Genomic DNA, 132,869 nt, shown 5'->3' with positions numbered 1-132,869 from the left:
TATTTTATTTTTATTGTATTTTTAAATTGTTCTTATTAAATTTTGATAGTTTGAATTTTATTATTGATATTTTTTATAATTTAATATTTTCATGATATTTTTAAAAGGTTAAATTTAAATTGTTTAATTTTAATCTAACAACTGGAAAGGAAAAAGAAAATGGAAAAGCATGGGAAGGAAGTGGACGGAAGGATACATGCGTTGACAGCCCAACACTTTAGGCGGACGAGCATGTGGAGAAGTGACGTGGATTCGTCTCAACCGTGAAATATATCAATGCAAGAAAACGCGCCACGAAGGTTTGCAATTTTTAAGTCTTTCCAGCCCCCGGTAACAACTGCTATAACTTGAAGCAAATCTTAACCGTCCGTCTATGGAAAATCAATGTGTAGCGCCTTCTTTCTCCTTCGTCTTCCAAGATGGTGTCAAGAATCTTTTCAGCAGCTTGGATTCCATATGTCCAGGCAACGACTTCTAAATTCCATCAGGAAAGGAGATTAAAAAAAATCAATGAGAGGTAAACTTTGTTTGGATTTTTTGCTTGCAGAACAGAAATGAAGAGTTAAATTTGTTTGAGTCGATGATAATAGGATTACTATCTTTTTATAACGGACTATGAAAAGTTGCAGAGGAGCTACGTCGCAGATAAGTTTTGAGGTGGGGTCAAATTTTGAATATAATAAACATCAATGGTTTTCATTCGGTTCGTTAGGGATTTAATATATACCTTTTAATAGATTAATTATCACTTGTCCTTTTTGATGATTTATCTCATCCTTTCAATCCTATCCAAATTTCAAATTTCCTGTTTATATCTGCTAGCCGGCGTCATAAAGAAGACACAAAGTGGAGACAATTTTATTTTATTTTTCCAAATATCAACGTGATGTAGCTTGACTAAATGGAGAGGGTAGAGGTCTCAAATTCAAATTCTAGATATATAGTTGCCTTAGGTTAGACAAGAGAGAACTTGCCGCGCACTCTTATTAGTCAACCTAGTTATTAAGTAATCAAGTTTGGTCGGGGGAAAACGCCCAGGACACTTGATGACCAGTGAAAACTTTTTCATAGTTTCATCCGAAATGAACTTAAAAAATAGGTAAATTTAATGGGGACATGAACCGAATTGAAGGTGGAAAAGAAGCCACGATACACAGGGGGGGTCTCCTCTGTTCTCCGTCTATTACCCCTCCACATGTACAGGCATCCAGACAGTAGTTTCATGTGACGAAAAGGTCCAAAATGTGAGAGAAGCACAACGCACGACACAGTCATTGTCGGTCTTCCAAATATAATCGGACATCAAAATCTATTAATTCTTCACATGAAGTGGGCCACCCTATCAGCAACACGTTGGCAGTGTGCTTTCCCACTCATCCAGTGGCTGGGTGGTATATACGTTAGTCTTGACTCAAATGCAAAAGCATGAGCATTTAAAAAGAAACTGACAATCGACCAAAAAAAAAAAAAAAGTAGTTGACAAAACAGGCACGTTCACATCTCCAGCGCACAAAAGGGTAGCGAAGTACTTTCGTTCTGGCTCTAGCTCTCCACATTGTGAACACTCGCTTCTGGTTCTGGCTCCCGTGTAACTTTAATAATTTGAGTTAGTCATATCTCCAGTTTCGATGCCTCAAATTCCGTGGTGAATCATGTCAAAAATAGAAAGTGCATTGTCTCTTTAAGTCGAGGGATATCCACAATCAATTGCCTGCTTGCTTGTTGGAACACTGGCCCACCCAGCCTGCTTCTTCCCGCGTCGTCATCATCCAAAGGCATCTTTGACCAGTCTTGTTTTTCACGTTGAGTGAGGGATTATGATTCCGTGATTCTTCTTCTCCCACAGGCTCTGCGTTTGGTGCTACCTTCGTCCCGTGCCTTCGGTCGGTCTTGGGAGAAAGATGCCTCTCAAGTTTACTTTCTACTCCCTTCAATTTATTTATAAATTATTTTATTAATTTTATAATATCAACAAAATAAAAATACAAAAAATAAAAATAAATAAAATTTTAAATATAACTTTCAGATAAAAAAGCAAAAACTAAACAAATAATATAATATTATTTTTTATCTTTCTCTTTCTTACTTTTTTAAAGGTAAGTTGAAAATTTCATTTAAAACAAAACTACTCCATTAACTAATACTTAAAAAATTTAAATGTACTTTAAAAAAGTGATTAATACATGCGATTAGAGAAGTATTTATTCCTTTAAAAAATATAAGATATTTTTTAAAAATTTAAATGTTTAAAAAATAATGTATTTTAATTTTTTAAAGTGTAATCATTATCTTTTTTTAAAGTGTCCTTATTAATAATAATTTTTTATTTATTATAGAGTATTTAATAGAAATAAATATAAAAAATATAATTAATTTAAAAATAATAATTATTTTATTGAGAGATAAAATTAATAAAAATATTTTATTTTATTTTTTATAAAAAGAGTAACTTTCTTTCGACGTTTTCAGATGACTGCAATATCTCATGGTGGTAGAAAAGAAATGGGCCTTGATTTAAAAAGAACTGCAAGAGGGCATGATTATCATATTGACGTGCCAAAGTATCCATTTCGCGTCAAGGCCTCACATCATGATTGCACAATACATCTCAGTCACTGTCACCCCAACAAATGTGAAAGCACGCGCATCATTTGACAATAACGCCGCAAAATCCCCCCAGTTCGTAATTTCGTAGTTTTCATGTTTTACTGGCTAGAAACATGAGACCACGATACATGCATGTATTATTTCTTTTTACATGGAATGCCCCCTCCCCGCGTTTTATAAGACATTTTCCAAATAAAATTTTAAATGCAATATTAAGTTATTAAATATAGTCTATAATCTTATTTTTTAAAAAATATAAACTTAAAAAATCTTTCATTCAATGAGAGAGAGAAAAAGAGATTTTAAAGTGGAATAATATGAGAGGTGCTTTTAAATTATAAACCTTTTTAATGAATCAATTTTTTCTCAGCACACCCTGATCAAATTATAGATTATCAAATCAATTTGTTGATTTTAAAATGCTGTGGAGGGAATATATAAAAACCTACTCCTTCTAGATTTATTTATAAGATAGAGAGAAAATTTTTTTTCTCATTTATAAGCAGCTACTTCATTGAATTTTTTTTTGTAAATTTTTTATTTGACCTCCATTTGAAAAGAGAAAATACATTGTTAATATAAATATATATATATATATATAATAGAAATAAATTTAAAAAATTATTAAATTTATAGATAAAGATAATAAATTTTAAAATTTTTTTTAATCATGATAAAATAGTTGAAAGTATTTTATAAATAAAATCAAAGTAGTAACAATCTAACAAGTCATGAGCATTCATGAACCATGAAATGAATGCTGACTTGCTGCTAAGATTCCATGCAACACACAAGCGTACGCTGATTAATTATTAGAAGTAAAGTAAATTTATGGACTGCACGATTATGAGAGAAAAGCCGTATGGTTTGGCCATAAGAAAAAAAAAAAAGGAATAAGAGGCTCCAAGCAATTTGTTGTTATCTCGTAAAAAAAAAAAAAAAAAACAACACGCTCCTTTTCTTGAAGGGGGAATAAAAACCGCAAAAGTGCATACAAAATAGCTTAATATTTTCTTCCTTCTGTTACAAAATATAAAATATTTTTAATTGAATCTCACCCTCTATTAAAATAGTTATATATTTTTAAATTAATCTTATCTTTTTATATTTATCCACATTAAACACCTTACAATAAATATAAAATAATTATCAATAGGGGCACTTTTAAAAAAAGACAATAATTATATCTCGAAAGACTAAAAATGCTTTATATTTTTTTAATATCAAACTCCTTAAAAAATACCTTATATTTTTGAACGGAGGGAGTATAATTTTAAAATTTCCTGTCTATAACCATAATAAATGAAGCCGGTAACTAAGGGCTGTTTGAAACTATTTGTATTTTATTATTTTGAAAATTGATATTTTATAAAACATGTTTTAAAAAAATAATGAAAATAGGGGGCTGTTTGAAAGTTCTTCTTATTTTGTTATTCTGAGAACTGATATTTTGTAAAACATGTTATAAGAACAAAAAATAACAAAAATAAGGGGATGTTTGAAATTTCCTTTTATTTTATTGTTATGAGAATTGGTGTTTTGTAAAAACATGTTATTTTGTAAAATTTTATGTTTTTGTAAAATATGTTTTGGGAACAAAAAAAAATAAAAATAGGTATTTTTTTTATTCTTCCTTATTCTTCAGAACAATAATTTCAAAATACATGAAAGTTCTTTTCATTTTTTATTTTCTGAAAGAATATTTTATTTTTTTATTGTTTTAAAAACATTTTTTAAAAACTTGTTATCAAAGTTTTTTGTTCTTTTATTCTGGAGAATAAAAAACTATTATCAGAATAGGTTGCCAAACAAATTTAGATGTTTTCTCATTTTTTCTCATTCTTCAAAACAATAATCCTAAAACACTTAAAAACTATTTCTATTTTTTGTTTTTTTAAATAATATTTTATTTTTTATTTTTTAAAATAATTTTTTAAAATATATTACCAAACAGATTTTTTCATTCTAAAAAACAAAAAATTATTTTTAAAATAGGTTGCTAAAGCTATTTTCTTCACTGGACTGTACATGTTAAGGTCTAAAAAGATGGGGCCTCGTGCTAGCCATAAACAAACCCACACGAGAAGAATGACTGTGTGATTATTTTCATTCCGTTTTTAATGTCAACATGATCTTACAAAAATTCCGTGGCGGGAGGCAAATTGACCGTCATATTGTGTGTGTATATATTCACCAAAATACTACACATTCCATAATTATCTAACAGGACATTGCAAATTAAAAGTCAGCTTCAATGACACTAAGGTCACCTTTTGTTTTTCCATGATATAACTACTTATCTTAGGCCATATTTAGTAGACTGGAAATGTAGAGATGTAAATGGAATTGAAAAAAGAATTTGAATAAAGTGATGTTTGATAGACATGAATCATAATTTTCAAGAATCTCAATTTCATAAAAATAGGTTGAATTGAATTATTTGTTTAAAGCTATGGAATTAAGGCAATTTCATAGAATTGTGACTTTTAAAACACTTTTACCCTCATACAAATTATAAAAAGATAATTTTGCCCTGAAAACATATAACCCTAACCACACCCAAAAATGACCATACCCAATTATAATATGTGTGTGTGTGTAAAATATAATACGATATATGTATTTATAATATTTCTTCTATGAAATATTTTACTTATATATAATATTTGTCATCTATCTAATATTTTATTTATATACTAAACATGTGAGGAAATTAAAATTTTTTTTGTAAAATATTTTACTTATATATAATATCTATCATCTATATAATATTTCATTAACATATAAAATACATAAGGAAATTGAAAACACAATCAAGCTTTTATTATGTTTTATTTTAATTTTTATATAGGGGTATTTTTGTCTTTTAAGTATAATTTCATTTCAATATCTTACGTACCAAACAAAAATAATGTAAGGATTCTATCTAATTTTTTTAACATACCAAACATATTTTTATAATCTAATTCTATTTAAATTTTGATTTTAATTTTAATTTTGATTCTGATTTTAATTATATCAAAAATTATTTAACCATACTAAATGAGGCCTTAATTTGTGTGAGATAAAGTTTTGTAATAGCAATTTTAAAAAAATATATATGTCAAATGTAACAAGCAATTTCATTGTCTTTTCACATACCCGTCACTAATGAGTAGCCCAACCTCTTCTCTCCTTATTTCTGTAACACACCAAATTTTTTTTTTAAATAATTTAAGTTAACCATAGTTGGTTTACAGCCATCCAACACATTTTTATATCAATAATTTTAATATAAAATATTTTATAATTGGCTTCAACTCACACAATATAACATTTCAGATAAATTTTTACCTCCCACATGCTATTAGGCTAAATCACATTTGTCCATCCTTATATTCCCAATAAGTAAAATAAGCAATTTAGTTAATTTTCAACACAAGCCAGTTATTTGTCCTTATAATCATGCCATTTTAACCAATCCAAAGTAAACCAAATATTAAAATTACAGTCATCCAAATTGTACCAAAAATAGAAATAGTTTGAAAGACATTATTACATTTATATATTCATATAATTGACAATAAATAAAAAGCCCTAATATTGACAATATAACACATTATAAATCATAAATCAAATACCCAAAAGAGACAGCGGATCTATGCCACTAAGCCTCTGGGACTCCTCCACGTGTCACTCGTGGCTCTTCTCTTGAAAATTGTTAACTACATAATGAGACTTAAAAGTCCCAGTAACCAAAGTCAATTTATGATAGTGTATACAAACAGTTAAGTGTGTGCTTATTAAGTAAAAAATAAAAATAATATAATTCCAACAATTATAAGAAAATTACAATACACACAAACAACCATCCTTATATCCCTCCATTAACCTCGAGCCGTAACCCTTACTCGGTGCTAAATTACCCGGCCAAAGGTAGATTAGCCCGAGCCCTTACAAGTCACCTATTGAGCTCCAATAGGGGCGTACCACGTGGCACATAAATACAACAACATAGCAAGTCTCCCAACACCTGTCACAATAATCAAACAAATTCATAATAATATTGCACAATTATACAATGTTACAAAATTCATAATTTTCTCAATAATCACCCAATTAACATGAAGTAACACTAATCACAAATTAAAAGCATGGTTACCTTGTGGCTTTTTCAATAAATTATTCCTTACAATTTCTCTCCCACCACAATCTTCACCAATAATACAATCTACCAATAATATATTATTTATAAATATTAGTTTCAATTTTTAAAACTAATAAAATAATTCTAATAATAGAATTAAAAATATAACATAATTCCTAATCTCAATCTTAATACAAATCTAGAGTTAATACTATTAAGTAAAATTTTTAACTCCTCTTTTACTCATCAATAAACATTAATAATCTAAAAATCAAATTTTAAACTAATTTCTATTATCAAAATTTTCTTTTTATTTTATAAATTCACACCTAAAATACCCAAAAATTAAAAATTAAGTCTCTAGCTTAGAATCATAATCCTATAGCCATAATAATTTATTTCTCATCTCAAATAATCATCTAAACCTCAATAAATCAACATATATTTTCAGATCTAGTCTAGAATTTGATCCATAAGTCACAAATTCAAAGATCATCAACAAATTTATACTCTAAAACATTTATTATACTACTAACAACCTCATAAACTATATTTATTCAATATAAATTCATCCCTTTTCAGATCCTAAATTTTCTACCACCACAAAATCAGAAACTAAAGAGAAAGAATGACTAAGAAAAATTTTAGAACACATACTTAGTCTTAAAAAGCTTGAAATCACACCCTAAATATCCTATCAAAAACTCTTACCTTAAAAATTCAGATCTTTCACACCGGCGACCTGGCTCACAGACGCTCTCTCTGATCGCACACGAAAGAGAAGAGAAATGAAGGAAAAATGAGAAGAGAACGGTGGTTTTTAAAAAATGAATGTGGGTCCCATAATTTTTTTATAATTATTTCCTCTTTCCTCTCTCTTCTTTCTTTTTTTTTATTATTATATAAATATAATGATTACACGCGTGCGCCGAAAGTTTTCTTGTTCTTCTTGTTTTGTTTGTTTTTTTTTTTTTCATACCTTTTCTCTCTCTTTTTTATAATAATAATAATTTAATAATATTTTTTTTTTTTTAAATTTTTAAATTAATTTAAAATTTTTTAATTTTTAATTTAATTTTTTTAATTTTAATTTATAATTATATCCTAAGTTAGATTTAATAATCATCTCCTACTAATTTGCTTACCTCTAAATATTTTTTAAAATTTCTATTAACTCAAATTAACTATTAAAATTTAAATTGGGATGTTACACTTTCTACAATCGTTCCCCATTTTCTCTTGCAAACATCTCCCCCATTTTTAGTTTTAATAATTTAGCCCAATTTGATATAATTTGGATAAGCTTAAACTTGAAAGGGTTTAATTTAAATATCTAAGATTTTTATTATTAATAAAATAAATTTAAAATTAGATAAAAAGTGAAAATATTAATTTTTTTAAAAAATAAACGTTGAAATTGATTATAAAAAATAAAATAAAATAAAATTTAATAATTTGAATGTTTGGGTCATTTTAAAAAATATTTAGCAATATATTATAAATTAAAAAATGGCTTCCATGACATTAAGCTCAGCTTTTTTTTTTGGTCAGAAATATATAACTCGATCCATGTAAAATTGACTTTTATACTAATAATTAAAAAATTTGTTTGTTAGATGTGACAGGCATTCCTGCAATTTCCGCCCACCCTAGTTAACCGTTTCTCTCTTTTTTTATCTCTCAATAACTCTCCCCCTCTTACAAGTGGCACCCCCACGCCTCATGCATATGCCATAGAAAAAATTTATTATTTGGTACTGGTAATGTTGACATGAACTTTATTACTCTTTTTTTTTAATTTTAACTCAATTTAGTTTTTAAATTTTGATTATTTAACTTGATTCTTTAATTTTAAAATAGCACGAGTATTTAAATTATTAAATATTATTTTGTTTTATTTTTCATAATCAATTTCAATGTTTATTTTAAAAAAGTAATATTTTAAATTTTATCTAATTTTAACTTTATTTTACTAAAGATAAAAATTTCAGATATTCAAACTAAACTCATTTAAGTTCAAATTTATTTAAATTAGCCTATCAAGTTAAGCCAAATTATTATCATTGAAAGTGGGGGAGATACTTGTAAGAGAGGGGTAAGTGTAAAGCTAGAAAACAAGCAGACTTGAGCTCTTAAGCTTAGTTTCTCATTTTTTATTCTTTTTCTGAAACCCAGCTTTTATATAAAGTATTTAGAGTTGGGCTTGTTGGCCTTGTTCTAAAAAATTTAAAATAAAATTAAGTACTATAAATTAATAAAAATAAAAAAATATTTTATAAATTTTAAAAAATAAAATCTTCATAATCTTTTAGAAATTAAACAACACACATTTATAAGTTTAATAAAAAAATTTAAATCTTAATTAAAAAATAGTTCATTTTTTATAATGACAGTAACATAGTAATTATAAAAAAATAAAAATATCATAAATTTTATACTAAACATTGATATTTATTAAATTAATTTTAAAATAAATTAAAATTAATAATGATATAACAAGTGTAGGATCACGGTTTCAGGCGAGCAAATTTTTCTTGGCTTCAAATGCATGTTTTACTGAATAAAAAAATTAATAATAATATAATCAGGGTTAAAGAGCCACCAGGATCAAGTCTTTTTTTTTTATAGACTTATCAAGATCAAGCTTTCATGTTCGATTATTTTTAAAAATTTAATTTTTAAAGTCTGAACTTTTATTTAAATGAAGCTTCTAAACCTAACTCTTTAAGTTTGATTTTTATTTTTGGCTCTGGGTAAGTGACTGTAGAGAGAGGGAGAGAGGATGTTAGGGCGCAAAGACGATGAAAATGCCTCTTACTTCTGACACATTTTTTTTCAAGTTGTTAGTACAAAATTCATTATCACACAGACCGACTCATATAATTCTGGTACAGAAAAACAAAAAGTGAATTTAGTGTCATTGAAGCCAACTTTTAATTTATAGTATCTTAATAAATATAATTGAATGTGCATAATTGGGGTAAATAAGTTTTTTGGTTTGCGGTATGCTGGTCAATTTGCCCTGGCGGGATCATTTTCGCTCTGACATGTTATTGTTTAAAACAATATTGAGTCTGTATGTACGAAATCAAATATGATATTTGTTTCTTAAAAAAAATATTTTCCGACATTATAAATATGAAAAGGGACGTTTTACACGAAAATTTAAAATTCGTGTAACTCAAAAGAAATCACAAAAAAGAAAACTCGGTGGCAATTACCACCGAGTTTAAAAGAGAGTAGAAAATACGGTGGCATTCTTACCAACTTCTTCTTGCTCGCTTTCTTTTTAGGGGAAATAGGAAAAGTGAGCTTTTACTTCAGGACGGGAACGCAATCACGAAGTCTGAAGTCATTTAAAAAAAAAAAATCAAGAAAGCATACGCCTAATAGGCATGGTTTCTTGATGCACAAACTAGAGGCGAATTATGAGCAATTTTTTTTCCGCGTAACTTGAAAAGTAGCATGGTTCTGTTGTTATTTTATTTCCGTTAGGCGGGGGGTTATTTTATTACAAGGTCATCGATCATTTATATCTTGTTTGGTTCAGAAAAAGATTTTTTTATGAAGGTAAAAATAAAAGTAAAAATAAAATATAAAAATATGTTTGATATACAGGTGGAACAACAACAATCCTCATTTCATAAATAAAATTTACTACATGAATTATATAATATATATAGATAAACATCGTATTAACATTTTTTTAATATTGTATTTCAAATGTTGAAAACTCTAAGTAGCCCTAAAAACCCATTGAACCCTGTGCATGAATCAAATCGATGCCATGACCAAAAAAACAAAAAGTTATCAGAACAGATTTCATTAAAAAAAAAAACAGATTTCATTCTATACTCCGTGCATCACGTACTAGTTAGAACAGTAAGGGGAAGGAGACGAAGCATCAAAGTTGGAGGAGGAAGCGATGCCGGATGAGAAGGAGGAAAGGATGCTCATCACTGGTGGTTACAGGAAAGGAGAAGTTGAGATCGAAGAAGCTTGAGCAAACCGAAAGACTATTGAGGATGGATGCTTCGCCGTCACTAGTAAAGACAGAGATCTCGTCGCCGATCAATGCTCCACCCATCATCACGTCTTCCATGGTGTCGTCGTTGGTGACTGACAATGAACACCGGCACGTGTCTCAATCAAATTCAAAGATGGCAAGAAAACGTTGGGGGCAAAGATGAAAAATGATGAAGAGAGCGATGGAGTAACTGAGTTTCATAGATAAAGGCAGGGATCTGAGTTCCACCATCTTTGACGGAACTGACTTATTTATAAAAGTTGACTCTAGCATACCAAACATTCAATTTTTAGAGTTTCACTTTTACTTCCACTTTTCTTAGTTCCACTCTACTAAACAGGCCATTCGATGAACCATTTTATTGGCAATAGTTTTATTTAAGGGGAAAATAATCACGTAGATGTAGACAGACACCACTTTACTTATAAAAGGGAGGGTGAGCGGGACAGAAACCTAACGGCAACATTTTGCTGGAATTAGTGACGGAAAGCAAGGCGGGGCTCGAAAAGTGGCGAGAATGCACAAAGTCAAAGAGCATTGTCTCCTAGAGAGAGAGAGAGAGAGCAAAACTTCATGGATTGGCTTCTTCATCTAACAATCCTATCTATGTAGAAAAGTAAAGGAATGTAGCCTACACATCTAATGCTCCATCTCATGACGAGGAAACTTGTCCCTTCCAGTGCTGCTTTTGTGGAAATGACTTACAGCTCTCCTGTGTCCCACGTTGCGTTAGTTTCATTGGGTGCTTCCACAGGGACATGTCTCCCGGTTTAGGTTTCCACCTCGCTTCACACGCTACATACTATTCATCAGGCCATTGGTACTAGTAGCTTGGCCCAAAATCCACGCCGTGGGACCTGTATCGCTTCGGTGGACCTTATTTTCTTTGTTTTTTTCTCATTTAAAAGGGGCCTAAGCCCGTTATAGTCGGATTCACCAATCTACAATAACCGGAGCCCTTTCCCAAGATTTCTTTTTTTTCAAGTGAAAAAAAAAAAATCCCATTCCTGATACCGAAGAGAAGTAGCGATTACATTCGATGACTCGGACTCGCCGTTGTCCCAAGGCACCTTCGAGAGCTCAACAAGCCTGAATGCGGGAGACAGAGACAGCAGCAATGGAGGATTTGCGGGGTGCTCTAAAAAATCGTAATTTAACGGTCTCCACCGTGGCAGATAAGGGTCGTTGTCTCTCAGCCATGAGAGATTTTTATCCAGGTTTCTCTTTCCCCGTCTTCCTCAAATTACTTTTACTTGCTTCTAATAAGTTAAAAGATCAACAGCGAACCATGAACTAACTACTCTCTGGAAAACGATGTTATGGGTGGTGTGATTGTTAACTGTGAAGTTTTGGTAAAAATGAAGCTTTGGTGTTGCAGGAGACGTAATTATAAGCCAGGAGCCTTATGTTTGTGTGCCAAATAATTCTTCAGCCGAAAGCAGGTGTGATGGATGTTTCACGACAAGTAAACTTAAAAAGTGCTCTGGTTGTCAAGCTGTATGGTATTGTGGAAGCACTTGCCAGGTACGATCTAGTTTGTAGCCGATTCCATTTTTCGCGTTGCAATTCATTCAGCTCAAATGTTTGAATTTCACTTCAAGTTACGCTGTATAATATTAATTCCTGATGACCGATGACATGATTGAGGCCTCTTTGGCGGACTTAATTTCGTGGCAATAATATTTTGGGTGGAGGTGTCCGCATATTTTTCAGCCTTTTGGCGTCATTTTTTTTTTACCGAGTTTGATATTCATATGGCATAAATTATAAAAACAAACCTCGGGGTTTAATATATCTGCTTGTTGAGAATATTTTATTTGTGTTCATAAGAGGGCAGAGTGGAAGTTGCATCGTCTTGAATGTGAAGTCCTCTCAAGGCTGGAAAAGGACAAGAGAAAATCTGTCACACCATCTATTCGTCTGATGGTAAAACTTTATCTTCGAAGGAAGTTGCAAAGTGAGAAGGTAAAAATGAATCCCTAAGCTCTCTACCATGCATTCAGTACAAGATATGAGGAGAGTTAAAGAATTAGAGTCGTATGTGGGACTTTAATTAATTTACAATATAAAAGGAACTTCCATTTTTGGTTTCATGTATATGCACATCTTTTATTGTAATATTATGATTTACCACATTGCAAATCTTACCATATCCAGATGTGTACTGTGGTAAACAACGACTCAGTGCAGATTGCGATTATTCTTTGTTAACAAGTCAGTAGATTGTGCTTGCTTTCCTTGTTAAAATTTCCATTTTCTATCCTAATATTAGTTGCATTTATGCCTGACATCATCAAGTTGCTCCTGAGGATTTGTAATTCTCCTGATTGACATTGAGCAGGCCTTAGATGATATTATAAGCTGTTTTCATTCCAGGTTATCCCAAGCACTGCTTCAGACAACTATAACTTGGTGGAGGCATTAGTGGCACGTATCCTTTTGGCATTTTTTGCCTTTAGATCTAGTGTACTTAACACGGTTCTTGGTATATTTTCTCACATGTCAATGATGATTGTACTTTTTAACACTAACTTCGACGTAGATATGTCTGACATCAATGAGGAACGGCTGGTTCTGTACGCACAGATGGCTAATCTTGTAAACTTGATATTACAGTGGCCTGAAATCAACATCAAAGAGATTGCAGAAAATTTTTCCAAGGTACTATGCTTTATCAATTATATTATCTCATATAATTATTAGAAATTGCTTGCATTTGAAATCATGCATGTATTGAAAACTTATGGGATGAGGTTGTGTCCATGAGTTTATTGGTGTAAAGTGCTTCTAGATTTCTGCAGAGTTGCAGTGTGAATTTGTTGCTTCAGCTTTAAGAATTAGTTAACCCCTTCCACATGCTATTCCTAATTTGTTTAATGTAATCTTGATGAGTATTTAAGTAGATGAGGAACCTTCCCCTAGAAGCTAGCTATTGAGGTTGGAGAACCAACCTGCATGAGTATCCCATAAACTCTCTCATGCTATTCAATGCAAGACTTAAACATCCCATGCTACTGTATTCTCCATCAAATCCCAAAAGGTATAATAATTACTATTGTACTTTTTGAAACTTGAGGGTGCCTTAAAGCATTTAAATGATTAATTTTATTCTGGAACTGATGGGTGGAAGGTTGTCCAACCATAAGTAGTTACCAGCTCAGGTCCATTTTCAAGGCAATTGCAATTTTTTGTGACTTTCACTTTCATTGTGGTTGAAGTCATGCTTTTCTGAATATGACTTTTTGCTGAGCCTTTCTAAGGTTTGAGCCTCCTAATCCTGCAGTTTGCATGCAATGCACATACCATTTGTGACAGTGAACTCAGACCCTTGGGGACAGGATTGTATCCTGTAATTTCCATAGTCAACCACAGGTAGCACTTATTGTATTTAAATATATGCTATCATCTTGTTCGTTGTTACCCTTCTAATTTTTGCTGTATCATCATATAGTTGCTTGCCCAATTCTGTGTTGGTTTTTGAGGGAAGGTCAGCTGTAGTACGGGCTGTACAACACATACCAAAAGATTCGGAGGTAAGTATTTGTTTTTTGTGTTGTAAGAATAAGAAACTTTTGACATCCATTTCACTGGGCTACAAAGCTAGAAATGGCAATTGAAAGTTTCTTATGTGAACTAGTTAAAGTTTGCGGTGAGAAGCTATTATAAGCTTTTGATATCACGTTAGCCATGTGGCTTGTTTGGGCATTTGGGCTTTTCTTTGGCTAATAGAAGCATTTAATGGCACGATAAACTTTTTTATTATGGACTTAACAGGCAAAAGAACTCCATTGAGGGTGCATTATTGAAAAGATTTTGAAAACATTTCATGTCCAATAGGTCATTAGAGAAATCCCTAGAACTCTTCATTATCAATTAAAAATACTTTTAGAGGACAATATATTATATTTTTTCCTTTTCCACTTCATGTTCACTACTTAACTTTAGTTGTCTGTTGCAAGGTATTGATAAGTTATATAGAGACTGCTAGAAGCACCATGACTCGGCAGAAGGTTCTCAAAGAGCAGTACCTATTCACTTGTACCTGTCCCCGCTGTGTTAGAATGGTACTTGCTTGGTTTCTTATGCTAATATATCTTGTTGGCTGCATCGCATGATATATTTCAGTAAAATGGTCATTGTGCCATTGGCTAACTGGGCTAAGTTAGTTTTTAAGGGCCAATTTGATGATATTCGAGAAAGTGCAATTTTGGAAGGATACAGATGCAAGAATGAAAAATGCTGTGGTTTCTTGCTTCGTACTAATGGTATGTGGTTTTATGGTGCATCCTCCCTTTATAAACAGGGTGAGGTTGAGTTCAGCGATTGAAAATCTGCCAGGTGTTGATGTGTGACTATTATCAATAGGTCTGATTTCTTTATTTGTCTAAATGTGTAGATGGACAAGGATTCCAATGCCAAGAATGTGGACTAGTCAGGGATATGGAAGAGATCAAGTTGATTGAAACCAAAGTAAAATCACTATCTGAAGACAAAGCTCCTAAACTTCATACAACTGGCAGTATCCTTTGAAATTTCTGCTAATAACTTATAACTGCAATAGCTATTTACTGAACTGTTCTCCATTGCAATACGATCTTATCCCTTTTTGTGTGTGTTAGCTTGTTAAACTTTATCCGTAAGCCACAAAATTGATCTGAAGTTCATGGTCACTCTGTCAAATCCTTGATTAATAGTAGATTATCAGGAAGCTGTTGCTGTATACAAAATAATTGAGAAATTCCAATCAGCACTGTGCCATCCCTTTTCAATCAGCTTGTTGCAAACTCGAGAAAAGCTTTTGAAGGCAGGCTCCTCTTTTTAGCTTTCTTTATGTTGTAGTATTTCTCCTTATTAGTATATTTAACTTGATGATAGTAAACTCTTTCTTACCAGTGTTTTGCTTAGTCTGATGTCTTTGCACGTTTATTCACTGCATTATAGATATTTTTTGGATTTTCAAGTACAATGCGTTTTTGAGGTAAACTATTAGTAAATATCTTGCCAAATATAGGTAATTTTTGAAAGAATGCCTAGTAATCATCTTGCGAAATTTGGGGATAATTTGCTATGCGTTGTGTACAGTTTGTTGAAGTGACGTTCCTGCTTTAGATGCTTGCAGAAGAAACATTATAAATTTTACTGGCAAGGAGTTTCTGACCTTTATGTGTCACCAGCTTGTATCGCTATCCTTATTTCTTCTTTTTCCCCTCTTGGTAGACCAAAAGATTTATCAAGTCAAAACTAGACTTTTCTTTTGCTCTCATATTTGTTTCAAACTGGCGGACTTCTTCCTTTTTGTGCCACATGAATGATGTAGAAAATGATATTTTTCTGCAATTATTTTAGAGTTCATATTCTGAAGGTATACATAGAAAGAGATAACATCATGCCCTTTTCAGTTATTGATGGAGCTGGAACATTGGAGAGAAGCTCTGCAATACTGCAAATTGACCTTACCGGTCTATCAAAGTATGTCATTCTGCAACATGAATTCTCAGAAAATGGCATAAATTTTAAGCTTCCTCACCATCCATTATATTGGTAGATTCAATTTTTGATTGATTTGATGATTTGACTGTTGTAAGATGAATGTTCAATTTGCTATTATCCGTGTAGCTTTAAGTTATAACAATGGGTTTGTCACAATGTACTCATTGGCTGAGTATTCCGTATTCCTCTAGCTGGATAAAACTTGTTGAGGGATTATGGAGGGAAAGCAAAATGTAACTACAAGGAACTGGCTTTTGGAATAATATTTTTCATGGGGACAATTTGACTTTGTATAAAATAATTGAAAATTGAAGACATTGTGGACTCTTGGGGATTTATGATGGACTGCAAAATGCCTAAAACTGAATTGTAGATCGTTCAAAGCTTCCTGGAATTATACATCGGGTATACTTGCGTTGAAGGGTCCAAGAATACTAATTGGCAGTTTGATAGAAGGAAAAATGAACTGTTGAAAGCGTAAGACAACGATATTGGAAGTTCCAAAGGCATTGAAAACTTGTAAAAATCCTAATAACAAATTCAATTTGTCGATTCACTGTAGTTCTAAAACCCGCTGCTCTTATTCAGTTGGAGCTGTAAAATCCACACATGCTGCTGATGTCTATCCTGACTGGACTTTCTAATCTATCGCAGGAGTTTATCCAGCAGTTCATCCATTGCTTGGCTTGCAATATTATACTTGTGGAAAGCTTGAATGGTAATAATCTTCCGACTAAAGTTTCGGTATATTTTCATCTTGTTTGTTTTGTAATTCTAGGGGTTGTTGGTCTCCAATGGGCTTGAAATGATAGTGCTGATACAGGTATCTGGGGGACGCGGATGGTGCTGTTAAATCGCTGACCAAGGCAGTGGATGTACTAAGAATCACTCATGGGACAAATGCTCCTTTCATGAAGGAACTCTTGATGAAGTTGGAAGAAGCCCGTGCAGAAGCCTCTTACCAACAGTCCTCCAGATACAATTAGCAGCATATACTTCCCGGAACCGTATCTTATGTGCCCATGGCTATTTTTTCATGATTATTATAATGTTTAAGAATAATTACATATTATTAAGTTTTAACTATTTAAAATGTTAGTGCATAAATTTCAAAAAAAAAAAAAACCACTATAGTTATTTTTTGAAAATTAGGGATCAATTTTTTAAATGGTTAAAATTATAAAAATTCAAGAATGAAGTTATATTTGATCAAAATTTTAGGATTCAGTTATAATTTAGCTAAAATTATATGAACTAAATGGCTATTTTTTTTAATAGTTTAAGAGTTAATGCTAACTTCCTTTTTCCTTTGTTGTATCATTTATTTGTTAAATTTTTTATGTTCATATATTCTTATTTTGAAGTTTGTATTTAAATTTTTTTCTCCATCTATATGCAACATGCAAATTAATTTCGCGGAAAGCCCATCCCCCTTTTTCCATTTTATAATTCCCCTAATTTGTTACTCAAGGTAGGCCATATAATTTGAGGTTCCCCGCGCACCCTCCCCGCCACCCCCCCCCCCAAAAAAATAAAAAAAAAACCAAATAAGCAATGCTTGTCAATTGTCATGTCATTCAAAAATTATTTTTTTATGTATTCAGCACATGACAATTGATTAATCTTCAATAAAATGAAACCCTTGAAAATCGAAGAAAAACTGAATCAATTGACATTGTATTCATAATACCAATTTCGGGCCTTCTATTTTTATTCCATTTTTGTCAAGTCAAAAGAAGTTGATTTGATTGATTCGATGTATTTCTAAACATGCCTGACCTAAATTATTAGTTGCCAATTTTTTCCTATGAGGAGAATTTAGACCCTAATTCTATCCACACTGAATTTTACTTGTTAGAAGTTTAGGCTTCACTAATTAGATTTGGGTTGAAGCAATGGGTTATGCTGGTGAGATTTAGGTCCTGTGGGATATCCACCAAGTGCAGGTGGAGCGTATCTTTTCTAATACCCAATTCTTCACTGCAAAAGTCAAGGACATGTTCCCCGCTGAATAATTTCTCGTCTCTTTTGTCTATGGGGAACCTCATCCATATGGGTGTGAATTATTCTGGAACTCTCTTCGACTTATTGCTCAAAATATGGGTAACGCTTGGCCTGTGTTGGGGGATTTTAACGCATATCTCTCTTTGGATAAATTTGGGGGTGCTGACCCTAATGTTACTTCTGTGAGAAACTTCTAGGATTGTATTGATGATATAGATATTAAAGAATTGACTATGGTAGGGGATTGGTATACTTGGGAAAGGAATAGAATTAAGGGACATCTGGATTGGGTTTTTTGAAACTCTTTATAGGAGAACCGTTTTGAGCATATGAAGGCGTTCCATCATTTGAGGTATAAATCTGATCAGAGAGCGATTGTCGTTGCCAGTTCTCATGTCTCCCTTATCCACAAGAAAGATCTAGTTTTTAGATATAATGTAGCTTGGTTAGTGGAGGATGGGTTTGTAGATATTGTGGCTGAAGCTTGGGATGGGAATTCTTTGTCAGAGGGGATCAAGAAATTCTCTAACCTGGCTTCCTCTCAGAATGTCATCCAGGTCAAGAGTATAGTAGGTCAAGAGGGGATTGATAGAGCTAGAAGGTCAGAGGATAAAATAGGCTTGTGGCGTTTGGAGTGATCTCTTTGGGACGATCATTGGAAACTTTCAGCCTAAGAGGAACTCATATGGTACCAAAAAGCTTGGTGTAAATGGCTTAGTTGGGGGGACACAAAAATACGAGTTTTTTCCATGCTATAGTACAGGCCAAGAAGGCGAGGAATGCTGTTAATGCCCTCCATAATGGAGATGGAGATTGGATATTTGACCAAGTTGAGTTCAAGGAGCTGGCTTATAAGTTTTTTGAGAACCTCTACTCTAGTGAAAGACCACCTTTCTCTATACATTTTCTCACAGCGCTTTTCCATCCCCTAGTGGCGAGATCCTTAATTATATCCAGCGTGAGGTTTCGAATATTGAGACCAAGAACACTGTCTCTTCAATGGGTGGTTTTAAGGTGCCAAGTTTGGATGGTCTTTAGGCACATTTCTTCCATACTCGATGGGAGTTGGTATGAAACAAACTTTGTCATTTTGTCAAGGAGGTTTTTCAAAATCCTGGCCTTATTTAAGATCAAAACCAAACAAATATAGTCCTAGTCCCAAAGGTGGAGCATCCCGATTCTGTCAAGGATTTTTGTCTAATCTCCCTTTGCAATGTCTCTTTTAAAACAGCGACTGAGATTTTGGCGAATAGGCTTAGGGGCTTTCTAGATCATCTTATAAAGCTTACCCAGTGTAATTTTATTGCAAGAAGGCAAGGGTGTGATAATATTATTACCACAGGAGGCCATTTACATTATGATAACTAAGAAGAGAAGAAAAGGCTTCTTTGTCATTAAGGTGGACATGGAGAAAGTGTATGACATATTAGAATGGGATTTTATTGAGGATACCCTATCTTCAATTGGCTTAGGTAATTCATTCTCTGCTATCATTATGGCTTGCATGTGCTTTATGGACGGATTATTGAACTCCTCGTTGCTCGAAAATGCTGGAAACCCTTCATGCTTGTGAAGAATGGTCCTCCTCTTTTGCATTTATTCTTTGATAATGATTTGATACTTTTTGGCGAGGCATCAATGGAGCAAGTGCTGTTAGTTAAGGAAATGATGGATTTCTTCTGCAAGGCATTGGGACATAGAATTAATGTAGCCAAGACCAAGCTTTTTGTGTCCTTTAATATTAACTTTAATAGGGCTATGGAGCTCAATCAGGTGTCAGGAGTTTCTCTAATGGGCGATCTTGGGAAGTGCTTGAGAGTCCCCCTGTTCCACAAATGTGTGTGTAAAGCCACTTTCCATCTCCTAATTCATTCTGTTTAGAAGTGGCTGGCTAGCTGGAAATAGCTACTGAAGTATGGCAAGCAGAACCATCCTCATTAAATCTATCATCTTGGCTATCCATAGCTATACCATGCAATCAACAATGCTTCATTTGGGAGTTTGTGAAGAGATTGAAAAATGCAGTAGAGGTTTCTTTTGGAATGGGAACTCTGACTCAAGAAGATGCATCTAATATCATGGAATCAAATACAGCAAGAGAAGGAGCAAGGGGGCTTGGGGATTAAAGATCTAAAGGTGCAAAATAAGGCTTTCTTCCTTAAAATCTATTGGGGGTCTTAATTATGCAACTTGAGGCATTATGGGTCGATGTCTCAAGGCAAAATATGGCTGTGGAGAAGGTGTATTGCCATCAGTGGAGAAGAGAAATGCCTCTCATATATGGTCTAATATTGTGAAAATATGGGACGTCTTCCTTATAGGCGTCCGAAGGAAGGTTAGTAATGGTGCCTTGACTTATTCCTGGTGGGATAGATGGTCTGGTCTGGAGGAACCTCTCATTTCATATGTTGATAGGAATGAACTTCTTGTTAATCCTCAAGCTTTGGTCAAAGATTTCATAACGGAGTTTGGTGATTGGGATTTCCGTGCTTGGGAACATTTTATTCCTTTATGGATTATTCAGAAGCTTCGCCTTAATTCGCTCCCTAGTAGTCCAAATAATGATGTGTTTAGCTGGAGAAATAGTAGGGTTGGGAATTTTTCAGTCAAAGCTGCCTACAGATTTCTGAAGAACCTGGCTAGAGATGATCTTACTCCTTCTTGGAAGAGAATATGGAAATGGCCGGTGTCGGAAAAGATCAAGTATTTTCTATGGCTGGTTCTCCTTAATAGTTTGCCTATTAATTAGGGTTGAGTGAGAGTCCTTTATGTCGTCTTGTGCGTGAGAGTGAGGAATCCTTCACACACATTCTGAGAGATTGCAAAATTACTAGAGACACATGGGCTTTATTTATTAATACTAACCTTCTTCATATTTTCATGAGTTTACCCTTGCAGGTGTGGCTGGAATGGAATTATAAACACAATGCAGGAGGTGAGAGGGTTCAAAATTGTTGTTAGAAAAAACTTTTGGTGTGATCTGCTGGGCCCTAAGGAAAGAACGGTGCAGAGGTGCCTTGGAGGGTGTTCGTGCGTCGACCAACTGTATCTTCCAAGCTTGCATTCATCAGCTCATGGAAGATGCAGCATATAAAGAATCGAAGCGAATAGTTGCTACAAACTCGTTTTCGGGAAGATTGTGTCCATTATCCACCTCGGAATTGCTGGGTACGAGTGGACGTGGATGGTTCAGTAGATGAAAACAACAACGCTGCCGGTGGCGGAGTTGTTCGTGACTCAAATAGTAATTGGATTTTTGGGTTTAAAAAATGTTTTGGACTTTCAAAACTCTACTGCTGTAGAACAACTTAGTATCCGAACAGCACTCCAAATCTGTTTGGATCAGAGGATGAACAGAATGGAAGTGCATTCAGACTCAATTGAGGCGATCAGCTTGAATATGAGAGAGAATGGCAGGTTACATCCCCTGTGGAAAGCGATTTCTCAGATTCAGAAGTTGATGTCCTTGTCTTGGGAAGTTGTCTTTCACCATTCTTACAGAGAAGACATGAAGTGAGCAAATCATCTAGCAAAGAGTGCCCATCATTGCGGAACGCGCTTGGTATTATTGTCTCAAACCCCTTCGGATTGTTTTAATTTTCTTGATGAGGATAACATGCGTTGTAATCCTTTTAGCGTAGGCATTTCCTAGTGTTTGCTGTATATTGCTTTATTGCTGAACTTCTTCAAGTTTGTACTCGCCCTTTTAATCAAAAAAAGAAGGAAAGAAAAAGAAGAGGAACATCTGCCGGCACTGTCTCACTTTACAAGATTTATACATTGTTCAATCGATTTGATTGCTGCACACATTAATAACCACTAAATAATCAGCACCACATCAAACATGGAAGTAAAGAAAAAATGCATACAATGCAATCCCACGCAACTGTAACAAATAAGAAACCTGAAAAAGATGAAGAGCCTCCGATGAATCTATATTGCTTCTTTATCCGAACTTTAGTCGCTCATGCAGCTGAAGGCAAAGTTCTGACAATTGGGACAGTAGTTTACATTGTTGATCTCGTGAGCTTAGAGAGTGGGGAGTTATTGACTTAAGTGGATCCTCAACCACTTGCTGGAGCTGACAACAGAGCCTTGAAGCATCTGGGTCATCTATACAAGCTTCAGCTATAAATTGCAGCAATTTAAAGCTTTGGTCTTGGGACCGGAAAGGCTTTGGCGGAGTTGGTGGAACGAGAAACGGATGTTGGAGAAGCTGAGGAATTCTCCATCTTTCATTGCGGTCCCATGCTAGACACCTCTTCATGAGATCTAGAAGCCATGGATTTGAAACGGGTTCATACGTAATTTCATGATTTGGATCTGTTATAACTTTGAATTTGGCCCAGAACGTCTTGTACTCCGAAAATGGCGTCCTGCCATATACCATTTGATAGAGAATGCAGCCCAGAGACCAAATATCCGATGGACGGCCACACTTTATGATATTTCCATTTGCATCACTCTCATTGCACAAAAATGCCTCTGGAGACATGTAACTCAGAGTACCCACCTATAGTATTAAGATTTAACTGAATCATTCTCATCAATAACACTGAATCGTAAATTTAGCTTATGATTTATGCATCACATTTAACCATGCAGGGCAATTCTGATTAAAGCATTGCAGCACTTTCCAGAACACAAAATAAAATACAATTTCTCACCCAAGGATAAAAGGCAGCAGTGGCATTCCTCCATAATGGCATAATATAAGAGAAACATCACAACTATAACATGATTTTAAGTAAATGAAATGGAGAGAAGAGAGGTTTCTATAAGCGCCACCTGTGAATCTCGTTGGATATTTGTTGTATCGCTCATTATTGCTTTGGCTATGCCAAAATCAATCAGTTTTAGGGAACCTTTGACAAGAAGAAAGTTAGCTGGTTTGAGGTCAGAATGCACTATACGTTCCTCGTGTATTGTATTGACAGCTTGAAGAATTTGCTGCAAAAGTATCAGCAAAACAGACTCAGCTAAAGTTGGTAGAGCACCGAAACAATACTGGACTATTCAAAACAATAATATCAAGTCTAAGTGCGTACATTCAAAAACTGAAGTCGAAGTTCTTTTCCATTCAGAAAAAAGAAAGGAAGAGATGGGGAGATATATTCATCATGATCATATAACGGAGAAAACAAGCACCAAGCATGTGATACTATTCTTCATGTAAAATATGGTGTGAAAGGATAATTGATTCACTGGTGTCACATGGACTAACCAAGCTGCCCATCCAATTTAGTGTGGAACGTGGTCAAACATTCAGGAAATGACAAGGTCAACATGAAAATAGGCCCACAATTACTTTTACATTTTTCTGAAAAATTTACATGCAAAATTCATATAATTAAATAGAGAAAGCAACCGCATTACCACAGATTCAGATAAAGGAAAAACTAATATTTGGTAATGTTGTAGATTTAACACCTGCCAATAAAATCGAAGCCAATTCTCATCTATAGTCTGGTCGTATCCATCCAGTTCCTTCCACTTCTGAGACAGCATATGAGCCAAATCAATTTCCCCATATTCAAGCACCATGTATATGTATCCATCATCCTTGACTCGGCTGTCTTTATTACTCAAGGAGCCTCTCAGGACTTCATCAAGCAATGTCTTGTCAGTCACCTAAGTACATATTTGGGGTGAAGAAGCATTACGCTACCACATAAAACCGTAACATTTGTAGATTTGAAGCCATAACAAATGTAAAGTAACGACAATCATCATATTCACTGTTCTTGTTATTTCCTTTTGTCACTTCATCATTCCTTCACAAAATAGGCGGCATGCACGGGTGCACGCAATTCATGGGGAAGAAAAGGGACGACAGGGGCAATCAAAACATAATCAAGTCAAGTAAAAAATGAAACAAGGGGAAAAGAGGACAGAGAAATAGGCAAGTATATGTTTAGAAGTTATAACTTTTGGGGCAGAAAAGAGAACAATAAAACTAACACAGTGAGTTCTCTTATAAGTAACATGTTCAACAGATATTTTCTGCGGTTACTTTAGATAAAAATTTCGTAAGAATCAATCCACAGTGAAAGACACATTAGCAGATGTTTAAACCCATGAAAATAGGGAAACCAATCAGGCAACAAAATTTGGTTGGGCAAGTTAACAGATTTAACCATCCTAACCCCTTTCACTCTAGAATAAAGCTCTCCATATGTTGTTCCCAAGTCCTGGATTCCCAGTACTGTTTTGACAAATCAAACATTTGATTGGCATGATAAACTATCCTACTGGTGTTCCAAGCAATCATAAATCCATACAAAGCCAAGCAACCTGAAACTGAACTTCATTCCTCCCAGTTGCAGCATGAAAGCTTGTCAAAGCAAAGAATAGGGATGCAAAGCATAAAATATCATTAAGACCTGCCTCGAACAGAGTAAAGAAAATACCTCATAGTCCACCAGCTGTATAATATTATTTTTACCCTTCAGCCTATTTAGATACTCAATCTCTTGACAGAAACCACATGCAGTGGCATAATCACGACCCTTCAGCTTGATCTTTTTAAGTGCATAGATTGTACAGTCTGATGATATTACTTTGTGTACTTCACTACTTCCTCCACTACCTATCTTCCCAAGCCTTTGATAAAGCTTGCCGTTTACTTTGAAAAACAAATCAGGGTCATAGGCCCTTTTCCGGGTAGTTGTTGTGCCTTTACTACTAACTGCCTTCTCTTGTTTTTCTGACTTAGAGGAGTCCAACTTAACATCCGAAAATGAAGTTCTCGACACTGGAGCCTGAGGTTGTATGTTGGTAACATCTGCAGATTCGTTCCCCTTAGATGTCTTATCATCGCCAGCAATTTTAGAAGCGTTACTTTCCTTTAGCATGCTGCCTTGGTGCTCCTTACATAGGTCACCATCCTTAGATGCTACCCCTGCATTAATGGCAGAACTAGATGCAACTGCTGCTTGATCCACTGACATTTTATCAGTCTCTTTTAGGTGAGTGCTAGATGATTTCACAACTCCTTGAGTCATCGGATGAGAATTAACATTATTTTCCCTCAAAGGTTCTGCTGCCACATGTGAACCGCCTACATGTGAATGAGAATAATGGGTTGTTGAATTCAACATAGGAGCTGAAGACAAATGGACAGATGTTGTTGTAGCACATGAAGGTCCCACTACTGAAGATTGAGTAGCTGGCCGGCTTAAAAAGTTTCTGAATTGCTGCAGATGATCCTGAAGAGCTGTTGTTCTTTTTGCCAACTGGGAGTTTAATCCTCCATCAGATCTCAAACTTAATTCAGACTCTGCCTGCAAAACACTCTGGTGCTTTGGATCTTGATTGAATAAATTAAATTCTTCTGGCTGGGTGCTTGCAGCCCATTCCATTTCTGTCAATGCAAGTGAACCCATATGAGATGATAAGTTCTCCAACTCAGTGGCCATTCCATCATCGGCCCCTGCATGTTGAAAGAAAAGAGAAGAAATATATTGCAGGGGGATAATGACAGGTTTGGGCCATGCCTAACACAGCAATTTTTTGGGGAAAGAAGTTTCGCAATGCTAAGGAAAAACTCGTCAAAATAACTGGTTTCACATGCTACGTGTCAAAAATCTAAAGTAGGAGTTTCACGGAAATACCCTGGGCAGTAGTGTCATTTCCTCCTGAGAACTGGACTTTCTTCTGACCATCTACATTTTGAGATTCCACCGGCAAAGAATGAATGGCATTGGCAACCTTGTCTTTACAATTAGTCATTGCACCTAAATGACATTCTTTTGCATTGAATGAGTTGCATCCTTTGTCAGGTGCATTGTAGCAACTGCCAGAAACAGGAGGTGTGATTAAAGCGTCCTCTTGACCTTCTCTAATCATCGAAATTGAGCTATTTCTATGTGCACATGACTCCTCTGACTGAACCTTACTTAACGATAACTCCTGGGACTTCTTATTCTCCACATCTGAACCAACGTTCAGTGTAGAATTTCTTGACACCTCACGTTGAGGAACCATCATGCGCCGTGGCCTTATATTTGAATGCACTGTACCTGAGAAACTCTCAAAAGAATAAATGAATGAACGAATGCCACGAATATAGCATTCATCTCAAGTCTCGTTTACGGAGGAATTAAACTGGCAAAGAAAGGGGAAAGATGGACTAATTAACATGAGCAACCAACAAATTTGACCCTCGTCCTGTTTGTTAATGGTAGCATCTACATTTAACCGATTTATCAAAGACAAACTACTTCAATTGCGATTTGTGATCTGCTGACTCCAGAGTCTATCCTAAGAAGCAGCTTAATTGAAGTAAATTCTAGTGTTTTGCATTGAAAATTTTACATAGGGCAAACGCCAGAAATTTCGCATGTTGATGAAAAACGGAACGAGTTGACAACTTATTGACTGGGTTGTTAATCGCTGATGAACGCAACATTCCTCCGTTCAACCTTTTCCCACCACTCCCCCGGCGGGAAGAAAAAAACAAAAAGAAAAGAAAAGAAATAAAGGCATACCGCGGCCAAGAGTTTAATATAACAGGAAAATATATGGGCAGTATCTTTTCCCCTACTCACGTTGGAGCCAATAATCATGAAGACACAAAAGACTGACAAGTGCGAACTGTTAAAGTTAAAACCCTAAATTATTACTATCAAAGTCAACAAGGCCTCTGTTATGTTAAGTAAAAGGCATATATTTTCAGATTCATTACACATTTTAACTTACAAACAATGAGCCAATACGATTAATAGATACAGCATCAAAGATGGAGCAAGAAAGCTACCGAGAGGACGATGACGCTTGAAGGCGGCTTGAACATGCCGGAGGAAGTCCGGCGGGGAGGAAGAAGAGAGGGACGATGAGGAAGACGATGTAGTATCGGGATTGATTGGACGGATCAGGTTCTTCGCAGTTGGAGGCGAGACCGGAAGGTTAGCCTTCCCATCCATGGAGTAATCTCCACGGCATTTCTATCAGAGAAAAAGCCCCAGGATGGGAGTACAGAGAGCGATCACTTAGCTAGAAGACGTTCTATTGAGAAAGTCCATTGACGATTTGAAGAATTCCATTACCAGGAAATTGTCGAGCGCTTCCTTCCGGGGTCGAAGACGGACAGGCACATCTTTTTGAAATGCCCCGTTTGGCGGTAATGCCCAATGTAGTGGGTTCACACGGGCTTCATTTCTAAAATCGAGCCCTTGCAGTCCTTCAGTCTACATCCCATTAGTAAAATATCATTTCTATGAAGGGCCGTGAGGCATATAGGGCCCGATCCAATTGGGATATATGGGCTTTCTGTTTGGTGAGCGCTTCGTTTTTGTTCTCAACTAAATCTAGGAATTAGGATGCAACTACTATTTGGTTTGGGCCAGGCCACATTGGCGACGAATGGATTATATTCAAGTGACATGCACTTTCCAGTAAAAAGAATGTCATTCTCTAGTTTGGAGTATAGCAGAAGCATATTACTATGTCTGCAATAAGAGAAGTTTTGAAATTAAAAGAAAATTGCCTGGTTAAATTCAGTAACCTGGCTCCAATATATCCTCGTGTTGAAATTTATTTAATCAATCCTCCGAGTCTTCTACCCGACTTGGTGAAAGACATGTGACAACGTGTCCTCGCCCTCTGATCAAACAGTACAACATTAAAAGTTCTAACAAAATTTGCTACACTGCATCACCTCCGATCTGCTACACCCACCAACATATTCACAACATGAAATATTTCAATCATAAACAAGAGCCATGCCCAAAATACCCCTTCATTCACACCCACGATCTCGTCACAAAATAAGATTTCACGATCGAAATCATTCTCAATAACATAACTTCATTATATATGTCCGTGTTGTCTGTGTCATTTCCACGTCTGAAGTTTTAACTTCCAAACGTCAACAAATTCCCACTCGCCGTGGTCCAACTTCAATTCATAAATTATAAAATACTTGACCCAACCCCCCATGCATCACATGGGACTTGGGAGTGAAGTCTTAGCTCTGTATAACATCATCGGACCCACATCAAGATTGAGGATTTCACAAGTTAACAGGCCCGTTTACGTACGCTGCTATCTTCCCAAGTCTTGCCATATGCTAGCATTAGTACTTCGAGAGAGACAGGGGGAGGGACAATAGATACAGGTACGTTATCGCTTAATTTGTTATTGTTAGTTGGTATGTTACCTTGTCCGTGCCGGGAACAAGGACGATTAATTTTCTTCTCCTCGCAGCTACGTCTGTCGTTTAATAAGGTTCTCATGTTTTGTCCTGCCCATGGTTCTCGCTTTTCCTAGCTATCTCTAAATCAGCTGTGCTGTAATGTATGTCCATTGCCGGTGCATATTTGATTATTTTAGTATCGTCGAACAATAGTACAGGGCAGTTGTCCAGAAAAAATAAAGCCACTATACAAGGAAATTAATTTTACAGATGTAATTATCTTATTCTCATTGTCCCACTAAAAGAAGTGAAGATAAAAGACGAGCGAAACCGGCAGCTTTTTTTTTAAGGAGTGAAATAAAAGACTTTCGTTCTCTCAGTGAAAAGTGAGAGTGACAGGCTCATTGAGCAATAAGCAAAATCGAAAGCATTGCCATTGCCACCTGTTAATAAAAAAAGTACTTATATTCTCAGTTCAAAACGGAGGCTCTTTACACTTTCACCCAACGGTTCAAAATCTCTGTTTCCATATCCATATCCATACCACTCACACAATCTCTCATCAACAGCGGCTATTGCTCATGCTCTTCCTGTTCAACGCGTTTGTTCACATTTGCAATCGAACTGCAGCTTGGGAAAGGGATAAGAGGGGGTTAATTAGCGGCAAACAAAAATTCCAAACCATCAGAGGGAAATGGATGGTTCCAGTTTTATTTACTACTAATATGTTAATTAAAGGACGGGACTTTATTCGGGAGCATATGGGGTGGCATGATTTTGAGGCAAAAGGAATCAAGGTAAGCAGCTTTTCTTGATAGCAGGCACCATTATGGGGTAATTAGTGGAGTGCCTTGCAAATGGTGAAATGCACTTAGCCCCAAAAAAGCCCACCTTGGTCTAAGAATAACGACAACCCCGATTAATTGTCTGACTTCCTCCACCATAAATTGATGCCGGACAAAAGGAACTAGTTAGTACACGTCAACTATATTGTATTAACCCCACGTTTTTTAATGTCATGTGCGACATCGAAAACTTTAGTCTTTTGTAAAGAAGAACATAAACAATGACTCGCCCAGTGAAATCGTATTAATTTATCAATCTTCTGGATCTGTCAAGATATGCCCCATGTAAGTGACTGTGTCATTCTGATGGAATGGATTATTTTTATAAATTAAATACTTCCGTTAAATATGCATCCCATTCGATCCAAAAAAAGCATACTCATGCAAACTTCAAATTAGACACCACCGTTGAATATGACATGATGCCATTGTTGAATCTAACTCGACGTGTTTGATGCAGTCACGGTGTCTATTACGAAGAAGAGTCCTCAAATATACAACAACAACAACAACAAGCCTTTATCCCACTAGGTGGGATCGGCTACATGGATTGCAAGACGCCATTGTGCTCTATCATTTATTAAGCTTTTAGAAATATTATTAATTAAGAGATCACGTTCAACAACTTCCAAGAGTGTTCTCTTAGGCCTTCCTCTACCTCTCTTAATCGGACTCAAAGTTATATGTTCCACTCTTCTCACTGGTGCCTCCCTTGGTCTTCTTTGTACATGCCCAAACCATCTCAACCGATTTTCTACCATTTTTTCCTCAATAGGTGCCACCCTCACTTTTTCACGTATGTGCTCATTTCGAATTTTATCTTTACGTGTATGTCCGCACATCCATCGTAACATTCTCATCTCTGCTACTCCAACTTTATGCTCTTGCTGTCCCGTTAGAGCCCAGCATTCACTACTATATAACATTGCCGGTCTGATAGTAGTACGATAAAACTTTCCTTTAAGTTTATTAGGCACCTTACGGTCACAAATAACTCCTTTAGCTTTTCTCCAATTAAACCACCCAGCTTGAATTCTATGTGAAATATCTCCACTGATTTCGCCATCATTTTGGATAATGGCTCCCAAATATCTAAACTTTTCCACTTGAGGTATAATTTGATCTCCCAATTTCACTTCCAAATTATTTTCGAATAGTCCTTTATCAAATTTACAATATAAATATTCCGTCTTACTTCTACTCAGACGAAAACCTTTCGACTCCAATGTCCTCCTCCATAACTCAAGTTTGCAATTAACCTCTTCTCTTGTCTCTGCTATAAGAACTATATCATCCGCGAAGAGCATACATTTCGGGATTTCCTCTTGAATATGTTCCGTCAAAATATTTAAAATCAAGTTGAACAAATAAGGACTCAGAGATGATCCCTGATGTAGCCCAATCTTTATAGGAAAATCCTTTGTTTGACCACTAGGCGTTCTTATACTAGTTTTTACCCCCTCATACATATCTTGTATGGCTTTAATATAAGCAATCCGTACTCCCTTTTTTTCCAACGCTTTCCAAAGCACTTCTCTTGGTATACGGTCATAAGCTTTTTCCAAATCAATAAAAACCATGTGTAGATCTTTATCTTTACAACGATACTTTTCCATTAATCCCCTTAGTAGATAAATCGCCTCTGTAGTTGATCTACCTGGCATAAAACCAAATTGATTCTCAGAAATACTTGTCTTCAATCTCAACCTGTGCTCAATTACTTTCTCCCACAATTTCATTGTGTGGCTCATGAGTATAATCCCTCTATAGTTAGTACAATTCTGAATATCTCCTTTATTTTTATAAATAGGAATTAATGTACTTCTCCTCCACTCATCAGGCATTTTCTTGGACCGTAAAATCACATTAAATAACTTAGTTAACCATCTCACCCCTTCTTCACCTAAACATTTCCACGCTTCGATAGATATACAATCAGGTCCGTTAGCTCTACCATTTGCCATTTTCTTAAGAGCTTCCTTTACCTCCTTATCACGTATTTTTCGATAGAATGACAAATTTTGTTCTCCTTCACCAGTTACTAAATCCTCCAAGTTACTAGATGAATCCTCTCCATCATTGAAAAGTTTAGAAAAATAAGTCTCCCATCTATTTTTAATTTCATCATCTGTAACTAAAATTCTTCCCTCTTCATCCTTAATACACCTTACCTGTTCTAGATCTCTTGATTTTCTTTCCCTACTCTTGGCAATCTTATAAATATTTTGCTCTCCTTCCTTCGTCTCAAGGTTCTTATAAAATTCTTCAAAAGCTTTAGAATGAGCTTCACCCACAGCTCTCTTAGTTTCCTTCTTAGCCATACGGTACCTCTCCCAATTTTCCTCATTGTTACACAAATGTATGGCTTTAAAACAGTTCTTCTTATACTTGATTTTGTCCTGTACACTATTATTCCACCACCAAGACTCCTTATCTCTCGGACCAGGACCTTTCGATTCTCCCAAAACTACTTTTGCAACCTCCCGTATCTTTTTAGCCATATCCTCCCATATGATGTTAGCACTTCCCTGAGAATCCCAAATTCCTTTATCCAAAAGATTTCGCTTGAAAATATCTTGCTTCTCACCTTTTAATTGCCACCACCTAATCCTTGGTGTTACTACTTGTCGACGTTTTTGAATTTTACTCATAATACACACATCAAGGACTAGGACCCTATGTTGTGTCGTTACAGCATCTCCAGGGATCACCTTACAATTTTTACAAAGTTTTCTATCTGTGTTCCTAACCAAAAGAAAATCAATCTGCGACCTTGAGGCTCCACTTTTGTAGGTGATGAGATGCTCATCTCTCTTCTTGAAACAAGTATTGGCAATCTTAAAATCATACGCCAATGAGAAATCAAGAAGAGTTTGCCCTTCATTGTTTAGCTCTCCAAAACCAAAACCACCATGCACCCTCGCATACTGACCAGCTTCCCTCCCGACATGCCCATTAAAGTCTCCTCCAATAAAAATATTTTCACTCTGTGGTATGTGTCGAATCAACCCCTCCAGATCCTCCCAAAATAATTCCTTAAGACTGGCTTCTGTCCCGACTTGCGGCGCATAAGCGCTAACAATATTAACAGTCTCACGTCCAATTATCATTTTTAAAGAAATAATTCTGTCTCCAATTCTGCTAACTTCTACAACGTTCTTCTTCCACTCCTTATCTATAATGATGCCTACTCCATTGCGTGCACTTACTTTTCCTGTATACCAAAGTTTGAAACCTTGAATATCCTTAGCTTCTTCTCCATGCCATTTTGTTTCTTGCAAGCAAAGGATATTGATTTTCCTTTGAATCATAACCCCTACAACCTCTACAGATTTACAATTTAATGTCCCAATATTCCAAGTACCAAATCTAATTTTGCTCTTATGGACTAACTTCTTTAGCCGCGTGCGTCCAGAATGACGCGGTAGCCCTTGCTCATTTAACACTACATCCTGGCGCCGATGCAGCGGCTCTAACTCACTTATCACTGTACTCGAGCCATGCAGCGCGTTACTTACGGGCAACGACCTAGCATTAACATTATAACGTCTATTGTCCATGTTCATGATAGATTCAACAAATTTTTACATTGGCTGTTGATGGCCTAACACAACCCTCCTCCTTTACCCCGGCTTGGGACCGGCTATAAACATAGGCGGAGTTAAGAGTCCTCAAATATAATTGCTTCAATATCAATATCCTTAAAAAGGAACAGGCTTCAAAATCCTCATGATTATTCAGCATGCCAGATGATCCATCAGGCAATATGTTCAGGAATTGATTACACGCTAATGGTAGAGATATTATTGCTGACACCATGACAGTTCCCCCCCCCCCCCTTTGTTTCTGTTTTTATTTTGGGCAATTATATTTATATGGTGAAAATTACTTTACTGTTAGCAGACAACAGATAGAAGTTCTAGAGGGACTAGCCGCAGGTGCAGGACAATACCCATGAACCTGTCATCTATAATGACTCTTTTAAAAATAAACCGAACTATCTATATCCATACTAATCTAAAATCCAATCCAAAATGACTTTTTTTTTTTTCAAGTCAAAATTTGAGCACTAAGCCACTAGCATGAGCCCTTTATGAAAGACAGCATGCCTAGTAGATATCCCTGATTATTTTAAGTTTGCAGTGTTCGGGATTTCTTTTTGTTAGCTTCTCCCTGATATTGACAAATACCAATCTCAAAATTAGTTTGCAGCATCAGAGTAAAAAGGGGAACCAAAAAATGCGGGACCTGTAGTAGGCCATATCTCTTTAATTCCCTACAAATTAAAAATAGAACCCTTCCCCACCAGGCCATCACATCTTGAGAAATCAACGGTCAGATTCTGATCATAGGACACATCTCACCCGGAGCAAGCACTGCTGCGAGTTTCTGAAAGTTTATAGATATCAATTCACTATCACATTCTGCTACATCAGAGAGCCCTGCTTCCTGCTACTGCAAGCCCCCCCATGACCTGAGCTTTTGGAATTAAACCCAGTATCCACCAGCTATAATTGTTTGGCCCTGGCAACTTTCATCTTTATTACAATGAGCAAATCTAGGGTCCACAAGAAACTCACCAAGCAAGCCATTGCCGATCAGAACCAAAAGCCGCAGAAATCAGAGAAACAACCGTCTTGGGTGGTGGTGAGAGGCCTATTGACCTGTAGAAACGTTCAAACCCAGCAGCAGCAGAAGCAGTCGCAACAGATTCCTGAAGGGAAACAACAGCCGAAGAAGAAACAAGAACAGCGAAAGTTGCAAGAAGAAAGAGTCCCAGAAGATCAGAACGGCAAGAAGTGCAAGAAGATGAAATGTTCAGGCTCGCTTTGTAATAACACCAATATCATGGCTAGGCCTGAAACGGGATGCCCTGATGCCCACAACAAAAAGGCCTCACTGTCTGCATGTAGCGGCAGCAACAATGATGCTTCAAGCAGATCCATGAAAGCTCCTCCTCGAGAACCAAACACCGCTGTTTTAGCATCTTCTTCTTCATTGTCAGCATCTTCTAGTTCTTCTGTTAGCGGGTCTTTCAAGGGAATGCCCTTCAGGAGACTCTCTGGTTGTTACGAGTGCCGAATGGTGGTTGACCCTGTTCTGGGTTTCACCAGAGACCCTTCTCTCCGGAGTAGCATTTGCTCATGCCCAGATTGTGGTGAGATCTTCATGAAAGCTGAAAGCTTGGAGCTTCATCAGGCTGTTAAACATGCAGGTAAATCCAATTCAAACACCAATTATTATTCACAAGAAGCTGTTGATTTTTATCTTTGGACATCTATTTCAAATTTATTTCTCCTGTTAAAAATTTCAGTGTCGGAACTGGGTCCCGAAGATACAAGCAAGAATATAGTAGAAATCATATTCCATTCAAGCTGGCTAAAGAAACAGTCCCCAGTCTGCAAAATAGATCGCATCCTTAAAGTCCACAACAACCAGAAGACGATTTCCAGATTTGAAGAATATAGAGACACCATAAAAGCCAAAGCCACAAAGCTCCCCAAGAAACACCCACGTTGCATAGCAGATGGCAACGAGCTGCTCAGGTTTCACGCAACCACCTTCGTCTGCTCTCTGGGCCTAAACGGTTCGTCTAACCTCTGTAACTCAATGCCTCAGTGCAACGTTTGCAACATAATAAAGAACGGATTCAAGGTCGCCGTAGAAACGAACGGAGGAAACGACGGGACGGGAATATTGACGACGGCGACTAGCGGGAAGGCACACGACAAAGCTGTGGTTTCCGCGGACGAGAACAACGACATTAGGGCGATGCTGGTTTGTCGGGTAATAGCTGGCAGGGTGAAGAAGAATGTGGAAGGAAGCATGGAGGAGTATGATTCCATGGGAGGGGGTGTCGGGGCGTACTCTAACTTGGACGAGTTGTATGTGTTCAATCCAAGAGCTATATTGCCTTGTTTTGTTGTGATCTACAGAGGATTTTGATGCGCCCTGTCGGGCTAGGGGTTTAGCTTTTTTCTTGAAATGAATAATGTGTGTTCATTTCTGTGCCCATCTTGTTAAATCACGGCAATATGGCTATTATTTGTCATGGGAAAATATGGGTTCATTTGTGTATTCTTCCCAATCGGTGTTATAGATTTGGCCCTAGAATCGAATTGTATATTAGTGTTTGCCCTTTCATTTTCGTCCTGCGCGTACGTGTCTCTTTTGCAGCGGTCAAAGTTGTTTTCGTTGAGATATCATCTTCGATCGGATACAGTACAATCTATAGCCATTGTGTTTCATTTCTTTTTTATATGGAAAGAAATATCTTGTCCCCCATAAGAACTAATGTCAAGTGCCATCAACTGGGAATTGTCAAATCCAATCCGTAGCTAATTTCTACCTTTTCTGGCTAGATTTGTGAATAAGTCAGTCGAGTAGAAACTTCAAGCATATCTTGCCTGATTTTAACATCTAACCTCGATGTTTCAAAGAAGACGAGTAATTTTGAAAGGAGAAAGACAATCTCTCACTCTACATTGACAGCAAAACAGTTCTTCAATGAGCAGAAATCTGAATACCAGCATAATTATTGCAAGCATAGTGACTGTGAAAGGAAACAGAGTTTACGAAATGTTTTGGATGGCACTAAGTTTTGGAAAACAATCAGCAGCAGAAGCAGGGAAGCAAAAGTGGCGAATGTAGATAAAAAGAGGCCCCGCTTAGCCACGATACAGTGGATTGACCATTTAACCTCCTTTGTATTCTTGGCTGAGAAACATGGCGCCAAAAGAATGCGCAAAAAGAATTTGGGCGTGGAATTTTGTGTGCAGCTTTTGCAGTATGCTAGTTATTGAAAACGGTGAAGGAATCAGAACTTGACAACGCATGCGTCGTGCCTGTGAAGAAACAAAAAGAGAAGGCCGTAGCAAGTCAGAATGAGGACCGATTCGGGAGACCAGAACGCAGTGGATGCAATGATTGAGAAGGAATCGAAAGCACGAGAAAGAGTTCTTCTTTAGATGAGGATGACACAGACTAAACGGTAAATTAAACAACCATAACAGCATGCATGTTGGAGACCTTGCACAGCAAAGAGTTAGCCGTAAGCAACAATTAACATGCATAACACATTTAATAAAATTAATAAAACAATAATAAATATAAAAACGAGATATATATCCTGTATAGTTGTGTTACTTGTAGCTGGGGACCATATTACGTCTTCTGCACATGAGGTATGGAAGGATTTAAGGAACGGGAACTTTGCTTGGACGGGAAGAACTAAGCACACGATTTAATTTCCGAAAGATATAATGTTTGTCCTAGAATTTTTTTCCAGGGGTTCGTAAAGACTAAAGAGAGAAAAAGCCAAAGCACCTAAACCCAGTGCAGCACAGGAAGCAACTAAACACAACCCAGCCACGACGTCTTTATCTGACATCCTTTCAAACAACCCTAGTGCATTGTCGATATCACCCTGTTTTGCATATAGATCGATACGAATGCTTCCAGCAACACAGTCTTACTCGCAGCCAAAAGTTATTACCAAACCATGCACATGAGACGTCATCGTCTCAAATTCTTGAAGTAGATGTAGATCTTTAAAGCGATATTGAAAGCATGGGAATCAAATTGTGCCTCAGAATGATGAATCAGATTGAGAGAATTTGCATAATCTTCGTTGACAACATACCCAGAAAACAAAGCATGGTATTGATCAAATATCTTGATTGCTTCATTTAAAAACTAAAAATTTGAATACTTGTCAAACAATGTTAATATGTTGTAAATGCTAGACTCAAAACCAGACTTAGTAACATAACAGTGAATCTGTCTTCTCGTGATTAAATCGTTAAGACAGCCACCAAGTTCACATCTCTCATTCAAGGAAAAAAATATATCATAGTTGTAAAAGCTGCAACATTTTCTCAAGCATACAAAATGGAAAGCCTAAAGTTTCCAAAAACATAATGATTGTTCCCAATCCATGGAAGGCTGATAGATGTCAAAAGTGTAATTGATGTGTTGACCACGAAAGATCAATTTTTTAATTCATTGTTTAATCATAAATGCTATTCACACCCCAGTACATTCTTATCACCTCAATTAGCGTGTCCTTGTATTATATAGAGTAAGAAAAATAAGTCACGTATGAACACGGTGGTTAAGTATAGAATTTTTTTTCTTCTTCCTGCTTTTTTTTTTTTTTGTTGGATATAAACGAGGGCACATAAACAAAACAAGAAGGGATTGAGGTCCCATGCACTCCTTTTCCAAGGTCCTTTAAGATGGAAAGGAACAACATCAAGGAGAGACAAGCTATTAAGCCCATCTTTGGCCAGTCTATCTGCCACACTATTCTGGTCCCTTGTAACATAATTAACTCGAACAACCCAATCACACTGCAGCAAAGAGAGAACTTGAATTAGTAGTAGGCTACAATTCCCAGCCCTTGAGCTATTATTCAAGTTGTCCACCCCCGACTTTAGCATCAAATTCTACAATGATTTTTCCGAATCCCGTATCCCGAGCAAGGCTCAACCTCCTATAAAATAGCCCACTCCTTTGCCATATGCGCATCAGCATGACCCAAGTTATGTGTAAACCCAACGATTCAGACACCATCCTCATTTTTAATAATGCCACCACATCTAGCCATACCAATAACTGTCGATACTGCACCATCGACATTAACTTTAATCCAATGGCTTGGAAGCTTTGCCATATAAGTAGATCGGGCTGCGGTTTCCTCAGTACAGCTACCAGTTTTTGACATGGTGAAATGTTGCCAAATATTTCTAATTACAGATGCAGGTTCAGCTGGTTTAGTAAAATCATCGTTAAAGATAAAACAATTTCTCCAGAGCCATAGCTTCCAGATAGTAACACCCTAAATCAAATCCCATTGTAGTAAAGTCGTTGTCCAAGTTTCCTATGCAGATTCATAGAGAATCAATCCTTTAAAGATGCAGAAAAGAAAATGGTGTGGTAACTAGGTTCAAGAAGCTGCAACCTTGCATATGAACAATCTTGTAATATATGTAGTACATTCTTTGACATAAAGTAGAACATCGTGCCCACTTACCTCGCCATTCATTAGTCGGCAATCTACTTTGAACAGCTAACCATATGAAGGCCTGAATTCTTTCTGCTCCTTGCCACCTCCATATAGTTTTATATATAGAATCATACAGATTCTCAGGGTTGAACTCAATTGAAAAATAAGCACTTTCAATAGAGAAGCACCTACTATGATTAGCATTCCATACCATGATATCATGACCCACACCATCCATTGGTGGTAAAATCGCGATTAGCTTTTGAATTGTATCTGTAGGTAGGACTTGAAAAATATGAACAAAGTCCCATTTGCCATAGGCAACCCATTTGACCACCGTACTCTGGTCCTCTTCGACGGTTAAAGGCCGTAAACAGAACTCTTTTAGCCTTTTGTCTAGTAGTAGCCAAAGATCATGAAAGAATCAAACATGTTGCCCACTCCATATCTGCCACCTTGTTCCCTTCTCAGTGATATCATGTTGGCAGATGAATTTCCAAAGTGAAGAATTAGCTGTGTGTGCCTTGAGGAGATAGTCTTCTTGGCGCATCGTATATTTCTTGGTTAACACATCCAACCACAACCCATTGTCACCACTAATTAACTTCCACGCCAACTCTGCCCCACACGCACGATTAACCAAAGTTATTTTCTTAATACCAAGTCCCCTGTAAGTCTTAGGCATCGTAATCCTATCCCAGCTAACCAAATGGTACCCATGCCTCACACTCCCATCACCCTAAATGAAGTTGCGTTGTAATCTCTCTATTTCATTGCAGGTACTTGTAGGCATCCTAGCCACTTGCGTCGGATACAGCGGAATGGTGCTTAACATAGACTTAGCCAAGGTTATTCTCCTTACAAAGGACAAGCAATTTGGTTTCCAGTTCGAGAGCTCGGCCTTGACTCGGTCCATAATGTACTGAAACTTTTCCTTTGTCTTCTTACATTTGGATAAAGGAAAACCTAAGTATCGCCCAATTTCACTATTAGTCTTCATCCCTGTTATGCTTTTAATTATTGCTCTCAGTGCGGCAACAACATTAAGGGAAAAGAACATTGAAGATTTTTCAACACTGACTTTTTGCCCTGACGCCCAGTGCACGGAATTCATTGGGCAGGTCATCATAGTTTGTGCTTGTGCCTTAATAGCTTCTCCAAAAAGTAATAAATCGTCAGCAAACTTCAAGTGAGATATTGATGGCCCAGTTTTAGTAACATGGAACAGCTTCCAGCATCCACTATTAACAGCATCAGATATCAAACGAGATGACCTGTCCATGCAAAGAACCAAAAAAGTAAGAAAATAGGATCACCTTGTCTAAGATCCCTGCAAGGGTGAAAATAATCAGACAGTATATATATTTTTCTTTTGTTGACAGAGAAACGTTTTGTTTGTTTTTCTACTGTGGGGGTTTTGATGGACAGATCTAATTTTGTAACTAAAGCCCAACTCATGCCCTTGCATTGTCAGTAGAATCTGATTGTTTTTGTTGGGCTGGACTTCAGCTTTATGCAAAGATTGAGCCCTTTCAGGGGCCAAGTTGCCATAGCCCTTCAAAACTTTTTGGTTTTGGAGTTCGGAGTTCGGAGCGTGTGTTCTACTTTTTCAGGTGGTTAATGCTTCTATTCGCACGCGCGCACAAAATAATTGCTGAAAGTTTGATTTTTTTAAAAAAAAAAGAAAGAAATTGTTTATAAACATAAATAAATCTTTCCACTCAAAAGGGGCACGCATTTATAAAGTATACATATAAAAATGAAATAGATCATAATTACACTTTTAAAAGACAATCATACAAAAACTTACTCTTCAATAAAATTCTACTCAACATTATTATCACAATTTACACTCCATTTCCGCACATGTATCTCAAAATGATTCAATTATTTTAATGAAAAAAATTTTCATGTGCCTCAAATGCAAAAGTGTGTATTTAGAAACTTGGGTCTTGGTCAAATCAGTGTGATGGGAACAATTTTATCTTAAAAGCTACGAGAACTTGTTTTTGCTGAGCTTTCAGATATAATCTAGATATAGTATGGTGACAATTTTTCTCACCCTAATACACATGAATTTCCTATTTTATTTATGTATATAAAACATTCTTAACTATTCAATATTTGGAAATTATTTCCTTCTTGCTCATGGACTTCTTTTTAAGGGGCAGATCAAATGATATTACACGATTAATGAATAGCAGTCACACAAACAAAAGAGGTGGAGAAGTTGAAGTGTGGCCACCAGAAACTCAAGTCAAAGTGGGGCACTTCATGGCTTTTAAACACATGTTTTTCTTCATGATGAGTCCGATCTGTTCTATCTCCAAAGGCTAAAACAAGTCAGTGATAGTCCCATGTACCTCTCCATATAATGAGTGGGGTAGAGAATGTCATCTTGCCATCGAGACCAAACTTATTTGAACTAGTACGACTCATCATTTAATTTCATTCTTCATTTATAAATCTCTCACACTAAAGTCAACTCTTCACTTGTGAGTTGTAATATCTATTATATCCCTAAAAGAGATGCTTCATTTGGCTCTCATGATTTCACTAATTGTGTAACTATGGAGTTCATATAGCTTAGTATTCTAACATTTTGAAGATATTCTTAAGATTTCAACTTCAGATGCTTAGTTGTCAATACTTCAGTAACTAGGAAATATTTTAGCATCACTAGAACAACTTGAACATAAAATAGACACTTTTAGGATTAGCATCACATTATTGTTAATCTATCACATGTGACAAGAACAATTTAATTTATAGAACAAATAACACAAACAATATATAACAAGGTTGATATATACTGTGACTGAATAATTAATCTCATTTTTTTGGCACTGGGCTTGATGAACTGGTTGATATTAGGCAATACTCATCTGATCCCATGCTCATCTCAACGGATACTAGAGTTGAGAAAATGAATAGGTCCGATCCTTAAGGTTCAGGCCCTTAAATCTATTTTTTAAAAAATGATCAATTTTTAAAGCCCAACCCTTATTTGAAGGGCTCATGACCGAGCTTGTAAGCCCGTTTTATTTTAAAAAAATAAATAAATACAAATAAAGATATAGAATGTTAATCAAGTTTTAAAATGAAGATTAAAATTTTTAATCCAGATCAACTTTATTAAATCTAATAAATACAAAAACTTATATATCATAGAGTATAACATTAATCAAAATCAAGAAATAGACTTTACAAAGTAATCGTATTTAATAAATTAATAAAAAATTTGTCAATATTGTGTTAAAGTAAATGGAAAAGGAACCAATATTAATTATTTTGATAACACAATACTTAAAAAAGTATCAATTTTTTGGAGAACAGGCTTAAAGGGTTGTTTAAGCTCAAGCCCTTTTTTTAGGGCCTGTCAAAATTGTGCCTAAAAGCCTAATTTTTTTAAAAAACTATCAATTTTTTAAACTTAATTTTTTATTTAAATAGGAGCTCCAAATCTAGCTCTTATTCTCAATTCTATCATACACTACTTAGAAGCTTCATATCTCTTTTTGGCCGGAGGCAGGCGTGTGTCTCGGAATCAAACCTACAAAATCTAAAACTATATCTTCGCTTTCTTTTCCTTCATCTTCTTTTTTTTTTGGGGTATTACAACTTGGGCATGCTAAAACTAGATGATCATTCATTCAGATCATCTATAAAGGAATTCGTTATAAAATATTCGAGCCCACAAATTCTATAATTAATTAATTACCTTATTTTTCTTTTTTAAAGAGAATATGATTACCTTATTGCGCATTCAATAAAATAAAAAAGAGATGCTCAATTGCAGACTTTTTTTTTTCTTACTTTACACGAGGCTCTTGGCATCATTATTAGCACACAAAAAACATTAATCAACATTAAGCGATTAAAATAGATTTTATCGATGAAAGTTTTAAAAGAGAGATGATCTTGTTAAGATTTTTTTGTAAAGCCAGTTGGATCACGTGTAGGACTAATCATAATTAGCACCGAGTCCCCTCTCAAAAGCAGTCAGTCCCACACAGCATCCAAGCTTGGCTCCCCCTAACCTGACTCATACCCAAATTTGTAACCTCTCACTCACTCTCACTTTTTCTCTATCTACCCTACATTCATGATCAATCAGTATGGATGGGCTCTTTCTGATAATGGGCCATGGCGGGCCACCCGATCATGCAACGTTGCTATCTCGACCTCGTTGAAGCCCACGACAATGTTCGGTCTCGTTCGTTGGATATCCAATATCTGAATCAGACACCTAATAAAGCTACAAATAAAACTCCTTATATAGCTATGAAAAAAACTCCTTAAATTATGTAAAGCAAGGGGTATTCAGTGAATCGCTCAAAAGAAGTTATATCAGGTAAGAGAAACCACGTAAGAGTTAAGACGGGGAAGTAGAAGTGGAGAACTTAAGAAGCACTTTCTTCTGTCTATATTTAAGCACTTAGTCCAATGTTTTCATTCCCCTCCAGTACCTGAACTCACAAGTCATAAGAATGGCTTCCGAGAAGGTTGAGACTGTCATTGCTAGTAACTACCTAGAAATGGAGGAAGATGATGGCGATTCCAAGTCAACTAGGAGCAAATTATCCAAGCTATTTTGGCATGGCGGTTCTGTGTATGATGCATGTTTCAGCTGTGCTTCTAATCAGGTACTGCTTCTTCAAGTAACATCACATTTTTCGTTATCTTTTTCTTTGAGAAAAAACAGTATTCTTTTGGCGGATGCTCTCTAAATGGTTGACGAAATTCCATGTAAGTTGTACAAGTGCTATTGACATTACCATATTCCTTTTCACAATTGGGGATGTCATCTAGGATAATTTTTCAGCTTTTTTATGGACTTGTGGGAAGCAGGACGGTTTACCTTATTAGTTTTTTATGTTGTGTATAGAACCAGAAAGGAGGGGGAGAAGGTTGATTTCGAGAGCCATGTAATTCAGGTATTCCAATTTGTGTGTGTGTGTTTCTTTGTTTTTTTTTTTACCTTTCACAAAACCTTAATCAGGCTAATATCTTCATGACTTTCCTTATTTAATCCTGTTTATTATTTCTATTTTGATCTTTCACAGTGGTTTGAAGTTCTTGACGGACTGCTTGGGAAGTACTGGAGGAGCGTGGGTCTTTTCTTCAACTGTACTTTCCTTTTGCTGGTTCGGTAATTCAATCAATTACTTGTGCAAGGTAAGGTATTCAATAATAATCTTGATTAATATTAAAATTGATAATTTGAACCAAGCTAAATGGGTCATCCCATATTCGTTCAAAAAATTTAAGATCAAGTTAAAAAAATATTTAATTTTTTAAGTTCAAACCTATTTGGGCTTAAAAAAATTTAGGTCAAGCCTAATTAAATTCGAACTTGGCCTGAATGCTCAAATAAAAAAGTAATTTTTAAAAAATATATAAAATATAAATAAATATTAATTAATTTTTTTAAATTTTATATTATTTTATACAAAAAGACTATATATTTAAATTCATTTCTATTATTATTTTTTAAAAATTTTTTAAATTTTTTTATTATTTTTAATCAAAAAATATCTCAAAATAATATTTAAAATATATCTTAATATTCATTTTTATATTTTAAAACTTAATTTTTTTAAAAAAGGTTTTAAGTCCTATATATCATTTGCGTATCTAAACAAATATATTTTATATTTTTTATAAGATAAGATAATTAATTTTAAAATAAAAATAAATTTTTAAATAATTTTAAAAATAAAATTTGGGCTTGTAAGAATTTTTAACTCTATTACTAAATAAATATAATAAATGGAGTAATATTTTAGAATAATTATTTGATTATCGTTCATGCCAAACTTTGTTAAAAATTAAGAATAAACTAGAGCAAAGATTTTTTGTATGTAAGGGTTAAACAATATAAAAAAGTTAAAGAAAAAAATGATTCCAAAAAAATAGAATTTTACTCATAGTTAAATAATTTTATTTTATATAATATAATGATAATTATTTTTCTCATATTCTTAAAAATAAAAAGTACAATTTACCTAAAAGTTATTAAAAACTTTGAATAAATCGGGACGGTGATTTTTAGTTAATAGTATAACTGTGATTGAATTAAAATTAACTTAATCATAATTAAAATAATATAATTTAATTAAAATATATAAAATATTTATATATGACTATGATAAGAGAAATATTTAAATAAATTAAATATTGATTTATAAGTAAATGAAACATTCATGGATAAACTATACATGATACAACAAAATAGTAACAAAGTTGATAAATTATTATTTTTTAAAGTTAAAATAATATTTCATGCTTAACAGAATTATTTAAAAATTAAATTTGGTTCAAAAATAAAGAAAAAATATTTTTAAAAATTTTGGGTATTTGGGCCGACCCAAATAAGCTTGAAGGTATTAAAGTTGAGCTTGGCTATATGGGCTCTTAAGAAGGGACATGATATTTTAAGAATAACCCAAATTGAACCCAACCTAAATAAGCCTACCCCATTCAAATTAACAGCTACAATTAATATATAACGTTCAAATATAAATCGAACATTTTTCTTTCTTAATACAATGAATGAATCTTTTATTACTATATATTACATAAACGACAATCTTGACAAAAGAACTTGGACTTGTATATTTAGTGCCTGCTGTGCAATAATAATGTTTGTTCCTTCTTTCCACAGTCATAGAATTTAGTCCTTCCTGGGCCTCATGATGACAACTTACATTCCATGGTATCTAACCATAGCCTCCCTTATCCATAGACAAGTAAGGGACATAACTTATCTCATCAACTAGATAAGTAAATCACATAATTATGAACAGTAAATGATTTTTCAAAATCCTTGTCAACATATATATGTCGCTGAGCAATGCCCTTAATATGATTGTGAGGGTTGAGGGGTTGGTTCTCTACTTCACTAGGGTTACCAACATCCTCTACACTTTTGGTGGGTATGCAGTTACACTGCGAGAACTTGAAGCCTGAGTGAAACATGCACAAACAAGGATTATTTTGGGTTTAAGAGGTTTCATTCAATTGCAAGGAACACTGTTCTTCAGAACTCATAGGGAACTTTGTGCATACTCAATGAGATTTAAAGTTGACTTTTTTAGTTAAGGTAGAGACAGCTTATGTATGAGAGCAACATGAATTTGATAGACATCAATGTGATGCTATATTGTAGGGAAATTATGCATGCAATATGGAAGCCACAAAAATTCAAGCTGATATATCTAATGGCAACACTGTACGTGCTGACCCTAACTTTGCCACCAGCAGCTATAGTATATTGCGCATTTGGGGACATGCTCCTTACCCATTCTAACGCCCTCTCCCCAAGGACAGGCTTCAGGGACATAACTGTGATTCTAATGCTCATTCACCAGGTCTATTTCCAATTCCGTCCAATAAAGCCTAAAGACTTATGGCTTAAGACATATCACTGATAGAAATTTAAGGGAACCTATTATATATGATATATTAATACTATCTAAAGAGACTCTTATGTTGGTGGAACTTTGCAGTTCATAACCTTTGGATTGCTTGTACTCCTCTATATTTTGCGTGGGAAAAGGTTATCGAAGCACATGAAACGAAGAGTTTAGTCAAGAGGGAAATGGCTTGATTTCCAGTAGTAATTCCAATATGGTTCCTGGCAATCATTTTTCCTTTCTTTGGCCCTATTAACTCAACTGTTGGGTCTCTCTTATTTACATAATCCTGACATTAGCACACACGGTCACCTTTGCTTTAGCATTAGCTAGGGAGGTTAGCAAAGTACAAATGCTCATCTCATTGAATATGTCATGATCACTTAACAAACTTTTAGATATAATATAAGCATGTCATTGATAAGTCATATAAAAAGCAATGAAAGAAGCTTTCATATACAATCTGAGATTATCCTAATGAGAAGATTATGGTATTGACAGAATGCAATAAAGAGACCTCCATCGTATTTGGGAGGATAGGTAGGACTGTACTCCATGAACATGTTTATAGTAATATGGGTTTTAGTGGTAGGATTTGGATTGGGATGAGGGGTAAGCATGGTAAATTTCATATGCCAAGTTGACACTTTCGGCCTCTTTGCCAAGCGCTATCAATGTCCCCTCATAAGGGTTGATTAGTTACCTGTTTTGTTACCGTATGCTTCAATATACATGTGAATCAAGGGATTGACATTTGTCATTTTTCTCATCCCCTTGTATTTCTTATCCTACTGTTGCTATTATTATTTTATTATTTTTTATGAATCAAGAACTATCGGTCATTGCTACGATGGAAGTGTGAGAAAATCATAGCAACCTACATATAGTCTTAAATAGAGAGCCAAGCGTGTGCTAGTTATTATTTGATTCTTGTTATGTATGAAACTACCTTGAGATTTTGCAGGACTTTTATTGCTCACCTGCTGAATATTTAATCCTGAATCCTTTTGACGTGTTAGAAAAATTACAAATCATGTTAAATTCTTATTATCTAATCTTTGAATCTTATCCCAAATCTTCTAATAGGAAAGCAGAAACATAATCCATTCATTCAAATGAAATTTGAGAGCATAAAAAAGTATGCCATCTCAGAATTGCAGTACAAAATTCTTTGATAAATCATAGGACCACCAACACCCTCGGTGCATGCCGATTGTTCCCTTATTTAAAATTAGTCGTTTCCTAATTTAGTGTTTCTTCTTGGTAGGTCATCGCAGTTGACAAACTCAATGAACAAAAAGCATTTTTTTCCAAAATTTTCCATCCTTCTCCCCTCTCTTTCTAGGAAAAGGATTATTAGTGATGCAAGTACAAGACAGACTAATTTTGCAGATTTATATATAATAGATTTAAAAAATATTTAATTTTGTGTTTTTATTTATTTTAAAAAAACTTAAAATCCAAACAAAAACTCAGTCAAAAAAGATTCGACTTAACCCCATGTGCACGGGACTCCAAACGATCATTACCCCATCGTATAGAAGTTTCTATAATTAATCAGTAATATTGTAAATGATTTTCATTCGTTATAGACTAGTGATGACGATGAACCTATTTTTTTAAATAAAGATGAACGTAATCTATTGTAAATGGAAAGATGTTAAAGCAGAAAGAAAGATGACATACGGAGGATAATGGGCCCAGTGTTTCATAGGCCTTCCAATAAACCAAATCATCCAAGGGATCATGACTAAAAAGTCACCCATGAACCTAAAAAAGCAAAGAAAAGAACTTGTCAACATGATAGCTTATCCCCCATGTAATGATCGGTTCAAGCTTCTACATCTAATTTTAGAGTCTATGAAGCTTAACAATTACTAGTCCCTTTTAATTGTTCAGGACTATGGCAAAGAGAACGCCTCCAAAGTAGAAATTTTTTATGGAATGGAAAGGCAAGCTCTGATATGAGAATAATTGATTGTTGGCAGAGATTAATGTGGTTAAATGAAATCTGCAGCAAATATGTTTGGTGCTGGTGGTCCCGTTTGTTCCTCATAACCCACAAGTTGTTTTATTGTAAATAATCTTCCAAGTCGAGGATTGTGCCATGGGCCGTAGCTCTCTAAGAATTTGCAATGTGTTAACTCCATTCAAAATTGATTGAATCTAGTTGTATTCATGTGGGAGAGGTGTTTTCTTTTTCTGGACATTGGCTTTAGCTGCTAACAATAAAAGTAACATATTATAACAAAAAAAATGTTTTCCATGTGATAAGGCAAGAAGCATTTTTCTTTTTCTGCCCAATAACTTTAGAACTCATATCCTAACGGTTCATGGTGAAACCTCATTGAAAGGTCTTCAGCCAGGGCAAATGGGGACAAACCCAATACTCCTCATTAAAATTGGCAGCAAACCTCATCAAATTGATTTTGGAAAAATGAATGATTATTTTGAGCTATCACCTCTACTCCCAAGGTGTTAAGCCATTTTGTGGCGTTGAGTATATTTAAGGGTTAAGGGAAAAAATGTTTTGAAATTTTTTTAAAAAGAACATTAGGTACCTTTACATTTAATTATAGCAATGTCGTGCCAAAGCTTTTGAAAATGGTGCAATTTTTTCTTATTGTCAGGGTTAACTATCTGTTTCATTTTATTTGTCATGTGACAGACACTTGAAATTAAAAAGGAAAAAGAAACCAAATAACTCAGCACGGGAATTCCTTTTGATGAAGGGCACTGCAATCCAAATAACCCAATCTGAGACTAACTGACCTCAAATCAGGATCGAAACCCTCACCTTTTAGTTTCCCAACTTCAGCATCCATAAATTCTTCCTCCTCGGGAATGGGATACAGAGACTGTTTATCAATGTTGCGATTATTAAAATCAAACTTAACCATTCTAGTAGAACCTAAATGTTAAATTTGGTCATCTTGAATGGGAGATCCTCTTCAATAAATAGATCTTCCTCTTCCTCTTTCTTTTTCTTCTTATTCCTCGACCATAAACCTGATAGCATTTGCCTCAATTTCTATTCAAGTTAAGAGGAAGAAGAAGAGTCATTTCTATTTTTTTAAGAAGATATTGATGGAATTATCCAATGATTACTTTAACAGTTCTCTGAAGAAAGAAAAAGGGTAGGATCCCTAGGTAACAAACAAGCTTCATTCCAGATCAGTCTTTTGATATAAAATATTGAATATGCAATCCTGTTTCCAAGAGAATAATCCAGAAGAATTAATTAATTAAGAGAGAGAGAGAGAGAGAGAGTGTGTGTGTGTGTGTGTGTGAAGGATGTTATTGCAAATTTGGTTAGCCTAACCATATGTTATAAACTGTTAAACTATTATTGGTTGGTTTGATGATGAATCTGGTTCAGAGCTTAATGAATTTGATAAAGAAGTTTGGTAATAGGAGTGTGGATACACAAGAGGTATCATTCAATGACATTGATAATAGTGTTAGCACTTTTGACTCTACCATTCTCGCTCAACTGAAGGAAGGAAGATGATGGGGAAGAAGAGAGTGAGGAAGAAGTTTTTTTTTTAATTTCTTAAAAATGCCAAGTAATTGCCACATGGCAAATGAAATGGAACGGATAGTTAACAAATGGTCAACCCTGATGGCAAGGCACAATTGCAATGTTTTAAAAGTTCTAGAGTGACATTGCTTAAATTAAAAGGTAAGAGTATCCAATACTAATTTTAAAAAACTTTTAAAATATTTTTGCCCCTTAACCTTGCATTTAACTTCCATTTTATTTTTATCCTTGAAGCCCTCCTAATTTATAGAAATAGTTTCAGTGCTCATTATACAAACGTGCACTGAGAGCTCATCACTTATAGATCGTTCAAGTCTAATTTTTATGATTTAAATTTACAGTTTTTCAATTAATATTTTTAAATAAAAAATTGTTTTCCTAAAAAACTAATAATTAAGATATTATCTTTATTTTAGATTATGTATCCATTAAAATATTTTAAAAAAATAAAAGTAAAAAATTATAAATTTAGACTATCCACATTACAGAGCGGTTTAGATATAATAAGCTTTTAATATTCATCTATATGATGAATATCAAAATTGGTTCCCCTAATTTGTTGGCACCTTAAAAAGATCAGGGCGCTCATGGAGTCAAGTGTCCTAGATTTCTAGGTTTAATCCAAATTTCATTATTTTTTTAAGATCATATCACTCTTTTAATATTACACAAAATCGTCAAAGTTTCATTTTAGCCAGGTGGCTAACCAAGTATCTATATACACTTTAAAAAATAATAATTATTGTATGAACACCAGTTGTTTTATAAAACAAAAACATTAATCTTATCATCGCTATGAAGACTCTTTTTTATTTTTTTTAAATTTTATTTACATTTTCTAATAAATTCTGTAAGTTAACACTATGAAAAATAATGAAATAATAATTATTAAGTATTTATAATTTTAAAAAATATTATTTTTATCCCATTATTTTTAAAAAGAAATATGTTTTAAATGATGGTGATGATTAAATCTTCAAAAGAAAATTTGGTAGATAATTTTTGAACAATTTAATGATTTAGAGGAATATTTAACCTGAAGTGGTAACTGAGCTGGGAAGCATAATCCGTCCCGTGGACACCCCTCAAGATGTCACATTAATGGGGACTCAGACAACTAAATTAAAATGGCGACGAAAATTCTCGTACCAAACCAAACCTTAATATTACGTTTACTAAGGGGAAAATAAACGGTACTATGGTGGATGGCTATTCGGAATTTCAGGCAGTTAATGCGCGACAGGAGGAGAAATTCTAAAAAAAAAAAATTCATGCACTTAGTCTTATATATTTACTATATTATCACATCCAATCAAAATAAATAAATTTTAATATGTTAATAATCTTAATAATAAAGGTTTTTTGGAACAAATACTCTATAAAAAAAAATTCACATATCTTGATTTAATTCAAAGCAGATTAATTATATAAAATTAAGTATATTAAGTAAAACTTTTCCTTCTCAAGACCCTTGTTTTTTTTTTTTTGAACACAAGACCACAATTAAAATACTATACAAAAGAAACAAAGTTAGGTCATGTCAGAAGTCAAAATACTTTTACAATCTATGAAAGTGTTATCAAATAAAATAATATGAAAATATTCGATTGAGGCTTTGTGCGCTAAAAGATTAGTGCAATAATTTATTTTTCTATAGAAGTGTTCCAAAATAACTTCCTAGTTTTTTATGATGAGATTTTTGATGCTTCTAATGATTGCTAAGAGTGAATGGCTCTGGACGAAATTACCATTAATAAAAAATATGGCCTTTATTGAATCAGAACAAATATTAATTTTAAAAATTTTAGTATTTCAACAAATATTTAACTTTTCTAAAATCCTTATAAGCTCAATAACTGGGCTGTCAAGGCCCTTGCTTTGTGCGTGCGTTTGGTAACATTTTCTTCAACTTCTTCGCTTGTATGTATCGGGCCTATAGAAATACTCAAAAGTCAAAACACGTACTTTTGGGCCATGTGAAATACCGGAATGTAAAACCTCACAGATCTCTATCGGCCACTCTTTCTTTTTAGACCCAACGGCACCATCAGCTAAGCGATTTCTCGTTTTCTTCTTGGGATATTTAAATATTTTGTATATAAACTTGTAATTTACAAATATTTGTCTCATGTTAGGCCACACCTAAACTTCTTTTAGACGAAGCAGCAATCTTAATCAACTAGAGATCTACTGAATCAACAAGGTTCAGGTTTTTTTTTTTTGTAGGGGTAAAATTGCAGCCATAATTATTCAAGTCATTCCTGGACATTGTATTTGTACTGACTGCACACACTTTCTATTTATTTGTTTCTTTAATTTTGGCCAAGTTCTTTCGCTTCTTGAAAGGGAGACACAACTTAGCAAATGACACTTGACAATCTGCATGGCCGTTATTCGGCCACATTGGTGAGACTGACTAGAGAATAAATATACAACCATCGGCCACATTGGTGAGACTTACTAGAGAATAAATATACAACCAAGCACCATGATTGGTCAAAAGCAACAAGAAATTATTTGTATCTAGAGCTCTCAAGTTAAGCAAACTCTGCATCCTTACAACCTAGACTAGAATAATGGTAGTCCTTTCATAAGAGAATCAAAATAATTTCATACTTCATTAGATCCAAAATCAAGATTGAGAAATAGTAAACTCGAAGAATGTTTATTTAGGATGCTGATTAGATCTCAGGAGGCCTCATTGCCTCATCAATTCTTAAAAAAAAAAGGACCAATAATATAAGCCATAAAAGCGATGGTTAAATGACATCCATCAACACTCACTATTTTGATGGCGATTGATCGATCCTAACATTGACATGCCATGTGTGGTGAAAAGAAAACCATGATCAAGAGTGCATAGATAAATAAAATACAAATATAGTAATAATGAAAAAGACATTTCATGATCACTATCACTTATCCTTTATTGGTGGAGCTCATATCAAACTTAAACCCACGTGTATTCCAGATTGATCACAATTTTTTTAGGGTTGAAGTTTAATATTACTCTCAAAGTTTTTTCAAAAGTACAATTAGTATCCTAAAGTATTTAAAAACATAATGTCACATTAACATTTTTCAAAATGATACAATTTTGCATGGGCTAACAATTTGACTATGTTGACAATTTATTTTGACATTTTGACAGGTCAGTGCCTTGCTGACAAGTCATATGAGAGTCCACCTTTAAAAGTTGAATTTTTTTTTTTCAACATCTTGGTCACGTCAGTTCATTTTCTCCTTCCTTCCTTCATTGTCTTCCTTGAGAATTTCTAAAGATAAGAAGAATAACCTAGATTTGGTTGGGGTTTGAAAGACTAGGCTAAAACAAAAGAACATTTGGGTGGGGTTTGAAAAAACAACCTAAATTTCTACAAAAACCAAAACTTGAAATCAAGCACCAAAAGAACAACCTTGCTCGATTCTCATCATGCTCAAGAAGGCATTCAATTCACAAATCCAAAACCCAATCCTCATTAATTCACTCACAAAGCTAGAAACCATAAAGTAGACAACATCATCAATAACTACATAAACTTGAGTGAAACTTGAAAAAGAAACCTAGAATGATAGATCTGAAAAAGAAATTTAAAAAATAAGTCCAATTTGATGAGGAGCTAAAGAGTGATACATTTAAAACGCAAGCATGTGGAGGATCCCAAAGCAATTCCAAGTTAATCAGAGCTCTTGGAGTCTCAAGTGATTTTGAGAAACCCAGAGAATAACCCAGTCAAGTCAGGCAAATCATCCATCGAATAGCCATGTTTGAGCACCTTACCCACATCTTCTCAATTATTGAGTCCTCACTCTCCACCACTCTCTTCAATTCTCAGCCCTTCCACTCCTTCTTTGTCTTCATCCTTGAAGTTTCCCAAATCAAGCTTTCAAAATTGAACCCCAAATCAAGCTTTAAAAATCGAACCCCAACCCCAACTTGCATTGACTTTGCTAGTATTTTTCTTGTAATAATTGGAGCTTGTATTTCGGTGAATGGTTTTCAAGCAAGAGAAAGAGAAAGAAGGAAGATGAAGAATTTCCATTCACTAGTATTTTGCTTTGAACATGAGAACCAATTTCGAGTGAAAAAAAGAGAGAGAAGGTAAGAGAAAGATAGAGAAGATGAGACAATTTCAAGTAAGCAAACATTTTGATCCAGCAAAAAAAAAAAAAAAGATGAAAGCCAAGTAAGCATACCACATATGCAGAGTTGGTTAACTGATGGTCAAACATTAGGGTCTATCAATGTAGGGCAAAATTGTATCTTTTTTAAAAACATTAAGATAATATTACACCTTTAATATTTTAAAATACCAATTGCGCCTTCAAAAAAATTTCAGAAACAATTTATTCTTTAACTTTTTATATTTGGGATGGGACTAATAAATGATCACAATGTTAAAAAGGCATTCGGCAAAGATACTTTTTAACTTATGCTATACTTCATATCACATCACATATTTCATGGGTGCAAAATGTCGAGTTATCATGGTGAATGAAACTGTCAAATTATCATGATGCATGAATTATGATAAATACACGATCATCTATGAGAATATACAAGTCTATTAGTAAACGTGTACATTAAACAAATCAACAGCTCAACGCTTGATACGAAGTCAGAGAAAAGCTAATCAGAAAAGAACATCCAGAACATCTATTGCTTCCAAGAACAAAAATGACAATACATTCTATCCACACATAAAATAAGAGCCGAATAGATTAAAAATCTCATATCTTGCAACGAGAGGACCACCTTGCACATGCCAACTGTCTACCTGATATAGGATAAGATTTATGAGATCTGATGGCCGCATGAATCGGGAAATCTCAATTATCTTCAGGAAAAAGGAGGGGGAAAAAAAACTCATCGACCTTGACTGTACAAATAGAATAAATTATAAATAGAAATTATAAATATGGAGATGTTCAAATGCTGACTATCAAAAAAGAAACTACTTAAACTAATTAATGAGATTAATAAACTCGTACAAAAAGGAGAGCATCGTCAATAACATATGATAAGTTTCAAGGTGAGACCGGTAAACCACAAACGACAGCATAGTATATCCACGTATGAAAGTAGAGAACTGTGCAGTCTAAAAATGGCCTCCCACATCTTCTCCTGAGAGCACCAACATTCAAAATTCCAAATGCCAAAGGCCACCCAGCACAGTCCCCTCCACAAAAAGAACACGGTGCTGGTAGCATGTAGCCATAGCGGAGAATTTAATAACAAAGGCGGTGAGCAGCGGCATGGAGGATTCTGAAGACAGCGGGAAAGGTAAGAATTCACTGTAATAGACTAATAGTCGTTCAATTAAGCCTTCCACTCAGGTCCCCAAAAAGAAAAAAAATTAAGCCTTCCATTACGTCACATTCACAAGTTGTACGACCATCAAAAGAGGAGAACACCAACAATTAGTCAGCAAAAGCTGTGATTAATAAAGTGATTAACAATTACCAAATCCTGTAAAACAAGATTCAGCATCATGCCAACAGCTAGAAACGGCTGCCGAGAAAAAATAGTCCTGGCCCATCTTCTTCTGCACCGAGCTTCACCAATAAAATGCAAATACGACAATCATCGGAACTTGATACCTACTAAATATACTCATAATACAGCAAGGGAAGGTACCTAACATTCTCATTTCTCAATATTGGGACATTCCCTCGCAAAATGCCCTTCCTCACCGCAATGAAAGCACACCCTGCCTCCGCCGCCGCCACTAGTACCACCACCGCGTCTGCGAGTGTCACCACCACCAGCACCCTGATAACAGTCTCTCGCCAAATGACCCACGCGGCCACAATTGTAACACTCGAGGCCCTCGCTGTAATTGCCACCAGCGTAGCCTCCACCCCTCCGCCCCATCCCGCCACAGCGACCATACCGATAAGGACGGCTGCGAGTATTCACGCCAATATAGCGCCCGCCATATCCATCCCCTCTGCCTCTGCCGCCATAAAACCCTCTTCCACCGCCACCAGGACGACGGGATCTCAGGAGAGCAATGACGTCAACAGCTTTGGTTCGTCCATCTTGGGCGTAGTCGAGGAGAAACTCGACGGGCTGACCCTCGGCCAGGGTGCGATAACCATGGGATCGGATGGAAGTGTGATGGACAAAGAGATCATCGCCGCCGTCATCAGGGGCGATGAATCCGAAACCCTTGTAGGCATTGAACCACCTGACGGTACCGGTGGATCTAGGGGTGCGAGACATGGGGGAGCGACAGGAGAGAAGGTTCGAGAAGAATGTAGAAGGTTCGACGGATGATAGGAAGGGGGAGAGAAGCGAGGGAGAAGGAAGGGGGGATTCGTCCACGAGGAAGGAGAGGTGCTGATGTGTAAGCTTAGAAGGGAAGGAAGGGGTGGGGCCATGAGTAAGTACAGTTGGGGCATTATCCGTTTTGGGGCAATGGAGTCGCCATCCACTCCCCCACCCTAATCCTTTATCCTTCTTCAAACCTCTTTTCCAGAAGAAAGGAAAGGAGAAACTTATTGAACGAGTTTTGAACTTATTCTGTGATCTCCCAAGTATTTTCAATTGATTCTTTATGTAACATGAGGAGGCTATTAGGGACGCTGGCGTTCGTTTTTCCCATCAATTTCCTCACACTATGTCCGAGAGGGAAAATGGCGAGAGGCGGTTTATCTTTTGGTTGTAACCTCCTTTTGATTTGAATAGAAGGTTCAGTTTTCTTTTTTTGTCGGCAGAGATATCAAAGATTAAACCTGTCTTTAGAACAACTTGTTTTCGAACAGTCGTGGATACCTCGACATCTTTTACTGAAATGATATCCACACTGGTCTTAATCCCTAGTACAATGAGAGATATGCTAGAACTTGTTATTTAAAAAAAGAAAAAAAAAAGACCAAAGGAAATATGCTAGAACGGTTAAATACAGCTATTTTAAACACGGAAAATATAAAGGAGTTTAAGCAGTCAATCACTGGTAGAGTTGTGCTCAGTGGCGGTTGATGATCGATGCTGCCGATTGAGAATTGAGAGGGGCCCTCTCCAATATTTGTAAACGAATAAATTGGGCTTCTTCCGTGATCTTCACTCCTCTCAATTTTAGTAACTATTTTCTTTTTCTTTTTACTTTGGTCACTTTTGGGGCGACATGTGTGGAATATGTAGTTAGTGGTATTGACTTGGCATTCTTTCTGGAATAATTATAATTTTTATCAAATTAATATTCAAGGCCTTTTTACTCGAGTTGGATTTGTGCTTCAAAAATTACAATTTCGATAGAAACACGTTAAAAAAATTCTTTTAAGTAGTTGTCCAATTTTTGTTATATCAGTCAATTTTAATTCAACGATATTAATAATTTAAAAAAACCCATTCAGGTGCAGTAAGAAGGAAAAGATTTATTTAGGCGCGTATGCAGAATTTTTAGTTTGGAAAAAGAAGTGGACCCTCGTGAAGCATGGAGAATTTGATAAAGCATGATAATTTAAATAGGTCAAATTTATTTAAATTAAATTTAATTTAAATCGAATTTAAAATATCTTATATTTTAAAAAAATTTGATATAATCAAATTTAATCTTAATATTTTTTTACTAAATTCGAGCTTACCTATTAGGTTTTGTCAAAATTACCAAGTATATATGCACATAAAACTAATGATTCTAATGATTGGGTTCATTTGAATTAGATTTAAAATATTATATCCATTTAAAAAATTCTATAAAATCAAACCTGATTTTAATTTTTTTTGTTTTCTTAAATGTTTCGATTCGGTTCGAATTACTAACTTTAGAATCAGACCTAGGATTAAAGAGGTTGTTTCTTAATTAAAATAAGAATCCAGCCAGGTGGCAGTAGGGCCCAGCATGTGATCCATTACTTAGGATGGCATGACCGCGTAACTGTGAAGTCGTCGATGCACGGTGCTCTGTGTTGCATCTACAAGCTTCTTCCTATCATTCTCTAGCTGCTTTTATACTCATTCTCGTTATACAAGGTAGTTTTTTCAATAAAAAAGTGAAAATATGATTTTTATTATAAGATATTTAATGAGATATTAATTAAATTTTTTATATTATTTTTATTTGAAGTCATTAACTATAAAATAAAATGAAATGCAAATATGAAATTTTTTAATCTAAATATGAGTAAAATTAGACATTTATTATATTTTTAGATAAAATAAATAACTTAACCATATTTTTTTAATTCTTAAGGTAATTATAAATGCCTTACAATAAAGATCAGTAGTAAAGGCCGTATTTCTAGGTATTTTTTTGTTAATTTATTTTGGTGAGACTTTTAGTAAAGGGCTACTTAAAAATGTTCATTCCAAAAGGCTAAATTATGCTTTAGTGAATACCAGTAAACAGTAGTCGAACTGTTCCCTTCTTAACTGGCTTGATAATTATTAAAGTACATACTTAATAGGTATAAAGCTAAAAGCTTGTTAACTTTTAAAAAAAAAGTTAATAACTTTTAAAATTTTTGTTAAGTAAAATATATTATAAATGACTTATAAATAAGGTGAGATGATTTTTTTTAAATATTATTGTTTGCTTTAACACGATCTCTCCAATATAGGTACCCAATGATATGATATCCATATGTAGCCTTCAATCAAGGTTGTCATATACTTTCTTCATCTCAAATTATAAAATACTTTTAGATAAAATTTTAAATATTAATAAATCTCATTAAATACACTTAATAATTTTATATTTTTAAAATAAAAATATAAATTTTAAAAATATTCATTATTTAATATACTAAAAAGAAAATGGACAGAAATTAATGATAGAGAGATAAAGGATAATATTGGAATTGATACATTTAATAAAACCTTAATCTACTCGAAATGTCTTATATTTTAAAATGAAAAAACTTCTTAAAAAAGTGTTTTATAATTTTACACAGTGGGAGTATTATATTATTCCTCCTTGCATTTCTCTTTTTTTTTTCCCTGAGGGGGGGTGCTTGCACAGGTTGTTTCACTGCAATTGCTTTGGATGATTTATTGATTGGACATAAAATGCGATTAGAATGCTTGATTTTTTATTAAAAAGCATCACCCTTATCTCTGTTTCCCATCCATTGTAAGTGACAGCCTGGTAGATATAAAACAAGTGTATTTTTAATGTCTGTCTTTTGCATCTTATACATTTTTTTTCCTTTGATTTTATTTCCTACGATCAGCGACTGTCACACAACAATGTTATTGTATGTATTATTCATAATAATATGCTTGGAAGAAATACTAGATTTCACAGAGGGAATGAAGGAATAATTCATAAAGGATAATTAATGCCGATAAATTACCATACACCTTCGATCTGTTTCGGTGATCCGGTGTCCTGGCATGAGACCTGTGATATGATGGTGGTGTTTTTCTTCGCTATTTTCAAGACTTTCTGTTTATTCAGTAATGCTTCAGTTTATGAGTTCTTTTTTTCGCAATCATATTGCAGAATGCCACTGGAAACCCCATACCCTGTGCATGTGTTGCAATGATCTCAAAGCTTCCTTTCACTATTCGCTCTCTGTGGATCAAAGTAGAAGTCATGCAAAGAAGAAAAAGAAAAAGAGACGGTTCATGGTGACATGTGAATCTTTAAATTGCTTTCATTTCAAAGCTGGCCCTGATATTTGATAAAATAGTTGTCATGTCTAACAGTTTAACATTTCTTTTTAGTTTGAAAACCCCAGCTTACTTTTGTATTTCCTTTGCTTGGACTATGGTGGTTCTCTTAAATACGTCTAGAGAGCAGTATTCATTCAGTGTCAAAATCTCTGATCCAGTATATCAAATTCATCACTTTTTTGTTGTTTCCATATAGATAATGCATGTTTTAAAGAATTAGAAGCATGAAAATACAGCTTATGTGTAAGTTACAATTTTAAATTCAACTTATTAACCCATTTTTATATATGTGCTGTTGAATTCTCTTTGGTGTTGGGAGCGGCTTCTTTTTGTCAGACATCTTGAATTGCATTCCACTTCTTTTTGGTGTTTTATATACCTTAACGAGTATATTCCTCGTGGATTCATACTTCCATTTAAAAGGGAGAAAGGGGAGATTTTTCTTGATATTCTTTAATGCCTTTGCAGTTGATTCAAGAGGAAATTAATCCTCAGGTTTCAGGGGATTCATGGAGAGAATGAATTCATTGGCTCCATTAAGTCGTATAAACAATCACATGGATGATGATGACGATGATGAGAGCGAGACTGTTTCGAAGGCAGGAGACATTGGGGATCGAGCTCTTCAATTGGAGATCAAAAATTGCAGGCATGTCCTGTGGCATTGAGTTCTATCTCCATTGTGAAGCCATCAGCACAACTAGTGACCCCTCGTTATAGTAATGGAAAAGGGTGTCCTGAAAACATAAAAGTGAGCCCAATTTACCAATTATTAAGTCGAGCTTCTTGTTTGTATTTTCATAGATTATTCGGAGTTTGTTGTCTCTACGTGCAGGAACAGGATCAGAGGTTGCCGAAGATACTGGACTATGTTTCATGCATGATTCATTTAGCTGCTTTTGGAATTCTTGGGGTAATTTGCTAACCTCTAATTTGATGGTGTTGGTGTTGGCTCTTGTGCGCTTCTGCTGTAATTAATGTTTTCTTCTGTTTTGATTGAGAGTCTATGGCAAACTTCATCTGCGATGAGGATTTTGGAATTTTCGCTTCATAGACCATCATTTTCCATCTTGATCCTCTTTTTTACTGTCAGTTTCATTCTGGCATATAAAATTTAGGAAGATATTAATAAGCAATTCAAAAAAATAAAAAATAAATGCAGGTTCTCACAAGATACTTACTGCAAAAATTGTTTGGCCCTGATGGAGCAGGTGTGACAAGTGACCGTACTGTTCTTTACCTGGATCTGCCTTCCAATATGGTCTCTCCCTAACATCCCCTTTCCTCTATCTTCCCGTCATGTCCTGATATTCGCAAGCTTTGTATGCGACTGAATTGCTATGTTCACAAAAGAGAAATAGGAAAAAAAGCTAAAAACTTGCCCAGGTTTTCGTTTCCCGAATTTTATGCTGATACAAACTCAATATTTCATTCAGGTTGGTTCTTTTTTTATGGGATGGTTTGGCATAGTATTCAAAGGGGACATATTTCGTGTGTCAGAGCATCTTGCCGTTGCAATAACAACAGGTTACTTAGGGAGCCTCACAACATTTAGTGGTTGGAACCAGAAGATGCTCGAACTTAGTGCTGCTGGACATTGGCTCTTCTCTGTGCTTGGTTTTGTAATAGGTAATGACTAATAAGATGCATTAAATTTAAATCAGTGTATTTTAGCAGTATAACCATCTTATCCTCAGTTACCCAAGCATGGCTAAGTTTATAGCTGAAATAATAAAAACGGTGGATTTTGCAGGCTTGTTTCTTGTCGGTTTTTCTATCATATTTGGAATTGAGACAGCCAAGGGTTTCAGGTGGTCTATCAGCAGACTAAAAATGAGATCGGGAACTGGTTCTTGTAACTCTGAGTCTGAGATAAGCAAAAAGAGGGGCAGTTGCAAGGGACAATTGGCAGTGATGGCGGTGTTCTTAATAATGTTAGGTTTTTCATGGGGTGTTAGTGGTACACTGATAAGGTCTGAGTTCAAGAATGAACAGTGAATGGCTGAATTATGGCTTGTTTGCCTGGTTGGTCCTCTAGGCGTGTGGATTAGACGGTTCTTGGCTCGACTCAACGAGAGGGGCATAGGAAGGGCAAGGATGCTGAAATGGATTCCATTTGGGACTCTGATTGCCAATGTTTCTGCAGCTTGCGTAATGTCTGCACTTGCTACAGGAAAGAAATCAGTTAGTTCCATCTTCTTGTCTTACTACGTGTAATTTGAATTTCCTATCATGGAGAATATACCATCTTAACTGTTTGGAGTCATATTCCTACGTTAGTCTCTTTCTGACGTGATGGAGCTTGTATTGTGATGCAGTGAAAGCCTGGAAATGTGATACTATTGTAGCAGGCATTCAGTTTGGGCTGTTGGGTTGTCTAAGCACTGTGCCTGCCTTCGCTTCTGAGTTCAACGCTATGAGAGAAAGCATGCATCCTTGGAGGGCATATGCCGATGCTATGATCACTATATGTGTCTCCCTCTGTTTTGGGATCATAATATTCTGCATCCCTGTATGGCAAATGTGATTGGCGCAAAAAGCGACTTGTTCCCCTTCTTTTTTTGGGCTTAAGCTTCTAAGGGTAAAATATCTTCATTTGTACAATACCTACTATGTTGACAGACTAGCAACGATGCACTGTGACAACGCTTTGTTGGAATTTTAGGGGGAGAACTACCAAATTATTGGTGTAGGCTTGGACAAGGACGAAGAGACTTAAATGAGAGAAACTTTTTGTTATTGCTTCAAACAATAATTTACATACACTCGCTTTGACTTTTCAACCCTACACTCACTCTCATTATTTACCTCACTTTTCTTCTACACACTCTTACTACACGCACACGCACACGCACACTTCACACACTCACTTTTCTGTCACCAAGCATGCGCAACACTGAATGACTCGCTTTTTTACTTCGGCTTCTTCTTCTCTTCACACACACAAATGACGAACGCTTACTTATTTAGAGATGAGGAATGACGGTGAAATGGCATCCAGATTTTGTTTCACCGCCTTATATTATTAAAATATTAGTCTTCTGGATTTTTCCTTCTTCACCGCCTTTAATATGCTTGGGGAGAAAGACAAGATTTGTCCAAAGAATAGAAGGATGTAGATCGGGAGAAGGAAAATTCTGGGGAGGGAGAAAGAGTTGGTGAATTTTTTTTTTTTTTGGTAGAAAGGAGGGCAGAGCCCAATGCATTAATAACTAAAACGGAGAGGGGTGATTCAAATCCCATACAGTCATTTTGAATCAAGGCTCTAATATAAGTCGGGGCACAATCTAAGAAGGAAGAAACAGAGAAAGCCTCTTTAGCTAATCTATCAGCAACAGCATTTTAAACACGTGGAATATGCTGGATTTGGATATCCCAGTAATAGTTAAGTAACTTCACGATCTCCAAAATCATAAGGCTATAACCAGAATGTGAATCAGGTTGTGAACGAAGAGCATCTACAATAATTGTCGAGTCGGATTCCAGGATGATTTTCTTCAGGCCCATGTCACAAGTAAGTTGAAGACCCTTATAGCACGCCCAAGCTTCGGCTTCTAGTGGATTGCAGTGGCCTAGATGGGATGTGAAACCAGCTATCCATGCTCCAGTGTGATCACGAAGGACCCCACCACATCCCGCATTCAAATCAGTTTGGGAGACCGCAGCGTCGACATTTAATTTAACCCAACCAACAGGTGGAGATTGCCAAGATGAACATGACAAGGAATCCGAGTCAATATCGTCCTGGATAGTGAAGAGTTTCCATGTAGAAGAAAGGATGGAAAAAGTGTTATTTGGCTTCTGGAAATTGGAATCGAAAAAGTGAGTGTTTCTCCATTTCCATAAGTGCCAAATAAAGACACCCCAGAAAAGGCTCCATTCATTACAAACGAGATTCCCCAACTTGTTCTTGAGGTTGAGGTCAAACCATTCCTTCAAAGAGCAGGAAATGGATAATACGCTTATGGGGTAATAATGCACATAGAAAGTGATGGTAGGTGAAGATCCCATGCATCTCTGATCACCTTCATCACGGGTTTGTTATTCGAAGCCTCGCAGGAAAGTGTATACAAGTTTTATCTTTGAGCCATAGTGAAAATATGTCACTAGATTCTCGTTTTTCAATTCGTTTGTCTGACTGTATGGTGATTATTGTAACTGACACTTCATTAGTAAACAGGAATATCTCCTTAAATAATAGCTGCAAAATTTCATGTAATCTTATGCTTAATAGATACAAACAACATAAGACTAATACTTTTGTCTATTGCTCATCGCAAAGGTAGCGGTCATCGTATCAGAATAGGATTTTGACAAAGCAAATGGACTTTGGACCTGAATCTGCATGAAGAAGGGTCGCGCTACATGTACGGATGCGACTGAACAGGAGGGATTGGGTTCCTATAATAGGAGGCAGGGTTCGGATATGTGTGATGTGGACGCCCTGATGATAGTATAGGATCATCCTTCTCTCATTTGGGATCTTCACATCCAGATGAGAAAGACGCCATGCATGATGCATCATTTAGTTCCAGATCGCCCAATCTTGTTCCCTTTTTCCTGCTCCGTGATCATTAATCTACCCGCTTGAATCCTCCTTCCGATGTGGCCTAAGAACAATTTTCTAGACGGTAACCCTGGGAACTCAATTTGCTGACGATCAAAATTATAAATAGTTCTTCGTAAAATTTTTAGAGTATAAGGACTCGTCTGAGTTTGGCCCAAAAAGAGGACTTACATGAAGATAGCTATAACATAAAGGTACTGATTGATTAATCTTTCCCCACTTTTTTGTCTGTTCTTTGGCAATTTTTTTTTTTTTTACAAAAAAAGAGGACATGCTCTCAAAAGAGTCAAGATTGGACAGTACCATCGCTGGCTCCTGTAATAAAGGCCGTCATCAATCCCCTCTCATAAAAATGTTGGTCACTATATTATTCGGATCGATCATTTAATTACTAATAATCAACTTGCTAATCTGCCGGACATAAATTACTGAAAAGTGAAAAGACGTCAACAATTCTATTTCCTAGTGAACTTAGGCGACGGGGTGAATTTGAAAAGCCAATCAAGTAAAGAGCAAGGGTCTCCTGACAACCCAACTCCCAATTAACCAAATCTTTGAGAAAACACAACCCAACAAAACATGACCAAAAACATTAACAAGAACGCGTATTTTTCAGTCTTATTCGCTCGGATGCAATTATAAAGTATACGCTTTGCTGGTTAAATTTCAGGATATGCACAAACTGTTTGTGTTTTTGGTAGAAAATGCATACATAAACTCCACAGTGGCACGTCATTGGCATGTTGAAAGAGTTCAACTCCTGATACTTATAGAGGCAATTTAGGCAAGAGAACTGTGAAGTCCATTTGAACAACCTATCTTGCTCAACCACAGCAAGAGCCACAGGCGGGCAGAGAACCTGAAATTTCAATTCGGAGAAGCCCAAATAAATTCATTAGCACAGACTCATAATAATAGTTGAGCTGCAGAAGATACCCCCCAAATGTCCAGGAAAGAAAAGAAATGAAGAAAATATGTACTTACTATGGTCAGCCCCACTAACACTGTCTAGTCCACGAACATTGTCAAGACCACGACGAGGAGGACCCCGTGGACCACCACCATATGGTCCCCCAGGACCTCCAGGGCCACCACCATCCCATTTTTTACCAGAAGCGGAACCTTTTCTGTAGGCATCCGACTTTTCCATCTAATGATAGATGGCAATATAAGCTCGCATCAATTATAGGCAATATAGATTTCTCAGAAATTCTTTAAAAAAAAAAAGAAAAAGTAAACAGAAATATAAATAGTACCGAAAACATTGTTGCAAAAAAGACTCCAATGAAGTTAACAATAGCCCAGAAAAAATCTGTGATTGTTTTCAGACGCCATATTGATCTCTTTGATTTAACAACACCTGCACAAAATTGTATCGGGTTCTCTGTAAGGTCCGTCATGGCTCTCATAACAGAAAATGCCTACAGTTAATTTCTTTCAAATAATTGGATTCATCTTGCACGCTAAAAATTTTTTAAGATCAAATTTGAGCAATATACTCCAAAAATTAAGCCACACCAGCATTGCTCAATTCCAATCAAGCAAAAGAGAAGTAACAAACATATAAAAAGTAAGATGATAATGTAGAATGCAATTTCAAAATCTTCTTTAGAAGTAACCAGACAATGCATCCCAAAAAGGGGAGGGTATAGAAGCATATAAGTAAAAGAGAAGACATGCAAAGTTATCACTAACAATTGGATCAGCAACATTCACCAGAAAACAGAGAGGATTGCAGAGGGAAAAGAAGCAGCATCAAGAATTAAATGGTGCACTGGTGTAAAATTCTATGTTGACAACAAGTCTTATCTCACTAGGTGGAGTCAGCTATATCAATTATACAACACAATTGTGTTCTATTATCAAACACGCTTTTAGGAATATTGTTAACTAAAAATCTTATTCGACAATTTCTATAATTATTCTCTTTGATCTTCCTTTACTTCTCTAGAAAACTCTATGCTAAGAAGGTGTCAAATTTTTCATTCACAAAATAGTACAGCTACTCATAGGCTTTGATTTTGAAGATCATAATTTATATATACTGGTTATCAATCTGCTACGCTCCATTGTTTGCATGCATGCACGAAAGTATATGTAGAGGTAACTTATTTGCCGATTCAGAAATCACATCAAGTCATCAAACAAGAAAGCCATAACTTTAGTAGAACTATAAGCAACTTAGAGTTATTGGATTGCAAATGCAAGACAGTTAGAGGTGAGGAATATTTATCAGAATTTACATAGCATAAATCCCGTCGCAGATTGCAGTTAAATACATTAAATCAAGGGTGGACAATGGGCACCGCATGGAACAAAATCCAAGCACAGTAGTGTTTCATAATGCTCATTGTGATAATTATGAGATTTTTTTTTTTTTGGCCGGGGGGTGTTTATATATGAAAGACCAAAACGTATGCCGTATATCGTTTTCCAAGTACCCGCTCAACGATCGGAATGATATCAGCAAAATAATAAAAAATAAAATCTTTATTATACGGCAATTACAATTAGTCGCATCAGAATACCCTGATATCAGGAGAAAACTTAAGTTATAAACCGACCCAGAGGAATTAAAGCTGCCTTCTTCATATTGGTTAATTACCCAAAAAAGCATTAGTTCTTTCTAAACGTACTCCCCAATCCTAAAATATCAACTAAATTGCAATTGACAGAAAGAAAAGGGTATATTACACCGGACATTGAGATCAAGGCTCCAAAGATTGCAATAAAGGAAATAAAACTTAATAAACAAATTAACCTATACGCACCTACTGCCATGAAAAGAACAAAATTGGGAGGAGAAAAAGAGGAAGATACCTCGCTCGACGTAAGCCATGGTGGGTTCTCCAGAGCAGGGCTTCTGCGATTGATAAAGAGATTGGAAATAATGCTGGCTATTGACTCTTATTCTCAGAGAGAGAGAGAGAGAGCACGAGAAATTCGACGTCAAGCGAAGAGGGTTCCCGATTCTAATTGGCTGTCGCTACCTAAATTCAACAAGACGTACAGGTGTCCCTATTTTATTGGATGATGAATGAATCTATCGCGGTCGAGGAAACGAGAAACGTCCATTCACTTTTGGGCCAACACCCAATGGGCCAACAGTGCTGAGCCTTTACCAACGCAGTGTTTAAACAAAATTAATAAATTAAACCCATATATTTAATTTTTATTTGATATTTATTGTGAAACTAATTATGATAATTAATAATTTTAAAATTAAATTATTTTAAAATTAATTTCTTATTTTTGTGCTGAATTTTTATTTTTTTAAAAAAACTCAAATATAATAATTAATTCTTCATGGTTTGCAATCAAGTCTCTTTTTTTTCCAATAAAAAATTCTAATGACTGAGATACAAATTTGAGGTATAAAAATTTTAACAGTAAATTTCAAAACTTTAATCATAATGATAAAATTTTGATCATTAGAAAATCATAATGCAGACATTGGTGGTATAAAAACGGTATTTTATCTTGGACTTTTTTAAAATTTAGAATGTTTTATCACATAAATTGTAAATTTTAAAACAAATGAACAGTGACAAACAGGAAAGAAATTGGGTAATAAAAACAAGGGCTTGTGAAGTTTATGACATGAATTGTAATTTAAGAATTAATGATGATACCGTTTATTATTAGCGTAACTGTATTAATGTTTGGAGGGAAGTGGCCAATAGTATTGAGCTTGTTCATTAAGCTAAGTAGTGAGAAAAGTGACCTCTCACGGAAACACATTGTTCAAGTAATTAGAACCAGGGTAAAGTAGCGGCATCACAGATTGAATGCACTAGAATGATATGAATCAAAACAACCTCTCCTTGTGGCAAGATATAAGAACCATGGTAGAGGGTCCTGTACAATTACAATGATGTACTATACATGCAGACATTATCTAGGCCCTGAGATATCATGTGAAGAAACGTAAGAAAACGCAGTTTGAGAACCGCTAGTGGTAGCTGAATGTTTCTGTGCTTGTTGATACGCGGGTTTTTCCTCAGCTAGCATGGAAGCCTCTGTAAAAGTACGCCCATAAAAGCGCAAGAAATTCAAAGATTCAATCCTTGGCTGGGCCATTGGAGTCCCGCCTTCCAGCATGCCAACAACAGCAGCCATGTTTGGCCTCAGCGCCGGTTCTTCGTGAACACAGCACAAGGCTATACGCACTAGTTTCTCCACCTCGTCATTTGAAACCCGCCCTTCCAGCCTTGGGTCAGCCAACTCAAGGTACCTGCCTTGCTCATGCATCTCCAACGCAAATAGTGGAAAATAAACCAGTCCTGTCACCGATGACGTCCCTGAACGGCAGCTGCTGCTCTCGTCCTTGCTTGGGCTTTGTGACCCCACAGAACAATTTTTTCTTCCACTCACTAGTTCAAGCAATACCATTCCAAAACTATAAACATCAGTTTTCTCTGTGATTGCCGAGTTCGTAAGCCACTCCGGAGCTAGATAGCCTCTTGTGCCTCTCATGGTTGTGAATAAACCAGACTGTTCGGGGCTGAGGAGTTTTGAGAGTCCAAAATCCGATATCTTTGCCTGGAAGTGATCGTGCAAAAGAATGTTCTCAGGTTTGATATCACAGTGAATGATCTTTTGCTCACACCCGCCGTGTAGATAGGCCAGCCCTCGCGCTGTTCCCAGTGCTATATCAACCCTCTCCTGCCATTCCAAGACTGGTCCGCCACCAAAGAGCGTGCGATCCAGGGAGCCACGATTCATGTACTCATAAATCAACAGACGTTGTCTTCCTTCAGCACAAAAGCCTTTCAGTTTCACCAAATTAACGTGATGAATATTTCCAATAATTGCAATCTCAGTGCAGAAATCCTTTTTCCCCTGATTTCCCAAATTTACTATTTTCTTTACCGCCACAACGGTCTTATCAGGTAGTTGTCCCTTGAACACCGCACCAAACCCACCTGAACCGATCAGAGTCTTAAAACCATCAGTAGCCTCCACAAGTTCTTCATAATCAAACCTTTTAGGTAAGCCTGGAATATGGAATGCCTCCAGGTCCTCTGAAGAATGCGATTTGAACTTGCCTAATTTTATCTCTTCTCCCTTGGAGATTCTATATCTTCTGAGCCAGAGGAAACCGAGAGCCAAAGCAATAATGAATCCAGTAAGAGGTATTAGCACCAGAACAGCCACAGGAAGCCCCTCTTCTTCAGAAGTAGGATCGTCAATATCAGTAGCAGATTCAACAACAACTTTTATGTAGCCCGACGAGTTACTTGTACCTCCACTACCTGACAAAATAGACCCCAGCTCATTTTCAAGCATAGAGCAGGATCCAGTCGTATTTTCATAGAAAAATCCCAAGCACGAACAATTCCAAGAACACAGATCTTGGCAAATAGTTGAGTTCTCTACATATGTCACGGTGTTAGAGTAGGTATTGCTAAAGTACTCCATACCATTCCCGAGTTTCAAATATGAAACAGCTGAAGAATTTGATGTACTATCATAACCAGATGATTTGCACGCAAATGGCAAGGAATAAGAAGCATTGCTAGGCACACAACCACGAACATTACTTGAGCCTGCATTGAAGTTTGAGGGACAAGAACAAGTAGGTGCCGAGGACGCAGTGCCATGAGTGCATAATCCCAATCTGCCACAAATAAAGGGAGTGTCACAACCATCATCCGGCCCCACAAATTCCTGGACCCAGTTAGTTCCGGAAAAGCTTTGGACGGTAAACTGGCCATTAACGGCCAACTTGGCAATTCGGAAATCAGCCATCGGCAAGACCACCCTAAACACAGTCACTGTTCCATTACTTCCAAAAAGATCGAGAGCTGTTCTGTTTATAGCCATGTATTCGACCATATAATTTGAATCCTTGAAGGCATTTTTGGCCATCGACAACCTCCAGTATGTCTGGCCATGCCACTGAAGTATTGCGTCAGACGGAGTGATACTTAAGTTGTAATCCCCAGTTGACAAGTCAGACCCTGATATCGCACTTGACAGCCATGTTCGAACAGGTAAGCGCTGTCCAATAACAATTGTGTCTGTTGGATGCTGGAAGCTTTCCCAGAGAGAACCATTGGAATGATCGAGTAAGACGAGATTGCCCGTTTCAGTTAGTTGTAATGCTGATACTGCTGATTTCAATGGTGGGGTTGACCATTTGAGGCTTCCATCGTGATCAAAAATAGTGATCCCTTTCGTAGTTAGGTTCATCGTATCAGAATTTGAGATGGGAGCTTCACGATTAGCCGACCAGATGATGGTGTGGGATGCCACATGGAAGACACAAAAGTAGAATCTGGATTGTTGATCGCCAGGATTGAATATAGCAGCCTCGAATGTTCCATTGCGGGATGTCAAGAAGGTGCCAGAGCGGTCAATGAACTGAAGATATGAAGCAGTGAAATTTGGATTGATAGATTCCGAGAACGTGTAGGCAGAGATGGAAGAAAACAAGAGAGAAGTGAGAGAGAAGTAAAAGACAGATTCCATCACGAAGTTTGAGGAAATGCAGAACAAAGAATAGGAAGAAATGGGTTCCATCAGAGGACAACGGGGAGAGAATGGAATTGATCTGATTACGTGTTCTCCTTTCTTTGCCTTTTTTTTTTTTTTTAATTTGTTTTGGCTGGCTACCCATCTCTCCGTTGACTAAATGAACCTCTTAGCCAGTACGTATGCCTCCTCTTTCGGTCAGATCGATTCCATTTGATGATCAAGTGGAAGATTAACATATAGGTTATTAATTATGTGGTGATTAAGTGGGATAGGTACTTAAGAATAAAAATTTCAGAGCTGACGAGTCAAAACTCTCGGCGAGTATTATCTATTCTCTCCCTGTGTAATCAGTGCAGTCATCCATGACTCAACAGCTCAACACCATATCTGTATCATATTTTACCAGGCAGCAATGTCTTTGATTGCTTGAATGGTATATCGTCCTTGAATTATATACATCAATATGGAGGGGAAAACAGCAAAGGAGATTAACGGGTGTGATATTGTACACGAGCTAAACACTTGATATAATGGAAAAGGCCTCGGAGATTTTGTCATCCCGTACGTTTTTCCCATTGGCTTGGCGTTACATTAATTGATCTTCTGCGTTTGTGTCTATTGTTCGGTTTTTAATATTTCACAGAGAGATTTACAAACTTATAAAACAGGAGCCATTATCTTCGCCACAAAGCCAAGAAATGTTCATATATAAATGAACTTGACACAGTCATGTTATGATGACTTTATGAACGCTAAGATGTATAAGCAACGGGTATATTCTTGTACTTTTAAATAGTAACATAGTTGGCTTCGGTGAAAAAAATAACGCGCCCAAATTAAATAACATGCACAACTTGGTATTAATTTTTTTCTTCAGGAAAAGATAAAACGTCCTGAATTTTGGAAGGAAGTGATGATCATGTTACCATAGGCACATGCAATAAATAATGGGAGGTCGGAAAATCTATATCGAATAGAATACTAATAAAGTAGCTAGTAAATGTCCAGTTACTGAGCATGGAACGCGAGTGTTATTTATTTAATACTGTAATACATAAAGAATAGGTAATTATTTAGGTGCATGAATAGATGGAAGGTCCACGGGATATGGCGACGCATGCGGTGGTTGTCAATTTGCACTGTCACTAATTAAGACATCACGAGTCCTGAGGTTTTTTTTCTTTTTGTTATTATTATTATTATCATCAATTATATAAATGTATAAATGTTGCCATCTCATTTTCACACTAACATCCGTTCCCTAAATAAATTAATGGAAGTTAATGACTCAAAGTTTCATTCCAACAAGCCTGGCAGTTGGAAATTGAAACACCGCAAAAGCCGTGTGCCGGTACCCTGACGTTGAAAGTCCCCCCCCCCCTTTTTTTTTAATTTGTCTTTTATTTTGTTAAAATATATTCTTTCAATCTCATTTATAAATCATTTATATCAATCTCATCAATATCAATATAATAAAAATATAAAGAATAAAAATAAATAAAATTTTAAACATAACTTTTAAATTAAAAAAATAAGTTAATCATATAATATTATTTTTTAATCTTTCTCTCTCTTATTTTTTAAGGATAATTTAAAATAAAATAATTCTATCAAAAAATAATTTATAAAACAGGTCAGATTATGTTTTTAAAAAGTGATTAATATATTGAACTAGAAGAGATGTGATAAATTCAAATGTTCTGTTAGTGTAAATTAAAATATTTTAAAAGTATTTTATAGTAGTTAATTACTATGATTCAATTTGCACGCAATTTTTTTATTTTCTTTTTTAAAGAAATAAACCATAACTTTGAAACTTGTCATCAGTATACAGTGGATCAATATAAGAAAAGTTATGTTATAACTTAAATATCCTGTGCTTGGGGCTGGATGCCTCTGCTCTCGGGCACATCTGAGTGCCGCCTAAAATCATTTTATGGCTTTCCCGAATGCTTTCGCTTTTTGTCGGGTCTGGCTTGCATTGATTGAAGACAAGACTTGACATTACTTTCAGGAACAGGGGCTGTTATGATGGGAATATATACATATGTGGCCGTATTATGCTCGAGTTTTACTTTGGAAGCTGTCACCAGAACCCGATTACGACTTGTGAATTGCTTGGATTATGTTCTGCTTACGCACCCCGCGTTCACATTCGCATTCGTGTTGGTAACTCCCGTTCTTTGAATAAAAAATACTCCCTCCGTTAAATTTTTTTTTAAGAAGTTAAATATTTAAACATATAAAATATTTTAAACTTTTTAAAATATAATTATTATCTTTTTTTAAAAAAGTACTCATATTAATGAATAATTTTATATTTATTATAAAATATTTAATAGAGATAAATATAAAAAGATAAAGTTAATTAAAAAATAAATAATTATTTTATTAAAGAGTTAAATTTAATTAAAAATATTTTATATTTTTAAATTGAAAGAATAGTTGTTTTCTAGCGGAGGATGGCTGGAGCTCCAGTTCATTGAGTGACCTTCACCCATCGATCATCGGATGCCGGCTCGTCGATGTTCTTTTTTCTGCTTTGTTTCCGCCACTTGTTTTCTGACTCTGTCGCGTCTTGCTTTTACCCTGTTTTACTTGAATAGTTAATTTTTTTAAAAAAATAACTATTCAAATACAGGTTAAATTTAGCATTATTTTTTAAAAAGATTTATAAGTTTTTATTTTAATGAATAAAATATTAAAATCAAAGATAATCTCCAGGAACTTTCAAAAAAATATTTTTTAAAAAATAATTGTGAGTTAAAAAATTTAAACTCAAACCATACAGGATATATCTGAATGATTAATTTATAAAAGTTCTAAAATATTTTAATATTAAGTTAAACTATTCAAATTAAATATATATTGTCAAAATTTGTATTAAAATAAATTTATTAACATTTTTATAATTTTTATTTTAATAAAAATCAAATAAATCTTTAAATTTTAATTTGGAGAGTTTATATCTCTCGAGCATGATGGACATTGAAACTTCTTGTTGGCCAGGAGAAGGAAATAAAAAAGAAGCGTAACGGTATGAATATTGCATATTAAAACCATCCATTATCGTTCGTTTCATCTAATATCTGCCCATCATCTCCCTTAATGTTTATTGAAAGTTATAGACAAGTGGCTAAAAGTAGCTTGAAATTCGCGAATATTAAATTCTTTACATTATATAAAAATGGTAACCATATAACCAACTTGGCAGGCTTGATCTGCAACGTCCTCTAATCAACTTGAAAACATACAATAAACGAGACCTCGCGTTAAATCAAAACCAAAACTAAAACCCATACACACTGTTAATGTCGATATTAATATTGACATTGATATCAATATTATATTACCAGTGAATCAGAGAGAAATTATAACAAAGTAACAAACTCCACCATTTTATATCTCCACTTTTTTCTTTTTTCGACCTCGATTGCATACCTCCTTCGTGAGATCCACTTGTATATAAAAACAAGACAACACCGCTGTTTTTTTTGTTGTCCCGTTCTATTTAGAGTTATTAATTAGAGTTAGTCTGGCCTTAAAGGATCGGCCCTTGAAGGGTCAGAGTCTAAACATACTAACTCTAATAAGCCCGATTGTATGTTAAAATTTTATTTTATAAGGCCTGACTCTAGCCCCCAAGGTTAAAGGGCCGGCCCTCGGGGCCTCAGCCCTATTTTTTAAAAATTATTTTTTTAATTAAAAATTATAAAAAATATATTTATGATCATAAAAATGTTATTATTCATAAAATTAAGTTTAAGAAAATAAATTTAAATTAATTTACACCACAATAATAAAAAAAACTAAAATATTTAGGTCTAATATCAAATAGCAACATCAAAGTGAATATCAATAAAATTAAACTTAGCTGATATTATCATCTAAATCTTAATAAATAAATGAGGGATGGATAAATGCATTTAATATGTTCATTTCTTTCAGTTATGTATTTAATCTTTTATTTTTTTATATTATAATTTTTTTAAAAATAATAAAAGGTTATAAAAGGGCCGACCCTTTTATTTTCAGGCTTTAAACCCGATTTATTTTTTTAAAGCTAAAATAGAAGCTTGACTCTTAATTTTTTTAGGCCTAAAAGGGCCGGCCCTATGAGCTCGACCCTAATTGATGGCTCTAGTTCTATTTCGTCAGAATAGAATTTTTTCTGTAATTTTGGATGTATTTAATTACTCCCTTTGCCTCCGTTTTTTTTTTTTTCTGGGGTCAATGCATGCACAAAATCATTCAGAAACAGCACAAACTAGAACTAAACAATGCGAAAGAAAAAAAGAGCCCCAAAATTCAAATCTGCAATGAAGTCACCAACTAACAAAAACATCATGTTATTGAGAGAAATGAGAACCGCGAGTTGACAATGCATCACATGCGTGAAGGCTAAATTCACGCCTTCAGGAGAAAAGATGCCAAAAAGGTACTAATAAGAGGATTAATAATAGAGTCGGGAATAAAGGTCAGGCCTGAAGGTTTTATTTAAATAAAAATTAAAATTTAAAAATTAAATTTTTTTAAATTAATCAGGCTTGATGGCCTAGCCCTAATAAGCCTTGTAAAAAATAGCTCGAGTTCAAGCTCAGGCAGCCTTTAAACTCTGTTGTATTATTATTGATTTTTTTCCTTTGGTGGAACACGATTTTGAAGTCAAAAGGGATCTATTCGCTTGAAGCTTTGTTCCTACATGCATTATATTATTATTAATTTTAATTTATTATAAAATTGAATTAATATAATTTAATAAATATCAGTGTACATTATAAAATTTCTAATATTTTTTTCTATAATTACTATATTTGTGTATTTATAAAAATTGAACTGTTTTTTTAACCAATATTTGAAATTTTTTACTAGATTTTTAAATGTATGTTGTTTAATTTTTAAAAGATTATGAAATTTTTTTTAATTTTAAAATATTTTAATTAATTTATAATGCTTAATTTTTTTTTAAATTTTTTTAGAACAGGACTTACAGGCCTAACTCTAAACCATTCAAATAAAGATTAAGTCTTAAAAAAAAGATGAAAAATAAAAAACTGGGCTGGGCCGAGCCTATCCATTTCCCCAACTTAACCAACAATCTTCAACAGGTAGGCTAAAATGCCACAGGCCAGCAATAATTAACCGATATCCTGGAAATATTAGTGTTTCCATAACCCGAGAAAACCAAAAAGATTGATCCAAGGACAAGAAGCAAACAACAACTCCAGAAGAAAGTCCCAGCACGAAATAACGATCATGTGAGGGAAATGGTTGCCATTTGAAAGAAGACACGCAAGTACAAAATGAAACCATATTTGGAAACAAGTAAAACTGGTTCTTCAGGCATAAAGGGGCAATAAAGGCATGCACTGGGATGAGAATGAACAGTTCTCAAAATAAAGGCATAAAGCCTAGAAACAACAACCCAAAATCATTGATTCAGAGACCATGTTTCCTCCAACAACCAAAATTCCAAATACATATCATATCGAGGAAATTTATTAGCAAAGCCGAAAAGAGGGCCCGGATGAAAACAACAACAAACAGGATCAAGCCAAACCATGAGCAACTTAGAACAACAAGGGAGGGCAAGACACTGTCCATCCCATGCAAATCCAGACCAAGAAAGTTCAAAACAAGCAAAAAACTATAAACCAACGTAAGAAAAAGTTGAGAAAAGAGAGAATTTCAATCAAGAACTGCAAAAGAACTTAATTAATGGTAGGTTTCAAAAAATTTCAAAACTTTTGCTCAATCAGGAAAAACAATCAAACTAATTTTAACATTAAAAAATCAAAATACCTTCCACTTATTAATTTACTAGTATTACTAATAAATTATATTCATTTGTCAAATAATCAATAATAAGAGTTATTAATTTGTTAATTTTACTTGTTAATTTATTAATATCAATTGTAAATTACAAGATCTGTAAATAATTTACAATTGATATTAATAAATGAACAAATAAATTAGTAATTTAACAATCAATATTGTTTCTTATGATTGAACAATTGATATTAAATCTTATATAATTATTGACAAGTCAACTAATGTAATTCATAATTTATATTAGTAAATCATCAAGTTAATGAGAAAATTAATAATAAGTGAAGGACATTTTAGTGTTCTCGCTATTGAAATTATTTTGATTTTTCTCTCCTAACTGAAACTGAAATTTTAAATTTTTTTTAGATCCATCAATAATTAAGTTTCTTCTATGATCTTTAATTGAATTTTTCCTTAGAGAAAAGCAATAAAGTTCAAATTAAAAAAAATAAAAAAAGCCCAAAAACAAGGGAAAAAGAAGGGCAAGGGAAATGAAAGGGCCAGAGAAGAGAGAAGAAGCAAAGGAGTAGCAAAACATATGCTTATTAATTTAAAGAGTAAGGTAGTGATGGAAAAACTAAAAAGCCGGTGAAAACAAAGAACAAAGGCAAGGCGATGAACAACAAACAAAAGAGATGATGAAAGGTGAATTAGAAGAAAAGCGATGATGAAAAGCAACAAAATAGAGAGAGAGAGAGAGAGAGAGATCTTGATACCAAAAGGATATTGACAATAGAGGAAATGAACGTGATTAAGGATAAGAGAAGAGTGAACGGCAACAAGTAAAAATGATGAAAGAAAGAGAGGGTCAGTGATAATTAGGATAAGAGAGAAAAGTTATTTGGGAAGAGAGACTGAACTCTCCTTCAATTATCCTCGTTTTAAAATTATCACATGAGTATTCTCAATAAAATTGGGTACAAATAGTGAAATTAATTGGACTGAGTGGTGGGTTTTTTTTTTTTAAATGTCAATCTCACTCTTTTACTCTTACATGTCGTCATGCATTACCTTTCAGCTAAATGATTCCATGTTTACTCAATCAATTTGGAAGCAATTTTGTTTAATTGATCTAACACATTGAATTTTGATATTTGTCCCCAAGTCAAATGAAGATTTTAAATTTTGTATGAATTTGTTTACAAGTCAAATGGAGGCAAGCAAATTTTTTTTTTTTTTCGTTTTAGATTCATAGTACATAAAAAAGAAAGAGAGATAAAGTAGACTTGCAGAGCACTCCGTGCAAACGAGACAAGATACATTAATTTGATAAAAAAAAAACCATAATATGCTTTCATGAAATTCCAAAAATAAAACATGAGATGCATTTCCTGCCCGATATCTTCTCCCTGCTGCCTCTCCGCTCTCGCCATGCTCCATTGTTTTCTTCATTCCCAAGTTATTCCCTCCAAATATCCCTCTCCTTCCAGAAAAAGCATTAACCAACTCGCTCCTTCTTTTCCAATTGTTTTCGTTTTGGTAATTTTAAATCTCCTTCAAAATTCATGCTAAGCAACATTTCAAAAATAAAAATTCCCCTTGCTGAGCGTGTCCCATTGTTGTCCAGTAAAAAAGAAATGAGAAACTCTGACAGGAGGAGAATGATAGAGCATAGAGGAAAACTGGTCACCTTCGAAGTCCGTGCACGTGACACCATTAATCGAAGGAACGAAAGCAACACGAGAAGGAAAAAGGCTCGACCATCTGGGGAACGTGTTGTGGTTTGTGAATCCCCGTTAGCCGAAGAGGCTGCAAGCCAAGGGTCTGAGGCAGGGAAACACGTGTCGCAAGATCCATACTTGTAACAAATATTGATTTTAGGAACAGAAAAAGCAAAAAAAAAAAAAAAAAAAAAAAAGAAAAAAGAGAAGACAAAAAAACGACAAGTTGAGGAGCAGTGGTTAGGCAGAGAGGAGAGGCGGTGGTGAGAGAGACAAAGGCATCGAGAGAGTCGGCGCCCATGGTCCCGCCGACCAATCATAATCAACCTTCTATGTTCTAACCTCAACGCCTCTCTCTTCACTAACCCTTTCATAAACCACTTTTCTTTCATTTCCCTACCTCTTTCTTTTTTTCTCCCATTTTCAGTTCTTCCGTCTGGTTTTTTGCGTATCGGAAGACCCACGGATTCCTTTTTTTAATTAGTATTTAATCACGTCTTGATTTATACATTTCGAGTATTTCTACATCTTTTTTTGGTACAATTATGAGGGCTGCCTCTGAATCCTCTCTGGTTGAGAGGTTAGATGACGGCGAAAAGGAGAAGAAGAAGAAGCGCCGATCCAATCGTCGATCCAAACAAACTTCTGCGTCATCAGGTACGGTTACGCTTCATCTTCGTATTTATTTATTTTTTTATTTATTACCTGATTCGAATTGGAGGGTCTTAGGTACTCTTGCATCTAGCTAGGAGAACAATTTTCTACTTTCTTTAGGTTTAAGCTCTGTTTTTGGTACGGGGCGGATTGAGGCTAGCTGGCGGGGCATGGTTTTGTTTCCGTTTATTTGTTAGAGGATGCGATTCAGCTGAACAAGAACGAAGGGGTTTCTGTTGTTACTTTTCTCCTTGTCACTGTCTACTAGATGTTGCCTTGCTCGGCTCGTTTTGTCAACAAGCGACATTGTCGGTCCTTTGCCTTGCCCGACGAGGCTACGAGGTCATCTCTTCCCGTTAGAAATCTTCTCGTTTCTCCTACGTGGCAATACAGCTACAGCTATATTCTGTTCATAGGCTGTCACTTTCTACGAGGGATGTAAATCCGCATAGACCAAGGAAGCTCTGATTTTCAACTAAAATGTGGGACGATCTTCTCCCTTCCACTGCCTGGACTAAACTGTTTCAGCTTGATATTGATCCAGTTGCTGTTCAATTCTGGTGTCTCTAAATTTTATTGGACCCCTTTCATTGGCAAATTCAGGTCATGCAAAAGCCTTCTATAGTGGGTCAGTGTATATGCTACCTCAGCTTTGGCCTTATAATCGTAAATTGAGTTATGCATTTCTGAAGCAATGCTAAGAAATTTTCACCCTTATGCTGTCTGCTATACCTCTTTTAAGGGCAAAATATTTCTTGCTTTATTATTAATAAAGTCATGAACACAATATGTAACCCGTTTTTTTCCCTCTACCAACTATAAATTTTCCTTTATGATAGTATCTTGCAATTCTGGAAATGAGATACACGAGATACCATCAGAGTTCTCAGGAAACATCAGGGCGCCTACTCATGCCACTGCTTTGTCAAATGACCCTTCATTGAAGCAGCCGGAGATCAAGATTTGTTCCCCTAATGAGCAAGGTCTGTCCAGGACATCAGATGTTTCTTTCACCTTGATGCCACCTATACATTTCAACGGGCATCAAATGGACCCTCTGGATTTTCCAAACATTCAACCTAATGGTGAAGGTGTGTGCTCAAAACCATGTTCAGAGCCAGTTGGCTCTGCAGCAACTTATACAAACAAAGACCTGGTCCAGACTGGGGTTTGTGTGCAGAGAAATTATTATAGTCCTCACTGGTCAATGGAAACTGTGGTGAAGGCTTTAGAGGTTAGTGCAGTTGTGTGTGCATGCGTGCGTGTAACACTGAAAGTTTTAAGTTGTCTCTGTTCTACTGAATAATCTTTGGTGACTTTTTTGTTTGTTTTGCAGAAGGGGGATGTTTTTAAAGCCCTTTTTCGTGTCAATGCTCACAATAGACTTGAGGTTTCTAACTTTCTATAACTCATTTTTTTTGTCATGGGCTAGCTTAACTGTTTATTTAGAATGTTCTATCACTTCTCTCGCATTCTTTTGATGATTGAAGTTCTTTTTCATGCTTGTAGGCATATTGTAAAATTGATGGAGTGCCAACCGATGTTCTCATTAGTGGAATTCCTGCCCAGAATAGAGCTGTAAGCGTGAATTTTACATATTCATGCTTACCTGCTTCTTTGATGTAATGAATTTTACATATAGAGAGCTGTTTAAGATGTCCCTTATAGTGCTTATTTCTGTCATGTTCTTTATTTTGAGGGTGGTTAGTGGATTGGAGTAAAACCCTTTGAGCTTGTTGCTGCTGATTATTGTCATCAGCTATGATGATCTTGTATTTCTATTATAACATGGCTTCTAGATGGACCAATTGTTATCATATCAAGCATATGCTTTATACTTCTGGCTGGATAAAGCATCTGATGATATTGTGTGCAGGTCGATGGTGATGTTGTTGCAGTTAAGATAGATCCTTTGGCTTTGTGGACTAAAATGAAAGGATCAAATGGTACTGGCAATGCTACTGCACCTCTTGAAACTTGTAATCTGGTTAGAGAAGATAATGAAGTGGAGGGGAATATATCTATTGAAAAAGGCAAAGGAGACTCTGATTCTGAGTTTGCTAATAACAGCAACTGCCCTGGTCAAGACAAGGAGGATGTTAATCGTGATCCCAGTACTTGTACAAGTAATCCTTATCCTGAAAAGAAATTGCTAAATAATAGTTATGTTTCTCCTGCTTCAACCAGCCCTTTTGAACCAGTTACTCATGATGGTCATGATGCTGCTTCTGATAACTTAAATATCAGTTCTTATAGTGCAGAAGGTGAAGTTATTAATGCTGTGGAAAACATGCGTTTGTTGGTTAACTCTTTCCCTTCTAAAAGACCAACTGGCAGGGTGGTTGCAATTGTTGAGAGGTCTCCACGCCGAGAGTCCATAATTGGTCATCTCAATGTTAAGCTGGCATTTTCTTTTAGAGACGTGTGCAGAAAAGATGCAAAGAAGAACAAAAAATTGGTTTCTGGCTGTGAGTATATCCAGTTGATGCCAACTGATCCAAAGTTTCCAAAAATGATGCTCCTTGTTAGGGATTTGCCCAACTCCATAAGGAAGAGGCTGCAAACTGGGGATGCTACACTTGAAATGGATCTGGTAGCTGCACAAATGGATAACTGGTCTCAAGAAAGTCCTTGCCCTCAAGCTCGCATCTTGCATATTTTTGGACGAGGTGGTGAAATTCAGCCACAATTAGATGCAATTTTGTTTGATAATAAAATCTCTGTGTCTGAATTTTCACCTGAAGCTTTGTCCTGCCTTCCATTTGTTTCTTGGGAGGTTCCACAGAAAGAATTTCAAAGTAGAATGGATCTTAGAAATTTGTGTATAGTTACCATTGATCCTTCAACTGCCTCTGATCTGGATGATGCATTGTCCATTGAGAAGTTATCTAATGGAAATTTTAGAGTAGGTATCCATATTGCTGATGTTTCGTACTTTGTCTTACCAAACACAACCATAGATAGTGAGGCTCAGTCTAGGTCAACAAGTATTTATATGGTGCAAAGAAAGTTATCAATGTTGCCAGCATCATTTTCGGAGAATATAGGTTCCCTTAATCCTGGAGTGGATCGACTTGCAGTTTCTATGCTCCTGGACATAAACCTTGATGGGGATGTATTAGATCGTTGGATTGGCCGTACTGTGATAAAATCTTGTTGTAAGCTTTCTTATGACCATGCACAGGACATTATTGATGGGGTTATTGATGTTGAAAGTTCAAACACTATAGGAGATCCCTATCCAAAGGTACATGGCCGTTTTGAATGGCCTGATGTTATCGCATCTGTGAAGAATCTATACCAAATTTCAAGAGTTTTGAAAAATAAAAGGTTTAATGATGGGGCTTTACGACTTGAAAGCCCCGAACTTGTTTTCCTGTTTGATGAGGATGGAATTCCTTATGATATTATGCTCTCAGATCGGAAAGAATCTAATTTTCTTGTCGAAGAATTTATGCTCTTGGCTAATAGGACAGCTGCTGAAGTCATTTGCAGAGCATATCCTGGTGGTGCATTACTGCGGAGGCATCCTGAACCTAATTTACGGAAGCTAAGAGAGTTTGAGGCATTTTGTAGCAAACATGGTTTAGAGCTGGACACATCTTCATCTGGTCGGTTCCATTGGTCGTTAGAGAAGATCAGGGAAAATCTCAAGGATGATCCTACACTTTGTGATATTCTTATTTCATATGCTACAAGGCCAATGCAGTTGGCACAATACTTCTGTAGTGGGGATTTAAAAGACAAACAAAATGATTGGGGCCATTATGCTTTGGCCATCTCTGCTTACACTCATGTTACTTCACCTCTGCGTCGGTATCCTGATATTGTTGTTCATCGTATGCTACTTGCTGTTATAGAGGCTGAGGAAATATATCTGGAGCATGAAAAGATGTTGCAGGTTACCAAGGGAGAGGAAGTGCGAGAAAGATATTTCACTGGTATGAACTTTGGTGAGGAAGTTGCTGAATCTGTGGAAGGGAGAAAAGCACTATTAGCTGCTGCTTTGAAGCATGGAGTTCCTTGTGCTGAATTACTTGCGGATGTTGCTGCTTATTGCAATGAGAGAAAGCTAGCTAGTAGAAATGTCAAGGATGCTTGTGATAAGCTTTACATGTGGGTTCTCCTCAAGAAGAAGGAGGTAGGTATTTTTTAAATTCTAATGCACGTTTGAATTAATGCTTGTGATAATTATTTGCTCCAATTTTTGTTGAAATTGAGAAAAATTCTAATGCATGTTTGGTGAGTGCGGCATGAATACATTTCTTGATTAAAGCTTTCTGCCTCTTGTTTTTCTGGTTTTAGATAGTGGCACCTTTAGTATCCATCCCTTGGGGGGGGGATTCACACTTTTCTATTTTATGCTTTGAAAGATTAAATAGGCGTGGTTTTCATTTATCATTAAATTTTGTTTCTGAAGTCCAAGTATTGTGAAAATGGACGTTCTAACCAAGCAGGTTTTATTATTAATGTGTCATAACTTGTGACATCATTAATGTATGTTTTAAAATAGCATGGCTTTCAGATATCATGCCTACTACTGTCCAATCAGCACCTCCCTTAGTTTGTGTCGCTTGACTCACTTCTGTTTTGGTTCATACTATTTCTTGTACTGACTGATGCAGTTATTTTTTTTTTTTGTTGTTCTTACCTTGTTTTGTACCAACGGCACATTCTTGAATATTTTCCTCTGCGCCCCAAATTGGCTCATCTTCGTTTCTGCAGGTGTTATTGTCAGAAGCAAGAATATTGGGATTAGGCCCAAGGTTCATGTCAATTTATGTTCAAAAACTAGCTGTAAGTGATTTTGCTTTTCTAACCATATGCATTTCTAGGTTTATGGTTATTAGTAGTAGTGGGGTCAAGGTATATTTAGACAAAATTTCTTTTGAAGTGGATAGGCTTTGTGGATCCTCCCAAGTTGGTGACAAAGGGTCGTGGAGGATGGCATATGATGGCATTTGGTTTTTTAACATTAAAATGTGGATTGCTGAGTGAGTAGGGTTTAGACGTTCTATGAAGGGAAGTAAAGTATCCAAGTGCTTTTAGAATAAATATTTGAGTCATCACAAAAATGTTGACTTTGTTCAGGCATATATTCAACTATTAAGGACATACACTAAATAATACAACATGAATTAATGAATTTATTGTTTAATTTAAATCACAAGAAATATGCATTAGATTGAGAACATAGAGTGCTCATTGTTTTAACTCTTGACAATGAACATTCATAGATTTTTGGGTTAAGGTGCATTTTTGCATTTGAACTATTCTTCAAGGAGCACAGTGTCCTAAACTGTTTGTTATAGCAATTTTGCCCCTAAAGTAATTTACACGTAGCATATTTGCCCTTAACGTTAAATACATCAACGTTGATTGTTTAAAAATGCTGACTAAGACTTAAATTTGATCGGAAATGCCACCTATCATATTGAGTGGATGCAAGTTAAAGTGCATTTTTGCTCTTAAACTATTCTCTGAGGAGCTCTCAGTGTTCTAAGTTATTTGCATCATGACAATTGTCAAGAAACTAATTAAAATGCAATAAAAATGCGCCTTAACTTGGATTCACTTGACATGATGGATAACAGTTTCAGTCAAATTTGAGTCTTAGTCAACATTTTTAATGGTCAATGTTGGAATATTTAATGTTGGGGGCAAATATGCAAAGTTTTAATTGTTTTAGGTGTGAAATTGCCACGACAAATAGTTTCCAGCATTAGGTGCTTCTCGGAAAATGGTCCAGGATAAATGCACCTTAATCCTAGATTTTTTCTCACAAGTTCTCTCATGATCTATATAAATCGATGCAATCTAGTGCATTTTTTTGTCACATGCTTATTTTAACAAACTCTCTTTTTGATTCTGTGCACTTTTCATATTCAGATCGAGCGGCGCGTATATTATGATGAAGTTCCAGGCTTGACTGTCGAATGGTTGGATGCGACCTCTACTTTGGTACTTAGCATGTGTACTGATAAACGTGCATTTCGGAGAGGCAGCCCTGGTAAATGGAGGGCATTTGAAGAAGTTGTCTTACTTGCTTGTCCATGTAACCTGAAAGACTCCAACGATGGTATTAATGAGAGTGACGCAGTGAAAATGGGAGATATGGATCTTAGTTCTAGATCGGACAGTTCAGGTACTGAAATTGATCCTGCAGTTTTCCCCCTCACTCTGCGTGTTCTTGCGACAGTTCCAGTAGCACTGCATGCCGTCGGTGGGGATGATGGACCCCTTGACATTGGGGTGAGGCTGTACATGAGTTCCTACTTAAGGTAAGTTGGAAGTCTTGAGGAGGACCCTGAAAGAATGCAGAGACGAGGAGGCAGGGATCTTAAACATGGATGGTTGGGATCGGGCGGACTAGTTGCAGAACAGTGTAGATAAGTAGTATATGGTTTGGCACTAGAAGGGGGAAATATGTGGTGGAGTCAATGAACATGCTTAATGGATGATTTGGGAGGCGTAAATATAGATGGGGATTTTGTTGGTAGCTTCTCTGTTGTTAACAGAAGCTGCTTGTTGGAATAGGCCCTTGTTTTTGTTGGCCTTTTCCATCTACTACTGCTGCCGCTACTAGTATTAGGCTAATTCACGTTTGCTCATTTTCGGTTCTCCGATGCAGAGGCTGAGAGCCGAAATTCTTCTTTCGTTTGACTGCGGCCCAATGCTTTTTTTGATTTTGGGTGGCTACCTCTTGTATCTGTAATTTCATCTTTCGGACATCTTTGTATTTTTTGTTCATATTTTTTACTCCTCCCTACATCTGGCTCCGGGCTTTTTACTTGCTCTGTTAATATGGGGAAACCGGAAAAGCCGGCGGGTCTTCATCGTTGAGGCTCCATTTTTAATTACTAATCATTTTTAAGTAATTTGCACGGCATTAAAATTATCTAATATTCTTCAAAATTCTATTATATTTTTGAAAGTACATTTAATTAAATGAAATAAATTTTGGACAATCTTTTTCGTTTCTTTCAACATCTTTCTCCATTATAATTAATTATGAAGTTAGAAGCCCTAAACCTTAAAATGGCTTAAGAATCTTGTCCTAGTGGACCACTCCTCAAGTACCTTCGATCTCTTCTGGTTTCCCTGTAGTCTTTGAATCAAAATTGCTATTATAAAATCAGATTTTGTGCCATAGGTACGTGTAACATTTGTCAGGTAGATGATACGGATAAAGCTTTCTTAATTTTGTCCCTCCAATTGGGCCCGGACGGATCAATATAATTTCACACTTGATTCAAGGCAGTAATCAAAACATAATGGGTTCATTAGCTTTTTCTAACCATCTTCAAACTTAAGTACTATTAAATTTTCTTAATTTACTCATATTAACTCAATTAAGAATTAAACTTTTAGGATATTACATTTGGCACGTTGGTGAATTTGGTCAGAGGGAGAAGGTTGTTATAAATGAGCTATTTTGTGATACAGATAAGTTGTTTGGCCAGAATGCTTTGCTTGAAAGAGGAAATGATGGTTAGAGTTTCCTTTGTCACATATGCCCTACTTTCTCTACTTTCATGGGTCTTGCCCATTGGTGCTTTCCCTTTTTACTTCGCCATAGTGTAACAAAAATCAATTTTGAACCCTAAGTGACCAAACCTTGCGATTTTGGTTTTTGAATGTCACTAAGACCACACCTTGTGATCTTGGGATGCCACGCAACGAAAATATCCATTTGCCTTCTAGAGGGAATTTATGACTACGCAAGTTTTAGCCATCACATCATCCATGTTATGTTATGTATTCTACATCAATTCGAATTGATCAACTGTTTACTTAAGTGTTACTTTAACGATCAACGTTGGTAATATTTTATAGTTTGAATATTCTTGCACTTACTAAAATAATTTTATAGGTAATCTTGTACATTTCTTCATTTAAGGATATTAGGTGTTTTAGAAGAAAAGTTTGTTGATATTTTTGCCCTTTTGTCTTATTATTAATAATACTCATTCTAAAAGCATTCCTAGAAAAATTAGTTTCATAAATTATATAAACTACTAAAATAAAAACAAGGACTTTGACTTATACTCACTTTGATCCCTATTATAAGACATATTTTAGAAGCATTTTTTGATCTTAATTGTATTTTTTTGCCCTTATTTAACTCATTAACTATGAAAAAAATATAAAATAAATTTAAATTTATTTATTTAAATAAGAATAAAATTAGAAGTATATTATATTATCAAATAAAGTCCTGTGTAAGAATAGACATAGTAATAGTTACTAATTTCTTAACGCCAATCAAACTTCTTTCTTTTTACTCATTTAATTATATGCAACCACCAGGTTATAAATAACCCAACTTAGCACTCTGGAAGAACATGAAGATGGAATGTCCTTTCCAATAATGATTGGTAGTTTTTTGTCGCTTATTTGGCCTCCGCCCCTCCTTGCAGCACATAAAGAACTGATGATGAAGCATCAATTTGTATGGATGAAATTCGACAACTCTTGGCAAGTTAGCAAGTTCGTATAGCTACTAGCTAGTGTTGGTCGACTCTCCATGCAAATGGAGAAAAAAACTAGTAATGTTAATTATGCGGACAAACAATTTTTTTATATGCGTTAGGAATATACATAGAGATAATTTTTTTTTCTCGGAATACTAAGACAAAATGTAACTAAAAATTGTTCTATACATGTACAAGGGTTAGAAACAAATTATTTAGTCACCGTACCAGGTCGAATTTTTTTTTTTAGTTGATATGTTTTTGTTTTTCAGTTTATTGGCTGTCTCCACGTTTAAAAATATCATTTAAAGAAAAAAAAACAACATTGCAGTTCAAAACTTCAAATTAGCATCTCCCACAAAATAACACGGTAAATAATGTTTTTCTTTTTTATGGAAACAAATATTTTGCTTGAGATATCGATCGAATTAAACTGTACGCAAAAGTTAGAACTTGGAGTGAGAAAATTCAGATATGAGGGGAACTGGAGGACCGTTGTTATGCATCGGAGATCTCCTGAGCGATGTGGGTGAGGAAGAAGACGTGGTTTCAGCTCCCTCTCCCTCATCGTCTTTCCCTTCGGTTTCTGTTTCGGATTCAAGCCTCGCTCCTGATCTCCCCAAACTCTTCCAGGTTGCCGGGTTTGATTTTGTGGTTTAGTTTGAATTATTTGTGCTCCATCTGTTCCCGATTCAGATCTCTATTTCGACATGGAATTGAAATTTAGCCGAGTTTTTTCGCCGAAACCATAAAACCAAGATAACAGTGCAGATAATTTTGAGCACTCCTAATCTTTTTATTCTCAAGAAATTATAGGGTTTTGATATTTACACGAAGAAACCTTTTTCTTCCCGTTTAGTTACTAGCTCCCCTCTCTATCAATAATCGAAATTCGCCTGCTTATTTCAGGAAAACTACGAGCATTTGAATAAGGCACTTGCTGGCACAGACCATTCTTGGACGGCTTTGACATTGAAGGTAATTACAGTTTATCGCTGTATCTGAAGAAGTCATCACATTATAGGTGAAGCCAACATCAATTGCGAAAAGCTGAAGTATCATTTCAAATCATTTATCGATTGTCCATTCTTGTCATCGGGCATTTTTTTACATTTCTTGCTTTAATGTACCAATTATCTTTCCCCACAATTCAATATTCATCTGTCCCCTATCTTTAGTTTATTTATGATGTCTCTTCAATTTTTTTTTTTTTTGGGACAATCCAGCTATGCACTGCCCTTGAAACTGCGAACGAGCTGCTTCAGTCTACCAACTCAAATGTTGGATTGTTGTCAGAGAAGGTTGGGGAACTTCAGAAAGTTGTCAAGAGAGCGGATTCTGCCATTGCAGCTGCAAAGGCTGTCCATGTTAATCTAGATGACGAGAAAGGTGCCATTATTGGCCATGCAAAATTCAAGTAAATTCAGCTCTTATTGCGAGATTAGTTCAGGAAAAACTTCACATGATATTTTACTACTTGACAATACAATTGTATCATTGTTATTTAAGAGCCAGAGATCCGATGGGAAGACATGAAAAATGGTTGAGTAGATCACTGCGACTTCTATCATGTTAAGGGGTCTTTTTTGACTTGCTATGCTGTTGCTTGTTTACATTTCTTTTTCTTCCTGGCATCCAGCATACTGGTAACATAGCCCAAAATTGGAATCATTTGTCAATTGGAAGAGTAGTTTTGAAGCGTGCCAGTGCTTATACGATCTCTCTTCCTAAACTTAAATCATACACAATTGTGAGAAGTGGCTATATCTGCTAGCTTCGTGTTTTCTTTTCTTTTCCTTTTCCTTTTCCTTTTAAATTACAAGGCAAGTCAAAAGACTGGAAAAGAAAAAATGAAACTCCTAACTATTTTGGTCAGCTAAATATAGCTCCATACAATTCAAGGGTGGTGTGCTCAGCAGGAGGAAATCCTCCATATTGTTATAGGCTTTCGTATTCAAAATATCAGCCACTCAATTGTATTCCCTGCTAGAATAATGAAGCTGAGCGTCCCTAACTTCGTGTTTTCGGTATTTGAACCGGGAACACCGAATTATGTGAGAAATCTCTTAAATAGGGCGTTATTCTGTTACGCAGTGAATATATATGTGGGCATATTAGCCACGTAAAGCCACTTCAGTGGTCACGTGATGTCCAATGGAGGCTTATAGTTCTGAATTCAAAACTGGACAAATTTGATTGTTGATGTCTCCCAAGATAAATATGTGGTGTGTTGCTCTTGCTTCTTATGGGGACTGTGAGGACTGAAAATGTCGATACATGAATCGGTAACCGGGGTTCATTTAAGACATGGTCCGGCTCGATAAGTTGTTATATCAGCAACTGAGCACTTCGTAGGGAAGAATTCTTGTCAGCATATACTTCAGAAACTGGCCTTGAACTGACAAGAAAGCTAGATAGTTTGAGAGTTGAGGCAAACATTTAGGCCAGGAGCGTACTGACCATTTTGTGCTATAACATCCGACTGTTGAGGGGGTCCCAACAAACATGCACGCTCCCAAAGATAAATAGATATGGCGTTGTGTGTTGTCTGTTGGGCATGCATAATCTGATGGCCTGGCTCCTGAGAGATGTTGGGTTGCGCTCAGAAACAGTGGAAACTCGGTCAAATAATTTGGGGCATTCAAGCTCCCATGTTGGATGCTTCTCGCACTGTATTGCTGAGGTCTGGGATCATCGTCCCGGTACCTGTATGCCCCGAACTTTTCAAATCTGTGGCAGTGGATATCATGATCCACCGATCAATCATTAACTTATTGCCCAACATCTGTTCATCAAAATTGTATATTCTCAAATTGGACTCCATTCTGAGGGGGTGACCATGCATTTTGGCCCAAACATTTTAATATAACTTCTAAGCGTAAATTTATGTTTATAATAATTAAATTATATATTTCAATATGATATTTAGATTATGGACGGAATGAATAAATTAAATTTTCATCCACGTAATATCGAGTTGACAAACAACGTAAAGAAAAAAAAAGGAGGAAATGAAAGGAAATAAATAAAGCCTTACATAAAGGAAGAAACATAAAAAGAGTATGACTCTGCAATTTAGATTTGAACCTATGTGAAGAGAACTAGATTGAATGGACCATTTTGACCAGTTGAATCAATAATCAGTCGATTCAAAGTAAAGAGAAAATTGAGGAGGAAAAAAAAATCTACCTGGAACTGGTAAAAATTGACAAAATTGATGTCATTTTTTATTTTTATTCTTTCATTTTTAAGTTATGATTTCAATTTAGTGTTTGATTCCATGATCAATTTGGTTTACTTCATGTCAATTCCAATAACATATCACATATTGATGATTGATACAACAACTCAACAAATATTTTGTCACCAAAACTGTCCTCCTTGCTAGAGCGTGCGCGTGCACCGCAGGCACGTGCGTGTGCATGTGCTATGTGCCATCAAGCTTTTTTTTTTTTTTTTTAGTAAAAAGACACAATCAAGACTGTACAAGAGTTACAAAAGGTTGGACATATCAAAGTCCAATATATTCTTACATCTTATAAGTAATTCATTATAGATAAAAAGGTCATAGTACGATCGAACTTTTTTAACATGGAGTCACTCCATTTACTTATAATTTATCTCAATATAAAGTTATCTAAGAATTGATGAAATAGGTGGGTGGGGTGGTTGTAATTGAAATCTTTAATATGGAATCACTTTGTCTATTTGGGTATAAAGTTATGTAAGAGTTAACAAAGAGGTAGGATAATTAATTATTTAGTTTTTATAGTTTTAATTCAATTAAAATTTAGTTTCTAAACTTTATTCTTGTAACTTAATTCAAATAGTTTTAATCATTTAAATATTGATCCCTATATTTTAAAAAAATAAAATTATAAAGATTAAAATTATGTTAAAATTTTAACCTTTATAAAGATTAAAAGGGTTTAATAATTTAAAATATTAGCTCTAAATTTTAGCATAATTTTAATTTTTATAATTATATTTTTTAAAATATAGGAGCCAATATTTTAAATGATTAAAACTATGAGGATTGAACTGTAAGAATTAAAGTTTAAAAACTAAATTACAAGTAAGTCAAAGCTTCAAAATCAAGATCGAACAATTTAAAATTTAAGGATTGAGTTATAATTGAGTTAAAATTATAAAAATTAAATTATTAGTTTTTCCAAAATTATTTTACAGATAATTAATATAAGTTGTTGCGAGTAACATAAGGGGTTTCATCCTTTAAATAGATATATAGTTAGATGCTTAGTTCCCAAATTATTGTATATGAAATAAATCTAATTAAAAAGGAGTTCACTCTTATGCCTATTACCATGAGGCCTGTTAATTTCAATCATCGGTGAGCGTGACCCCACTGTATTTGTATGATTTAGAATACATGATTTAATTAGATTAGAGATGCTTTTCTGATTTGGAAAAGAGTCAATATTTATAATTAACTCAAATAAAATCCGTTGGCCAAAAAAAAAAATCAAATAAAATTCACAAAGTGTAAGAATGTAGAACAGTTTAAAAAAACTCTATGCAACATATTAAATATTATTATTGTCGTATTTGGCAAGGTTTAATATTAGGGGATTTTCCAAAATAGAAACTACATTGAAGTTCTATTAACCCTTCGATCATAAATAAATCTGATGACAACATGACCCAAAGTAACTCTTGACCAAAAGTCGAAAGATGACTGCTATCAGCTTAGCCAATCCTCCGTCCCACAAAACGGGAAGAAGACAACAGGTAATTACAAGCCTCCATTTGCATAATTTCCATATAGTATCAGCGTGAACGATGAACTTAAATAAAACCTGTATGATGCTTTAAAAGCTACAAAGCTACAAATGATGGGATAATGAACAATTCTTTCTTGTTGGATGCAAATTAAATATATTCCTGGATTCCCTCTCATCAAGCAAGACAAATAAGTAACTCTCTTCAAGCCCTTTAATTAACCCAAGGATGATGCAGTTGAATCAATGAGACACGTCATTAGACTTCATTTTTAACTTTTCCGATTCGACCATTAACTCATCTCTGCCAAAACTATTGATGATAAGTATAGATGGACAATGTTTTAGTATTAACATGGAAATAAATCATAGGAAAGTGGCATCTGATTTTTTTCCTGTTTGCTTTGGTGGTGAAGGTCTAAATTGTTTTCCTATTTCTTACATTGGCTGAGTATGGGCACCATATTTCTTATTCCTTATTAATATGTATATACATAATTAGAACTAGAATTAGGCTGTGGCTGTTAAGGAATGGTTTGTGTCTTGAAATTCATGTGCAGCTTAATCTGTCACCTTGACTTGTTGACTTATTTCTTATTTTAGGAAGACACTTTTTATTTCATCATTTAATGAAAGCTAGTTTTAGTCCTGTGATAATACACGTTTAGTTGATTATTTGCTTGCATGTGTGCGTTCCTACTAGCTTCTTGATTTTTCTTTTTAAATATATTTGTAATCTTACTATGGCTAAACAACGGGAAAAAAGAGTACAGTTTCCATTACTTTTCCAAATTTTCTACTTCATTTTTGAAAATCTTGAGTTGAAGGATTATTTCCCAAGTTGAGTTTATTGGATTCTCATCTCCATAACAGCCTAACAGGTTCAAAGCTGCTTCCTCCATTAAAGAACCAACCTAATCAATGGACGGAATTAGGGTTCGACTTTAATTTGCTCCTTAAACTTTAAGATATTGAAATCGAGTTCAATAACGTGTCTATAGAAATTAAATGTGAAATGTTTAAGTACGTGTGTAGTTTTCAATAATTTAAATATATTTTTTAAGGTTACTCAATTGATCTTGACTAATGGCGGAGCTAGGATCTTGAGTTAGAGGAGGCAAAGCTAAGACTTTAACACAAGAAAAACATTTTTGTCTTTTTAAAATTTATTAATTTTTTTTCTTTTTATCTTTGTCTTTGTTTTTAAATTCAACTTTCAATAATAGATTTGTAAGTGTAGCAAGTTAATGAAATGCATTCAACAAGTTTACTCTTAATTCTTAAATCTTCATTCTTTGTTTTTTTTTCTAATTAGTATTTTCAAGATGAGGATGATGTGGGTCTAGTTTAATCAAATTAATTTTTTTATTTTATTTTTTTGAAGGATTAATAAATAATATTAGCATTTAGTTATAGTGAAATTATGAGTTTTTATCCACTAGGCTAAGTTAAAAAATTAAATTTTAAATTTGGGCTAAATGTAACATTAAAATGGGTTCAAAATTTAAAACATTAAAATAAAGGGTACAAAGTATAAAAAAAGGGAACAAATTGTAAAATATAAAAACATATACCTCCATATATGCTATTTTTCTCAAGTATGGGGGGCATATGTCCCCCCTCAAGAGCACGTGGCTCCGCCACTGATCCTGACCACGACCACAGTTAATGCAAGCCGCTTTACACCCTAATAACTTTATAATGATCTCCAAAATCAGCATTACAAACGATTTCAGAATTCCGTTTCCGTATAAAAAGTACCACTAAAAGTGGAATGTGATCATACATACATACATATACATATATATATATATATATTATTACTCTCTTCGCTCCACCATTTTATAAAATATTTTTGATAAAATTGTGTGATACTAATGAATTCAATCAGATATAATTTAGAATACTATTTTTTTAAAAAAATATAAATTTTTAAAAATATCATTCATTAAACAAGAGGGAGGGAGAAAGATATTTGGGAAGTGAAGTGATGAGAGATAATTTTGAAATAAGTTTCACCAATAAATCATTATTTTTTTGAACATCACGTAAATTATGAAATATCAAAACATTCCAAAAACAAACAAACATAATGTGAATACTCCTCTTTAATTATATTCACAAGTCACTTAGCTTCCAATATATTTTATTAGAATAAGAAAAAATTTTAAAACTCATTAATTCTATATAAAAATTTAATAAGTTGTTAACTTTATTCCTATTAAATATATATTTTAATAATATATTTTCTTTCACATATATTTAATGAAAGGTAGGAGGAAAAATTTATAATAAAAATTTAATAACGTAATTTATAAATATGATAAAAAAAAAACTTCTCTCAACCTAATAAGGGAGGGAGAGAGGAAGGGAGAGCCAATAGGCAAATAATAGCAAAAGAACATCATATATTGATATAACAACCTTACCCCTTGTTTGGTTAGGAAGAAATTATGGAGGAAATAAAACTAAAAAAAAATATATTTTTCCTTGCTTAGTTGAGAAGAGAAAATTGAAAGGAAGAAAAAGTTGGGACGAAAATAAAGAGTGGGTCTCACCACTCTTTGCTCTCACATTTTCTTTTCACATGTGGAGATTTGAGAGGACAATCCTTATTTCAATATTGCCCTCCTTTTTTTTTTTATATATATTCTTGGCTTTGAACTTTCTTCTTAACACTGTTTTAGACTAGCAACATCACACCCATATTCATCTCCACTTTTATAACCATCATCTTCTCCATTTTTGTTTTAAAAAAATAAGCACAATAACGTGAAAGACTTTTCGTTAAAAAAATAAATCAATATTTACATATTTGCTTTTTTTTATCTTTCATTAATGTTAGTTAATTTGATTTCTTACATTTCATTATATATTTTATTTTTAAAAAATTATCTGTTTTATTTTTAAATAAAAATATATCTCACAAATTATTTGATGTTAAAATATTGAGATGGTCTTGTTTTTTTCCCTTCAATTTATTTTAATAAAGATAATGACTTGAGATATATAACATATTTTAATACAAGGGTACTATTGTCATTATGTCATTTGCCTATTTTCTTTCCTCCCCAAACAAAATGGGTGATAATATTATCTCTTTAATTTTCTCTTCTCTTCATTTTTTTTCCTTTCAACTTTTTTTCTTATCCAAATAGAGCATTAAGACTCAAGTTTATAAATTATTTTACTTTATTATATATTAATTGTTAATCTTAATTTTACCCAATAGTGTGAGACTTAATTGTTATATAAGTTCAAATTCATTTGCACTTGTATATCCTAACTCCCCATACAAAAAAGGCCACAAATTAACACCAAAGTCCTTGGTCACGTTCTTCCAACCCCCCCCCCCCCAAAAAGCTTTAGCCGCCTACAATTGCGGTGCTAGGACAAAGTTTGCGCATGGTGGATATACATTGTGACTGTGTGGAAGCTATTTGGCTTATCAGGATGTAACAAGTTGCACCCCTTTAGAGATATTATTGAGGATGTTCGGTGTTTATACCATAGAAATTGGAGTTTGTCTATTAATTACATATAGAGAGAGTCTAATTTATATGTGTACCACTTGGCTAGACTCTCTCATAGATTAGAAGTCAATTTTTATTTATTTGATCATCCACCTCCTCTTGGCCATGAGGCGGTTAATGATGAAAGTGTATTTTTATGTAACTATTACCGGTTGTAATCTCTTTTTATTTGTTTTGCTCTTTTTTAATTTAAAAAAAGTCCATTGTCATGCTAGATTAGGAGCTAGCCAATTTTCAATCTTCAAATAGTGTGGCACACACAAGTTTTTGTTACATTCATCGCCATTTTAGTTTTAGACTTTAAACGTGTGCACTACTAGCTAGTTTGGTCTCGGATGAAACTAACCGTTAACAATGAACCTTGAAACACGTGGTATTAATATATTGAATTAGCACCCAAATTTGGACTTAAATCATCAATGACCACAGAGGTTATCGAGTATTATATAGCAACATATGTGGTGGGTGGCTCAATATTTGGGTTTATATATTTGCCCTGCCTAGCTAGCTAGTAACTAGGTGAATCTAGTTAAACCTGATGGGGTTGCATTGATATTGCGGGATGAAATATCAACCACGTACTGCAAGTCACAATTTTGTTATTAAAAATGGAAACCCAATGGGGAATCTTTTGGCTCTTTGCGAGAGACAACGAATATCTCTATAATTTATTGGGAGATATATATGCAAAAGGAGGGTTTGTGTCAAAAAAAGAGTTGACAAGCTCAACGTTAATCACATTGCTCTGGGATCCCGAGTCGTAGTTGGTACTAGTTTTTGTAATCATCAATAGACTCAGCTAAGTACCATGTGTTTTGAGTTTGACCCTCTGCATATTTGTTTAATTTGTCCAGGGACAGCGATGATTACATTATACAGCATTAAACAATCTTATTTGCCAATTAAAATTGGTTGAGTTTGCACTTGATCTAAAGGATTAGAAGAATGAAGTTAGGCTCCAATGATGCCAAGAGAAAATAATAGAGCAAATCAAAATATAAAAACCCAGAGCAATATATTTTTAGCTCCCCACACAAATTTAGCTCTTCATTTTTATTCACCCTTGAGATTTTGTTTCTATAGCATGTGCGCATGCACTGACATTTTCTCAGATTTTATACGCCACTATTATATTTGACATTATTGGCAGGCATTGGAAATTCATCAACACTTTGAAGTTAATCCCTCCCTTAATTAAACAGGAGATCAGTGATTATATATATTCATCACATTTCTGCTCAATATCTAGCTAACATCTCTATGCATTGATTAATTCATTTCGATGGTACGAGTGAATGGATAATATTTAGAATGAATTAATTAAAGCAAGTGTAGAATTAACAAAAAGCGTCTGTGGCCTCCCGAGAGGATGAAAAGAGAGAGGCTGCCTCACGAAGAATTGACGAGACTGCTCCTTGCCTGTGTTTAAGGAACATGCATGCTTGCCGGCCATTCATTAATTTTCTGTAAAACATACCGAATTTGGGTTCCATTTAATTAATCCCTTAATAATATTCAAGGTCTCTCAAAAAATCTGAATTAATGTGACATTATTAACGGTCAATTCATTGAGTTTATTAACATACACATACAAGTTCCTGAATTGATATTTATTAATAAGAGCAGGCGCATGCATGCTCATTTTTCAATGAAGGAAGGAAATTAGAGCAGTAGCGTCACTTTCGTTGATGACTTTCACAGCCTCAGTCTCGTTCTTTGCTTCCCATTCTGCCGACCTGAAACTCCCTAGGAAGCATAATCTCTTCTCTCATTAAATTAATTCATACACTTGTTAGTCGCTAGCCCATACTTCGTCTAACCTTTCACAATAATTATATGTCAATGGTTGTGGTGGAATCTGCAGTGCAAGATTTCGTTGACATTGATTATTAATTATTTAGATTCTAATTCATGTTGGTTGGTTTTCCAGGATTCCCCTTCTTCCATCCAGCTAATAAACTGCTTTGATGATATTATATTTTAATTTTATTTGCATTTTAAATTTGCAAATTGTGGTGGTATGATTGTAAGCACCAGAATATTATACTGTACGCTTCAATTCATATAATAATATTCAAAACAAGTTAACATTGAAATGCTTTGTTCTGATTCCATCGATTGCTTTTTTTTTTTAAAAAACCAGAGAAATCGAGATTCCATCAATTGCGTTTGTTATGATCAAATAATGTTCCAGATTATCAAAGTCCTTCATTTTATGGAATCCTCTTGTTTTGTTTTGTTTTTTTTTAAAAAAAACTTAAAACTCACATGCCAATTGGCTTTGGGTTTTTTTTTTTTTGCCTGTTTGGCTTTTAAAATTAAATGAATCAGAAGTCATGTCTTTAATTTATTTATTTTAGACGTCTTTTTTAATAAAAGGAGAAAGAAGAAAGTGCTATCACCGGAAAAAAAAAAAAAAACAAGAGAAGAAAGAAGAGGGTGTTGGAGCTAGTGTCCTCGTTGTTTTTCTAAACTATAATGTATTACATCATGTATGACGCACGCCATATTATTAATAATGTCATGTCATCATTGCTTGCTGGCCTAACGGGAGTCAGAATTCCCAGAGAAGCCCCAGGCAAAAATATACGAGTAATTCCTAATAAATCTTCTGGAATTGAGTTATTACGTATAAATAAGCTTCGTGAATAACTTGGGAAAAAATATTAAGAATGAATTGCAAATTTCTCAATTTGATTCGTAAATATTTGAGAAATTTTCTGCAATTTAATTACTATTTTAATTTTAAGATACTTATTAGTAATAATTTAATCCTAGTCTCTTAGGATACTTACTACAGTAATTAATTTCTTTTTATTTTGTTTTCTGTGATGCTTATATATGTTCAACCACATCTTCGCAAGGTATATATAGTCATTAGGCTGGTGATGATGCATCACTACGACTCTTGCGAGATCTGCTTAGTGCTATTGTTTTTTTTTTTTGTGAAAAAATAGTAGTATTTTTTATTTGAATGATTTGTCTAAGTTTTTATATTGTCGGTTAATACTCTATAATTCAGCCAGTACAAATGGTCAATACACTTGACAGTACGTAAGATCGTAATTTATTGTTGAAACCATTACAAATTCAACAAACTGTTAAACGCACGCACGCACATTGGCTATACCGTCATCCTTAAATAATTAATTTAGCTCCATTATTCCCACCAACACCTACCAAAAACAGTTTACCTAGATACTGGACTTTTCTCTTGCTTGCTTCAAACTACAAATCTCATCAGGTATTTGTTATTGCTTTTGGAAGATGAAGTTAGAATTGTTTTAGTTTCTTTTTTTTTTAAGTCTACAAATTCACTACATTTAGTCAGTAAAAACTACCATCACCAATGGCTATTGCCACCACTCATCATAGCCCACCACCAGCTTCCATTGTTAATTAGTTGCAATTAGTAGTTATTGTCAATCTCTATTGATGGCAACTGCCATTGATTACCACTAATTAACCACCTCTAGCCATGTTTTTGATAGTATTTTTTTAACATGTGGGCAAGATCATACCTAGTCTTTTATTTGCCTCCCATGAATCCGTCACTAACTGAGCTACAAACATTAAGGTTGATTTTGAATAGATGGATTTAAACTTTAGATTTAAAATCTCATATTTTAAATTTTTTATTTGAATAATGTAAATTTTTAAAAGAAGAAAAGAGATAAGTTGGAATTCAAAGCAAAAATCAATGTTTGCAAGTGACTGTTTATTTCTATTCTTCAATATTGATTTGAAAAGATCAAGAGAGATTGAGGGCCTCTTTAATTTTTGTTCTTATTTTTTGTTTTTAAAATTGGTTTGTAATATAGTTTTTAAAATTATTTTTAAAACAAAATAAAATTAAAAATTGTTTGGTTATGTTAATTAAAAAATATTTTTAAAATTAAAAAATAGACTAATAATGATAGTTATATGTAGTTAATGGTGTTAATTAATAATAAAAATTGATTAAGATAACTATAATTTTTAATAATTAAATTTAATGTATTTTAGAAATAAGACAAATAAAATGAAAAAAACTTAAAATTGTTTTTCTTAAATCAAAAAAATTAAAATAATTTTAGAAATAACTAAATAAAAACATTTATTCAAACAAATTTTTATATTTTTATATTTTCAAAAATAAAAAAAAGTTTTCAAAGACAGAAAACAAACAAGCTCTGAGTGTCTGAAATTTTAAATCATTAATGTACAAAGAGAATTTGAAATTATAAATGAATTGTGGTAAGAATTATAGCTAAATTTAAATTAAATTCACATATATAAATCTTTTATGTGTGTCTGTGTATATATGTAAATGAGAGATTTGTTTCAAATTCAAATATTTATTGATTTAAACATAACATAAAAAAATTACGATTAAAATCTACTCGGGGGATTTCATCTAACGTGACTTCTATACACACATGCATGAAAGTTACAGAACAATTGAAAGGCATTGTATCTGTTAGACGACATCCTTGTTGAAGCATCATTCGATCTCAAAAATTCGTTAAATAAAGGTTAGCAAAATGCATTCAATTGTCATGTAAGCGCGCGTGCACAGATGTATATAGAGAGAGAGAGAGAAAAAGGGGGGGGGTTAAAATATATCATAACAACTGTCGGCAAAATCGAAACAAGTCTAATGGAATCGATCAACATAGGTGAATCAAAATAGTTTGGATTTGGATTTACGACTTGGCTGTATGATTGGGGCACCATGAAGCGGAATTGCAGCAATTTTACTAATTGGAATTGGAAAGTTAATGGATTCATAAATCTTAATTATTTCTTTTGGGTGTCAATAACACAGTTTTATTAATTTCTCAATAAGCAGATCCCCCGGGGTGCCTGTGTTAATTCTTACGGTACGCCTCACGCCTCTTCACCGTATTTAGAGGCTCTTTTCTACAGTAAAATTATTCCACATACACCATCGAGCACATTCCTTCCTTAAATTGTAGGAGTAATTTACGACATCTAAATGTCTTTTCGGGAATTTAAAACAGCCATGCGTCCTTGCAAGTAGACACAATTTAATATTCCCCAGAAACTAATAAATAACAAAGACAGTAACAAAATCAGACCTATGATTAGGGGCTGAAGCTTTGGCAAGATCTGCGCCCGTGTTAGCGAAAGGTCAATTTACTTAATGTGAACAGATTGAAGTGTTCCCATCGTATCTCTCTTCACAATCCCTTCCGTTAATTAAAATCATTCATTGTTGATTGTTTCTGCCTCCACAATGTAACCGTCCCTTTCTATATGTGCCTCCCAATAGTAGAAGCATATTAAGCAATCATTCATTCCAAAATTATTCATCTCTCTGCGGAGCTATTAATTACCATTCCAGTCTTTTTGCTAGCAACTATTTATATTTAATTAAAAGAGCAATGATACGAAGATAACAATTAGGTCACTGCGAGTCCGTTGCAGCCTTCTTGGGCAAGCCGATAGATGGATTCTAATTCCCTCCATATATTAAATCAAGCTTTTGATCAGCCAATGGAACGAGCGGCGAATCAGGGAGGATCTTCCAGGTCGTGGAGATTTGTCCACGTGCACCAATCGCATACAGCTAAAGCAGACATTCCCAGTTTGATGACGTGGCACCAAGTGAACTCAGCGTTTGGGTAACGCAGACACAGCCACACAGGTAAATATTTGTTTAACGGCGGTATTTTTTTTTTTTTGGTCGAAAATAGAAATGTAAAGGCACTAGCTAAAACCACACCTTGCTTGCACGTAAAGCCCAACTTATGTCCAAAGGTCTAACAACATTTTCATTTAATTCACTTTAAATAGGGTGCAGATTAGTGGCACGTGGATCACACTTGCAGGACTTTTGAAAAATACTTGCAAAAGCCTAGAGCAAAAACTCCCTGTGGCTCATTCTCATTACCAAATAAAAATAAAAAAGCTTCCAAAAAAACCCTAAATCCACATAACTTGCAAAACTCCGCCCGACCCGTCTTCAACCTCACCTGAGCTAAAGTTTCTCCAACTTATTTGTGAAAGTAACCTGAAAATACATAAAAAATAAAAAAAATTAAATTTTATTAATGAATTAAGAAAAATTTTCCTATTAACATTAATCAAAAATCTATTAATCAATTAGAGTCATTTTTTTTTAAAATAGGATTGCTCTTGAATCAATACTTCCATGAAAGTAAATTAAAAATACATAAAAAATTTAAAAATTAAATTAAATCTCATTAAATACTCCCATAAAAGTAGATTAAAAATACATAAAAAAATAGAAAAATAAATCAAATTTCATTAATGAATCAAGAGAAATTTTTATAGTAATAATAGCTAAAATCTATTAATCAATGATGGATAATTTTTTTGGACCAATCAAATTGAAGTTACAAAATTTATTTATATATATATATATATATATATGATGATATTGATATTGATATTTGATGATTTTCTCACTATACAAGATTTGGAAAGTTAACTGAAAATTTTAATGTTCAAATTTATGAACATTTCTTTTATTATATATATATATATATATATATAAATTTAATTTAATTTTACTCGACGTGAGGTTTCTTAAAAGCACTCGAGTCTACTGACACAAGTATACATTCTGAAGGATTGGGTCGACCGAACGTTTCCCAGATAATTAACATCCAATAATAACAACCATCTTGGGTGCTCATCACGCTTGCTCCCATTGGCCATTGTACCTTATGTAAAGTAAAAATTATCATGGCTTCTTCGCAAGTACATGGTTGTTATCGGTGTTGCTTAATTATCTTTCTTTTTCTACAAAATAACGGTTTAGTTGGCCAATATTACTACGGCGAGGGACCAGATAAGCCAAACGATTGTCATCAATCAATACCCACGCATGCGCGCGCGCGCATATATATATATATATATATATAAAAACTGAAGTGATTGTACATTTGTAATTAATGTTTATTTTGAACGATGAGGTGCAATACTTTTATAATTTTCTTGGAAAATGACTCGGAGATCTCAAAAGTTTTAATTTGCCAGCAGTTAAAGTCCTGTATTTACAACCAAATAAATCTCATACATGTAACTATCTAAATTTATTCGTTGAAATATATTTTTAGTTTCCTAATTTTATATAAAATTTTAATTTAATCTCTTAATTTTATAAAATATTTTTTCAATCCTTTAATCCCAATACTTTTTAGTTTTAAATGATTATTTTTGTGTCAATCATTGTTATTAAAAAAAATAAACTTGATATGTCAACATTGCTAATCTTTTGTCAATATTTAAAAGTTTAATGTAAAATTTTATTATGATGAAACTAACAGTGTTGGGATTAAAAGAACTAAAAAAAAACTTTATAAAATTGATGTATTAAAATAAAAAAATATTGTGTAAAGTTAAAGAATTAAAAATATATTTTATAACCAAATTTATATTTACAATTTATTTTTTAATAAAAATTTATTGAGACCCAGCAGTTATCCATTAATTGAGATCTTGAGATTTAATTATCATTCCCCGTATATCTATAGTGCATAATGCATTATATTGCAATGATCATTTTAGTTATACGCAAATATTAAAATCCTCCCAATGTGGAATTCAATTATTATCACTGGTCTCTCCTTCGGCTTTCTAGTATGGCATGCTCTTGGGGAACATTTCATGATGCTTTGGGTTTGAAATTTTGTAAAAATAAGTTAAATGATAATTTAAATCTTAAGCTATAAGCCCATGGATATTAAACTTTAAACTTGTATTTGATACAATTTGAATATTGAATAATTAAATTTATGACAATCTCAACCTTATTGTTAATTTAGAGTTAACGTAAGTGATTTTATATAGTGGGGCCCAGATTCGGTTTGGATGCTCATCATTGTGATGAGATCTGAACCATCCAGATGATCTAAATTTAAACCATTATTATATAATATATTTGTTAAAATACAAATTTATAAAAATTATAAAATAATTTTAATAATTTTTTTATTTTTAATATGGTCTAAATTTAATTTAAAGAGTTCAATTTAATATTAATATTTTTTATAATTAATATATATTGATTATCTGGATGTACTCTACACAGTTTAGATTTAATCTGGTGTTAATTTTGAACTGTGCAGAGTATATTTGGATAATAAATATATAGTAATTATAAAAATTTTGATATTAAATTAGACTTTTTAAATTAAATCTAGATTATATTAAAAATAAAAAATTTATTAAAATTATTTTATAATTTTTATAAATATTTATTTTAAAAAATATAATATATAATAATGATTTAAATTTGAATCATCTTGATCAAAATTTAGATGATTTGGATTTTATCACGGTGATGACCATCAAACTCCTCCCAAACCCCCTTCACCTTATCTACATCATCGTCACTGTTGTCATTGATGAATCATCGTTCTACACTTCTACTCCAAGCCAGGAATGGTACATGATCCATTCTCCGAGCACTGATGCTTGGTTCCACACCGAGTGCGAGCACATAGCTCATGCTTCTCTGTCTTTCTTTTTCTCTTCCAAGCTTCAGGACTTGAACTGCGAACTCTTGCTACAGATGGCATGAGCTCGCGAACCGGATGCCTTTCATGGCCTCTCAAGTGGCTAACAGTGAATCGAATTCCCTAAGCCTTTTCTAGGCTGTTTCTGATACTCCGTGGCAGCATACACCTAACCACTTCTTGAGCAACTAAGACTGCTTTGGTTGTCAGCAAGAAGTTATTTTGTTTGCCCAAATTCTTCAACCCAAAGTGGCAGAGGAAGTGGGTCGGATCCGATATCCTGTGAGGTCGATGATTCAATCCTTTTACAAATACAACGGTGGTGTTTCCGTCCAAGGTCGCTTCATACGCCACCGGCCACCTCGTCCCACGACTGAGCAGTCCGATTAACCAGTGAATCCCAACTCGACGGCTACAGCTGAGTAGTTCGTCTGGGGAATTGGGCACCTCATGATGGATTTGAACTCATCGTAGTTGTCCGTGGACAGCACCGGCTGATTTAGAACGTCGGCGAGCTCGTTATTAACTTCACCGGACCGTTGAAGAAGAGCTTGTAGCATACACACACCATATCAGGGCTCTGCCAGAGAAATTTGTTAATCACCATTAAATCAAAACCAATCTTCAACACGGGCATCGAGGGGCGTGGGGACAGAAAGAAACGAAATTAACGGTGGGCCGCACTCTGCAAAAATAACAGACGGGAACTTTGAATTAATGGCGCGATTGAGATTTTCCCAAATTTAATTGTTGTAAAATGTATTAAATATGAGTTTAACAACCTATACTTTAAAAATTAAATTATCATTTAATCCTAGTAAAAAAAAAAGAGTTTGGAGTTCATTTCTTAGCTCGTCATCACCATCATCAATATTTTAAATTTGAACTCTATCAATAGTAAAAAAAAAATTACGTCACCAAATAATGTACAATATAATGCAATTATACAAATGATAGCAATCAAACATTTAAATCATTTTGAGATACTGTAGGGGCGGTCTCGATGACCTGTCCTAATCAATGAAACCGTAATACGGTATATATTAAAATCATCACTAGAGAGTAAAATAGGTTGGGAAAAATAAGAGTTAGGCTTCAATTAATTGAACTAATGGTAATTAGGTTAATTTTTTTCAAAAAAAATTTAAATATGGATTTAGACAGTCTAAGAATTTCAATTACGATTACAATTTAAGAGTTATATATGAAAATTGAATATCTTATTATTTATAAATAAAACTTGAAGTTTCAATTATTTAAATCAATATTTTTAATTTATTCGTTAGAAAATTTTATCTGAAATCTAATTGTTATTCTCCTGACATTTTTCAACGATACATGTTGGGAATAATTTAAATCTTATATATTTTGTACAAGTACTAAAAATAGAATCATGGATATTTAGGTCCAGTGAAAGATGTTAACATTCATTTTGACTTAAATTACACTCCTCCTGTTAAAAGATGTAAGATATTTTTAACCGAATCTCATCTGTTAATAAAGTAGTTATTTACTTTCAAACTAACCTTATTTTTTCATATTTACACCTATTAAATACCCTACAATAAATATAAAGTCATTTATTAATAAAAGTATTTTTGAAGAAAAGGTAATGATTACATCTCAAAAGACTAAAAATGTCTTATATTTTTAAATATCCAACTTTTTAAAAAATACCTTATATTTTTTAACGAAAGGGGTAAGATATTTTTGGGATATATTCTTTGACATCTTAAAATATAAAATACTTTTATAAAAATAAGATTTTATTAATAATATTTTTTTAATAATATTTTTTTATTATATTCTCTTAAATATTCTTTCATAAATGGAATCCAAAATGAAGGATATTTTTTTTAGAAAAAATAAAGTTGTAAAATTTGTGTTTAATGAACTTTATTATTGTGTACTATTTTGTCTAAAATATCTCATAATTTAAAAGAGAGAAGGTACTCCCTTTTAATAAAATATTAATAAAACTTATTAAATATATTTTATAACTTTATTTTTTAGCAAAATGTTCTTAATTTAATACTCCAATTATGAAAGAATATTAAAAAGAGAGAATATATGAGAAGTGTAATATTAAACAAGTATCATTAATTAATTTTATTTTTATTAAAGTATTTTATATTTTGAAATATCAAATCTTTTATGAAAATAGTTTATAATTTGGGATGGAAGCAGTGCTTTATAATTAACATAACAGACCAATATTTTAATTTTCAGACGTATAAATGGACCTTGGATAGAAGTACACAAGAGTGCAATAAAAAAATAAGATCAATTATTGCTGAAGTTAGAGAAAAATACCAGAAATAAGCAGTGACATCAACATTATTGTACTAAGGAAGAGCCATAACGTAAAAGATAACTCTTGTTCGCAACGCTTTTCGTTTTCCACTACTGAGCTTTCACATTGATGATTTCTATACAGAGGTGGCCAATATCCTACTCTTTTAAATTAAGATCTTGAGTGTCCATCTAATCACTTCAGCTTTAATTTGTATTGATATTTTGATTTTTGTTTCTTATTTTTTTTAACGCTTGTAAATTTATGAGCCATCAGTTACATATACGCCTTAATTAGATCAGATGCAACAGCTTCCAGAGTCAATGGAGTTAAACTTAAATGAATATATACATAATGAATGTACAATGTAATATATCCAGCAAGGATATTCAATAGAATAATAAAAGAGGAAGGAACTAAACCAATTATATATAATTAAGGAGTAGATTGAGATGTGAACTTATTTACAGTTAAACACAAGGGCGTCTGACTAAAAAGCTGCATATATAGGCGTGATTTGTTCAAAGTTGAGATGATCAACGAGGCCATTACATATAGTAAAGGGATGTAAACCATCTGTGTCATTGCAAACCCTTATTAAATATACTGTTGTTAATATTTTTTTTCAATTTTTTTTTAAGCAAAAGACACCACAACCATTGATTTTAATATTAATTGAAGGTTTAATCACAAAGCAGCTCTCCCTCTCTCCCCACCACCCAACCCCTCACTATAAATCTCAAACTCTTGCAAACCACTGCATCACATAATTAACCTCTCTCATCAAACTAATCGACTCCAGCTTTTATAACAAACTCTGTCCCTCTCTCTGTCTCTCTCTCAGCTCAGTATGGCCATGCCGATGCCTATTGACATGTATGCCATCCCTGAGCTCGACTTTTCCGACTACACCGCCACTACTTCTTCCGACGACGACCATTGTAATTACTGGAACCACTGGTCCCCTGTCGTCAACTGGGACGCCTTCACATGTGGGCCCGGACACGACGGCTTCCATGACCTGATGGAAACCATGATGGACGACGCAGCCGCGGTAATGAGCCCCGGAACGGATCACGGAGTGGAAGAGGGAGGGTGCAGCAACTCCGCTTCTACGACGGAGCTAACCGTGGCTGACGAGGAATTGAACGGTTTGGAGGATTTCAAGGGTCTGAGACTGGTGCACCTCCTGATGGCGGCTGCCGAGGCTCTCACCGGTGTCAACAACAGCCGCGATCTGGCTATGGTGATATTGGTTCGGCTCAAGGAGTTGGTGTCGCCCACCCACGGAACCAACATGGAGAGGCTAGCAGCGTACTTTACGGACGCCTTGAGGGGCTTAGTAGAAGGATCGCACGGCACCAAGCATTTGAATTGGACTGCCAACAGCGGCGACGAGAATCGTCATCAGACCGACATGCTGGCCGCCTTCCAGCTCCTTCAGGACATGTCACCGCACGTCAAATTCGCCCACTTCACTGCCAATCAGGCCATCCTGGAGGCGGTGGCCCAGGACAGGCGGGTCCACATCGTCGACTACGACATCATGGAGGGGACGCAATGGGCCTCCCTGATGCAGGCGCTGGCCTCCCGCAAGGACGGTCCACACATCAGGATCACTGCTATCTCCAGGACGGGAAGTGCTAGGAGATCAATCGCTACCGTCCAAGAGACGGGTCGTCGTTTGACCGCCTTCGCCGCTTCCATCGGCCAACCATTCTCGTTTCACCAATGCAGGCTCGACTCCGACGAAACGTTCCGACCCTCCGCCGTGAAATTGGTGCGGGGGGAGGCGGTGGTCTTCAACTGCATGCTCCACCTGCCCCACCAGAGCTACCGGGCACCCGAATCCGTGGAGTCGTTTCTGAGGGGGGCGGCGGCGCTGAAGACGAGAGTGGTGACGGTAGTGGAAGAGGAGGGAGGGCCGACGGGGAAAGAAGTGGGGTTCGTGGGGAGGTTCATGGACAGGCTGCATCATTATTCGGCGGTGTACGATTCGCTGGAGGCGGGGTTTCCGATGCAGGGTCGGGCGAGGGCGTTGGTGGAGCGGGTGTTCTTGGGGCCCCGAATAGCGGCGTCGCTGGCCCGGATATACAGAATGGGAGTGGTACAGGAGAGAGAAAGGGGGTCGTGGGGAGAGTGGTTGGGTGAGGAGGGGTTCAGGGGAGTGGACATAAGCTTCGCGAATCACTGTCAGGCGAAGCTATTGCTGGGTTTATTCAACGACGGGTACGGAGTGGAGGAGATGGGCAGTAAAAACAAGTTGGTATTGAGTTGGAAATCCCGGCGATTGCTTTCCGCTTCTGTTTGGTGTCCGTTTGTAAATTAAACCCCACGCAAAAGCTTCTTCACTCCATCGCCTTGCCTTTTTGCTCTTGTGCCCAAATTTTGTACCCACTATGACTACCAAATGCAAATCATCATCCATATGCACATCTTAATCACTCTTCCATAAACCCTGTAATTATTCCAGCTGACTGTTTTATCTTCGTGTTTTACATTACAAGCGGACGGAGTTTTATCATCATTCCGATTCACCAATCATGGCACTGGATTTGCAAATAATCAGAGCCTCCCTTGCAATTCTATGGACGGGAAATACTATGAATTGCAGACGAAAGAAAGACATGTTTTTCATTACAAAAAATTTACAAAAGTTGGGTATTTGGCCTCATCAGAGCCAGTACATTTACAAACATGCTTACAAATTGCCTATTAATAATATATATATATATATATATATATTTGGCGAATGCCTATCAATAATATTTTATTGACAAAATTTTGAGATGTTCCGAGCGTCAAGGTGGTTTACGTCCTACATCATTCACGTCCTTTTGGAAATATATCTCCCAAGGAAATTATATGTTTTTTGTTGCAATTTGAATCCGTCAAAACGTCGCAGATGAAAGCTTCTGGCTCTTTTTCCAGAACTTTTTCCCTCTATCTCTCAAGTTTCACCTCTCTCACAATATTCCTTATATTTTTTCTGTATTACTGTATTTATTTGTTTTTGAATATATAAAAAAAATGGATTGATTAATGTGAATCCAATGAAAGTATATAACAGATATAATCATGTTACATCGAATTTAATTCTTTGATGTGTAAATGAAGTTAGGTTCATGAGTATTATGCAATACATTCTTAACTAACATAGTCTGTTAATGTGTGTAATAGTAGTCATGATAAGTAACTGTTACTGTAATGCTAATAATCGCAAGTACACTGAATTTTTGACATGTTGTAGTGGAACAAAATTTGTCCCCAGGAATGATATGAAATTAAATTTTGAAGTTACACTGGGTATATAACATTATCAACAAAATATGCAATTCACTTCAAATATCTTAGAATTAGCACAAAACCAATTGTAATTGATTGGAGTATATTGAAACTCGAATATTAAAAAGTAAATATTGGTGGGGGTTGGTGTCACATCCGATCCCTCTCTCCCATTTGATGGTCTAATGAGGAAGATTCCTGAGAATATATGTACCCTTACGTCTCGCAGTTTTGGATGCGTATGCCAAGTAGTTAACGTGATACCATAAGTTCAGATGCGTACTCTCGAAAACAAACACATATTCTATCGCATTCTAGTCTATTAATTTAATCTTCTGGGGTCACAAACCAACGCTTCCTTGTTTTCTCTGCTGCAGGTTACTGTAACGCCAAGCAGAATAATTATCGTCTCCGACAATAGAAGCTCAGAAATATGGCATCTACGCACCCACTTGTGTCACTCACATTCTTTTACTATATGTATAACTGCTTTTTAAGTACAGTGAATCGGTTTTCTTGTCTCTATGGAGCCTGAAGCTACGTATACACACACAACATTTCCTGCACTAAAAACAAACTCATCATTGGTTAGCTAACAGGGAGTTGGCTTTCCTCCACCGCAGATCCGGGCCATTAAATTTGATTTAATGATTTTAAAAAATATAGATTAATCTATATCGTTAAAATTTAATTTAAACAATTACACTATGTTTGGGATATTTTTTTTTAAGGGAGAATGGAATGGAGTGAAATGACTAAAAGACATAAGCCACTATTTATGAGTTTTTTTTTTTTTAAAGAACGATGGAATTGCAAGGAAGGGTCTCTAAAGCCCTCATTTATTATCTATAGTTCAATATTTTTTATCTCCCAAATTGGGGAATTAAGGATGGAGTAACACAGTATAATTATTTTATTTATAAAATTATCCCCAACCTCCTATTCTCATAAAAAACCTCATTTGTTATTTTTCTTTTTCAACCATCTCTCTTACCTCTTATGAGGGTTGCCCATGCATAAGGTTAGGTCAGGCATCATCCTAGCCCGATGTGCACTTGGGCACCAAGCTAACTCGATTGACATGAAAAATATTTTTGCATGTATTTTTTGAAATATATATATATATATAAGTTTTTCTTGAAAAATATTATTATTATTATTATTATTATTATTATTATTATTTAAAATATATTCTTCATAAAACTAATATTAAAATTAAAATTATTTTTTTAAAATTTCAAATGAACAACAATTACCAATTATTTTTACATAATAATAAGTTAAAAATAAATTTTAAATTTTGAAAAAGATTTAAAAAATTGTAATGATAAAAAATGCCAAAAAGATTACAAAAATAACATAATTCATAATAACTTTAATAAAAAATAATGCCACAAGATAAATATTATTTACAAAAAAATAAAAAAAAAGCTTACACATGTTCGGGCAAGGCTAGGCTGATCGAGCATTTAGACATAGTGCATAGCCCTATCATTTGCCATATCTCTCTCGCTCTTGCCATCTCTTTCTGTTGTGTCTTTTAACACTACTACTTTGTTGTGTTTTCCTCTTGTGTAACATGAATGTTTGCTTAACTAATTCTATTACTTGTTTTCTTTTTTTATTCTTAATTCTTAAGCATCTTGTTTAACAATTAATTTCAATTATTATTATTATTTTTGTTGCATAAACATTATAGTTACTTTATGGGCATAAATATTATAGTCATGTGGGTAATATTAGAAGAAAAAAGTTTTAAATCATTCCGTTCCATTCATTTTATAATAACTCTCAAACAATGATCATGTAAAATCATTCTTTTTCCTCATAAAACTCCCAAACAATGAAAACTTTTGTTATATGCTGCTCCATTCTATTAATGACCGACCGTTTCTTTTCATTCAATTATAAACTTTCAAACGCACTCTTAAGATTTGTAGTAGAAGAAAAATGAAATGGAGAGTAAACCAAATGTCCGGCAACATCATAAGGACATCAATTCCATTTGCAAAATATATATAATTGAGCAGTTTAATCAACTGAAGAAGATATATACGTTTTTTTTTTTGAAGTATTATATTTAACTGATGGCAGGGTATACGCACAATATACCGTGATTGCTGAATTAAACTAATGGAATTCTTAGGTGATATTCTCCCGCGGGGCCCGGAAAATGATGGGGGCGACTAATTGAATTAATTCCTAAGGGCAGTCTAATAAAATACAAAATGAATTTTGATAAGGACATGTATATATAGTTTTAATTAGATGCGAAGAAGTTCAACTAGTGTAGTGAAGGAAAATGATGGATACAGAAGAGAATAACCATATAGGTTTCGGCGCGCCAAGCTAGCTGGTTAGCTTGTCAGTACCTCGTATATGGAATATGTGTGTGCGTGTGTGCGTGTGTAGAGGTGACCCTTCTCCCAATCCATTGATAGCTTTTGAAAAACGTATAGCATTTGATGGCCTTTTCCTGTTCCCAAGCATCACAGTTGTGCAAGTGATGATGTTGCTGCCTAGGCTCTTTCTTCATATTCTTTCTGTTATCGGTTCTCAGTCATGTCATATACTATATGTGTGTACTCGTGCATGCAAATGCCCGTAAAGAGTTTTTTTTTTTTTTTTTAATATGACTATGTAACCATATGAGATTCCAGTACTGTTGGATTGCATCTAATTAGGAATTACTCAGGACGTTTAGCCACTTTTTACATTCATACGAACTTTTTTATAACCCTCCCAATGCCTTCAAAGAGTTTTTGTAAAATCTTTTTTTTTCAATTAATTTTAATTCAGAATATAAGCAAGCTAGCATTTGAAAATATTTTTTAATTTTACCTATTATATTTATTAACATGGATTTCTATGTTTATTATAAATTTATGATTTTTTTCTCACTCATCATAAATTGGGGTCAAAATTAAAAAATAATATATATATATATATATATAGTTAATTATGAGAAAATTTCTTATTGACATTCAGATTATTTTTTAAAATTATTTACATTTTAGACCGAGAAGGGAGAGTGGCTCCGAGCTAGAAGTCAGGTTGACATCTATATGCATGTGAATTTTTTTTTTTAACCATTTTTGTTTAACTTGAGCTTTTATTTTGGGTACTCCAAAGTCCAAACTATATCTCTTGATTTGACGATGGGAATAAAACAGATGAAGGTTCTATAAGACTCTAGAGGAAAGAGAAGAAAGTGAAAAGTATAATTCTGATCTCGTATTGATTAGTAAGGAGGTACAATATGTATACACATAATTGAGTCAGTTTACTGAACTAACTAAAATGATTACAATGACAGCAACACAACTAAATGCTCAACTAAGTTACACGTGGTATAAATCTCATTATATTCTAATAGCCTCCCGCAAACTTAAGGGTCTTGAACCCGAAGTTTGGATTTCAAAAATTCAAACCGTGAGTTGGACAGAGGTTTTGTAAACAAATCTACAACCTGATGAGTAGAAGGAACATGTTAAACAAGAAGCTGATTCTGAAGTACATGTTCACAAATAAAAAAGAGATCAAGTTCCATGTGCTTTGTTTTGTGATGCAAAACAAGATTTCAAAAGAGTAGAACAATACTCAAATTATCATAGAGAATTAGTAGAGGACAACAAGAATGGAGAACCTTTATTTCAGAAAGCAAACTCTGAAGCCAGAGGAGTTCAGCAGTAACATGAGCAAAACTTTTATACTCTACTTCAATACTGGAACGAGATAAAAGGGGTTACTTTTTAGTAGTTCAAGAAACAAGATTGCCACCAAAAAACACATAAAAACGAAATGTAGAATGTTGATCATCAATGTCACAAAAGGCAAGCAAATCAAGAGTTGAACACTTAGAGAAAACCAAACCATGATTGATTGTGCCACGAATATATCTAAGTATTCTTTTGACAGCTTGCCAATGACTTACCTTTGGATTACTCATGTACTAACAGACTTTGTTAACACTAAAAGAAATCTTTGCTCTGGTGATTGTAACATACTACAAACCACCAATAATAGAATGATACAGTTGAGCATTAGGAAAAATGGTAGCATCAAAATGGGACAGTTTAACAGTTGTAGTCAAGGGTGTGACAACACCTTTAGAGTGAAGCGTGTCAGCTCTTGTAAGAAGATCATGAATGTATTTGAGTTGAGACAAAGTTAATAGACCAACAGTAGGACATTTAACCTCAATGCCCAAAAAATAATGCAAATCACCAAGATCTTTCAAGGCAAATTTAATTATCATTAAGCCACTTTTTAAGACGATCAAATATAGTAGGAGGAGTGCTAATGATTAAGATGTTGTCAACATAGACTAGAATGTAAGTAGTATCTTGAGAAGAGTGATGAATAAAAAAAGATGCATCACACTTATTGGATACAAAACCAAATTGTTGTAGAGCTGAGGCTAGTCGTTGAAACCAAGCTCTTGGAGCTTGTTTCAATCCATAGAGACTTCTATGTAACTTGTACACCAAAGATGGATTAGAAGACTTAAAACCAAGAGGTTGTCTCATATACACTTCTTCATCAAGTGCACTATTTAAGAAAGCATTATTCACATCAAGTTGTGAAATTGACTAGGAATTATGTGAGGCCAAGGTCAAAACAATACAAATGGTAATGGGTTTAACAACAGGAGAAAATGTTTCATTGTAATCAAAATCATGAGTTTGATGAAACCCTTTTGCAACTAAGCATGCCTTATGCTTATTCAACATATCATCAAAATTTTGAACCTATTTACAGCCGATCACAAGTATGTTAAAAGGAGGGGAAACAAGAGTCTAAGTATTATTTTTCAAAAGGGCAGTGTATTCATCAATCATAGCTTAGCGCCAATAAGGGATTTTGAGGGCTTCAAAAGGGTCTGTGGGAATGAGTTGAGACTGTGTAATGGTTATTGAGAGTAATTTAGGCTTATGAATACCATTGAAATTTATTTTTGATCCAATCTTGTCCCTCAACTATTTTATTGAATTTAGTGCTTTTCTCCATTAGTTGCCTAAAACGTTGACTATTAAATATAAAGTTGAGAAAAGAATTTTAAAAATTAAAGAATCAATTTTATTCCTAAAGTGTTTCACCAGGAACACTCAACACCATTGTATGAAAAATTGAACCGTACCGGTCAAGTCAACCCGTGAACCAATGACTCAACCTCTCCACCGATTCAGTTTTTATCTTGACCCAGTTAACGAGTGACTTAGTATGACCCGACCAACCCGACATCAAGTCGGTGTAAACTGGATAACTCGATGGGTTAGGTGGGTCAATTGGGTCACTTATTTTGCCCTTCAAAAACCCCAAAAATTTCTATTTTGCCCTTTAAAATATGATGTTTTAAGGTTTTTTTTAAAAGAAAAAATTGAAAAAGCAAAAGGGAAAAAAGGCTTCGCTGATTTTGTTTTTAAATTCTGAAATCAATCGATCAAACCCTACCCCTACCAGCTCTAAAAACTGATCTCTAGCCCTAGCTCAAATCGAACCTCACCTGTTGGTCATCAACCATTATCATTGCCCGTTCTACTATTGTTGCTCTTCTAGGCTCCTCGCTTTCCTAGTTTGAACTCTATCTCTCTCGTTGTATAGCAGAAGTGAAAAACTTGCTATATAGCTGAGTTGTAGAACTTACCATGATCGTGATGCATAACTCATGTCGCTCTCAGCTATCCTCTCTCTTGTCGTGAAGTAAAACTTGCCGTGAAGCCGAACTCATCATAACGTTGCTATCCTCTATCTCTCTCAATGAATCTCTTTGTTATCTAGTTATTAGTTTTCTAATTGCTATGCCTATTCCTTCTCTACATTTTTAATTTAGAATAAGTGATTTCTTCATTATTTGCTGTTATTAATTTGTCTATTATTGCTTAGCATTTCTGATTGTTTTTGTTTATTGTTATTTTTTATTATTGTTAGTCTTTTGTGGTTATATTTTTATAATCATTGTTATATTGATATTTTATATTAGAGATTAATCTTGAATTTGGTTAAATATTTTTATAATTAATATCTTTTTATTTAAATTATATTATTTTAATCATAACCGACTTGACCTCTAGTTGAACCGCTAACCAGTGATTCAATGCCTTGATCGATTCAATGATCAATCCAATTTTAAGTACCTTGCTCAACGCGATGAAATCTTTTGTGGAACCAATCATGCCTAAACCTTTTCTCTTTTTTTCCTTTAGCTCAACGTTACTGGGCCTGTTTGAATACCCATTGAGAATCAATTCTGAGATCAAAATTATGGCTTTGCAAAAGTTTATCCAAACACCCTCATTTTATAAAACTTCATTTGGTTTAGGAAATTCCATTTTAGAAGAGTTGAAATTTCTTCCATTTGCAAAACTCCATTTGGCTCATTTTCTTATATCATTTATTTGCACATTCAAAATTGATTCTCAAAAAATCATCCAAACATATTCAATTTATCAAAATCAATTTCTAAAAATTTATCCAAACATCATCACATTCTAATGATTAATTTTTTCTATAATCAATTTTTTTTAATTGAAATCCAAACACACCCACCGTCCGTACACAAACTCGTTAGTTTTGGTGAATCAGACGTTGGTGGGCCCCCTCCACTCAACTCTTTTTCAGCCTCCATCCAGCGTTTTCATTGCCTTCCACCTCCATTACACCGCCTTCAATCGTTTGTGAAGTAAAGATATGTTTTTAATTAATTTATATAAAAAGCTAGATGTATAATGCTTTCAATATATGAAGACTCTACATATAATTCCATGGCGTCCGATAACATTTTTATATGAAAAGCAAAAGCTTTATAATGTTCACAACTTGCCTGTTCATAATTAAAAGCAAAAGCTTTATAACATCAGGAGTTGGAAGACGACAAGAACATTGAATGGAGGTAGAAGACGATAAGAATGCTAAATGGAGGCTGAAGATGATTCAAGTGGAGGGTGCCAACTAACATTTAATTCACCGGAAGTAACGAGTCTATACAAAAGGGCAATATTGAGCCTAAAAAAGTAATTTAAGGGCAAGATTGCACCTACAAAAGACTTTGTTGGGTTGAGTGCTCCTCATGGAATATTTTAAAAATAAAATGAATCCATTAATTTTTAAAGCTCTTTCCCCAACTTCTTACTTGATGGTCAACATTTTGGTCAATTTATAAAGGGGTAATATTGAGCTCAAACAAATAGTTATAGGATAAGATTGGACCAAAAAAAAGTTTTAAGAGTAAAATTGTTCCTCACAAAAATACTTCAAGGGCAAACTTGATTCTTTGCCTAAAATTTAAACATGCCAATAATAAAGCAAAATGCAATAAACATAAAACCATCAATTCAATCTCAAAAGTAAGGATGCTATTGATAAAGGTCAGGTATAGTGAAATAGGCTAATCCTTCACAACATGATAAATCAAGATAACTCACTATGAGAGGTATTCACATTTAATGTTTAATAAATTAAGTAAAGGAAGAAAATGTAGAAAAAGAAAAGAATATATATATATATATATATATATTGAATGAGCAAATTTTCATATATCATATCATGAGGCAAATAATATATATATATATATATATATATTAGAATCTCACATCGACTGGGCAAAAGAGGATGAGCCTCCACTTTAACTATAAATATTTCCCTCCATAAAAAAAAAAGGCATCCAATCACTTATCTGAGTACTTCAAGAATTTTTTCTAAGATATTTAGAGCCAACAAAAGCATTCTGAAGGCTGAAAGCAACATTGTTGAGGAGTTCTACAAATCATAATTATTTTTTTTTATTCTTTAATTTTTTTCTATGATTGTTTTTCATGATTAGAGATTTTAAAATAGTGTTATTTAATTTTATTATATTTTTTTAAATTACCTAGTTGGGGCAGAGCTGTAGCCCAACTTGGAGTTAGTTTTTTATTTTCTTTGTTTTGACTCTTTACATTTATATTTATGAATATTTTTTTAATTATATTTATTTCTCTTGTTCTTCATGTTGATTTTATGACTGGCCACTATTTAATTAAATTTATGAATATATTTTGATAGACTAGGAGGTGAAGAGAGAACCTAGATCTAGAGAAATAGACATAAATAACTAGCTAAAGATAGTTCTAGAAATTAGTGGTGAATTAAACTATAACTTTATAATTTAATTAATTGCTTGGGTATCATGGAAATGAATGCAACATTAATTAAAAAAAGACCAATAATTCAGGAGAATATTAAGATATTTTAAAAATAATTATCAATATAATTAATTAAAGAGTCAACTCAAAGGGTAAACACTAGCTCCAATGCTTTAAGTGATTATATTTTCATCACCATTATTTTCTTAATTTATTTTTATATTTTCATCAAATAATCCATTTTATCTATTTTTCTTGAATTATTAATTATTTAAATTAGTAAAAGAATAACTTTTCTATGGCTTTGACACCTGAAATATTTCAAATAATTTATTATTATGATTTCATATAATTGCGAGTGCGATCAAGTTTTTTTCTCAAATAAAATTGCCTCTAATAAATATATACTTGAGCTAGGAGAAAAAAGTATAATAATAATAATAATAAGTATAATTAATTATAATAATAATAATAATAATATTATTATTATTATTATTATATGATGATGATGATGAACATGTTCTATATGCACAATTTTATATTTGATAATATTTGTAATATATAACTGAATCTATATTCCATACAAAAAAACTGTAATAAATTATATATTATCAATGAATTATAAAAAATAATAAATGCATAACAATAGATGCTCCTAAATTTGCTCATCATTTAAAATTGTTGGAGTAAAAGGGCCAAATCAGAAATATATTCATAAATGTTGCTTTGAACTTGTAAAAGACCATATGAAATAAATCTTCGACCCAAAAAAAAAAAATTACATGAAATAACTATTTTTCAGAAATGCTTATATTGTGAAATGAAGGGAGTATGATTTATTTTTAAATTCAATGCAAAGCATATAAAGTAACAAGGCTGAAGGGTATTTTCATCTCGGCTCCTTTTTTTTTTTGTCAAAGGAAATGCATTTTCATTAATCAACTAGGAAAATGTACAATGCGAGAATCAACAGCATTCCTATCAGAAGTAACAAAGAAACCATTTTTTTTGAGGGGGGAGGAATCCCATCCACCACGAGCAGAACAGATCCAGAAAGCCAAAATTGATAGTGTCCACAAGTATCTTACAATCTGATTCAACAATCATAGAACCAATACCCTTCGCTTGAGCTAAAAGAAGAGCCTGCTTGAGAAAACTGGAATCAGCCTTGATGCGTTCAACAACAACAACAACAACAAGCCTTTATCCCACTTGATGCGTTCACCTGTGAGAAATTCTATAGTCCCTAAATAAAGCACTGAGACGAGCAGAGAAAGATTCAGCACAAAACGCAGCATCAACATCACATTTAACAAAGCCATAGTCGGGGGGTTTCCAATTCTCACTCTTCACAGCCTCAACCGATTGATCATGAGGTTGTACATCATTTTCAAGCCAACCATTAGCAGACCAATATTCATAAAGGGGTCCTCTGCTCATTTCGCTATGTCCATAGGCCTCAAATCTTGCCCTTCAAACAATTTTGAGCACCTGTTCGGATCCGGAAGGAGCAGGGGAGGGAAGGAAAATTACCAAGAGATCTTTAATTTAGACTTTACACTTTAGAGCAACAGAAAGAGGGGAAAAGGCATCAATACTTTCCTTGCCTCACATACAAGATAATAAAACAAGTGATACATTTTTCACCACAAAAATAATAATAATAAAAAATAAACATAGGTATATTAACGAAAAACAAGCCCAGAATTATAAGTACATTTGGTGTTAACTATCTGCATTCATCATTCTAGGTATCATCTCCAAGAGGCATCAAATAGTATAGGTACAGAATGAACTAAACTGTTAGAGGTTCCTTTCCACCAAAAGTACTTAAAACAAAGTAAATCTGCAACGTAACAATTAAGGTTTAGAATCAGCAGTAGGTGCCAAGTGATACCAAGCTTTCAACATAATTGCACATACTATGAACATAGCCATAGCCACAATTGGGAATATCAAACCTCTTAGCTTCATTAGTAATGATATTCAACAGATATAGAACATCTCTTCCTTTCAAATTATCATCTTTAGAAGAAGCTTTGCAGACAATTTGGTTCCTCCAAATAGTCATCGATTCTAATGTGTATGGACAAGGACTGCTAGTATATATTTTAGCCCAACTCCATCTCTCCCCAACTGCACGTGTACCCTCCTCCATCACCCACAAATCAATCAAACCTGATCTATCATCATCATCATCTTCCCAATTGTCACAAAGTATAGCAGGTTTGTTATCATATACTGTAAGCTTTTCATCTGCTTGATTATAGTCTACATCAGGCCTTGGCAGCAATGTAAAGACTTCCTTTGCGATGTCAAATGAAACTATCACATCGGCATCCTCTTCACGCTCCTTAATATCAACTCCATCAGTATCATATTCAACCTCCTCAGTATCATATCCATACTCCTCAATATTATATTCATCCCACTCAGTATCATCTTCATCCTCCTCAATATCATATTCATACCCCTCAGCTTCATATCCATAATCCTCAGGATCATCTTTAACCTCATCACCATCATCTTCACCCATTTCCTCCGCACCGAACTTAACCCCAAACCAAAATACAGCTCCGTCACGCGTGACACTTTCAGAACAAAGTTTCACCCCCTTTAAGTTCCCTAGCTCTATTCCCTTCCATGACCCTCTGCTTAATGAAAACACCTCCACTCGATTAACCGCATCATCAAACTCAGAGTCAGAATAAGCTCTCACTATCTTGTAATCATTAGCAATTGGACTGCACCCAAATCCTACATTGCATTCGTCAGAGTCAGCATAAGTTCTCCAAGGCACATAACTGTACGCTCTAGTTGCAGGATTCCACAATAAAAGGGAAGGAGGAAATTTGTTATACTGACTGATTTCAATACAGAGCAAGCCATTACAAGAACCCACGATTCTAGCTTGATTAAAGGAATTTACCGGAGGGGCGTTCAGAAGTGGACGGACTTGCAGCCCGCAATCGAGCAAACTCAAGCGCAAAGAACTCCGTTTTAAAAGAAGAGAAGGGTTTTGATGACTGGAGTGTTGAAGATGATCGACAATGAAAGATCGGCTTTTGATGAGATTTTTCCAATATTTGCACACACATTGAAATCGGATGAGGGACTTCACAGGAAGTCGTTTGAGAATGTTTCTGATGATTTCTTCAGAAAGAAATGCAGTTTCGTCATACATTCTAAACTGATTCACGATGCTCGACTGGCAAGAACAGATCTCTCAGACTCGGAGAAAGTCCTCGCATTAGCCAACGAAGCCGTTAGGGATTACAGGGGAGACAATATGAGGAAGATGGGGCTTATTATACTTCCACCGTAACAATGTAATTTTATCAGGCCCGCGAACATGATTACATGCAATTAAGTATAAAAAAAATTGTTGGCAAAAAAACTCCAAAATTTTGTGCAAAAAATCATTAAGTCCAAATAATAATTAAAACTTTATTTTACTCTAACGAAATATTTATTTACAATTTAAAGTTTCTTATCATCAAAATATCTATCACAAAACATACAGGCCAACGAATTATTCTTTTCTTTAACGATAAAAAAATTATTAAACTTTACAAAAATAATATTGAAACGTAAATTTTGAGATATAAGCTTATTGAATTTCACCTAAAAATTTTAAATAAATACTACTTTGAATAAGTATAATGACAAGGCTTATGTTTTTAACTTTATATGTACAATATACTTGTATTTAGCTAAATCAGAATATGTGAATTTAAAACATCTAACATTAATGATATTGATAACATAATTTTGTTGTATAAATACTAAAAATTTATAAAAACTACACATATCTTGATAAATATATTAAATATATGAAATTAAGTATATAAATTACGCTATTTTATTCTATTAAACAAAATAAAACGGTGGAATCCTAGGCTGGACTTAGAAACTAGTAACCAGTTATAAGTCTAGCATTGAAGTGAAAAAGGCTCTAGCAAATAAAAGGGTACAAACTAAACCCAAGTTACTAAAAATCCTAACTCTTGCCATGCCATAAGTCTGTCCCAAAGAAAACCATAAGCCAACTTGATGCAAGCGCCCTTATGTAACCCAATATCTAAAACAAAGAAGACAAATTTTAACGTTTTATAGAATTTAAGGTGATAGTCAATTAATCAATTTGAAACAAAACTATAACTCCAAAATGTTAAGAATTTTTTCTTTTTTGATATATTAGGAGGATTTCAATCTTTAACAGAGACTTCTACCCCACACCACCCCACTCTTACCATTGAAGTTAGCATGGCAAAATGTTGCTTCCTTCATTTAAAAATATAAAGTATTTTTTTAAAATGTTAAATGTTAAAAAATGCAAGGTATTTTTAATCTTTTGAGATATAATTATTATTTTTTTTTCAAAAGTGCCCTATATATTAATAAATGACTTTATATTTATTTTAGAGTATTTAATAAGAGTAAATATAAAAAAATAAAATTAGTTTGTAAGTAGATAACTACTTTATTATAAAATAAAATTTGATTAAAAATATCTTACATTTTTAACTGGAGAGAGCATCATTTTGAAATGAAAGATTAGTTAGAAACTTAAAATGGACTTGATATTTTAAATTATTGTGGGCATTGTAAAGTTTCGCTCTTCTAATATGTTGACACATTTATTGGTCCAACTTGTAATTGAAGCCCATAGCAATTATAAATCTGTGACATGTTATGCTCATTTTTCAACAACTATCCCCATAAGTTACAGACACGGCTTTAATTTTCAGCCCTTCAAATTTACATTATTGTAGTTAAGGTTCAATATATTCCCTAGCATCAGGACCAGAAATTATATGCAATATCATGAATGAATGCAATTCATATGCAAGTTTTGTTAAGTGACATTTCTAATATTCTTTTTCCCACGAACAAAAAAGATATCCATGTAATTAATGCTACCCAATGAGATAATGCTTGTTATTATTGAAAGAAAAGGGGCCTAAGCCTTGAAATAGATCTTAAGTCTCTAATTTGTTATTTGCAATATGTGGTAAAGCAAATGTAATAACAAATGCTTAAAAAATGCATCTTGTTAACCAGGTTACAAAGAATTTTGATGTGAATTCATAGTTACAGAAATAACAAATAAAAAGAACCTTTCTATAAGAAAAAAGTAAGCTTGATACTCCCTCTGTCTTTTCCTATAAGGAAAAATATATATGTTGACTTGTCTTTTTTTATAAGGAAAATACCTAGTTTAAAGGAATGTTAATTGTAATGTTCCCAAACTACTAATAAAGCATATTAAATGAGAGAAGGAAGTAGTAGTTGGTTTAACTTTTAGAAGGGCATTTTAGTCCAAATGAAATAATTTCAAGCATATTTATTGAGGTTATCTAATTTTCTAAAATTATATGAAAGGGGTTTTTTTTTCCTTATAATAAAAAACGAAGAGAATATGTAATTATCATTGAGCTATTTTTTTCCGGCAAGAAAGAAAAACTCATTAAGCTTGTCTTGATTGAGCTTAGAGATCCAGCTTATCTGTGATTGTAAGCATAAGTTCTTAGGAATGATTATCTCATGGTTTTGTACATGTACTTCGGCTTTTAAAAATATTAATCCTGAGCAGAAAGCTAACGGAGTTTTCCCTCTTCTTATCCACTGTGTAGCATCTTAGTTTTACTTGAAAAGTTAATTTAAGGAAATAATAAAATTAAGTTTTTAGTTAAGAATTTAATCTAAAAAAATTATAAGATTTAATTAATAATTAAATTGTATTTTAAGAAAAATTGAAGCTAATGAGTTTGGATACCCTTCTTATGTGAAAAAAGGCCCAATATTGAAGCCCATTTATGAGTTTCACTAAGTAAGAAAGCGAAGGGTCAGATTAGGTCATATTATATCCGAGGTTAAGTTATAGCCAATTACCTTGTTTTTGTGAGCACTTTTCCCAAGCCATATGAGCATAGAAGGCCACAACTTTTCAGATGTAATGCAATATGGTGTGTTAGGGAGGACTTTAATAATTTAGTTAAAAATGCTTAGGTTGGTGATTCCTGGGTTGATAAGATTTCTTCCTTTCAACAATCTGCATTGAACTGGAATATTAATCATATTGGTAATATTCTTGCAAAAAAACACAGTTTGATTAGAAGATTAAAAGGAGTGGATAGAGCAAAGAGTACTAGGGATAGTCAATACCCAGACAAATTGAAAAAGAGCTTTGGGATCAATATAACAAAACCTTATATCAAAAAGAGCTAATGTGATAGCAAAAGTCAAGTAATTGGTTGGCCTGGAGGGATCAAAATAGTAAATTTTTTCATTGTAGTACAGTTATTAGAAGGTAAAGGAACAAGATTTCTACTCTTAAAGATTCGACAAGCAATTGGGTTTTAAAGAGGGAGGAACTTAAAAATCTTGCTTGCAATTATTATGAGGAGTTGTTCAAGAGTGACTATAGCAGAATCTTGAGAACTGAGTCCAAGTTTCTAGCCCTAGAGAAATGGGAGATCTCTACCTTGCATAAAGATATTAGCGTTAAGGAAATCAAAAAGGCTGTTTTTGATATGGGTGGATATAAAGCCCTGGGCCCTGATGGTATTCGAGCGTTTATTTATCAACCATATTGGGACATATTGGGCGAGGCTATTGTTAATATGGTGAAGGATGCTTTTAATGACCTTGCTAAAGTGGGTAAGCTGAATTAAAACCCACCTAAACCTCATACCTAAGGTTGAACATGTGGAATCCATGAGAGATTTAAAGCCAATCTCACTTTGTAATGTGAGCTACAAAATAATCTCTAAGATAATCTCTAATAGGCTTAAACCTTTGATGGCTAAGCTTACTGGAGAACATTAATGTAACTTCATTCCAAGGAGACAGAGTAGTAACAACATAATTATGGTACAGGAAATTATTCATTCTATGAGATTGAAGAAAGGCAAAATGGGGTTTGTAGCTATAAAAGTAGACTTAGAGAAGGCTTATGACAGAGTAGAGTAGATTTTCCTCAAGAACACTTTGGAAAGCATAGGAGTAAAGGAAAACTTGTGCAATCTTATTATGGTGTGTGTTCAAAGTGCCACCTTCTATGTTTTATAGAATAGAGAACCTTATAGAGAGATTAAACCTTCGAAAGGATTGTGCCAAGGGGATTCGATGTCTCCATATCTCTTAAACCTATGTATGGAGAGATTTGGTCATGTTATTGAAGATGAAATCAATAACAGTAACTGAAAGCCATTCAGATTTACTAACCATGGATTAACAATGCCCCATCTCTTTTTTGCAAATGACCTAGTTCTTTTCGATGAAGCTTCTAACTGCCAAATAGATGTCATGCTTAGGTGTATGAATAAATTTTATGAAGCTTCAAGGCAGAAAATGAATGCTAACATTTGCTCTAATTACAGGAGACTTGGGGAAATATTTATGTAATATCCCAATTTAAATTTTAATAGTTAATTTGGGTTAATAAAAATTTTGAAAAATATTTAGAGGTAAATAAATTAGTAGAAAATGATCATTAAATCTAAATTAGGATATAATTCTAAATTAAAATTTTTTAAAAAAATTAATTAAAAAAATTATTATTAATTAATTAATTAAAAAATATTATTAAATTATTATTATAAAAAAAAGGTATGCAAAAAAAAAGAAGAGAAGAAGAAAAAGAGAATTGCTTTCGGCCGCCGCATCAATAGTAATATAAAATAATAAAAAAAAGGGAGAGAGAGAAAAGAAGAAATAATAATAAAAAAAAGATGTGGGATCCACTGAATTTTTATAAAAACTCACCCGTTTCCTTTCATTTCTTCAATTCTTTTCCCGCGCGCGAGCTGAGGCGGAGAGAAGTGAGTCGCCGGTGCGAAATATCTAAATTTTTAAGGTAAGAGTTTTTAATAGGATATTTAGGGTGTGATTTTAAGCTTTTCAAGACTAAGTAAGTGTTTTAAAAAATTTTCTTAGTCATCCTTCTTCTTTGATTTCTGAGTTTGTAGTGGTAGAAAATTTAAGATCTGGAAGAGGGATGAATTTATATTGAATAAATATGGTTTTTGAGGTTGTCAATAGTATAATAAATGTTCTAGAGTATAAATTTGTTGATGATCTTTGAATTTGTGGCTTATGGATCAAATTTTAAACTAGATCTGAAAATATATGTTGATTATTGAGGTTTAGATGATTATTTGGGATGAGAAATGAATTATTATGGTTATAGGATTATGATTCTAAGCTAGAGACTCAATTTTTAATTTTTGAGTATTTTAGGTACGAATTTATGAAATAAAAAGAAAATTTTGATAATAGAAATTAGTTTAGAAGTCGATTTTTAGATTATTAATGTTTATTGATAATTAAAAGAGGAGTTAAAAAAATTTTACTTAATAGTATTAACTCTAGATTTGTATTAAGATTGAGATTAAAAATTATGTTATATTTTTAATTCTATTACTAGAATTATTTTATTAGTTTCAAAAATTGAAACTAATATTTATAAATAATATGTTATTTGTAGATTGTATTACTGGTGAAGATTGTGGTGAGAGAGAAATTTTAAGGAATAATTTATTGAAAAAGCCACAAGGTAACCATGCTTTTAATTTGTGATTAGTGTTACTTCATGTTAATTGGGTGATTATTGAGAAAATTATGAATTTTGTAATATTGTATAATTGTACAATATTATTATGAATTTGTTTGATTATTGTGGGAGGTGTTGGGAGACTTGCTATTGTTGTTGTATTTATGTGCCACGTGGTACGCCCCTATTGGAGCTCAAGAGGTAGCTTGTAAGGGCTCGGGCTAATCTACCTTTGGCCGGGTAATTTAGCGCCGAGTGAGAGCTACGGCTCGAGGTTAATAGAGGGATATAAAGATGGTTGTTTGTGTGTATTACAATATTTCTTATATTTGTTGGAATTATATTATTTTTAATTCTCACTTAGTAAGCACACACTTAACTGTTTGTATACACTATCATAAATTGGCTTTGGTTACTGGGACTTTTGAGTCTCATTATGTGGTTAACAATTTTCAGGAGAAGAGCCACGAGTGACACGTGGAGGAGTCCCAGAGGCTTAGTGGTATAAATCCACTGTCTTTTTTGGGTATTTAATTTATGATTTATAATGTGTTATATTGCCAATATTAGGGCTTTTTGTTTATTGTCAATTATATGAATATATAAATGTAATCATGCCTTTCAAACTATTTCTATTTTTGGTACAATTTGGATGACTGTAATTTTAATATTTAGTTTACTTTGGATTGGTTAAAATGGCATGATTATAAGGCCAAATAACTGGCTTGTGTTGAAAATTGACTAAATTGCTTATTTTACTTGTTGGAAGTATAAGGATGGATAAATGTGATTTAGTTTACTTGTTGGGAGTATAAAGATGGACAAATGTGATTTAGCCTAATGGCATGTGGGAGGTAAAAATTTATCTGAAATGTTATAGTGTGTGAGTTGAAGCCAATTATAAAATATTTTATATCAAAATTATTGATATAAGAATGTATTGGGTGGCTGTAACCTAACTATGGTTGAGTTAAATTATTTTTAAAAAAAAATTAGTGTGTTACAATTTAGGAATCCCTTTGATTCATAAGAGAATTATGTCTACTACTTTTGCATCACTAGTGAAAAGGAAAAATGCAGAATGAGGGGGTGGAAGGGTAAATTACTAAACCTTGCAGGGAGAACTACTCTTATTAAATAGGTAATTTCAGCCATGCCTAATTATTTCATGTAAACGATGATCATTCTTAAGAAAATTCTCGATGAGATTGAGAAGCATAGTAGAGGATTTCTGTAGGGAGATTCATCTAATTGCAAAAAAAATGCATTATATCTCTTGGAACAAAATACAAGAAAGAAAGTTGAATGGAGGCTTGGGAGTGAAAAATCTAAGGAAGCAGAATAAAGCCTGCATGATGAAACTGTGTTGGTCCTTAGTAACTCAATCAAACAAGTTATAGGTGCAGGCTATGAAGGAGAAATATAAACGTGGGGCTAGATCAATCCTTTTTGTTGAAAAGAAGAGAAAGAATTCACTCATGTGGACTAGCATACTATTTGTTTGGGATAGATTTCTGGACAGCCTCGATATAAAGGTTACTTTGACAATGAATACTCAATTTTAGGTAGATATGTAGTCTCCTATTAACTCCAGTATCATTGATAGTGTTTCGAATCTAGTAGGTTTGGTTGATCTTGAAGAGAAGGTAACAAATTTTATGCTCCCATCGGGGGATTGGGATAAGATAAAATTGAACATCTTACTCCCCACTAGAATGGTAAACAGTATTACTCACACTCACACTAATTTTAGTCTTTGTGAGAGAGAGTTCTTTATTTGGAAACACTTAGCTGATAGTTATTTTTCCATTAGTTCTACCTATTCTTTTCTTCTTGCAGGTATAGATCAAACCAAGACTTTCAAGTAGAGTTATATTTGGAAGCTTCAAATTTTGGAGAAAATAAAGTTTCTACTTTGGCTGATGGGGCATGAAGCTGTTCATATTGCTAAACTAAGACATTGTAGAGGACTTCTGGAGTCAAACATACGCCCATCTGGATGTGCCTTCGTTAAAGATAAGCTTTACTTGTTTTGAACCTGCTAGTTGGCTAAATCTAAATGGCTACAATTGGTGTCTAGCAACAAATGGCAAAAATTTAACAGTAGCAACATTACTTAATAGATTTAGTGGAATCTAAATAATGAAGCAGGTGGTCAACATACTAAGCAACTATCTTAGAAGATTCTATTATCATATACACGCTAAGATATTTAAGTGCAAAGATGTAAATTGCTTTTTAGTAATGAAGATGAAGATCAGAATGTAAATGCTCTTATTACACTGTACAGGATGATGCAAGATAGGAAGATGTTATTTTATTCTAATATGGTTGGTCATGTAAAGGGTAATTCTTCTAGTGTTTCTAATCATAATTCTTTTGACGTTCAAATAGAGGTAGATAGTATGGATAATTTAAAAGGAACACATATTGGAGTTATAGTCATTAGAAATAAAAACTTAGCTTGAGAGTTAGGTTGTTTTCATGAGGAATTTGCTACCACCACGTTACACTCTGTTGTAAAATTTCTTTGTTATAAGCTTAATCATAGTTGGCACAAAGGGTATAGAAAGGTGCAGGTAGTAGTTAACTATGCAAAGCTTTATAATTTGCTAACTGGAAATACATCTTAGATATAAAGTGAGCTGGAAATCGATTCCATGTTCAGTCATCTCCTTTTGAAAGATTGGAATGTGGTCTCTTCCTTCTCTTGTAATGATCCTTCTATATATATTCGTGATATTATTAGATTGGGCATGGATAGCAATCTTTTTTTTGTGCCTTCCATCATCAACCCATACTAATTTAAGGTGGAGTTGATTTTGAAAGGCAACTGCTTTGTTTTCATCTTTTGAGTCCTGATCCTTACACTATTTCCTATTGATAATTTATTTGATCTATTTTTCATTCAAAAAAAAAGTTATAACCAATCAAGAGAGAGAAGCATAGAGAAAAATACATTCACATCTACACAAAGCATTCTTAATAAATCAACTTCTATAAATTTGTTCACTACTGGATCATGCTTACATTTGGTCATAAGGTTTGTAATATCTAATTCATCCTTTTCAATGATTGGATCATTAATTATTTTTCTAATTAGAGAGTTATTAATTTCGTCATTTGTAATAACTGTTTTTGCATATTCACAAAGCAGTCTTGGTAAAATGATGTTTTTGAATTTACTCATTGTTGGATCAAGCTTAAATTTGTTCATTATGTTTGTAACATCCAATTTTTCCTTTTCAAAGATTGGATCACTGATTAGTTTCATGATTAGAGAGTTATTAACTTTGTTCTTTGTAACAATCATTTTCACATTATTACAAAGTAATCTTGGTAAATTTTCATTTACAAATATGTTCACCATTGGATCTAGTTAAAATTTTCTTATCAAGTTTGTAACCCTCAACTCGATATTCTCAATGGTTGGATCTTTGATTCGTTCTCTTATGTGAAATTTATTAACTTCATCCTTCATATAAGATTTAACCTAAAACTTCAAACCTAATAAAGAATCCTTTGGTAAAATAATGGATTACGGAGACTTAAAGTGAGTTTAGTTAGAATCCTGGGGGTCTCATGAATTTAATAAATTTAATAAAAACTCTAAACTAATTATAAAATAAATTTAAAGTGTTATGTTAGGTTATGGATAACGTTAGGCATATAGCTGTGCCTAGTAATGATAAACTTTATGATGTTAATAATAGATTAATATTCTGTAGCTGTTGTGTGTGATTGGAGACCTTGTGAAAGCATGTTGTGAGTGTCCTTTTGATTGACTCAATGGGTGGAAGTAATCAAGAACCTAAATTCCTTCATATATTAATTCTAGCATTTATTATAGGAAAAATTGGTGAAAAGGACCTTGTTAGAAAAAAAATTAATCCCAAGGATTAAATGTAATTGAAAGACCAAAGCTAATATTTTATTCATTAAATAATTTAATTAGAAAGTCTTGCATCCCAAACTAGTAGCCTTGCTTTTGATATGTCTCTTTTCCTCCTTCTCTCCCTTTACACTTTGTTGTCGCATTATCAAACATGTTTATTTCATGCATGATTAATTATATAAAATTAATAATATATTATATTATTTATAACACGTACATAATAGACTCATGAATTTTTTAAAATCAAATAAATGGGAAAATGTGAAATTAATTATTATTAATTATTTTATAAAAGAGATAAATAGAGTATCAAGCAACATGTCATTAACTATATGACACTATTTAAAAATTAACTTTTGTCCAACTAAAAACCAAACAAGTACTTAATTTATATTATTCAAGAATATCATTTTTGAAATTGTATTCTGAAATCTCTCATCTCAAGTTAACAGTCCTTTTTAATACATGCTTAGAATTAGGAAATAAATAGATTTATTTCTTTTCTTCATTTAAAAATTTTGAGATTATGGATTAATATGGTACTATTTTTGCTATCTCAATGTGCTACAATTCAAACAAGTGACATTGTGATGCAACACACACTCACATACACTTGCACAAATTTAAAACAAAGGAGAATATGCAAGGGAGTTTCAAGACAAAGAAAGAAAGAGGGGGAATAGACAGAGATGGATGGGGAGAGAGAGAGAGACAAAGATAATTTAAGGGGAGAGAAGACAGCGTGAGGGGAGAAGAGTTAGCAAGCTAGGCAAACAAGTATTTATAGAAAAGGATTTCATAACTAAGCAGAAAAATGTTTCCTTCATTAAGAAGGAAACTAACAACTTGCAAAAGTACACCTACTCCCAACAATCCCTAAAGTTTCCTTACAGAAGCTACATAAAGGCTATTTATAGATGTCCATAACACTGTGAAGTAATCTCAAAATAAAATATAACATACTCGTCTGCTCTTGTATATTGTCATATTCTAAAACTAAAACCATAATTTAATTCAATTTATAAGTTATTAAATGATCGGATTATTTTGTTTTTGTTCGTAGTTGAACAACAAATAATAAGCGTGCCAGAGATGTTGGGTCTCAATAGATAACGAAAGGATCCTGAGTTCTCTTATCACAATTCACTTGGATGTAAAAATATAATAGGCTTTGGTAGAACAAGTGTGTAATTTTATTAAAGTATTTAAAAATTACAGACTACAAACTAAGAACTGAAAAGGGCTAGTAAATGTAAATTATGCGAGTCTTGATTAAGTGTTGACTGGGTTTCTATGTTTCTCTTCTTTCTATTTATAGTGTCTGATAGCAGAAGCCTTTTCTTTGAGACTTAGCACGTTTTATCGAAGATTTAGGAATCCTGCAAAACTTGTGGCACAATCTCTTCATTTTGATCAATAGCCCATTTCACCGAACTACTTGGGCGTAGATTTCGGCATCACTTAAGATAGTGTCTTCGTGCCAACGGTCTGATATTTGAAGCTGACGGAATTTTAACATGTTTATGTGTCGTGGACTTTTTGAGCTTCGGGGCCGACCTCTTTTGTTTATATTGGGCCTAACGTTTCAATTACTCAACCCAACTAGCCCCATGACCTATTTGAGTAACGTTTCATATTTAGCCCAAACAGGTTTAAATTAAAATTTTCAAACTACCTATAAAAAATAAGATAGAAGAAGACAAAAAAATAATATTATATTATTTGTTTACCTTTTATTTTTTATTTGAGGTTATATTTAAAATTTCACTTATTTTTATTCTTTGTATTTTATTGTATTGGTATTGATGAGATTAATAGAAATGACTTTTAAATAAGATTGGAGGGAGTAAAAATTAAACACTAAAAGCAGCTTTCCTTCCCATGCGAGCTTTCTCAAAATATATTAGTTCTTATGTCTCATCACACTGTGCCAAGATAACTTCTCCATTCCACCAGCTCAGTTTTATCAAGTTGGCATGCTGTTTCTTTTTTTTTTTTTTAGCATATTAGAGTCATTAGAGTGATATGTAGTCAAATTTGGTTACAATCCATATTGTAACATATGAGAGACTAGATTGTAATTTTAGGAAAATGTGAACTATTAAGTGTCTGTTCATTGATGATGAAGCGTATGTTGCGCTTGATGCATGTCCGTCTCCTTTTAATGTTAAGCAATTACCCTCCAAGCAATTTGTTCCTTTTTTAGTATTTGTTTTGGAGCTGATAGCTTTCGTCTTTTGGTTAAGTAGTAGTTTGATGTCGTTTATGGTTTTTGAATTCTAGTATTTCACTTGTAGATATTATGCTGAAATAATGTATTGGCATTAAGTGCTAGGATTAGGTTCCTTGTAGATATCATAACAACATCTGATTCCTTCGCTTGTGCAAAGGCCCTATTAGATCTTCGGCCTTTCTTAGTGAAGATGTTGCGAAAATTATAAAGCTCCATCCTCCTCGGTGGTTCACAGTGGGTAGTGGTCATCCTCTGTGGTGGTTCATGGTGGGTGGGGATCCTCCTCCATTGAGACTAGTGATTGTTGACAGATCTAAAAGAAGAAGGTGGATTCTCGTTGGTGATGGAGGAAGAGGGAGCTGCCATCTAATATCGCTAGACGAAGAAGAAGAATGTGAGGAAGACCAGTCTACATCTAGGTGAAGGTGGGTCATGGGTGAAGGGGTAAAATGGAGAGAGAGTATTGAATCGAGATTCCATATAAAGCATGACAGAATCGGATTCTAGGAAATTTCCTTGAATCAAAATTACTAAAAATCATATTTACTGCACATCAAACGTATTACTTATCAATGAATTCCATTTTCAATATTATTTTTTCCTTGTTAATTCCAACCTATTAAACATAAATTATTATTACTCATTCCATGAACCAGTAACAAAGCAAAAAGCACGCCTCGCCCCTAAATTGATTAATCGAGTGGGATGTGATGAACCTTGCATGACAAAATCATTTTTCACGCATCCATTACTACCTTGGATTCTTTCGGGTCGTCCCACGAAATACACCATACACGTGATATGCAGGTGCAACGTATCTGGACATTCTACCTTGACGAGATTAAAGGCCTCCCCTCTCTTCCCAAATCGAAGACTTCTACTTTACCACAATATTATTGCTCTCAGCATTTTCGGAGGAGATTAACCTGGAATTTCCCATCTTTCCCTCCGGCCATGTCCACCGACGAAGAGCTCGTTCCCAATCACCATGACGCCACTCAGAAGACCCAGCAGCCTTTGCAGGTGAAGTGAACTCAACTATTCTTTCGTCGATATGCGAACTATTTTCAATCTTCGATTTATGATCAGGGCGGGACATAATTTCAGATTGGTTTCGCTTTTTTCTACTTCTGGCTTGATCAGTTCACGTCAGTTTAAGTTTAACTTAAATTTGGTTTCACTCTTTGTATTTCTGGTTTATTCTATTTGTATCAGTTTCGGTTTTCATTTTGGAC

General features: G+C 34.3%; 11 protein-coding genes and 2 pseudogenes across 24 annotated transcripts in view; 8 read left to right on the top strand and 5 right to left on the bottom strand.

Moving 5' to 3' along the window:
- The first annotated feature begins 11,723 nt into the window (after positions 1–11,723).
- Positions 11,724–21,976, top strand: LOC129301878 (histone-lysine N-methyltransferase ASHR1). 5 transcript variants are annotated; one of them, XR_008591107.1, is made up of 14 exons: positions 11,732–11,977; positions 12,139–12,284; positions 12,591–12,725; positions 13,137–13,421; positions 14,044–14,132; positions 14,212–14,293; positions 14,720–14,824; positions 14,935–15,025; positions 15,157–15,279; positions 15,458–15,564; positions 16,160–16,229; positions 16,905–16,968; positions 17,074–20,957; positions 21,153–21,976. XR_008591107.1 is itself a non-coding variant. In XM_054940500.1 (14 exons), the coding sequence occupies exons 1-14, from the start codon at positions 11,854–11,856 to the stop codon at positions 17,234–17,236; spliced, it is 1,473 nt and encodes a 490-aa protein (XP_054796475.1). In that variant the 5' UTR covers positions 11,737–11,853; the 3' UTR covers positions 17,237–21,976. The 5 variants fall into 5 exon arrangements, 4 of the variants coding, with proteins under 4 accessions (XP_054796476.1, XP_054796474.1, XP_054796473.1 ...); XM_054940500.1 differs by having other exon boundaries at positions 11,737–11,977; positions 13,137–13,191; positions 13,303–13,421; positions 17,074–21,976; XM_054940499.1 differs by having other exon boundaries at positions 11,730–11,977; positions 15,166–15,279; positions 17,074–21,976.
- Positions 21,977–21,988: 12 nt separating this feature from the next.
- On the bottom strand, positions 21,989–27,372 carry LOC129301877 (serine/threonine-protein kinase MPS1). Of its 3 annotated transcripts, none has more exons than XM_054940494.1 (6): positions 27,013–27,372; positions 25,868–26,275; positions 24,665–25,686; positions 23,685–23,885; positions 23,043–23,204; positions 21,989–22,767 (listed from the first exon to the last, which is right to left on the bottom strand). In XM_054940494.1, the coding sequence occupies exons 1-6, from the start codon at positions 27,176–27,178 to the stop codon at positions 22,201–22,203; spliced, it is 2,526 nt and encodes an 841-aa protein (XP_054796469.1). In that variant the 5' UTR covers positions 27,179–27,372; the 3' UTR covers positions 21,989–22,200. The 3 variants fall into 3 exon arrangements, with proteins under 3 accessions (XP_054796469.1, XP_054796470.1, XP_054796471.1); XM_054940495.1 differs by having other exon boundaries at positions 24,665–25,617; positions 27,013–27,371; XM_054940496.1 differs by lacking the exon at positions 27,013–27,372 and having other exon boundaries at positions 25,868–26,049; positions 26,153–26,275.
- A 6,254-nt stretch (positions 27,373–33,626) lies between these two features.
- LOC129303703 (uncharacterized) lies at positions 33,627–35,382 on the top strand. The gene is made up of 2 exons (XM_054943183.1): positions 33,627–34,449; positions 34,549–35,382. The coding sequence occupies exons 1-2, from the start codon at positions 33,783–33,785 to the stop codon at positions 35,178–35,180; spliced, it is 1,299 nt and encodes a 432-aa protein (XP_054799158.1). The 5' UTR covers positions 33,627–33,782; the 3' UTR covers positions 35,181–35,382.
- A 7,349-nt stretch (positions 35,383–42,731) lies between these two features.
- On the top strand, positions 42,732–46,358 carry LOC129301874 (auxin transporter-like protein 3; annotated as a pseudogene).
- Positions 46,359–53,831: 7,473 nt separating this feature from the next.
- On the bottom strand, positions 53,832–55,936 carry LOC129301643 (glycine-rich protein 2-like). Of its 5 annotated transcripts, none has more exons than XR_008591059.1 (2): positions 54,665–55,934; positions 53,832–53,978 (listed from the first exon to the last, which is right to left on the bottom strand). XR_008591059.1 is itself a non-coding variant. In XM_054940217.1 (2 exons), the coding sequence occupies exon 1, from the start codon at positions 55,424–55,426 to the stop codon at positions 54,848–54,850; it is 579 nt and encodes a 192-aa protein (XP_054796192.1). In that variant the 5' UTR covers positions 55,427–55,936; the 3' UTR covers positions 53,832–53,978; positions 54,839–54,847. The 5 variants fall into 5 exon arrangements, 3 of the variants coding, with proteins under 3 accessions (XP_054796192.1, XP_054796191.1, XP_054796193.1); XM_054940217.1 differs by having other exon boundaries at positions 54,839–55,936; XR_008591060.1 differs by lacking the exon at positions 53,832–53,978 and adding an exon at positions 54,056–54,466.
- Positions 55,937–59,278: 3,342 nt separating this feature from the next.
- On the top strand, positions 59,279–61,720 carry LOC129301870 (uncharacterized; annotated as a pseudogene).
- Positions 61,721–63,895: 2,175 nt separating this feature from the next.
- Positions 63,896–66,362, bottom strand: LOC129303970 (uncharacterized). The gene is made up of 4 exons (XM_054943573.1): positions 66,210–66,362; positions 64,646–64,749; positions 64,374–64,539; positions 63,896–64,248 (listed from the first exon to the last, which is right to left on the bottom strand). The coding sequence occupies exons 1-4, from the start codon at positions 66,226–66,228 to the stop codon at positions 64,214–64,216; spliced, it is 324 nt and encodes a 107-aa protein (XP_054799548.1). The 5' UTR covers positions 66,229–66,362; the 3' UTR covers positions 63,896–64,213.
- Positions 66,363–67,138: 776 nt separating this feature from the next.
- Positions 67,139–69,949, bottom strand: LOC129302123 (G-type lectin S-receptor-like serine/threonine-protein kinase At5g35370). Its single transcript, XM_054940800.1, has one exon. It carries the CDS (start codon positions 69,912–69,914, stop codon positions 67,284–67,286), a length of 2,631 nt encoding a protein of 876 aa, XP_054796775.1. The 5' UTR covers positions 69,915–69,949; the 3' UTR covers positions 67,139–67,283.
- Positions 69,950–77,604: 7,655 nt separating this feature from the next.
- On the top strand, positions 77,605–84,782 carry LOC129302362 (DIS3-like exonuclease 2). Of its 3 annotated transcripts, none has more exons than XM_054941183.1 (7): positions 77,605–78,016; positions 78,853–79,247; positions 79,350–79,403; positions 79,523–79,591; positions 79,890–82,154; positions 82,739–82,810; positions 83,903–84,782. In XM_054941183.1, the coding sequence occupies exons 1-7, from the start codon at positions 77,905–77,907 to the stop codon at positions 84,296–84,298; spliced, it is 3,363 nt and encodes a 1,120-aa protein (XP_054797158.1). In that variant the 5' UTR covers positions 77,605–77,904; the 3' UTR covers positions 84,299–84,782. The 3 variants fall into 3 exon arrangements, with proteins under 3 accessions (XP_054797158.1, XP_054797159.1, XP_054797160.1); XM_054941184.1 differs by lacking the exon at positions 77,605–78,016 and adding an exon at positions 78,030–78,641; XM_054941185.1 differs by lacking the exons at positions 77,605–78,016; positions 78,853–79,247; positions 79,350–79,403 and having other exon boundaries at positions 79,523–79,635.
- A 2,114-nt stretch (positions 84,783–86,896) lies between these two features.
- Positions 86,897–88,077, top strand: LOC129303932 (uncharacterized). Its single transcript, XM_054943522.1, has 3 exons — positions 86,897–87,120; positions 87,397–87,465; positions 87,714–88,077. Exons 1-3 carry the CDS (start codon positions 86,962–86,964, stop codon positions 87,906–87,908), a joined length of 423 nt encoding a protein of 140 aa, XP_054799497.1. The 5' UTR covers positions 86,897–86,961; the 3' UTR covers positions 87,909–88,077.
- Positions 88,078–106,321: 18,244 nt separating this feature from the next.
- LOC129303828 (protein NODULATION SIGNALING PATHWAY 2-like) lies at positions 106,322–108,013 on the top strand. Its single transcript, XM_054943368.1, has one exon. It carries the CDS (start codon positions 106,392–106,394, stop codon positions 107,868–107,870), a length of 1,479 nt encoding a protein of 492 aa, XP_054799343.1. The 5' UTR covers positions 106,322–106,391; the 3' UTR covers positions 107,871–108,013.
- A 9,802-nt stretch (positions 108,014–117,815) lies between these two features.
- Positions 117,816–120,254, bottom strand: LOC129303292 (uncharacterized). Of its 2 annotated transcripts, none has more exons than XM_054942507.1 (2): positions 118,911–120,254; positions 117,816–118,440 (listed from the first exon to the last, which is right to left on the bottom strand). In XM_054942507.1, the coding sequence occupies exons 1-2, from the start codon at positions 120,131–120,133 to the stop codon at positions 118,386–118,388; spliced, it is 1,278 nt and encodes a 425-aa protein (XP_054798482.1). In that variant the 5' UTR covers positions 120,134–120,254; the 3' UTR covers positions 117,816–118,385. The 2 variants fall into 2 exon arrangements, with proteins under 2 accessions (XP_054798482.1, XP_054798483.1); XM_054942508.1 differs by having other exon boundaries at positions 117,816–119,706; positions 119,879–120,188.
- A 12,166-nt stretch (positions 120,255–132,420) lies between these two features.
- The window catches only part of LOC129301684 (uncharacterized), a 2,865-nt gene continuing 2,416 nt past the window's right edge, over positions 132,421–132,869 (top strand). The window contains exon 1 of the mRNA XM_054940279.1: positions 132,421–132,657. Within this exon, the coding sequence (XP_054796254.1) occupies positions 132,436–132,657 (222 nt within the window). The 5' untranslated portion in view covers positions 132,421–132,435. The remainder of the gene's footprint in view (positions 132,658–132,869) is intronic.

Source organism: Prosopis cineraria, unplaced genomic scaffold (genome assembly GCF_029017545.1).
Source record: "Prosopis cineraria cultivar Desert tree isolate PC_DT_omini unplaced genomic scaffold, ASM2901754v1 PC2, whole genome shotgun sequence".
Classification (NCBI taxonomy): domain Eukaryota; kingdom Viridiplantae; phylum Streptophyta; class Magnoliopsida; order Fabales; family Fabaceae; genus Prosopis; species Prosopis cineraria.
The sequence above is the reverse complement of the archived record's forward strand: the minus strand, read 5'-3'. Positions and strand labels throughout refer to the sequence as shown.

Excerpts from the sequence above, each read along its gene's own strand:
- LOC129303932 (XM_054943522.1), top strand. The coding sequence starts at position 86,962 with ATGAGGGGAACTGGAGGACCGTTGTTATGCATCGGAGATCTCCTGAGC. Across the intron at positions 87,121-87,396 it reads ATCTCCCCAAACTCTTCCAG|GAAAACTACGAGCATTTGAA; the intron begins GTTGCCGGGTTT and ends TGCTTATTTCAG. Across the intron at positions 87,466-87,713 it reads GGACGGCTTTGACATTGAAG|CTATGCACTGCCCTTGAAAC; the intron begins GTAATTACAGTT and ends GGGACAATCCAG.
- LOC129301643 (XM_054940217.1), bottom strand. The coding sequence starts at position 55,426 with ATGTCTCGCACCCCTAGATCCACCGGTACCGTCAGGTGGTTCAATGCC.
- LOC129301878 (XM_054940498.1), top strand. The coding sequence starts at position 11,854 with ATGCGGGAGACAGAGACAGCAGCAATGGAGGATTTGCGGGGTGCTCTA. Across the intron at positions 12,285-12,590 it reads ATTGTGGAAGCACTTGCCAG|AGGGCAGAGTGGAAGTTGCA; the intron begins GTACGATCTAGT and ends TGTGTTCATAAG. Across the intron at positions 12,726-13,136 it reads GGAAGTTGCAAAGTGAGAAG|GTTATCCCAAGCACTGCTTC; the intron begins GTAAAAATGAAT and ends TTTTCATTCCAG.
- LOC129302123 (XM_054940800.1), bottom strand. The coding sequence starts at position 69,914 with ATGGAACCCATTTCTTCCTATTCTTTGTTCTGCATTTCCTCAAACTTC.
- LOC129303292 (XM_054942507.1), bottom strand. The coding sequence starts at position 120,133 with ATGTATGACGAAACTGCATTTCTTTCTGAAGAAATCATCAGAAACATT. Across the intron at positions 118,441-118,910 it reads ATTACTAATGAAGCTAAGAG|GTGCTCAAAATTGTTTGAAG; the intron begins GTTTGATATTCC and ends GGATCCGAACAG.
- LOC129303703 (XM_054943183.1), top strand. The coding sequence starts at position 33,783 with ATGAGCAAATCTAGGGTCCACAAGAAACTCACCAAGCAAGCCATTGCC. Across the intron at positions 34,450-34,548 it reads TCAGGCTGTTAAACATGCAG|TGTCGGAACTGGGTCCCGAA; the intron begins GTAAATCCAATT and ends TAAAAATTTCAG.
- LOC129303828 (XM_054943368.1), top strand. The coding sequence starts at position 106,392 with ATGGCCATGCCGATGCCTATTGACATGTATGCCATCCCTGAGCTCGAC.
- LOC129301877 (XM_054940494.1), bottom strand. The coding sequence starts at position 27,178 with ATGGATGGGAAGGCTAACCTTCCGGTCTCGCCTCCAACTGCGAAGAAC. Across the intron at positions 23,205-23,684 it reads GGCTTCGATTTTATTGGCAG|CAAATTCTTCAAGCTGTCAA; the intron begins GTGTTAAATCTA and ends ATACTTTTGCAG. Across the intron at positions 22,768-23,042 it reads ATATCCAACGAGATTCACAG|GTGGGTACTCTGAGTTACAT; the intron begins GTGGCGCTTATA and ends TTAATACTATAG.
- LOC129302362 (XM_054941183.1), top strand. The coding sequence starts at position 77,905 with ATGAGGGCTGCCTCTGAATCCTCTCTGGTTGAGAGGTTAGATGACGGC. Across the intron at positions 79,248-79,349 it reads CTGTGGTGAAGGCTTTAGAG|AAGGGGGATGTTTTTAAAGC; the intron begins GTTAGTGCAGTT and ends TTTGTTTTGCAG. Across the intron at positions 82,155-82,738 it reads TTCTCCTCAAGAAGAAGGAG|GTGTTATTGTCAGAAGCAAG; the intron begins GTAGGTATTTTT and ends TCGTTTCTGCAG.
- LOC129303970 (XM_054943573.1), bottom strand. Across the intron at positions 64,540-64,645 it reads TTTTTGCAACAATGTTTTCG|ATGGAAAAGTCGGATGCCTA; the intron begins GTACTATTTATA and ends ATCTATCATTAG. Across the intron at positions 64,249-64,373 it reads TGTTAGTGGGGCTGACCATA|GTTCTCTGCCCGCCTGTGGC; the intron begins GTAAGTACATAT and ends TTGAAATTTCAG.